We start from the raw sequence: 144,179 nt of genomic DNA on the forward strand, positions 1-144,179 counted from the left end.
AAAGGGCCTTTATTATATTTTTAAACGGAGTTGGGTGTCTAATTCACATGTCGTATGTGTCAATGGCTTGGCTTGTGTTATGGCTCTTAAAGGCAAGCCAATCCCCTGTCTCGGCTCTGGGCCAACTTGCTCTTTGAATTAAGTAGTATGTCCACCCGTCCTATGTACCATACTCCTCCCCTTCCATTCTCACATTGGCTTATATTATCCTGTGTATTACTTCTGCCCCTACTTCCTGTGTAACATTGGTGAACACTATTTTGGAAATTGCTATGGCTCTACCTCGACTCTTACTGCAACTGACACTATCCTCTCCATACACCAGACCCTATTTCCTGTCTCATTGGTCAACACTATATGTTTAATTACTCAGGATCCTATTTCTATTCTCATTTTTGCCAACACTAACTATAGTGTCTATTGCTGTGTACCTCGTTTTCGTTTAACATTGGTCAACATGGTAATGTCTATTACTTCAGTCCAGTTTCACCTCGGCCAACAGCATTGGACCTATTTCCAATGTCATATTAGCCTACACTACCCCATTCCCTATTCCATACCTTATTTCCACTCTTAATCACCCAACACATACTGTGCATTACTGCAGACCCTCCTTCCAGTCTAACATTGACTGACACTTTTTTGCTGATTACTCCTGACGCTACCCCCATTCTCACTTTGGCCGACAGTATACTCCAGTTTCACGCTGACTGACACTATGGTGGCCGTTACGCCTAACTGTACCTCCAGTATCACTTGGGCAGACACTATCCTGTCAGTTACGCCACACTTCTATTCTAAGATCAGTCAATAGCATTCTGTCCATTCTTCCAGACCCTACTTCTTCTCTCACTTCAACTGAGGTTGTCTCACCCATTACTTTAAACCCTATTCCTGGAGTGACATTGGCCAACACTACACCACGGGCTTTATTTCCAGCCTTCACCCACTAACACTATCTTGACCATTACTCTGAGCCCTATTTCGAACGTATCTTCATCAAGAGGAAGATGCCCCCCTTCTCACTGAAGTGTTTACATGGCTGTGTCATTCGTGTGCTGCTTCAATGTCTTTGACATGTCTCCAAAATAGTGCCCTGAGAAGGGTGGTTTGTGATGGAGTGAGACGGGAATGGAAGGGCCTGGAGGGGAGTGTAGGGTTAAAGGTAGTTCAGGGAGTGGAAGTGGTAGTGGAGTAAGAAAATGGTGGTATGTTTACTGCAGTATAGGGCAGCCGCGGTCCGTGCAGGTAACCGCAGTGGGGCTGGGTGGAGGTGGATTTCGAGGGACAATGCTGAGGGAAAATTAATTATTGATTTAATTTTCCTTCTGCATCATCCCATGAAATCATCCACCCAACCCGCCCCACCGACCCACCGCTGATATCTGCACGGACCGCGGCTGGTATAGTGATGGTAATGCGGGTGGAGAGGTGATGTAATGATGGTAGGTGAAGGAAGGTGCACACTGATTTTGTGGAGCTAGTAGGATTGGGGTGGAACGACAGCATAGAAGGGTTAGAGTAGATGCAGCATTGGTAGTGGGAGGGATCTGAGGGCATGGAGGTACATGGGGTTAGAGGTGAGTGGGTGTAAAGAATGTATTGATTTTGGACGAGTTAATATTAGTGATGAGTGATGGGATAGTTTGCATGGGCTGTGAGGGGGACATTCCAGCGGTGCTGTAAATTGCGGGTTGTGATGTGCATGATCGGTAGAGGCCAGGGGCCAATGGCACATAGAGGACTAGGATATCGCTACACGGGGGACTCTTCACCCTCGCATCTCCACTGTGTCCCTTTGCCTCCCTGAGATCCTTCTACTCTGGGGCCCAGGCATACCCAATCGCATCTCTTCCACACCGTCTCTAGAGGGGTCTGTATCTTGTGCCTCGTTTCCAGGCATCTCTCCCAGGGACATCTTAAGGATTTTGGGGTCCCTGTGCCAAAGGTATTTTGGGGGCCCCTGTTCAGAACAACTTTGAACTTATGATTCCATTTCAGCTCTTTCATGCCCTCTTTGCACAGACACACTCATCCAAATTCTAAATGTGTTTTACATCTAATATTCAGGGAGAGTTGTGTGTGTTTTCAATATTGTAACGCAGCAGCAGCAGCTCACTAATATTACTGTACATAATCTCTGTGACATCCTCCGATTTCTAATATGTGAGGTTCGGTTTTGATCTAAAAGAAACTTTTTTATGGAGGTTGCATGAAACATCAACACAACATTTCTCTGCAAAATTCCTGTAAGCGACTCTCACACACATCACCCACATTAAAAAATAAAAGTATTTAGAACAATCCGTTTAAGAATTATTCAAGGTCATCTGGTCAAGACTCTTTTCAGAACAGATATGGCTCTGTCAGGGGGGCCCCCTGAAAAGCTGGGGCCCTGGGACAGAGCCCACTTTGTTCATGCCTTAAAACCTCTCTGATCTCTCCTGAGGGGATTGGCCTGCCAGGCTCTGAAAGACCCCCCCTGCCGTCTTGGAGAGGGCCCTGTGTCCCTTCAGGCACCACACTCTCCCACCTGTGCCCTGCTAAACTCCTCACCTTACCCAGGGACTCTGGGAGGGAGTTGTGCCACACCAGTTCCTCTTGCCCTCCTTCCATTGCCCCACTAGACCCCAGGCCCCTTGACCTACTCCTCTCCATGCCCCTTCATACTGACTGCTGAGCATGGCCCCTCTGCCCTTGCAATCCCAGGCCCCCTCCTGCCTGCTCTCCAGCGTGACGCCTGAAGCCGAAGGAGCCTGGAAGTAGGTCAGTCAACACTGAATATGTATGAGGACATTGCACTCTTGCAAACCGGTCTGGCGGCTCTGGGGCGCTCAGATGAGCCTACCGCGGAATGGGATCCATGCCAATGAACTACTGGCCTACATATGATGTAACCCGTGCTCATCAACAAGGGCAGCGGCAGCTGGGAGCGGTGGAGTAAAAATACACCAGGGAATTTGACAACAAATCAGGGAACATCGCCTTCTCTTGGAGGGCGGAGTGTATTGGTAGCAGCACTGGGTTGGGCTCTATCCTGACCTGACAGGACTCAGAAAAGGACGGAGGGTTCCAATAGAAAGTGTCCTTACCAGGGCGGGGTCCTCCAGCGGCATCCTGCCATGACCTGGCCCTAGTTTCAGGATGGGGTGTAGCGCTCCGGCAGGAATTGTGTTTACCCAAGAATTGGTGCAGAAAGGGTGGAGCTCTTCAGCAGGAAGGTACCTGACCTGGCCTGCCTCAGTTTGAGAAGGAGGCGGAACACACTAACGGGAAGGATCCTGACCTAACCTGGCCTTGGCTTCATAATAGGGCGGAGCGCTCTAGCTGGAAAATCCTGAGCTGACCTGGCCTTGGTTTCATAATGGGGCGGAGCGTTCCAGCGGCACGGATCCTAACCTGACCTGGCCTTGGTTTCATAATGGGGCGGAGTGTTCAAGTGGGAAGGATCCTGGCCTTGGCTTCATAATAGGGCGGAGCGCTACAGCGGGAAGAATCCTGAGCTGACCTGGCCTTGGCTTCATAACAGGGCGGAGCGCTACAGCGGGAAGAATCCTGAGCTGTGGTGGCCTTGGTTTCATAATGGGGCGGAGCCCTCCAGCGGCAAGGATCCTGACCTGACCTGGCCTTGGTTTCAGAATGGGGCGGAATGTTCCAGTGGGAAGGATCCTGGCCTAACCTGGCCTTGGCTTCATAATAGGGCGGAGCGCTCCAACAGGAAGAATCCTGACCTGACCTGGCCCTGGTTTCAGAGTGGGGCGGAGCCTTCCAGCGGCAAGGAACCTGACCTGACCTGGCCTTGGTTTTAGAATGGGGCGGAGCACTCCAACAGGAAGAATCCTGACCTGACCTGGCCCTGGTTTCAGAGTGGGGCGGAGCCTTCCAGCGGCAAGGATCCTGACCTGACCCTGCCTTGGCTTCATAATAGGGCGGAGTTCTCCAAAAGGAAGAATTCTGACCTGACTTGGCCTTGGCTTCATAATAGGGCGGAGCGCTCCAACAGGAAGAATCCTGACCTGACCTGGCCTTGGTTTCAGAATGGGATGGAGCGCTCCAGTGGGAAGGACTGGGCTGACCATACCTGGCTTTGAATGGCATAAAGTGCTCCAGCAGATAAGATCCTGGCTTGTCACAAGTATTTTCAGGATGCTGCTTAGCGTTCCTGCAGGAACGAACTCATCCTGCCATGGCCTGGCCCCCGTTTCAGGATGGGGCAGAGTGTTCCAGCTGTAATTACCCTGACCTGAACTGGGTTCAGGGAAGGGCAGAGCACTCAAGTGGTAAGGCTGCTGACATGGCCTGGGCTCAGTTCCAGAATGGGGTGGTGCGCTCTAATAGGGAGGACCGTAACCTAAACTGAACCTAGTATTATTAGTTTGGGGAGGCGCACTCCACCAGGAAGAATCCTGATGTGACCTCGCCTTGGTTTCGGAATGAGATAGAATGTTATGCCTCAGCCGGTGTATCCTAACATGCCCTGGTCCTCGTTTCGAAATTATGCGGAGCACTGAGTTCTATTGGGACGTATCCTGATCTGGCCCTGGTATTATTAGAATGGGGCGGTGCACTGCTCTTCATGGGCACAAATCCTGCCATGACCTACCCATTGTTTCAAAATGGGTGGAGAGTTTCACTTCAGTGGGCTGTGCCCTGCCATGAACCAGCCCAGGTTTAGGGGGAGGCTGGGTGCTTTAGTGGGAGGGGACCTGCTGTGATACAGCCCTCAGCTCATGGATAGGCAAAGTGAAATGGTGTAAGGGTGGGATGGATTTAACCAAATATATATATAGAGGGCTGTGTAGATTGAGTTTGCCTTTGCCTGACTTCGCCTCCAAGGATGGGTGAGGAGCTTTGATTCAACGGTTCTTCTTCTGGCACAGACCTTGGTTTAGGAATAGGCTACACAGCCTAGGAGCAGGGGTGGAATAGGTAGTACCCACATCTGAATCAGGACATGGGGAAGGGAATTTGTGGTAGCCTTTGAATGGGTTGTGCTTTGACGTAGCCCTGAATCAATCGCCAAAGCAAAGCGGACTAGTGACTGCTTTAGAAGAGAACTTGTCATGGCGAGACCCTACACACAAGGCTAGGCGATGGGGTCATACCATGAACTGGCAAATAGTTTTGGGGTAAGGTGAAGCAATAAAATGGGAAACATCATGTTCGGAAAAGGTTTACGTTACAAACATAGGCACAACGCATTGGTACTAGTGAGGGAATGACCTAGCTCTAGAACAAATGAGGAACTTGTGGTTGAAATGGGATGGGTCCTGCTCTGAGACAGGGCTAACTGGGATGAGGCGGACTATAGATAGCATTGGGAGGCATCCTGCCTCCGCAAGGTTATGGGCATTGGTGAAGTTCCCCAGTGGGAAAAATCCTGCCATAACCTGGTCTGGCTTCTTGGCTCGGTGGATCGATCCAGCGAGAGAGTGAATATGTGACATGATCATAAGTTCAAGGCTGGCAAAAGAACACTATAGGCAGCTGTAGCATCGGCCCAGTGATGGCGGTAGCTTTAGGGAGGGGAGAAGCGTGTTAGCCGTAGCCTTAGAATGGACTCAGCTGACCACCGGTCAGAGGAAGTGGTTGGGTGAATTCTACCCCGCCCCCTAATTTTATGGCATGGCAAAGGGAAATCATTAAAGGCATATTGGCTTAAGTAAGGACCACAAAAAGTGAGCCGTGGAAGTTGTGTCAGGGATACACACTTGACCTGACAATTTAGCAGTAGGTGAAGTACGTACGCTGGTGGCGGTGGATGGTGGGTTCCTCTCTGCATGAGACACCCTGATGGCAGCAGTGGGATGGATTATGCTTTGACTTGGACCTGCAGCGAGACTCCTAGCCTTGTCTGGCCCTAGTTGTAGAATGAGGTGGTGCGTCTCGGGAGGATCCTGACCTAAACTGAACCTAGTATTAGTAGTGTGGGGTGGAGTACTCCACGCAAAGGATCCTGACCTGACCTGGCCTTGGATTCAGACAGGGACAGAGCGCTGTGCTTCCGCGAATGTATCCTAACATGGCCTGGCCCTGATTTCGGATTAGGCGGAGTGCTGCGTTCCAGCCTGAGGGATCCTGACCTCACCTGTCCCTTGTTTTTTTTTTATGGGGTGGAGCGTCGAGCCGACGAGTCCTACCATGACCTTGCCATAGTTTCAGACTGGGGCAGAGAGCTGCACTGCAGTGAGATGTGTCCTGCCATGGTGCAGTGAGCTAGTGAGATGGTGGGATCAGACACGCCACACAGATACATATGTTTTATCATAACTTGACTCCACTTCTAAGGCCAGGTGAGGGTCTTGAGTCTTGATGACGAATCATGTTCTGACACAGATCTGGGATCCAAACGAATGTCATTGTAAGATCAGGGTAAGCACAGGGACAGACCCTTCCTGACTGCTTACCAGGCTCCAGCCGCAGAGGTCTTAAGATATTAATACAGCTAGTTTAGTCTCTGTGTGAAAAGAAAACAAATACTTATGTGCAGCAATAACTTTGCTGCTTGAGACTGCTCTAGATTCACATGCAGTGCCTTGTTCTGCCTCTGGGGGTTAGGTCAGGAAAACATCTTGGAAAAAACTTTTTATTTTGGGCATCGATCATGGGCAGAGATAACATGACTCATGAGGACGTCGACCATAAGGGCACAATACGCTAGTGCTGGTGTTTTTCTCCATGGCATTTGGAAGGTTAAGGCGTGAACATATCCATGTCTGGCGCTGTTAACCCATGGCTCAATGTGCTTGGCCTTGTCCTGCTGGGTGGCATGAGGTTAATCTCACAGTTCTAGCCCAAACTTCATACTGCTGCCTCAGTCAGGCTGATTAAAGTTAATGGTAAGTAAATACATGCCACTTTCATAATCTCAGAGTTGATAGCACTTGGTCATATTTTGCATGTTAAATCATTCTCATGTCGCCTATGACCAGGGTTCATAACCATTGATGCTAATCTACGTGTTAAACACAAGGGCGAAATGATACTTGTCCTGTCTCCCAAATCAATACCAATAACTGTTGGCCCTGTCCCATAGGTGGATATGAACCAATACAACAAGGGGAACCCCTGCAAAATAAATGTAGGTAGAGATTCAGGGGAAAATGCAGAGTAAATACAAACAAGGGGTATCTCTACCTATGGATTTCAAAACGCACAATGTATCGTCTTTTTAGAGTGTCAACACTAGGACTAAGACAACAGAAGGACAAATACATACTATTAAATTCAAAGACATAATCAAAATACAAATTTATAAAAAAAAACAAAATTTTTAAATTGGATTGATATTGAAAAGATGAATTCAGTACATTTGCTGATCCGCTATTGATACAAAGAAAACTATCAAATAAAATAAAACAAACTTATCAGGGTCCCAGATGTACTCATTCACACGCTGACTTATGCGCATACATGTGGCCCACCCAAGCCCTAATTCCTCAACCTTGAACATTCATATATCTTTATGTCCATATTGATTTCTTTGTATATGTGAATGTGTGAATTTAATGTCTATGGTGTGGTATGATCTTGGTTTGAATGTGTAAGTCAGCGTGTGAATGAGTACATCTGGGACCCTGATAAGTTTGTTTTATTTTATTTGATAGTTTTCTTTGTATCAATAGCGAATCAGCAAATGTACTGAATTCATCTTTTCAATATCAATCCAATTTAAAAATTAATTTTTTTTTTATAAATTTGTATGTTGATTATGTCTTTGAATTTAATAGTATGTATTTGTCCTTCTGTTGTCTTAGTCCTAGTGTTGACACTCTAAAAAGACGATACATTGTACGTTTTGAAATCCATAGGTAGAGATACCCCTTGTTTGTATTTACTCCATAGGTGGATATGCCCCGTTCTACCGGTCAAAAACCCCGGGCAAAATACTTCTGACCTGATAAACGCAGAACCTGCAGTTCTATGAAGTCAATCCTCCCAAACATCTGCAAGCTTTTTAACACCCTGAATCCTTGAAGAAGATGCTTGCCACTCTTGTCAGGCTTATCCCATAAAGCTCTCGCTGAATTCCAACTTCTCCTGAATGTTTTCGGGGGTGGATGGGTGTTGGAGGCAGGAGGGTCTCTGAAGCGTGTCCTTCAGAGACCATTCAGCCCATTACACAAGTGAAGTCTTGGCTCTAAAATGGGCAAGTCTCTCTCATCTGTGGACCTCAGTGCAGGGCATTCACTTCACCAGAACAAATTCCATTCTAGGCCCTGCTGTTTAGACAAGTGTATTCATCAAAACCATCACTCCCAGGACTCCTAACGTGTTTGTTTGTGCCGATGAGATAACTAAATATATATTGAGTTTACCTGTCCAGAGATCCGCCCGCCTCTCCCTGATACTCAGCACGACTCTATGAAGGAGCCGACAACTGCTGGTCAACTGGATGGGCTTCAGAAGCCCCAGTCTGGAGCACAGATGCCAAGTCCCTCTGAACATTTGCCCAGTGACTAGCAGGTGTCTTCTTCTTATATCTAGCCTTCAGGCATCGCTAGTCATAACAATGTCTACCCATCTATGCCGAGACATCCTTATACAGATCCAGTTTTGCTTAGCCATGCCCGCATCTCATGAACCATGGGCAGCGACCTCTAACACCCATTATATCCCATTCAGAAAGCAAACAGACTCAAAGACTACTCTGTTCATTCAGAGGGTAGGTTACTTATTGTATTTGCATTAACATAGAGCTTACTAGCCCTGACAAGGCTTTGAGGTGCTTTATAGTGGGCTGTACGCTGTTCGAGAACCCAGGCATAGTTGTTAGTCCACTCTTATTGGTTATAGTTTGTTACTGATGTTACCCTTGTGCACTCAAGCAAACTATTCCAGGAACTGTGCGGTGGATTAAATGACTGGGTGTTAGGTATGATCATTCACAGGGAGGGTGCGGGTGGGGGGCAGGGGTATATGAGTTCCCGCAGGCCGTTGTGGGGTTAGTAGATGACCTAGAGATGTGGTATTGTTAGTTTGCAGGGGTGTGCATTTCAAAGGAGAGATTGTGATCTTTGAAATGAGTGGTGGGCTAATCCAAGAAACACATCAATAGAAATTGAAGTTCGGTGGTTTGAAAACACTCTTCTGTTTTTTTACATATATATTTGAAGGAATGGCCTCCTTGGGTAATGTATCGCCTTTCAATCATTGGTGATATATTTATTAATTTATTTAAGTATTAAGAAAGAACTTAACTTGAAGGTACTGGAGAATCGTTCGTTCAACAAGAGAAATAATAGTTTAAACGGGGGAGGAAGCTAGAAAACAACTACAACCTACGGGAGAGGAAATAACAGACAGGGCAGAGGAAGGTTTCTAACAGATGAGCCTGGAGCAACTTTCTGAAAGGCAGTGGCGTAGGGGCCAGGAGACGCCAGGAAGGAGTGCCACAGCCCGGGAGAAAGGCACGAAAAGACGTGGTTGCCTTTTTGGCTTAGATTTACAACAACAGTAAATCATAATAATGCAATACATGCAAAGCATGTGAGACATTATTACTCCAAGTAAGTGCTACTCATTTTTTATCTCGGAAGAGTGAAATACCAAGCCGGCCCTGCCAGGACTCGTGTTCAGGACATGGACCATTCACTAAAAGATTGGATTCGGCCTCGGTCCTGCGTCCAAGCCCGGTGCGTGGGATCTCGTGGAACTGTTCCTGCTACTCCTTCAGCTTGAGTTGGAGCCCACCACCGCCTCTGTTAACCTAAACGAACATGTGGAGTCCTATTTATGAAACAAAGTATGGCTGGAGATCAGACCTTTTGCTATACATCAGCAGTCCCAAGAGTAGGGCCTGGGAAGCTCCGCCAAGGACACGCTTCCAGGAATCCTCCTGGGAAGGTCGGTGATTTTCCCAGCAGGCTCCTCTTCCAGCTGTGCAGAGTTTCCATAACTCTGCACCTGTGAATAGGATCCCTATGCAAATGCAAAAAAAATTCTGTGCCAGCAACATATTTTTTCCCAGAGGCGAAAGACCTTCCCCACACCCCCAGATCTAAAGGCGATTTGTTCCACTTTTAATTCTGGAAGAGGAGTAACTCCAGCCCCATGCTTGGGTCAATCCATGAGAGGATTTAGGAGTGCCGACAACCGTGCACTTTCCAAGGCAAACCATGCTCTCAAGCAGCCCCTTCCCACCCACTGAGTGAGACTTACGACTATGGCATACCTCCGTCATTGTAAGTGGGTTTATGCTTGCCATGAACCCCTTTGTGAATTCATGGCTGGAATAACATGGTAAAATTGTGCAAACATTAGGTTATGACTAAATGTGACTTTCACACTAGGTCCCTATGAGTAGACAAGGAGGATGACTACCACAGGGCTGGCACTCAAGAGGCCACCTCAGATTCAGTGCAAGGAGGTTGCACTCTCCTCTGAGGCCTAAAGAATCATCCGCTCACGCTCTCTCTTCCCTTAGTGTCTCCGCTTTACAACACTTGGCAGAGGCAATAATAACTTGCACAGGCCTTTGATCCAGCTTCTCCTACAATTCATTGATCAGAAAAGTTATCCCTTTACCTTGCTACCACACTGACATTTTCTGTTTACCCTGCAGGCATCTGGTTTCCCCAGTTGTTTTCTTTGGCTTGCCATAAACAAGGGTGAATTTCCACAATAGTTTTTATATTAAACTACAGTATGTTATTATATGTCACTGTGGGTTCCCCCTTTTACAAGACCAATTGTTGCTGGTAGGTGTTTGAAATCATGATAACAGGGGTGGCTTATCAAGAGGAAGCACCACATGGTGCTCATTTGCATATAGCTGGGGCTAAACTGGGGTGCTGAAGTCAGCTAACAAACAATGATGGATTCAACCCATATCTGTGACGGGGGAGCGAGTGTGAAAATTGTCAGCGCTCCGTCTATGATTTCCTCGTGTTTGCTTTGTTCACTCTAAGTAGCCAGGGTATGCCCAGACGTGGGTCCCTTTCTCTCTTTGCCACTGGATTCAAGCTAGCCTGGCTGATGAGGGGTGTTAACCCGAAACTGGTCCCAGAAGGCTTTTTTCCGGTTCAGGAAGGACCTAGCCTGGCAGTTCGGGCTGGACTTTTCCCCTGAGGCACAGGGTCAAGACTGATTTGCATATGGCTGGGTCTGCACTGGGGTGGTGAAGTGAGCTAAAGAGCGATGAGGGATTCAACCCAGCGCTCTGTCTGGGCTTACAACCTCTGGCCTCAGAGGAAACAATTGTTTTTTGTTCAAGTGAAGAGGAGACCAGTAAAAAGTTGCCTCTGGGACTCCTGCTGCCGCGGAGCATGTGAAAGGAGCCAGAAAGGCAGGAGAGAGTAGGGGAGGTGGAAAGGTTTGAGGGGAAATGAGGGGGGAAAAGGAAAGGAAGAGGACACAGCAAAGAGACGTGTGGGAGATCGTGAGGCAAAAGCAGGAGTGTATGAGAGAGACAGAGAGAGGGATTAAAGAGACATTAGATAGGTGTCAAATATGAGAGCGATATAGACTGTTGTGAAAGAGAGTGATACAGCTCAAAACAATAGGTGATAGAAACATAGATGACAAAGAGACAGCAGAGACTCAGCGAGAGGGGAAGGACCAGTAAAAGGAGAAGACAGGCAGATGTGATGTAGATACAGAGAAAAAAGAAATAGCTGAGAGAGACAGAATGATAAGGAGAGACAGATGAGAGAAACTTAAGAAAGTGACAGCCCACAATAGACCACTGGGAGGCACAGGAAGGGAGGTGAGACTCGTAAGAAAGATATAACTCAGAGATGGACATGCAATAAAGAGACAGCTCCTCAGCAGGGAGACAGTGGGGAGACCGGTGCAAGAGGTGAGAGGCTACCAAGCAAGAGTCTGATGAAAGAGAAGGCGGGGTGGGGAGATAGTTGAGAGTTAATAGAGACAGCTCAGAGAGAAGGGAAGACGGGTGTGAGAGAGAGGCGAAATAAAGAGACATTTTAGAAAGAGAGCAAAGAAGTGGGGAAGTGGACAGGTGAGAAAGTGGCAGCTGAAAAAATTGAGAATATTGTGAGAGTGCTGATAAAGTGACAGCTTAACAGGAGACAGTGGTTATACAGTTTAGTGAGAGACGGACGCAGGTTAGAAAAAAAACAGTGAGGTAGGGGAGGGGACGAGGACAGGTGAGAGATATGGAGGTAATTTGGGGACAGGCGTGAGAAAGAGACAGGCAAGGGAGTGAGAAAAGTGAGAGACAGATAAAAGTGATGAAAAAGACAGCAGGTGAGAAAGTCAGACACTGAGACACTGTTGACATAGAGGAGGAGACAGGAGGGGTGAGAATGTGACAATAACAGGTGAGAAAGACAGGTGAGTGATAGGTAATAAAAAGAGATAGTTGAGAAACGGACTGTTGAGGGAAGGGTGACAATCAGTCAAAGGTCATATGACATCACTTCCTGTGATGACACTAGGGGGTCAATGGATATGTGATGTCACTTCTGCTACCCATGGCATTTTGGTGAATTGACGTTCATGATGCCCCAGTGTCTTGTTTTCTTACTCATAGTTTAATTATGTTAAACTAGTTTTTGTTATCACTATAGTCTAGTGTATATTACTTAATCCTTTGTTTGCACCAGCATGGATGGTTGTGGTTCTTCACTCTCCTTCTCTGTGTTTTCCACCAACGAGTGTTTGAGGGATGGCTATAGTGCTGGAATGCAGCACGCTTATTTTAGCATATTCAAAGGTGAGAGGACGCACTCCCCTCATCTTCAAAATCCGACCTTCTGACACTTCTTCCCAAAACATCTGTTTATTCTTTCATATTTCAAGGCCAGTTTCCAAGCTTCCCTTGCTTGAGAAAACCATAGAAGCTATTTCTGAGGAACTTCATTGTCATACAGCTAGTAACAACTTGCTAAAAAATCAACACTTGTAATCATGTTCCAAATGCAGAATACAATATTTAGATTCAATAACTCCGAAGTAACAATGCCAACAAATCACATTCTAATCATATTAAACGAAAAACACATCTGTCTCTTGGGCCCTGTTATGACTTTGGGGCAAAATTCTGATCCCTGCACAATCTCCTATTTGCACGGGGATGGGAGGAACTCCAGGCCAAGCAGGGTTCTTCACATGGTATTTAAGGAGACATTCTTAATTTGGTGTGATACACACAGCATCCCATGTGTTATGCTCAGCTCGGAGTGACAGCTCAGCAGTGGAGCATTTACCAGATCTGCTAAATGCCTCAAACCGAGCTGTTGGTATTTACCGCATAAGGCAATTCCCTCATATCCATCCAGAACGCTTGTAATTTGTTCCTCTACCCAACATCATTTCCTATTGGGGGTAGGAGGCTGAGGATTGACATGAGTCTTGCCTTCCTAACACCAAGATCAAAGATCGAAGATCTAATATCACTTCTTTGCCTCTACGCCATCGTGTATCATATCAATCCTATCGCCCACTCGCTCCAACCTATACTTGTTCCCATTTTCTGGGAAAAAGGGATTTCATCCACCAAGACGCCAATGATACCCAGCATTACCTTTGAATTTTCAGATATAACAGCTCGAAAATACTTCAGGGAAAAATGTATAAAAAGGTTCAGTCACTGTCCCTCAAACGAAATCTGAAAATCATGAGTTGCTATTCCAGAGAATCCTCACCTCCGGTCAGAAAATAGTTAACATCCACCCTCGCCAATTTTCCGAATCACGTCATCATTGCCTAGACTAAAAATATGGTGCCCCACGTCCCCAAATTTACAGTATTTGCCTTTTTCGAACTCTACTTCCTCATTAAAACTGAAAGCACCCATCCCGCTCTCAGACTTAAGAACATCTGTGCAAGCCATGGTCCTCTCACTCCCACATGGCGGCAATGCAATTCTTGCTGGCCATCGCTGAAATGGCTTTGGTTTTTCTCAAAAGCATTCTTCAGGCTCCATCTTGACTTAGAAAAGTACGGAGAATTCAGATCTCATCATTTAGATTCTGAGAGATCCCCTTTGGATACCCCTTGAAGCCATAATGTATAATTTATAAAGACCTACATCATCGCCGTTGTCTGAAAAACAGATTCCACACCAAAGGAGGAAAAGAACACCAGAAATAAGTCACACCTAATCCTAGAAATCCCCAAAACTAACAAGCCCAAAACATGGAACCGAGCCTTTGCCCCTCAATCACCACGAATCTGGCGCTGTTCACCTGAGTACCTCGGACTCAATACCACCCGGCTCTTCTAGCAGAACCAGAAACCTGAAAACCCACAGCAGAGCTGTGCTTGAAGACTACATTCACCGTCCTACTACCAGTAATTAAGAATTAATTTATTGTTGGTGATGTATTTATTTCCTGTGAAGTGATGTGCAGCCTGTGTGTCTGCTACACAAAGATAGATAGATAGATAGATAGATAGATAGATAGATAGATAGATAGATAGATAGATAGATAGATAGATAGATAGATAGATAGATAGATAGATAGATAGATAGATAGATAGATAGATAGATAGATAGATAGATAGATAGATAGATTGATTTGGGTGGGTAGATGGGTGTATGGACGGACAAATGCCCTAATTCCCCATCAGATGTTCTTTGGTGTTGACATTAGGGAGCCTACCTTGTTGTGTCTGCAGAAGAGGAAAAGTTCAGACCATCTCCTTGGTGGAGGCATAGATAATCTTCCACCCCCTCCATTTTTTTACATTGAAGCTTTACGTCTGAGCCTCCTAAACTACTCAACTAATTTTGCGACCGCTTACTCTTGAGACCTATCTCTCCGCCCTTATTCCTGAGACCTATCCCGCCACTCTGTTATTGTGACATCTTAAGCCCTCTCTATCTCCAGTCTCATATCCTGACTCCTAACTTCAGAGCCTGCCCTGCAGCAGTCTCATTGAGAGACCTACGGCTCTATAGCTTCCTGCACCACCCATCTCTTATCACGAGCTTGTATTCCAGACACCAGACACTTTAACCTAACAAGTAAACTTCCTCTCCTGAACCCACAGCCCTCATTCTCGTTTTGGGAAAATGTCATTGTGGGACTTTTCTGCCCCTACGCTCACAAGGTGCCCTCTTATTACTACGCCTCACCCCACTTTAAAAGTGTACCCTTCTACACCTGACCCTTCTCCACCCGTCCTCTGATCTTTCACTTGAGTCTCTGACACCAGACTTGTGTTGTTCCCTCTTCCTCCCCAGCATGACCTCCCGGCACAGCCTCATATCGAGAACTTACTTCTGAGCCTCTGACACCACCGGACTCTTGGGTCGCCTCCAGCTTGAGTGCCCGCTCCTCCAGTGTTGCATCGAAACCTCTTCACCTGTCAGTCTCTGGCACCACTACCCTCTATCGGAGCTTCTTACTCCTAAGTTTAGGCCTCCAGTCCCATATCGAAACCTCTGACTCCAGAGCCTCCTGCACTCCTAGGCTCTTTCTTTCGATCCCTCTTCTTGAACCCTAGCATTGTCACCTCTGTTATGTTATGTAATTTTATAGACTGCAGCACTGGCTGATTCCTTGTACTTTTGGTGCCCTGGGAAGGCTCGGGTGCTGCTGGCCATGGAGTTTACAGTGGTGGCTGTATGGGAGGGCGTTGGGCTTCTGGGACCCTCCAATAAAACCAGCTTCGGTGTGTTCAGTGGGTCTGGTGTTTAGGGTCAGTGTAACACAACCCCTCTAGGAGACCCTCTTCCTCCCGCCACTATTACGAACAGAGAGCACAGCAGAGCAATGCTTGCCTTACCTGTATTGAAACGCTGGACCAGAGGCAGACTGCGGGACCCGGATGTTGACCACGATCCAATGGAGTAGCATAAAGCAATAAGACACAGGAGCGGGATGCAATAAGAGATGGTCTACAAAAATTCCGTGAACAGATACTATGTGCGGGAGTGACCCGACTACAAGACCAGTATTCAAAGCCTGGATGCTGTATCAGAAGGTGAGCTAGGCCAGGATGCAGAGTACAGAACCAGGATGCTGAAGAGATGCAGGTTCTGCATGCAGGGCCAGGACACAGGAAGGGATATGGTCCCAGGACTATGGGATGCTGGATAAGGCTGATGCAACATGATGCAGGAAGGGATGTTGGATCAGGCTGCAGGAGTAGAAGTTTGTTGTAATGCAGGGTCAGGGTGCAGGAAGGGATGTTGGACTGCGCTTCAAATGGAATGCGTTTTCAGGATGCACGAGGTGGTGCTGCACCAGGCTGCAAAAGGGATGCTGGACCACGCTGAGAAACGGATTCTGGGCCAGGCTGCAGGAATTGATTCTGTAGAATGGTGCAAGATGAGGCTGCAGAAGGAACGCTGGGTCAGGATGCAGGAAATTGTGATTGCCCTGGCCCAGGATGGTTGGACCAGGCTGCAAGAAGTGGTAATCCAAGGGATGTTGGACTAGGAGGCCTGGTCGGAATGCAGGAAGGTGTGCTGGACCAGGCAGCAGGAAGTGACCGTGGGTCATAGAGCAGAAGGGATTGCGGACCAGGCTACAAAATGCATGCTAGGCAGGGTGGTGAACAAGGCTGCAGGAAGTGGTGGTGGACTATGATGCCAGACCAGGTTGCAGGATGGGGGGGATGCACCAGGCTGCAGGCTGGGATGCTGGGCTACGGTTTAGGAAGGGATATTGTAGCAGGCTGCAGCTCCTGGACCCTTGCCGAGCCGACAGAGTCCGGCTGCCGCTCTCCCGCGGACTCCTTGGATTCTGTGCCTTGCGCTCTCCAGGCGGCGCGGCCGCCGCCGCTAGATGTGTGTTACTAGGTCAGCCTTGTTGCATAACCGCCTCTTAAGCGCCTTGTCACGTTTCCAGCGCTCGATCATTCTGCAAAAGGAAGCGGGGAAGGAGGCGCTGGAGCGCAGCCAAGGAACAGAACCAGACAGATGTACACATTTCATCGCTGCCTGCCAGCGACTGCACACATATGCTACCCAGACTGTGCACACAACCTGTTCACAATGTACACACAGCATGCTCAAAAGCGTTCACAGCGCCGCTCAGGCTCCGACCATAACTTGTCCAAGCTGCACATGGAACCAGCTAGCCTGTGAATGTATCCTATAACCTGTCCAGGCAGTGCACACAGCCGGCTCTGACTGAGCATATACACCGTTCCTCCTCAGAATGTACGTATAGCATGCACACATCACACGCATATATTACTCGCAGTGTGCACAGAACAGAAGTAGAACCAGTACATAAAGCTCTCAGACGGTTTTCAGAGCGTACCTCGACGGCACGCATACCCAGCTCGGAATATGCACAAGCCAGCTGCCAAAGAACGCATAACCGACTCAGAATGTGCACACAACCTACCCAGGCTGTACACATAACCTCTCAGACTGTACACATAGACTGCAGAGGCTGTGCACTGAACCTACACAGACTGTGTGTGGAACCTGGTCAGACTGTCAAAAATAATCCTAGGGCAGCTGCCCAGCGCCGGGCTCTGAGCCACCGACATGGCGCCTCGCGCCACAGTCTCCCCTCCCCCCGCCTCTGACCCGGGCCTCGTACCCATGTGCAGCGCTACGAGGCCCAGGAGAGGAGCACCTCTATCCTGGGCCTCGCGGGCATGTGTAGCTGACAGGAATAGGAGAAATGGCTCACTTCTCCTGGGCCTCGAAGCACTAGACAGCAGCTGTGAGGCCCAGGGGAGGTGCCCATTATCCCCTGTGCTTCGCAGCCCCACACTTTAGCTGGAGGCCTGCCCATTGAGTCACACAGCTCTCACTCTCTCAGCCCTCGATGAGCTGTGAAAGAGATGTTTGTCAGTGTCTGGAGGGGGCGTGGCAGCGGAGCAAGGGGCCTCCTGCACCATGCAGGTTGGGGATCCCCTGTATCTACTGAGATGCAAATAGGGTTGCCCCTTTGCAAGAGAGCCATACAGGCCATTTGTTTATCTTTTAAAAGGCCAGGGCAAGATACTAAATAGGCCTTTAAAGGAACGTGTATGCATTCATTTGTACACGGCTTTTCTGTAATAGAGTACTTTAATGATTATCCAGGGATCATTAACACAGCTCTAGAACACATTAAAACATGGTTTCTGTTTATAGGTGCTGTTGAAGTATGTAAAGATAAGTGCTGAAAAGGCTGGCCTTAGATGAAGTTGCTTATTTTTGTTATGGCCAGGACATTAAAGTAAGAGCTTTAAGTGCAGGTACTCATTAAATTGAGATAGGGGCGTGGCTAGTGGGCGGGGTTAGAGGCGGAGCGAGACATGATACAAAAACACTTCTATTGAGTATTAATTTTGCCCTTGCATTTCCTGGATAGTGGTCTCAAACTTTCCATATGTGCAGATTAATAGCTAAAACCCTGACTGTGCCAAGTCATCAACAGTAACTTTAGCACTTTCAGGCTCATAATGAATGTGTTCTAGGGCGAGAGAGACTCTGGCACTTACATCGGTTGCAGAACAGAACAAAACATGTGAAAAATGGATTAATCGAAACAAAATGTGTTAACTTGTTACACAAAATGAAGGCCAAACGCCGGATGTTCATGTTTCCTTGTTTTGTGATATTTACCGCTTCTTAATATAATAATTGTAATGTTCCTACTTGCTTGCATCTGGCGCAATCCTTATATATACACAAGAGTGCACACATACAAACAAGCATTCCTCGCATTTCTTTTCAAATACGTCCTGATTCTGTTCCTCTCAAACATACACTATCTGTCTTCACATCTCAAACCTCGGGATCCCTCCCACACTCCCCTCTCTCCCGTTTGTAGCTAATTCTGTCCCCTATTGTATCCTGTCACTCTCTCTACCATCACTCTTTCTATTTTTAATCTGCCCTCTCCGCGCCTCTCTACCTCTTTCTGTAACTTGTCTGGGTCTCTTACATATCTATATCTGCGCTTACCCCTTCAGCCTCTGCTCCTTCCCCCTCACTCTTCACCTTCACTCACCCTCCTTTTCCCTCCTCTCCCCTCGGCCCCATGGCCTGAGAGCTTGCAGTGGCAGGCAGTGAGCACTGCAGGGTCCCGAGCATAGTACCCCCAGGGGCACCCCGCTGTCCCCCCTCCCCCATAGTAGGTTACCCAAATGACACACACAAGACAGTTGGTGTTGGGTAACAATGCTGCAGGTTTATTACATAATTCCAGAATATGTAATGGGTGGGTTATCTTACGGGCTTTCCAAGGGCAGGCAACCAACTGGGTCGCCTGCCCGCCTGATGAGCCGGGCAGCGCGGGAGCGATGCCCGCTGATGCTGCCATCCATGTGATTCTTTCTACGATCACGTGCCGTTGGTAACTTCTACTCACGCCCCCCTATCGGGGCGGAGCGTCGCTTAGCAAGCCCCTGGTTGTTCAGGCCCACAACCGCCCGCAGGACTAGCGGGGCACCGACACAGCTTCCGGGACCTCCCCTGAGGCTCCTCGGTTTTGGCTCAGGCACCCCCTATGGTGCCACGCAGAGGTACCCTTTGTACCGGCCTGCTTCCAGATCGCCCTGTAACTCCGCCTGCAACGAAAAAAAAAAACATTACAACGCTCAGAAACCCCCCCCACCCAACGCCTACGCCGGGTAAGCGGTAGGGAGGGAAATGGCGAGGTGGGCGACAAAGAGGTCGCCAGGAGGGTGGGGGAAGGCTAAATAGCCTCCCCCTCACACCAGGGCCAGGAAGTGACATGCATTGCGCGTCACTTCCGATCAGCCCGAGGAGGGGGGCTCCGGTCTGCGTCCCCGCCCCCCCCCTTGTGGGAGGGGGTGGGGAGGGGTGACCGGTGCCCCGGGGGCACTAAGGCGCCGACCGCCAATTGGCCCCCTGCGGGGGCCGCGGTCAGCGGCATAGTACCCCCAGGGGCACCCCGCTGTCCCCCCTCCCCCATAGTAGGTTACCCAAATGACACACACAAGACAGTTGGTGTTGGGTAACAATGCTGCAGGTTTATTACATAATTCCAGAATATGTAATGGGTGGGTTATTTTACGGGCGATCCAAGGGCAGGCAACCAACTGGGTCGCCTGCCCGCCTGATGAGCCAGGCAGCGCGGGAGCGATGCCCGCTGATGCTGCCATCCATGTGATTCTTTCTACGATCACGTGCCGTTGGTAACTTCTACTCACGCCCCCCTATCGGGGCGGAGCGTCGCTTAGCAAGCCCCCGGTTGTTCAGGCCCACAACCGCCCGCAGGACTAGCGGGGCGCCGACACGGCTTCCGGGACCTCCCCTGAGGCTCCTCGGTTTTGGCTCAGGCACCCCCTATGGTGCCGCGCAGAGGTACCCTTTGTACCGGCCTGCTTCCAGATCGCCCTGTAACTCCGCCACAGCCCTGGAGGCGGCTCACCGTCGCAGCCAGGGCCCCCCACCAACCCGCTATAGTCTTACCTGCACCTCTCCTGTCTAGGGCTTCCTGCAACTAGCTGGAAGGGAATCATCCCTGCCGAAAGGGGAGTTTGAAATGTTGCCCCCTTTCTGACACTTTGACAGCGCTGGCGGGACTCAACCTTTGACCTGTGGGATCCTTTACAACCCCAGGCACAAGGCTTGCCCGTGGGCTATAGATGGCCCCATCTATGTCCACAAGCCCTAGACGCTATCCTGGGTCCGATAGGGTCTGCTATTGTGGCAAGAGGGATTTACGTAACTTTGGACAGTCCCCTCTGTATGCTAAACCTGGTGCACAGGAGTGCTCCTGGCTGACAGCGCGTGACCATGGGCAAGGGGCGACTCTTGCCCCTGCCCACCATCCCTTATTTCTCATGGAAATTATGCCCCTACAGAGCCCTCAGTGATGAAACCCCCTAGGCATACCAGCTTCGGTAATCTGTCTGGTTTGAGCAGTGCGCGCTGTCTGCATGGTTCAGGCCTTGAGGATTGACTAAGTCATATTATGTCCCTCCCATCATGCTCCCCGGTGGGAGGGTGGCAGGGGGGGTGCCCACTTCCCGCCAACCCAGAGCCTCACCTGCGGTGCCAAATTCCTGCTCCGTTTAAGTAGAGTTTTGGTGACACCCTGGGCGTGCCAAATGTTCTATTGACACACTGTCCCCTTGTGTTTGGCCCGCTGACACCCCAGTTATTGGGACGGCAGCACCAAATGTTGGCTGGCCGCATCCCCTAAGTGGGGTAAAAGTGTCCGTGAACCAGGTTCCCCGTTCCCTGCAGCTGCAGAACGCAAATTAGTAAAACAAGAGACATGGTTCACACTCATGGTTATTTAATCTACCTTAACTTATCCACACAATAACAAAACCACTACAATCACGGCACACCCAAACGGGTGTGGGGGGGGGTTTGGGGGTCGTTGGACATCGTTTCAGGGGTGAACATAAGTTTGTAATAGTCCGACTCCCACCGCCCCACCAATTCCACCTCGGCGGGTGCTAAAACAGCTAGGTGGGGCGCCGTGGCTGCTCCGATCCTAAATGAGTGGCTGGAGTATCACTTCTCTGGCTGTCCCAGCCCTGCCCTGGACAAGCTGGCCCCTATCATTCGCTCGAACTGGTATCCGGGGTGGGTTGGCCAGGGCTGTCCCGCTTGGAGCAAGCGGTTGCGGCATGGGGGGCCCCGCATTTGTTGCACTTGTGAGTGAACCGGCATGCTTTGCCCCAGGAGCAAGACCCTGCATTAAAAAGCCTGCAGGTGCCGGAGGACTGTGCCCTAACGCCCGGCTTGCGGCCCCCCCCTTGACCGCCCCGTAAGGGCTTCCTGCTCTGCACTTTCCCCTCCTGTTTGTCTTCCTTGCTCTTTTCGCTACTCGCTGTGCCTGATTTTGTTGCTGCCTCCATTGTGTGCTTGCCCATGTGCTTCACCCATAACCTGACTTCCAACTGATCCCAATCAAGTTCTGGACAAATAGCCCTCTGTTTCCGGAAGTCACAATCATAATGGTACCACCCCATGCCCCCGCACTTGGCAGCCTCTTCTGTGATTACGCTCGCATAGTGGAAGAGACCTGGCCCTTCATCCGGGAATTTCTCAACTATCACAGCTGCCATGATGGCGAAAGCCTGGCCCCAGGTCACAATGTTCTTCTCAGGCCATGAATGGTAACGCACCTTCCTGTCCTCCTCCTTGGTGCCCTTCCTTCTGGTATCTACCCCCTCTGCCCCATGCATGAGAAGGGTGAAAATATCTATGAATTCCCTACACCAAATCCCTTCCTTGGCCACTAATGGAACCATCCAAGCTAGGGAGCAGCGGGCAGATACTAGCGGGGCAGTGGTAACCAGCGGCTTGGGTACTACAGCTAGAGTCTGAGCCGGAGGGGGTCCCACCGGGGGGACCCCCGTTGTTGGGTTGAGGGTGCTTGCCGCAGCACCAGCCACTACATCCGTCGGGGGGGGCAGCGGTGGGGGTGCCACCGCAGCAGCAGGCTGGCCCCAGACTTGCGTGAAGGCCCCCGGCCCCGGAGTTACGCTCGGTGGGGCTGAGGCGGGCGGCCCAAACCCCTGTGGGTGACCTGACAAGCAACAGGCCAGAGCTGACCTCCTCCATAAAGTTTTTCAAAGTATCTGAGAGCTTACCCAGGTCGTCCGATGTCGCAAATGTCACCTGGGATGGGCCCGGGGGTGTGTGGAGTGGCCCAGTGCCCCAGCTAGCGATTGCCTGGGGGGCCATGGCGGCCCTTTGTGGGGCAGCGGTTCTGATCCGTGCCGGCGGTTGTTCGGCCGGAAAGTCCTTAATTGTGGGGCGGCGAATCCTTTTCGACCGCGAGGGGCCTGCCTCATCTCCCAAATCCCTGTCGACGGACGGAACGTCACTGGTTATACCAGAGTCTGAGGGGTTACTGGCTTTCAAAAGGTCCGTTGCCCAAGCTAAGCCCTTGGTCTTTGCCAACTCCAAGAAGGCGGCAATCCGGGCGTCTTCCGATGTGCCTGCCTGGGTCTCCTCAACTTGTGGCCCTGGTGTGAACAGCGGGGGGGAGGATCCTTGACTGTCCATGGTATTGCGGCGACACTCTATTCTGCAAGGGGAAAGAGAGACAATTAACCTCATGCTCGCCCCCTTATGTGCTTGCCATCCTGCTCCTTGGCCTAAGGATGCTGCTTCTGGCCCTCCCTTCCCCCACCTGCCCGTACTTACTCCCGTAAAAGGTGCAGAGTACGGAGCGCGTCCGGCTTGTGTTTGTCCGCTGTCACGCCAATGAGCTGCCAATGAACGAAATCGGCCGGGGCGTAACTGTAAAACAAACCACCGTAAACAAGGGGCCAAACAAGAACACACGCGCGCGAACTGTAAGGTAATAAACGAGGGGGGGGGGAGGCGGGGGCAAAGAGACGGGTAGACATGCGCGCAGCCATACACATAACGTTTAAATTCAGTCGCCCCGTGCGCTTCTTCACCCTTCTATCCCCACCACCCTTCGCCCAGCAACATCAATTGGGGCCCCCAATAGGCTCCTTAAGGCCTTATAGGCAGCCAGCAGTTACAGCTTGCATATTTATATAGCGCAAACTCGACCCGAAGGTATTGGCGCAAAATTCTCGTGAACAATGCAATCCCTGCATCAAGCATCGGCCTTCTAGGCAGCCAGCCACTACATGCTGCATATTTATATAGCGCGAAATCGACCCGAAGGAATTGGAGCGCTTTACGTGAGCACCGTATTTAAATCACACCTCCCGGCACGGGGGGCTTAGTACAATATCTCATGCTCGAATGTCCCCGATATTGAGCACCGTATTTACATTACGCATCGAGGCACGGGGGGCTTAAGTATAATACTAACATGCTCGAATGTCCCCGATCACGCGAGCTCCGCACCCGCAAATGCGGACGCGACCTCCCGGGCCGGAACCTGATTTCTCAGACCCGCGTCCCACTCGCAGGTTAAACCGCCCACAACTTGGCCCCGCTCCCCTCATCACCCCCACGACAACGCACTCGCTGCCCATGAGCACGCAGCCCAATGCATGCCCCCCCGTCCGAACTGCATCGCAGCCACCGGAAGGGGGCGGCGACTGATCTCGGCAGCCACGGGTTTGCACCACCCGCGATCCGCGGGGACCCAGGCAGCTCCCATCATTGTATTGCTGGTGGGGGGGAAGGGGCCCAGGACCCACGCACGCGCATAACGGCTCCCACCGCACAACTGCTGGGATAGCTCCGTGGCGGACACTGCCGGGATTCTAGGCGCTTACTGATGCTGTGGATCACACACGTGTCTAATGCTTGTGTTTCCAGGTTTGCGATTGCGGGAACTCGATCCGAACGCATTGAAGCGCTTTGCATGAGCGCCAGTTGCATAGCACAAGGACCCATTCAGGTTTTGTTCTTTTTCGTAGGCACGGGAAGATTAAGTGATTTGGCCAGAGTCAGAGGATGTTGAGAGGATGCCGAGTCTCGAAGCTACAAAATCGGCCGCTCTGTCCCTTACGCTTCCGTCAGAGGGACTCTGACATGTACCGTACACATGAAACCTACCCGGCATATCTCACCTTCCAACCCCTGACGGTTTATACAAATGACACGTTTTATAGTGGCACGGGGCCGGGGCGGAGTGGAAGCCTCACCGTCGGTGCTAAGCGACGAGACGACGACCAATGCACGAGACTGGAACCACTACCGATGTTGCCAAGGCGAGGTGGGCGACAGTTCTAGACCAATACATGCGATGCCCAGGGGCGGGGGGGGGGTTGCGACGCGCGAGACATGAATTGATACCTTAAGAGCACGACTATCAGACGTGCAATCCCGGTAGAGCGACTCTAGCAGCCTCATGCGGCAGCCGTTGCCGGGGTGATGCCCCCACTAGGCGAACGTCCCATCCCCTCATTCCGAAAGGCCCTGCGGCCTAGTAGCGCTCACAATCGCGCCTTTCCCACACGCCCCCAGGGCTCTTTCTTCCCGCCACGAAACTGGCCTAATACGATAGCCGCAGCGTCCTTCCGAGGCGCAGGACCCCACTTGCGCCCCCCCCACCCATGGCCATCCGAGCCACAGGGCCCCGTCAACCTGGTACTGTCCAGGGACAGGGGCGGGGGGGTGTTGCAAGACTCACCGTTGCTCGTTGCTCTTGAAAATCGCACGACGACGGAGAGGCCGGGATCGCAGCGCGGGGCAAGGACGACAACCGTTGGTGTCCGAGGCTGCGACCGCTGAAATGGCGAGGTGGGCGACAAAGAGGTCGCCAGGAGGGTGGGGGAAGGCTAAATAGCCTCCCCCTCACACCAGGGCCAGGAAGTGACACGCATTGCGCGTCACTTCCGGCCAGCCCGAGGAGGGGGGCTCCGGTCTGCGTCCCCGCCCCCCCCCCTTGTGGGAGGGGATGGGGAGTGGTGACCGGTGCCCTGGGGGCACTAAGGCGCCGACCGCCAATTGGCCCCCTGCGGGGGCCGCGGGCAGCGGCATATGCAGAGGCCAGCAGGGTCGAGTTCAGGGGAAGAACAATACCGGCCTCCAAAGAAAAAGTCAGTTGACCTCCTCCCATCTCACCTGGGCACCAGGGAGACCACCACCTCATCCCCGCCCATCATGGCCTCAATGTCCCAGCAGGCGGGCGGGGTGGGGTGGATTTGCACGGGCAAGTGAGAGAGAAGAAAGACAATCAGACCCCACTGGGAGGCCAAAGGGTGAAAATGGCCCTTTGTACCTGCGTTCCTCCACGGCAAACACTAACAAGACGACCTAGCGGCAGGCCTCCAATTGGCCGTTCAGGCCCCATCAGGCAGCTTGCCAGTTGCCACAACTGAATAATACAGACAGACGGCAACGGGCAACAGGCTGCCAAAAACCCGTCACTCAGCAGACCCTCGTACACTTGTCCAGTGCTCACATTATCAGTCAGAACCTGACAGTGGAGAAGTGCCGGTACTGAGCTTGGTAAAATGAAGAGTGCCGGTACTCAGTACCGGCGAGTACCGGCCCATTTAAAGCACTGGGTGCTGGTAGAAAACCAGCCAGTTGGAAGCCCTAGACATAAACCGCCTTAAATGATAGAATGAAACCTATTTTTTGCAAATTTGTATAGCGTAAACTTGATTCAAAATTATTGGAGCCCTTTACACCAGGACCAGTTACATTACACATGGACACAGTCTTTTTTAGGCACAGGGAGATTAGGTGATTTGCCCTGATTCACCAGACGTTGAGGTGATGCTAAACTTGAACCTGGCTTCCCAGTTGCAAAGCCCACTGTTCTTGTGGTAAAAACACATCCTGATTAGAGGGAGGATGGTAGGTAGAAGACACATGAAAGCTGGGATCATTGTGGGCTCAAGGTTACAACAGGACCTTAAACTGAGCCAGGGAATACGCCCTTGGTGTCTATTTCCCACATTAAGCCTGTTTCAAAGGGCCATGTTGTCTGGCATTTTGTCAGACACAGGAAGTATTATTTGCCCAGGATCAAACAGTTTGTTAAACTAGTAGATTCAGGACTGCAGTACACTGCTACTTGGTGCAAAGGCTATTTATTTACCACTGTATTGCATTTATGTGACTATACCATGTGACTGGGCACCTCTCTCCTCCCAGTTAATATTAAGTCAATTTTTTTAAATTACGTTGACTATAAGTTTTTTACATTGAATCAAAATACTCCCAATCTTGCCAAAAAGGGAGCAGCAGAGCAATAAGCAGGGCTACTGGAACTATGCAGTAGGATAGGACCAAATTATACAGCAGGTTTGAGTAAATTATTCAGCAGGAAAAGCCAAATCATGTGGCATAATGCGGCACAATTTATGATAGTATTACTTTACTATATTGTAATTTTGACACTTGTTAATACTACTTAGGCATTGGTGGCACATCATTGCTATCATTTTGACACTCAAATGTAGCAATAAGCAACAGAAAGGTGACCAGTCAAGCTTTGTGAAGTGTTTTTAACTGTGTGGCAACACGTGTCACATTTTTTGTAACGTTTGAACCGTTTGAGCTAGAAACAATTTGTTAAATAGGCAGATTATGCAGCAAATTATGGATTATGTGTCAAATGCAGCAAATCTATAACCATGCAAAAAACTCTATGGCTGTACAATCACATAATTCCAGGGGCGATGGCAATACATTCAGAAAAGTGATTACCCAAGAGCACACAATTTGGTGAAATGGGAGGCCAGGATTAAAAACTGTCTCCTGGGTCTGTATTTCCAACTAGTCCACTAGACCACAACTGGAGTGTCAGTTATTCCGATGGCACGACGAAGCGGCTGCCCACCCAGGGTATTGTCACTCTGTTATGGGCCCTGCCCAGCTTTAGAACATGGTGGTTATTTATATCATTAAACTTAGATTAGAAGTCACATCTTCTAGTTCTGTGATTAAAGCCTACCGGTTGGACCAGGTTCTGTGGCAGTGGGTAATTACGGGACAGTATTGTTGGTAGATACTGATATTTACCACTGGTGTTTCAAGGCTTAAGACTATTTCATTCTGCTTAGATACTAGAGTTCATTTTCGAAACTTGTCGCTCAAAATTTGCAATAGCAAGCAGTCAAGGCTTACTCCAGTAAGTGCTAAAGGGATTTAAAATCAAATATAGAATGAAGAGTAATGGAGAATTGACCACCGTAGTTGGCCTTTGCAGTGATGATTTGGGACCATGGATGTGAGGTCAAGGGAAGGAGACTCTCCTCTCCTGTACCTTGCAGCATCAGATCAAGGATGTGAGGCCCAAGGGACGAGACAACACTTGCATGGGCCTCACAGCTGTGGATCATGGTGTGGTGGTCCATGGGAGTGAACACCCTTTCCCTGGGCTTGTACTACTATACCATTTTTGCGAGGCCCATAGTAGAAGGCTTCCCTATTCTATGTCCCCTCTCCATAGGCTCGCAGCACATGACCATGGTTGCGAGGCCCGGGGAGTGGAGGTCCCTATTCTACACCTTGTAGCATGGTGTAGCATTGCAAGGCCTGGTGAGTGCCCCTCTCCCCTGGACCTCGCAGCTATGCTTATGAGTTGTGAGTCCCATGGGTTAGTGGGCTCTCTCCCCTTATCCTCTCGGTGCTACACCATGTCTGAGAAGCCAGGGGAGGGAGGCTCGTGTGGACCTCTACTCTGGACCCAAAGGGAACTGCCTCACAGCTTTGTACTATGGTCCTCTACATGGGTCCATGTCAGGGGCATAGCCATCAGTAGTGCAGCAGGTGCAGTGGCACTGGGTACAGGGGTATTAAGTGGCCAAAGGTACCAAATTATGGCTTTATTTTACTGTGCAGTCAGTGGACAAGGGTGAAGGGACGCTTTTACTTTGCACCAGGGCCCATGGCACCATTCCTGGGCTACTTGCCTCTCTTCCCATGGCCTCGTAGACATGTCCCAGAACTGTGAGTCCTGGGAGAGACCCTCCCTCCATTGAGCCTGTGCAGCTGGCAGTGGCTGGACACTCAAGGGAGAAGGCACCAGCCATGAGCTTAGCGGCGCAGGAGTATGGCTGTTAGGCTCATGGGGGAGACATCTCTCAGAGATGCAGCTATCAGTAGTGCAGTAGGTGCAGTGGCACCAGGACTCATGGATGTTAAGGACCCAATGTCGGGTCTGGTGGCTTAGTGGACTAATACGCCCACTGTAGGGGCCTGTGTTTGACCTCATGGTCACAGGTTCAAATCCCAACGAGTCCACTCAGCCTTTCATCCTTCTGAGGTTGAAAAAAGGATTACAGTTGGGTAACAATAAACATCTATTATTCAGTGCCAAGATGCTCATGGGTGAGCGTGTGATTTACAGATCCACATGTTATGTTAATTGACCCAGATTATGGCTGTGTTTTACTGTGCGGCATCATTTTTATGCATCAGGGCCCATTCCTACATTTTCATGCCACTGGTCTCTTGTCCTAGGCACCACACACCTACGATCCAGAGCTACGAAGCACAGGAACGGGGCCATCCTCACTTAGGTCTACCAGCCATGGTCCAGTACTGAGAGGCCCAAGGGAGGGAAACTGCTGTCCTGGGTCTTGTAGAACTGGTCAATGGCTGCAATGCCCAAGGCAAGATACCCCTCTGAAGGGCATAGCTACAATAGTGCAGCAAGTGCAGTGGGACCGTGGCCTCATGGGGTTATGGGTCTAAATATGCCCACAATATGGCTGTATTTTACTGTCCACAAAAAAGTATACAAAAGGTGATGGATGGAATGCTTGGAGTAATCTCAGACATTGTTAATTATTCATGGCCACATCCCAGTACATTTTTATTTTGCACACCATGTCACCTCAGCCATATGCAAATCATTCCTGACCTTGCTCCAATGGGAACAGTCCAGACCAATCTGCCAGGCCAAGTCCTCCCTGAACTGGAACACAAGCCCTAGTTAGGGCTCATCAACCAGGTGTAGTTTGTTCCAGTGACACAGTGTGGACTGGATCCATATCTGGACATACCCATCCCACTTAAAGCAACACACTAAAGTATAAAATAGTGATGGATGGAATGCTTGAATTAATCACAGCCACTGCTGAGGCTAGCAACCCTCTGAAATGAATTGAGGCCCACCATGGGAATCTCACCCCAATTTTAAGACCTCTGCTTACACCATTTGTCTTTATATTTTGTGCCCATACAATTTAAGGGCTTTTACATTGTTGATGAGACAAAGATTTTTTGTTTCATATAGCTATATCCGAAGAAATTCTGTTGAGATTGTTTGCTGTTTTGCCCTGATTTAGACATGAAAATACTGTCCATGACTGTAAAATACTGGCCAAACACAACCTTAGAGGCCTGTCCTCCCTCTTCTGGGCCTTGCAGCAATAGTCCAGCACCGTGAGGCCCAAGGAAATGGGCCGGATAGTGGGCCAGGCTAGCAGCATTATTTAATCGCATTTGGACATGTAGGGCCTCATTTATGAAAAGTGACGCATTGTTGCATGAAAACAGCGATGCGTCACTTTTCATTGCGCCCTCCTTGCAACATGCTGGATGCGTCATATTTATAGTATGACGCATCATGTCGCAAGGAGGTACAGATACGTCAGTATTTCGGAGGTATCTGCAGGCGCAAAAATGACGCATTGCTGGAGTGTGTCACAAAAGTGACGCAACTCCATCAATGGGTCATTTCACGTGGGCAAGTCCCATTTTAAATGTGCCTGCGTCAGTCTTACGCCTGCTGTGAGGCAGACGTAATTGACGCATTTGCGTCCTAGAAGTGACGCAGTGAAATCACATAGATTTCACTGCGTCACTTCTGTGAGGCTCACTTGTGTCAGAACGCCCACCCAGCATACATCATTACCTGACGCAGGTATAAAGTAGCGCTGGGGTCTACAAAATTACGCATCTACCTAGATGCGTCACTTTGTAAATATGACGCAACATGGCGCATTTTTTTCGCTGCTGGTGCGTCACAAAAAGTACTTTCGAGGGGCCAGATGTACGAGCGTTACATTTTGCGACTCTCAAATTGCGTTGCTTTGCGGCTCGCAATTTGCGAGTTGCAAAATGCAATTCACAACAGTGTCTCAGCCACTGTTAGCGATTTCTAATGGGGACGTAAATTGCCTGTCTCATTAATATTCATGAGGCAGGTACTATTTGCGACCCCATTAGGAATGGCCAGCACTCACAGGGCTGGGGTCAGTTGACCACCAGGTCTGCGACTTCTTTTTTTATTAAAGCTGTTCATTTAAATGCAGCCTGTTTTCCTTAAAGGAAAATGGATTGCATTTAAAAAAGAAAATGAAACATCTCTGTTCCATTTTTTACCAGCAGGCAGTGGTCCCAGTGGGAAGGGGTTCCCTGGGGACACCTTCCAGTCTGCGAGTGGTTTACCACCTACTTGAAGTAGGTGATAAACTTCGAGTGTTTTGCGGACCGCAAATGTGGTCGCAAAACAATGTTACATTGCATTGTGACTTGCTATTAGGAAGGGACGCCCCTTCCTAATAGCGAGAGTCGCAAGTGCTATTTTGCGAGTCACCAACTCTCAAAATAGCGTTTGTACATGCCAGGACCCTTTTTTGCGGTTGCAAACGGGCCAATTTCCCGTTTGTATCCGCAAGAAACGGCCATACTTCTGGCCCCAGGTGTTGTTCAAATTATAGAGAAATAAAATGAAAGGAGATGAATCTCAAATCTGTTAACTGAATCTGCATAATGCTAATTTACAAAGTGAAATGCACTCTTGGAACCATCTAAGGGTATACTAAATTATCAGCATCAGAACCTTTTAAGGATTCAGAGAACTTTGATCAAAATGTCATATCCATGGCTCACAGCACTTGACATCAAACCCTTTTAGTCTACATATGATTATATGTTGGTAGTTTCTAGTATTTTACAGTGACTTGGGTGCTAACTTTAATAGATGTGAAGCTGTTTTCAACTGCTTTATTTGCTTTTATATCTTTCTTGACCATTTCTTATCTTGCACTAATTATCTGGGAAACCACCTCAGAATTTTAATCCACACTAGTCTCATGTTGTAGGTAGCATTGAATGAGAAGTTTAGTGATATGTTGTGTATATTTAAACATGAGCAGGTGTATTTGTGACTTCACAAGTTCTTGAGGAATGTGAAGCAATTCATTGATAAATGTCCTGAATGTCTGATTTCAGATAAGCACTGGAAGACAAAAGAAACACCCTTGTGTCCAGTACCCTGCCCTGATGATCCCTGGGACAAGGTATGATTGCATTTTTATGGTCCATATTCCCTACTTCCTTGCAATATGAAATATTTAATGCTGTTAATTAATTATCTCTCTTTGTGGATATATTTCTCATTTGTTGATTCTCTTCTACAAATGCAACTATTTAGTTTTTTGAAAATGTATTTAATTTGGAGGGAGTTCCCAAAAAAGTTGTCACAGACAATGGATTCAATTTGTTTCTGACCACATTTGTGCATTCTTAGAACAACACGATGTAAGACATGTGAAAGTTAATTTGTATTCACCATCCTTCAGTGGTTTAGTGGAATGAGCTAACAGATTTATAAAGGAGGGCACACAGACAGCCGTTACATCAGGTCAGAATGTCTCTATGTTTTTGAAGGAAAAAGTATGGAATTGCAATGTAACACCCGTAGCATCACGCAAGAAGCTCCATTTACATTGTTGGGGGGGCTCAAAGCAGTGGCGGCTCCTCCGCTATGGTGGAGGAGCGTCGCCCCACTGCTTTCAAGCAGCGGAAAGGAAAGGAAATATAAAATTATAATAACGTTAGGTTATTATCATTTTATGTTTTCTTTGTGGGCGGCGCTGCTTTGCCCTCTGAGCAGGGCAGGGGAGGAGTGGTTTGGCCCAAGTGCGCAATAACTGTTTGGTCCGCCCTCTCGGGCCGTCCAAACCAGTCATGCGCCCTTTCCCCTTCTTCATGCAGGCTGCATTACAGCCTGCATGCCGAACATGCCCACCCCTACAGCCCCTGGTTGAGCGCCGTGCCACGCCACTCAGACCAAGCACAACGCTGCATTGCAGTGTTGTGATTGGCTTAGGGGAGGGAGCCTGGCTGCCTGCTTCCTGTTCCTGAAGTCGGAAGCAGGACAGCAGGACCAGAGACGCGGGGCCCAGGATCAGCAGAAAGGTAAGTAATAAAAATTTTTTTTTTAGCTCCCTGCCCCATCGCGATACCCCCACCCCCGCGCCCCCTACCGGCAAGCTATGCTGGCTTCCGCTGGCTCAAATCACACACTACCTTGTGCCCAAATTGGCTGAAAGGCAAAGATTGAAATGAGAATACGCAAATTAATTAAAAAGAAATTCTGCCACTGTGGTGTTAATACAAACTGAAATTAAGAATATTTTGATGAGAAACACAACATTCATAATAGAAACTTCAAGGTTGGAGATTGGGTCATGATAAAAAAAACAAGAAAAATCAGTAAAGGTGAAACAAAATTTTCTTTACCAGTGATTGTAGAGAACGTCAGCAAAAGTGCTGTTTTAATTCAAGGTAAAGGTTGGTTAAATTGTCCGGCTAAGGTTCTGGCAGTGACAAGTATCCCAGTTGCTGCCTGGACAGCCTGGTGGGACAGCACGTGTTGGATGTCGTGGGCCCTCTACTTTGATAATAAAGACATAACTGCGCTACTATGGTGGATCGCCATCCTTTCACCACACCCCCTCATTAAGGGCATTTTACCTGCTACAGAACACCTCACTAAGGTATTAAGAAATATGACCACATCATTCCTCGATGCTGGAACTCCAGAGTTCCCCCACACAATCGTGAAACTCCTCGCGATGCATTAACAGTCAACAAACCAGCTACATTTCTTATCACTCCTGGACTTTGCACTTGTCATTGAGCCTGTATAGTGCTCCAATTGATTTTGGCTAGGTTTTTACCATATGACTGACACCCCTGCCTTTTTGGATGACAAGCTCGTCACCTCCAGTGGCTCTTCACACAGTCACAGCAAGGACACCATCAGACGGAAGATCTGCTAAAAAGAGATAAAAAAACAAAAAAGGCCTTTCTCATCTGTGCACCAAGGATCTGGAATGATATCCCCATATCCAGCTGAACAGCCCGATCCCAGCTCCAATTCAGAAAGCAGCTGAATACTAGTCCTCCTATCACATGTTGATTGTGTCTTTGGCTTTGACTCTGTACAGCGCTTTGCAACCTTTCGGCTAGGTTTGTACTATAAAAATTCCACATCATTTTTGAATGCACTAATCCGGAAACAAATTGCTAGCATTTGAGTAAATGTATAAGTTTTGAAGAGACATAGGTCAAACATTTCCAAAAAGTGTGACTTATATAAATTATTTCCAGTTAATCAAAATTTTTAAAATAAGTACGTATTTTAGTAGTGATAAAATTAAAGTTTTTATTGTTTTACTGAAATTCATGACTAGAAAGTTGCTTCTTGCAAAGTTGCTCAACAATTGTTTATTGATGGTACTTCCTGTGTTGTAACTTCCTGTAATTTCATGAAATATGCAAATGAGGGGGCCCTCTAACATTACTTTTCTGCCTGGGGCCCCAAAAGTCCTAGGACCGGCCCTAATCAGTACATAACCAGTCAGCGCACATGACCTGCCTGTAGCATCCTCTCATCCTGGGCACCAGCTGATGATGAATGACTATACCACACACGGAACTTGGTATTGCACATCTTTATTCTTCTGCGTGTAACTGTGAACTCAGCATTCTAAACCAGTCTTCATTGCATTCCACTCTAACACTTAACATCACAACTTTACGGAGTCCATCAGGAGCCAAAAGGGTTCCGTCATTGGTAGCTCGCAAGACAATACACTGCCCACAGTGTGTACGCAACTTACACAAGCTGTGGCGGAGTCAACTCAGGCTGTAAACATAAATTGTTCAGGTTGAAAATATAAGGTGGGCACATTTGTACACATAACCGGTTTGGTTTATGGACAGAACCAAACACAAGCTGCTTTTACCAGTGGCGCAATGCAAAATGATGCCTCACACTGCATCAGTGGCGTAACTAGGGTGGGGCGGTGGGGGCGGTCCGCCCCAGGCGGCACTATTTTGGGGGAGGACAAAGGCATTGAGATAAGGCTCGGCTTGCTTTCATGGACGTTCGGGGACGGGCAGAGAAGGAATAGGACTCGGGCAATGTCCTCTTCTTTTTTGTGCTGGCAGCTGTCCCCCCCTCTCTTCCTATTATTCCCTCTCTTTCTGTCTTGCTCCTCACTTACTGAAAACCGTGACTTGAAGAAACGGTTTACAACCTCTTTCCTTCTTTCATTTAGTTGCTTCCCTGTGAAATGGATCCAAAAAAGAAAAACACTCTTGCGGGAAATGCCCTTTTTCTGACATTTTTCTATTCCAAAGTGCAGCAGGATGGAGAGAAATAGAAGGTTTTAAATATGAAAAATAAATACATAACTAAATAAAGCAAGACAGAGGGGTTGCAAAGTGGCCAGATTGGTTTTTATTTACATCCAAATACATCAGCATCACTTTACAGAGTTTGTCAGTGAAGCCTACTTTTGTTTTCTCGTCTTTCTTTGAACAGCATTTTTGTTCCCAGGTGGGAAAGTGCAACCATTCCTGGAGGTACTGCAATACCTGGTTGATGGGTGGATTGGAAAACAAAATGTGTACCATGGCTCTAAGTTTATGGATGTGGTCTTTTTAAACCATACTGCTTACGTTTTGTAAGGATATAAGCAATGGACATTGAAACGGTTCCCTTCAGGGCCCTCTAGTCATGTCCTTAACTTTTCAGGTAAAACCACTCACTGATTTCTGAATAGTGAGTGAGAGATCGTTAAGGTAACCATGTTATTTCTGCTTACATTTCACATGCTTTACTTAATCTTGCATTCCCTATGAGTGGTTGCTTTAACTTTTTTTTTTAGGCAGCATATTACTCTTTTAAAGTGCATAATTTGAATTGAGCCACATCCAAGTGTTTATAGCGGGCACAATTAGGTTATAGCTGAAGGCAGTGCGAGTTTCTCTCAATGGGGAAGTATGGTGTTCAGTGGGGGAGAGGATGTGGCACTATGGCCAGAGCAGTTGAATTTGGAACTGGGGAACCGGGTTCAGCCTTCATGACCAGTCCCCCTGACCACTCTACTGAGGGAGCACATTCCCATGCTAGACCTTAGAAGGCCCTACTAGACCTGGGTACCTATTTTGGGTGGGTGAATAGTGTTTGCAAGTATTTTATGGTTTAAACAAAACATTCTGCCTCCTTCCTGGCCTCCAGCAATTTTCTGAAACAATAAAAATGTCATGATAACTTCGGTGATTAATGTTGTTCCTAGAGTGAGATCGGAGTTTCACTGATCTCGATTAAGCCTGGGTGGAGTTTGCAAAGTTTTACTCTGTGGAACTCTGCGAAGTGCCAGAAAAAGTCAGCTGCGCTCTTCGCGGAGTTCCGCCAACAGCGTTGTCTGTTAAGTTTCGCTACTTGCACTGATTTGTAGCGCTGGGATTTTTGTCCCGTGCTTTAAAATCAGCTCGAACGGCACTACGCGTTGTGCCAGAGGACACTGCTGTTTTCTGCCAGCTCGAGTAGACATTCTTCTTCAGCGCAGCGCTCTCAACGTGAATGGCAGATTTCTCAACGACAGCCCGTGATGAGAAATCTCGCGGGTAGGATGTCCAGAGCGTGATATTTTCTTGCGAGCGCTCGCCAACTTACTGATGGCGTGGCGCCTCGAGAGAAAAATTCTTTGCCCACCCCTAATCTCGATGTGGCTGATCATAGGAATCTCTTGGGAGAGTTCCATTTAAACTTAATTTTGAGGTACTCTGGACCTGAACCAGGTACTGCTGTGTGTGTGAGACACGGAGCCTTAAAGGCAAACCTCTTCCTTACTGGGAGCCAGTGAAGCTCCACCAGTGCGCCTGCGACTGACTTGAAATGTGGGACCTTTTTCAGTAGGCGTCAAGCAGTGCTTTGCAGCATCTGTAGCTTATTTAGTGCTTTCTGTTTAATGCCAATAAATAAGGCATTGCAGTAACTGAGTCTTGATAAAGCAAAGGAGATTGCCACTGTGTTTCTCAGATCTGAGGGGATAAAGGGTAACAATTTCTTCAGCATTCTTATGATAAATAACAAGATGACAACAGTTTATTTATTTGAGCCTCAAATGCCGGCTCTGCATCAAAGATAACACCTAAGCTCCCTACTTTAAAAACTGACATAGGAGGAGAGCCAAGAGACTGAGGCCACCATGCGTGACCCCAAAAATCAAACTCCTTCCCAAAGATAAGGACTTCAGTTTTAAACAACGGAGTTATCCCAATGTCTGCCAGGTGTTTTAACAAGACAGTATCGAAAGCCACAGAGAGATCCTAAAGGATCTTCGCGACCTTTCCCCCTCATCCATAAAGATCTTATTTCTTCTGAGACTGCTACCAATGCAGTCTCAGTACTGTGAGTTCTTTGCTTCATTCTACTCATCAGCACAGCTAAATGTTCACAGTGACATAGTATGAGCAGCCACTGCCACTTGCGCGCAAACAAAAACACCACCCCACTTAGGCCACACCACATTCCTTTACTGTAACAGCCAAACATATCAAAGCCTTACAAGCTGAACTGTCCTGTCTCTCACTCGGTGCCAGGGCTTAATTTGTAAAATAATATGTGCTAATGCCCAAAGTTTTGAGAGAAGCCCACAGCCGGCGTTGCTGAATCGGTGTTTCACCAAAATTTTGAGTTGGAAGTATCATCTTACTATAATATTGGTGCCTTTATATTGTGATATCCAAAACATAGTTGTCTGAAATATTGAAGGTAAGAATATTGTGTACTAGTGTTGCATTTAATACAGCAGTTACAAATATCATTGTATATGATATAGATGTATGCAATATCGTTTTTAGGTTTCACCTGAGACAGCGCATGCCCTGTCGCTTGAGGGTTTATTGAAAATTTTAAAAAATATTAAAAGGGCTTAGAGCCTACTCGTTACTTACCATTGGTTGGCTTTAACTTCACTCTCATGTACTTGCTTCTCAGTGGTCAGTGTGTGCCATTTCCACTTTGTCTTTGTGTGATTTCACTTTGTTTTTGTGTGTTTGTCCTTCCCATAGAGCATGGACCAAGTACAGCTTCCAGTCTGCGGCCAGTGCGTTTCCAGGCTGAGTGCCTCTGGAGGTACTTATTTTTAGTTCAATTGCAGCACTCTCGGAGAGCGCACATGCTTGCAGGCCATCTCCCTTCCTCCAGCTGCACCTCAGTACACAGTAATGTGAACTCACTAGTCACACTACACTAACTATAATGCACACCTTCTCCATGCATTGCTTATAGCTTTCAATATAACATCACTTTAAGCATGTTAAATGATAGTATTCCTAACAACACTCATGACATGACTAATGAAATCACTGATGAGAACACTGCACTTAGTAGTCTGCCGGGTTAGTGTTAATGTAGTGTGGCTATCAAGTTCACAACACGTGTACGGAGGTGCGCAAGTTATATGACACTTCGGATTGGGCACTGTAAGTTATAACTATAAAGTTAGAATTTGTAAGGTTTGTTTAGTATATGTTGGCTTTGTATAGAAAGAACAAATAACATTTTCCTAACTATGACCAAGCTTTAACCTGTGTTTTTTTCACTGAATTGTAAAGTTTTAAAAAAAGTTTAATAAAAATGTATTTCAATTCGTACAATGGAGTGTTGTGGAGTGGAGTGTCGTCAAGTGGAGTGTCGTTGTGTGGAGTGTCATCGAGTGGAGTATCTTGGGTGGAGTACTGTAGAGTGGTGTAGAGTGGCGGGGCATGTTGGAGTAGAGTATTCCAGATTGGAGTGTCATAGAGTAGAGTGGCGTGTCGTAGCCAGAGAGTGGTGTGGCATGGAGTGGAGTATTGTAGAGTGTATCACAGTGGAGTACCATTGACTGGAGTGCCGTGCAGTGGAGTGACATTGAGTATAGTGTTGTGGAGTGGCATAGAGTGGAATGTCATAGAGTGCAGTGTTATAGAGCAGAGTTGAGGAGAGTATCAAAGAGTGGAATGCCATGTCATACACTGAAGTGGCACATCGTACAGAGGAGTTGAGTGGCGTGTCGTAAAGTATCATACAGTGAAGTAGAGGGGTGTAGAGTGGAAGGGCATAGAGTGGAGTCAAGTGTAGTAGAGTGTTGTAGAGCAGAGTGGCATGGGTAAAATGTACAGTGAAGTGGAGGAGTGGAGTGGTGCAGGGTAGAGTGGAGTAAAGTATCATGGAGCAGAGTGGTGTGTCATAGAGTAGAGAGGCATAGCATAGAGTTGAGGAAAGTGTCACAAATTGGAGTGGTGTGTCGTATAGTAGAGTGGAGTGGCGTGTCACAGAGTGTTGGAAAGTGGCAGAGAGTGGAGTAGAGTGGACTGCAATCGAGTGGAGTAAAGTGTTGTAGAGTGGAGTTGCATAGAGTATAGTGTTGTAGAGTGTAGTAGAGTGGATTAGCAGAAAGTGGCAAACAGTGGCATAGAGTGGAGTAGTGAAGTAGAATAGAGTGGAGCAGTGTTTCATGGAGCAGAGTGGAGTAAAATGGGGTGAAATGGTGCAGAGTGAATTGCATACATTTGCATAGGGTGGAGTAGAGTGTTGTAGAGTGGACTGTAGGGTCATAGAGTGAAGGAGGGTGTCACAGAGTGGCATAGAGTGTTGTAGATTGGAGTGGCAAAGAGTGGCATATATTGTCTTAGAGTGGAGAGGTGTACAGTGGTGTAGAGTGGGGTAAAGTGTCATGCAGTGAAGTAGAGTGGAGTGGAGTCAAGTGGAATGGCATAGCGTAGAGTGGAGCAAAGTGTCATAGAGCGGAGTGGCATGTCATAAAGTGGAGTAGCGTGTCGTAGAGGATCACAAAGTGTTGTAGAGTGGAGTGCCATACAGTGGATTAGAGTGATGTAGAGTGGACTGGCATAGAGTAGAGTGCTGTAGAGTGTAATAGAATGGTTTTGGCATAGAGTGTCATAGAGCCAAGTGACATAGAGTGGCGTAGAGTGGAGTGGCATAGAGTGGAGTAGAGTAGAGAAGTGTGCCAGAGAGTAGAGTGAAGTAAAGTGGAGTAAAGTGGCATAGAGGGAGTTGCGTAGAGTCCATAGACTGGAGTAGAGTGTTGTATAGTTGAGTATCATAGAGAGGAGTGCAGTACCGTAGTGTAAAGGGGTGTAGAGTGGAGTTGAGTGTCATAGAAAGGAGTACAGTGGGGTGACATGGAGTAGAATGGCTTAGAGTGCAGTGGTGTTAAGTGGAGTAGTGTAGGGTGGAAAAGTATAGAGGGAAGTGGTGTAGAGTGGAGTGGCATGAAGTGAAGTGGCATAGAGTGGATGGCTTAGAGTGAAACAGCATTTAGCGGAGTGGTGTAGAGTAGGGTGGCATGGAGTGACGTGTTGTATAGTAGAGTGCAGCGGCATAGAGTGGCATTGAGAGGAGTGGCGTAGAGTAGAGTGGCATGTTGTAGAGTAGTGTCGAGTGGCGTGTCATGCAGTGGCATGTTGTACATTGTATGGGCATAAAGTGGAGTGGTGTAAAGTGATGTCACATTAAGTGGAGTGGCGTAGAATGGAGTAGAGTGTTATGCGGTGGAGTGGCATAGAATGGAGTGTAGTAGAGTGGAATGTCATACAATGGGGTTAAGTGGAGTAGAGTGGAGTGGCATACATTGGAGTAAAGTGCCGTAGAGTGGAGTGGTGTACAGTGGAGTGGTGTAGGGTGGAATAGCATAGATTGGAGTGGCGTAGAGTGGAGTGACATGGAGTGGAGTCGCATAGAGTCGAATAGTGTAGAGTGGAGTGCTGTAGAGTAGAATGGCATAAAGTGTAGCGGCATACAGTGGATCGGTGTAAAGTGGAATAGCGTAGAGTGGAGTGGTGTAGAGTGGTGTGGAGTGGTGTGTTGTAGAGTAAAGTGGAATGGCATGTCATAGAGTAGAGTGGAGTGGAGTAGAGTGGAGTGGCATGTTGTAGAGTCTAGTGGAGTGTCATGTCATAGAATGACATGTCATACAGTGTAAGGACATAGAGTGGAGTGACACAGATTAGAGTGGCATAGATGTAGAATGGAGGAGAGTAAAGAGTTGTGGAGTGGGGTGTTGTACAGTGTGGCAGAGTGTAGTGGAATACAGTAGAGTAGAGTGTTGTAGAGTGCAGAGGTGTGCAGTTGAGTAGAGTGTCATTCAGTGTGGTAGAGTGGAGTGGCATAGAGTGTAGTCAAAAGGAGTGGCATACAGTGGCATAAAGTGGAGCGGCGTAGAATGGAGTAGTGGAGTACAGTACAGTAGAGTGCAGTAGTGTGTCATTGAGTAGAGTGAACTAAAGTGGTGAGGAGTGGCATACAGGGAGTTGTGTACAGTATCATAGAGTGGAGTATAGTGTCATACAGTGGCATAGATTGGAGAAGAGAGGCATACTGTGGAGTAGAGTGTACAACTGTAGAGTATTGTGGAGTAGAGTGCTGTAGAGTGGAATGGTGTGTTGAAAAGTAGAATGGAGTGGAGCGGTGTAGAGTGGAGTGTTATCGTTTGGAGTGGCATGCCGTAGAGTTGAGTGGAGTATCATGGAGTGAAGTGATGTGTCGTAAAATGGATTAGAGTGCCATTTGGTGGAGGGGCATAGAGAGTACGGTGTTGCGGAGTTGAGTGGCGTAGAGTGGAGTGTTATGTTGTACAGTGTGGTAGAGAGGAGGGGCACAGAGTGTCGAAGAGTGGAGCAGCATACAGTGGTGTAGAGTGACGTACTGTAGTAGAGTGGAGTGCAGGGCAGTAGTTTGTCATAGAGTACAGTGGGGTAATGTGGTGTGGAGTGGCTTAGAGGCAGTTGCGTAAAGTGTTGTAGAGTGGCAGTGGCATCCTAATTGCCGGTGCGGAACGCCGCACCACTGGTGGCCGGTCCCTGCACCGCTAGGGCGGCGGGCGGACTGGAGTGCGCCCGCCATCCTAATAGACCCCTATGTGTAGTCTAAACAATATTTTGCCCTTACAAAATTAGACGGCAGCAATATTGTGTGTACCGCACTTAGTCTGTGTTCCAGGTTTTAAAGGGAAATGTAATATAATACAGAGTAATTTGAATATTTTTCACATTTAATTTAAAAAAAATTAAGTACTGCATTAGTTTCTAGGTAGTAAGGCAGTACTCTGTAAACATTTTTTTAAATATATAAAGTAATAAAAACTATTTTCCCCTACCTTTACAGACTTACCTAAAGTGACTAATTCCTTCCTATGCAGTTCTAAAATAGTAGTACACTATATTTCCCTTTAAAACCCAGAACGCAGACCAAGGGTGGTCTTAGCACAATGGCTATCTTTAAATTTGTAAGGGCTTTCATTACCCAATCATATACTGTGTTGTCCTCGCCATATGCTGTGGTATACTGCAAAATAATCGCAATATAGCGTGGCCAAATATATCACTGAGTTTTGTGGTTTATAATTTTAAAATTACTAGCCTGATTTACACATACTACCAAAAAGGATCATTTACACACCAAAATCTATATTCATTCCAAATGTCATTACAGTCTTTTCTGCCATTTTGCTGCTACAGCCCTGTAAAAAAGTCTATGGAAAATGCATTGGTGGAAAAACGTGTTTTGGGACCACCCCTCCTATTTCTTTGCACTCCCTTAACTAATCACCACAAAAAATCCAATGATCCGTCAATGCAGAAAAAGGAATATGTCCGCAAAGTCAAACTGTGGCAAAGTTATTTCCTATCAAAAATCTGAGCAGGGGCGGCTCCTCCACAATGGCGGTGGAGCGTCGCCCAACTGGCTCAGAGCCAGCAGCTAAAAAAGAAAAAAGATATTTCATTATTGTTTTTATTTTTAAGCAGCTGTCTCAGCCAGTGTGTGCAGGGAGGGGCGGGGCCAGGGCACAGGAGGGGGAGGAGGAGTGCTATGTGCACTCTCTAAGTGCCCATGTGTGTTTGGCCGGTCATCTAAGGCTGGCCAAACACACATGCACACTTAGGTTTCCCTGACCTGGCTGTATTGAACAGCCAGGCTGGAGAAACCCCACAGACTCCCTGGCCTGAGCGGAGCATCTTTCCAGCCTGCTCAGGCCAATCCCCGCTCTGCTCTTGAGCAGTGGGGGCATTGGATAGGGACTCTGTGGACGCAGTCCCCGTGTCTGCTGGGAAAAGGAAGAACCAACATGGAGGCGCGACGCTGGAGGTGGCCGGCAGCAGATAAGTTGAACTATTTTTAAATGTTAATTATTATTAATATCCCTCCTCCTGTGCCCCTTTGCCCCACCCCACCACTGAATCTGAGGAATTCCTATCTCTCGGAATTCTAACTATAACTACAGAGTGGCTACAGCCACTTTGTAATATATATCTATAGCGTGAACTCAGCCCAATAGCATTCCAGCGCTGTATGTGAGCACCAGTTACATTATAGATAGACACATTCATTTGTTAGGCATGGGGAGATTAAGTAATGTGCCAAGGATCACAGTATGTCGAGTTGACGCTGTGACTTGAACCTGGTTCCACAGTTTTTACTTCAGCAGCCCTAGTCATAACACCACATCCTTTGCCTGTTTCAGCTCTCTTCCTCTTTCCATGCCCATGTTCTTCTCTCTCTCTCGCCCATGTGCCTCTGTTGTTTTTTAATGTGCAGCATAAACTTGGCTGAAGGGCATTGGAGGGCTTTATGTGAGCGACAGTTGAATCAAACAAGTTTGTTGCAAAGATCTTATCATTTTGATTCAAAACGTGAATCTGACTAAAATTCGTCACCTTTTGTGAACTGTGACGCTGCTGAACCAGGTTCGAGTCTGGTAGGAGGCTTAAACATCCTGTGATTCTGGGCAAATCACTTAATCTACCCTTCCTAAAAATGAATATGTCCGTCTGTAATGCAACTAGTGCTCATGTAAAGCACTCAGATACCTTGGGGTGGAGATCACACTATAAAACACTGCAAACAATGGATCTCACCGTGATATTGCGTATAGCCTCACAACACCACTGACATAGTTCATATGTGTGCAGCTGCAGATGATTGCACTTTGCAGCAGTACGAAAGCGGCAGCCAGCTTCACACTAGCAGCCCACTCCCTTGGAGGCTGGTCCGGCTGAATTGCCAGGGTTGGTTTGTGTTCCCAGCTCGGCCCTGGTCACATTAATTTATTAGGCACAGGGAGATTGAGCGATGTGCCTTGGATCACAGGGTGCTGAACTGACGCTGGGACTCAACTGGTTCAACAGTTTTGAAGTTGACAGCTCTTTCCGTAACGTGTTGGGAGGGAGGGGGGCAAGCCAAACCGAGACCCATTTTGTGTGTGAAAAAGACAACTTTATTGAAATAGGTGCATATTACAAAATAACCAACTGGCAGCTGCCTTACAAAACTAAAGCCTCGCTATACATCAAATAGCTGACCCCTGATCCCCCCCTGCCCCTACGATCCCCTCAAAAGTTCCCCCACCCTGACATTAACATAACAACAACATTACACAGTATTGCAGTTAAAACGTTTTCCCCCAATGACACCGCGTTCCCTACCTGCCTTCCTGCAACTGTAACTAACAAACGTCTATCCTGAAACTTGGACTACCTGCCTACCCTTTTCCTGCCCCTGCTCACCAACTTCCAATACTTAATGAAAAACCTGTGCCAACACTGGCCAACTTTTCAAAACCCCGCAAGCACCTGTTCCAAGCGACAACCTCCATAAGGTCCCTTATGCACCTGTCTCCACAAACCTGGCCTAAACCAAAGAATAAACCCCAAAGACTCCACCCAGCTAAAATACTTAAAAAGAGGGATGGGATGGTGGGGCCAAGAAAACTATTACTAGCTACCCTGCTGCCAGCCACCAGGTCACCAAAACCTAAAATGGTGGCTGGTAAATCCCCTCATAGGATTATATAAGCATAGGGGTACTTGGGCTATAGTTGGGCTACAATTGGGCTACAATAGGGCTACAATTGGGCTACACCCCGAAAAAGCCCTAAACCACAAAATGGCCGATCCGGCCAGTACAGACCCCTCCCAAACTGCCCGGGAGGAGAACCTCACTACGTTCAGCTGCCCCCCAAGCCCCTGTTGCTGAATCTCCCATTCCATGTTCGTCTGCTGCATCCCGCACCTCTCTGCACAACTGTTTCCACCGTGCCTTAGTATCCACTGTTCTCTTTCCAAAGCCTCCTACTGTAAACAAGGAGCAGGTTTCCTTTATCATAAACGGTGGCACTTCCTGGCAACGTCAGTGTCCTATCAGTCTGCTACCACTTGCTATTTTGAATCAGCCTGCACTTATCACTTGATGCTCATCGGGCCATTTAAAACCAAGGCCTTAAAAACCAAGGCAATATTTTACAAAATAGGTTTAAATGGTAGGGTGCTGGGTCAATAATCTCCCTTTATTTACCTATCATTGTTTTGGGTAACTTATTTTATTGATGGAAAGAGATGAGTATTAGGTTTTAATGGATTTACAAACCAGAATCTATAGCGATGTATATAGATTTAAACAATTCAAAACAACTATGCTTAACCCCTTCAGTGCCCATGACGAGCTGGACTCGTCATGGGCTGCGGTGGCGCTGTGCCCATGACGAGTCCAGCTCGTCATGAACTCCGCCCGCTAATGTTAAGCGCGGCACTGGGCGGGGAAAGGGGCGGGCATGCAAGGGGTTAAATTATATCCATGAAAAGCAAAACAAAAAACAGAGCTCCAATTTATTTTCCAACGGGATGCATTTACATCATCAGGGTGGCCGCAGGGCCAAACTGACCATAGCGGTCACCAGGCGTTTTCCCAGTGGGCCGGAAGGGTGGGGTGCGGTTTTATACCCATGGGGGCTTGTTTTATTACAAGGGCTGGTTTTGTACTATCTGCCCCCTGTAACAAAAGCGGGAGCGGTGCTTCTCACTAGCACCCCCCCTGACCGGGGCCGGCCAAGTAGATTGCCAGGGATGGTTGCTGTTCCCAGCCTAGCCGTGTGGTGAACAGGCTATTTTCACTTTTTTCTTTTAGTCATTACCCCCTCAAAGGACCTCCTCGTTCCAGTCCTTACATCAGGAGGAGATCCCACCTCCCAACAGGCCTCTGAAAAGCTAGTCTGTTTATTATTTCTAGTATATAAACCCCTCCCACCCTTAGCCATGCTTGCTTTTTTTCTTGCCTCTAGATGGGCTGTTGGAACATGATGTACTGTTGGAAGTATTCTGTGCGAGTTCTTCTTTTGTTTTTCCTAAAAAAGATGTCTTTCACATGCTTACTGTGTTTGTTGTTTTATTGTGCCATTGTTGGCGGATCGCGCTGTTCTTACCATCTGTTGCGGTGGGTTGCGTACTTGCTCTGTTAGCAACCGCGCTCCCCGCACATGTGCTTGGCTGGTGCGGGGAGCATTTTGGGCGGTCGCAAGTGGTCTGTTTGGGTGCTGGGGACAGTCTAGCACCACCTGGCCCCGCGGTCGTATCTACATTGTATGCGGCTGCGGGGAGTTAGAGGGGGCAAGGCTGTTTGTTAGCTTCCAAAGTGTCTTCAGTGTTGAGACGTGTTTGCTAGGAGACAGTTATAAATAGGAAGTCGTTTTTGTTCAGTTCCTGCTTGACTCTTACGATCATGGAGTAAGAGGAATCTGTGCCTGTCAAATCTGTTTCCAAAAGCAAACAATCATTGGCATAGCTAATAGGTCTCGCCTTTGGGACCTTATAAGTGTTTAGCCACGCAACAGTTGATGTTGTTGCCCCAAGGATATTATGCTGCATAACTAAATACTTATAAGGTCCCAAAAGCGAGACCTATTGGCTATGCTAATGCTTGCTTTCTTAATGGTAAGGTTGCATAGGGTTGGTGTTGGGTGGTCTCTGTCTGGTCACCCTGGTTCTAGAACAGTTAAACCATAAATGCAGCTATTATGGTTCAAGAAACAATGCTGTTGAAGTCATGGTTGGACCTTTGGCCTATATCTGGGATCTCAGACCCAAATGGTTATGTGGTGGGTTCAGTTGTTGCAACTGGTCCACTGAACGCTCTATCAACTACAAAAATCTGATGCGACTAGCCAATTTCAAGGAACATGCCCTAAAAGTTTGGAATTTCCAGAAGAAGGACTTTTTGTGCCATCTCAATACCAGCATCATAAACTGATGCAATTGTGTTGGCTATTGGACCAGTTTGACATCCTCCTTTGTCTCTCATTGAATTTTGTCTGGTTCCTTGAACAATAGCCAATGCAAGCCTACTCACCTTGTTAACCGGAAACTACCACTCTGCAACTCTGGGGACTAGGGCTTGGAACCCAGGAATATATTACCTTTGGCGGAGCCACTGTTCATTTTTAGAAGTGTTGGGCATTTCAAAGACTTTAATTTTGGGACTGTATTTGCTGATTCGCCACCACTGCTCAAACTCACTATCGCCCTCATTATGAGGGCTCACTTCCCTCTGATGGGGTCGCTATCAGCAGTAATCAGTCCTATCATCATTAAGCAATGCTTACTTTCACCTGGAGACTTCAGCTACTGTATGCATCTAAAGATCCCTGTTGGAAGTCTAGGCCAAAATGAGAAGTTCAGATGATCTGAGTCAGAATTGCCAATAACCCTGACTTTTCCTCATTTTTTATTAGACCCTCAGGGTCCAACTTGGAAGGAGACTGAGATTCCCATCCCAGAAGTTACCAGTACCTGCATCGATCATTTGGGGATGGGTAGGTAATGGCCCCTTTTGCCCCACATACGTAGTTTGGGTCTAAGTGGTCCAAACTTGCCTCAGTGGCACTGAGATATTAGGGCAATGGCCAGACATAACAGAGCAGAATTCCACAGACCCATTAACCTTGGAGAGCTGAATGAACAAATGGAGTGCCTCGGTTTCGAGTTGGTCTGCAGTAGTACCTGTGCCCCTTACCCTCAGTGTTAAGCAACAGTAACCACAGAAAACCCCAGTCATCGGTGATTCCTTTAGGATTCAAGACCTAGAGAAAATGCTTTACACCAAACAATGATTTTTGTCTTGGCGGGTCTCCATAACAAACCTTTTCAATAGTGAGGTATCATCCAGAATTCTCAAGTCTAGATAGGACATTGGCAATCTGTTGGTCTCAGACTGGATAAGAGACTCACGCTTGAATCGGCCCCGGCTGGGATGAATCAGTCTCCTGGGAAGACAAACCACAGACACAAAGCACATGCGCTGGAGTGAGTCCGCTTCCAGGCCCCGCAGCCCCCCCGGAGGGCCACTCACTTCGCGCGTTATGGTTTGCATCAGAGATGCTGCTGTCAGAAATGTGGTATTACTGAGCGACTCTTGCCCCCGCCGTCTGATGCCCCCACGCCCGCGGTCTTATGAACACAGAGATACGCATGCACGCACAGACACAACAGGTAAAGGCAAGATGACGCAGACACACAAACAGCCATGCACACTCGCGGACACACATACGCACACGTACAGACACAACAGATTGAGGGAAAGAGACGCAGACACACAAACAGGCAGCACACTCACGAACACACAAAGACACATACATGCACACAGACGCATATATGTAAACAGACACCCACATAAACCACAGACAGACAGAAACACCCCGAGACAAACAGGCACACAGTGAAACAAACGCACAGACACACACGTACACAAAAACAAACACACACAATCAGGCAAACACACAGACACATTGGCCCACACACAAGGATAAGCACACCACTACACATGAACACACAAAGACCCCCACAAATTCGGAACATAAATAGAACTGTCTTAATATCTACCCGGGAAAACATCATTTAAAAGCTAACCCTGCATATGATGTGTTTAACGAGCGGGGCACACAAACACACAGCATTCCCACACAACATGCAGCATACACATTGGGTGCGCATGGACAACCATATATAAAATAGGCATGCACGCCGACTGTACAGCGCTTAGACTCAGAAAGCAGACCTACATAAAAACAAGATCCTTTTATTTTAACGCGCACACACGGCCAGGCTGCCCCGGGCCCACAAAGGGCCCGGGCCATTCGCCAGCAGTGCTGTGTTAAGGGGACCCGTGTGGGTCCCCTGTGCGGTGTCACTTCCGGAAGGAGGGGGGGGGGGAGAAAGGTATTTAAACCTTTCCCGCCCTCAGCGCGACCTCTTTTCTGCTGACCAGACGACGGTGCCCCTCCTGCCTGGTTGCCCTGACGCTGTTTTCTTTTTTTTTAGGTGAGTGGCCTACCCGCCCGGGCTTTTCCTTCGGGGGCCGGGTGGCACCTTTACCTGCACCCTCCCTCCTTTTCCCCGTGGGAGTGTATCCTTAGCTGGGGTGGGGGCAGCTCGGGGAGGGCAGTGGGGCTAGCGTTCTCCCTTTGGCCCGGTCCGTCGGCCGGGCCCTTAGGAGGGGGGCTGGAGGAGGGGTCCTCGAAGCGCGCGAGGCCTGCCTGGGGGGGTATCCACAGCGGGTACGGGGCGTCGGGGCTCTTGTGGTGCGGGGGCATGGGGCCTTTCCTGCCGCGGCCGGTCTCCGTCCTTCTCCCTGCTCCAGGGGAGGGCAGGCGGCTTCTCTCGGTGTGGCACGGGCTGCCGTGGCCGGGCCCTGCTGAGGGGGATGAAGTAGGGGTTCTAATTTTTTCTGCTGGAACCCCGACTGGTGACGGGGCTCTGGTCCGGGCTGGGGCCATGGGGGGCCAGGGGCCTCGTGTGCCGGATCCGTCACTCTAGGCGATCTCGGTTCTCCTTCGCACCGCAGCGTGCGGTTTGCCGCTGACCGCGGCCCCCGCAGGGGGCCAATCGGCAGTCGGCGCCTTAGTGGCCCCGGGTACCCGGTCACCCCTCCCCACCCCCTCCCACTCGGGGGGGGCGGGGACGCAGACCGGAGCCCCCCTCCGAGAGGGGGGGCGTGAGTAGAATTACCAACGGCACGTGATCGTAGAAAGAATCACCTGGAGGGCAGCACCGGCGGGCATCGCTCCCGCGCTGCCCGGCTCATCAGGCGGGCAGGCGACCCAGATGGTTGCCTGCCCTTGGATCGCCCGTAAGATAACCCACCCATTACATATCTTGGAATTATGTAATAAACCTGCAGCATTGTTACCCAACACCAACTGTCTTGTGTGTGTCATTGGGTAACCTAATTTGGGGGAGGGGGGACAGCGGGGTGCCCCTGGGGGTACTATTCCCAGTACCTTAGCTCGTGGGTCCGGCCTACTGATAGGGCGGTGGGAGGGGTTTCCCTGCTTCTGGCTGTGCTCCGATGTTGGCGCGCGGGCACCCGCGGGCGGGGGTGTTCTCCCTCCCCGGCTCCCGCCCGCTCTCACGCGGTGGCCGTGCATTACTGCAGTTGGTCTAGCCGGCACCTTACTATGAAAGGACACTAGTTTCTGTAAAGGGGTGTCTATAGAGCAATCAGGATATTGTTAAAGGATTCAACTTGGGGCCCAGCGGAGAGCAGGCCGACACATTCAGGGAACGTAGGTACTCGCAAGCAGGTAGCGCAAGAAATGCGTTGAGCAGGTACCTCAGCCACCGATTAGAGTTATCTTTTAAGCTCTACAGCCGAGGGCCGTACTGCCACGGAGGTGCCTGATCTTGTAGACTCTTGCAGGGTCTGGCTTGGTTAGGACTGGGATGGGAGACCGCTTCGTTATACCGAGCGCCATGGGGACCGCCCTTTATACCTAGTGCTGTGAGCACACTGTGTGCTCATGTGCTCTTAGCATTGTCATTCTCTGTTCACTTTTTACCTGTTTGGTGATAACAAGCACTGTTCGTGTGCTGATATGAAATGACAATCTGTGTGGCCTGACGATCCCGCACCAAACAAACTGCAGCGTAAATAAATTAGTTGGATTAGAGAATTTCCTGCAGACCTGCAGCCTGGGCAGAAACTGCCGGTTTTTCAGCACGAATGGGGGAGATAGAATGATATTATACACAACAGCGCCCTCTAGCGGGGGGGGGGGGCGGAGGGTCAGCTGGGGTCAGCGGGCAACCTCTTTTCTATGCATTTGGCGGCAGTGTTAGGGCATTTGGGACCTCGTTCCACGCGGAGTAATCCGTAGTTGTATGGATGGGGGGGGCAGGGTTTCTGATATATGTCTTATGCCCCAATGCAGGAACCGCACTGATCGCCGCCCAATTCACCTGGGGGGCCACCAGAGGCATCAACAGGTAGAACGGTCAGAACACACTGGGGCCAGTGTGCTGGGGTCTGGGGCAACCAGGCTGCTCAGGATGGAGGGGAACTCTTGTTTTCTAATTTCGGAGTTGAGTGAACAAGTATTCAAACAGCAATAGGAGAGGAGCTGACGGTGAACAGGATCAGGTATGGGCAGGTGGTGCTTCAGGGGAGGTTGTGCTTCAGACACGGACTAGGTGGGGGTCGCGGGGTGATCGGTGACCAGCAAGGAAGGTCTCAAGACGCAAAGGGGGGCTATGCTAACTTGTCTTTTCATCTCGCACTCAGAATTATCGCTGTGTTCAGTCCCGGAACGCACATAATCTTATCTGACATCTTCTCTGAGTAAGTGGTTACGGGGAGTGGGGATGGGGCTCTGCAGCTAGCGGCAAGAGGCCTGGCCAGTCTAAGGGTGTGGTAAGGTGCTGTCTGGCACTATCTTTATCTCCATAGATTGAGGGACGCAGGACCCGACGATCCGACATGGATAGCCAGGGCTCACCACCCCTTTTCACGCAGACGTCGCAGGTGGACGATTCGCTGCCGGACGCCACGCAGGAAGCGCAGTGGGCAGTGTTTATACAGATGGCCAAGGGGAAGGGCATATCCTGGGCCACGGGGATCTTGAAGACCGTCGAATCGGAGGACTCTGGCGTCATCTGCGAGCTGCCCCCTCCTGAGCTTGACCTCAACGCTGAGGCCGGGCCATCGAAAACATCGAAGAGGGTGCGCAAGCCCACGTCAAAGGACTTCCCGGCAGACCCGCTGCCAGCCAAATCCAGGGCACTGCAAGCGCAGAAGGAGGCAGGGCCCCAGCAGGCCACCCCTCAGCCCCTGGGGCCAGCGACCCCGCAAGACAATCCTACAGCCGCATCTATGTACGCTACGCGGGAACACCTTGGTAAGCTCACTGACACGCTCAAGAACTTCATGGTGAAGCTAAGAGGAGGCCAGGTGAGCTCCTGCCCCCCACTATTGGGCAGCAGCACTCCTACGGGAGATGGAGGAGCGCGGGCGGCTGCAAGGGTGTGGGTTAGCCAGGCGGATGTTCAGCAAACCCTGCAGGGGGCGCCTGCCCCAGCCACCTCAGGGGGGTCGTCGGGGGTAGCGGCCACGCCACCGCCAACCAAGCCTCTGGAGGGAGCTGGGGAGGTGTCCCTTTCCGCGATCCCCGCCATCCTTCCCGCGCCTCCTAGCCTTCAGGAGGCAACAGTCTCAATGGGCGCTGCGCCAGTTAGTACCTCACCATCCGCCAGTGCGCTTGTTAGCAACCCTGCAAGCAGTAGTCAAGCCGTGCTAAGAACGCCATCTCCCCTGGCCATCACACTGCCGTTTGGGGTTCCCCCTGTCCAGCAGATCACACCCCGTGCCTTTTCAGCCAGTCACAACGGCTCCCTTGCTGTCAGGTCACTGCTCCTTGGCCTGGCAGGTCCCCTTAGCGGCCAAGGAGGTTATCTGGAGGCGAGAGCTGATAGATATCTCCTCTCTGCTCTTGTTGGGTCAGGATGGGGTAGATGCCAGAAAAGCGGGGGTGAAGGAGGATGACAAGATGGTTAAGTACCAGCGGTGGCCAGAGAAGACCATAGAGAACTGGCTAAATGCGTTTGCCATTCTGTCCGCAGTCATACTGGAAAAACACCCCGACACAATCAGGCAAACACACAGACACATTGGCCCACACACAAAGATAAGCACACCACTACTCATTCCTGACGTTGTGGAAATCCGCAAAAAGCTACATTAACTACAAGCAAGCGCACCATGTCTGCATCATTGTAGTCTCGGATGTCCTTCTTTTTGGGGCGCTGAGTCTCGGAGGCAACGGCCAGCAATAGGACGACAGAGACACAGGAAATGCAAGACGAGCAGACATCTTCCAGAGTGGAATAACGGGAACTACAGACAGGGGAGCACAGCGGAAGTAAGTATTGATAGGCTGCAAGAAAAGGCGGGCTCTCATAGGCTGTACTAGAGCCCTCATCAAAGTGAGGAGTTTGGGAATAGGCTGGAGAAGAAGACGGCATTTGGAGTCCATTCTCGTTCAAAGCGAAAGACGTCATCAAAGTGAGGAGTTTGGTAATAGGCTGGAGAAGAAGGCGGCATTTGTAGTCCATTCTCGATCAAAGCGAAAGACGTGCGGCCGAGTGGTGCTAATGACCCGTGAAAGACAGATGGCGGCTGCGCGCATGCACGCTCCCGTGAATGCAAGCGCTAGGCCAGCCAGTAGCACTTTAAAAACTCACCTACTAAATGTCTCTCCAAGCAGTGCATGCGCTGGCTCAGCGAGACCTAAAAAGACCTGGAGGGTGATGACCTGTTGCAGATCTCCAGGTCTGACTTGCAGGACTTGATTAATTCTGCGGTTCAGGCTGCATTGACTGAACCTTCTTCGAAAAAACATAAAGGGGATGAGGACGAGGAACTGGACAGCTCCCGAAAAGGCAAATCTGTCCATGATAAAGTTTTTTCAGACAAGTTGGCATGTATTCGGGATGCGCTGGGGTTTGAGCCTCAATCTTTGGTGGATGATGGCTTCTAATCCCAGTATAGTGTCTCAGTGGTGGATGATTTGTCTTTGCATGATATCATCAAAGAGATTCTGGCGAAGGAATGGAAGGATATTGAAAAGCAAGGGATTCTGCACTTTCTCTGTGGTATCACCTGGCACAGTGTGATGACCAATTTCAGAAAGTCCCTAAAGTCCCTAATGTCTATACCATGTTGTCCTCTATGACTTCTTCCTCTTCCTTGTCTTCTGAGGAGACTTCTGTTTCCAAACCTGTTGAGAAGAAGGTGGAGGCTGCCTTGAAGCGGGCATAGGCCTACCCTAATTTTGGGATCAAGGCAAGCACTTATTCCACATATGCCGCACAAGTCCATATTAAATATTTCAAAAAATTGTTTGATTGTCTTCAGGATCAAGGAGCTTCCACTTCTATCTTGGCACATATGGAGGTATTGGCCTAATTCCTGTCTTACGTCATGTTTGAAACCCTGTGGGTTTTCTTCTCTTCGGCAGGGATGGCGATAGCTGGTACATGGTCACTGCGGACAAAGCCGTGGTGTCTAGAAGCAGCGCAGAATGCCTTAATTGATAAACTGCCCTTTGAAAGTCCCAAACTGTTTGGTGCAGCATTCAGTAGAGGAGAAAGCCGTTCTGAAGCCTTTTCAGTGAGTGCAAAAGAAAAAATCTTTTTTCCATAGCAGAATTTTCAGTGAGTCCTTTTCTCAGTCATTTCATGGACGGGCCCAAGGTTAGGGGACTGCCTTCACCAACAAGTCCTGACCCCAGAATCAGCAGTCCCAGGGAGCTGGTCAGAAGTGACAATGCAGGGGAGGGACACTGGCTCCGTTTGTTCCAGGATCGATGGCCCAGCTTGATTTTTGACCAGTGGGTTCTGTCTTTCATCAGTCAGGGGTGACAGATTCCACTCCTGAGCCGTCCTCCTCAGACTAATTTTTGGGATATCCCATTGTCAGGAATCGCTATGAAGAGGACTGCTATGTTATCAGGGGTGGAGAAGTTACTCACGAAGGGTGTAATTATGAAGGTGCCAGAGGCGGAGAGAAGAGTGGGCTTCGACTCAGCTCTTTTCTTGATCTCCAAACCAGATGGTTCTTACCACCCAATTCTAATTCTAAAGGCTCTGAACGGAAAGGTAAAGCTGGGTCCTTTTTGGATGACCACCTTGTAGTCCATCATTCCACTCGGTCAACAGGGATACTTTTTGTCAACCCTGGATTTGGAGGGTGCATATTTTTACGTGCCTGTTCATCAAGAAAGGCAGCTGTTTCTGAGGTTTACTGTGGACAGGGCTCATTACCAGTTTCAGGCATTGCCTTTCAGACTCTCTACCGCTCCCTGAACTTTCACCAAGGTATTGGCTTCGGCTGTGGTGGTTTTGCAGCTTTGCGTTTTCTCTATGTTTCCCTATATTGATGACTGTTTGATTTCTGCTTCCTCTCTTCCTAAGGCTCTGCTTGCAGTGAAAGCGACCGTGGACATCTACACCTACCACCTGCAGAGTCCCCCAGGGCTCCTCCCTCAGCCCAATGCTTTTCAACGTCTACATGGTTCCACTCACCCCCATCATCAGAACCTACGGACTCAACATTGTGTCATACACAGACGACACCCGACTCATCCTCTCCCTATCCAACGAACCCAACACCACCAGACACAACTTTCAAGAAGGCATGGAAGCCATCGCCAGATGGATGAAAAACAGCTGCCTACAGCTAAACACTAACAAAACAGAAGTACTTATCATGGGCCCAAACCCCGACACCTGGAGCGACACTTGGCCCCTACCCTCGGAAACCCGCCAACCCCCATGGACCACGCACGCAACCTGGTAATCATCCTGGACTCCGAGCTCAGATCAACTCCGTCTCATCTTCCTGCTTCCACACCCTCTGCCTCCTTTGTAAGACCTTAAAATGGATCCCCCTCGAACACCGAAAGACCGTCGCTCACGCCCTGGTCACCAGCAGACTCGACTACGGCAACGCACTCTACGCCGGAATAAACAAAAACCTCACCCGCAAGCTACAGAATATCCAGAATGCCGCCGCAAGACTGGTCCTCAACCTGGCAAAACACTGCCACATCTCCCAGCACCTGCACACACTCCACTGGCCCCCCGTCGAGGTGAGAATCACCTTCAAGATACTCACCCACGCACACAAGACCCTCCACGGCACCAGACCTGCATACCTGAACAGCCGACTCAAATTCCACGCACCCCAAAGGACCCTATGATCAGCCCAGCTCTCCTACGCCGTGGTCCCCCGCACCAGAAAGACCAGATCAGGAGGCTGCTCCTTCTCCTTCGTCGCGGCCAAAGCATGGAACGCCCTTCCGCTCCACCTCAGACAGACATCGCTCCCCCTCTTCGCAAGAAACCTCAAAACCTGGCTCTTCAACAGACCCCCTCCTTGATGGAATGGAACCTGCACCCCCCCTACCCCTAGCACCTTGAGACCCTTACGGGTGAGTAGTCGGGCTTTAACAAACCCCTGATTGACATGCTGCACCACTTGGGCTTCATTTCAATCTGGTGAAATCTCATTGGGTTCCTGCTCAGTGGCTTCAATTTATTGGTGGTGTTTTTGACACTCAAAAAGCAGCAATTTTTCTACCTCCTGCTCGCATTGCTACACTGCAGCATCTTCTGTTGGATCTCTTGACCCAGAAGTCAGCCCCGGCTCGGACTTAGTTGAGGGTCCTGGGGTAAATGGCTGCTCCCATGGCTCCTTGGGCTTGTCTGTACCTAAAGCCTCTGGTGAATCACCTCTTCTCTCCCAGGGACCCGTCCCATGCAGATTACGATTCCCTGGTTCCCCTTACTCCTGTTCTGATTCAGGAATTGGGTTGGTGGCTACACATTCCTAATCTGGAGAAGGAAATCAGTTTCCAGCTTCCTCCTCCTCTGTTGATAACAACCGATAAAGGCCCATGGGCTTGCCGGGCCATGTTGGGTTGCTTGGAGTCAGTGGTCTCGGGAGGACAGTGTCCGAATTGGTGGGAGTTGGCAGCCATTTGGCAGGTGATGCAGTTCTTACAGGTTCAGCTGCAGGGGGTGAACCTGTTGGTTTGCACCGACAACCAAGTAGCTCACTGTTACTTGAGTCACCAAGGTAGAATGAGGTGTGCTTCTCTGAATCATCTGGCTTCCCTGATTTGTTCTTGGGCAGAGTCACACCTCAGGGCCTTGTGAGCTGCTTACATTCAGAGTCAGCCTGAGCCGCAACCTGCCTTCTTCAGTTCTGTACCATCTGTCAGTATCCTTGTTCAGGGACATTTGTCTCCGGTTCGGGGAGCCATGAATACACCTCTTTGCATCTCCTCACAATTCCCTCCTTCACCTGTTCTGTTTCAAAGTGGTGCGTCCTCCGGCATGGGTGGTGGATGCCCTTTAGATCCTACGGCCCACAGGCATTCTGTATGCCTTCCCTCTGATTTCCCTTCTCCCGAGGGTGCTCCAGAACATTTGGGTGGAGAGGGTGCCTCGTCTCCTGATTAGTCTTTTTGGCCTTGCTGCCTTTGGTTCCCACTGTTGCTGAGGTTATCCAGGGGCAGGTTTGTCCAGCTTCCAGTGATCCCATCCCCACTTCAATTACTCCTCCTCATCTCCGTCACCCGAAAACTGATGGTCTGACTCTTGAACATTTGACGTTGGTGTTTTTTGGGTTGTTCTTCCATGGTAGCGCTGGATATTGAACAGCACCACATGGCTTCCACCTTTAAGTCTTACAATAAGCATTGGGGTTCTTTTGTCAGGTGGTGTGCCTCTCATGGAGTGGATCCTGTGGCCTGGGAGCTGATAAAAAATCCTTAAGTTTCTCAGGGATGTTTTTTAAAAAGAATCTTTCCCCCTCTGCTTTGGACGCCCAGTGGGCGGCTACTTGTGCCTGTAAGGTTTCCGGGGTTCCGCTGGGTGGTGTTCCTCCCTTGGTGGTTCGGCTGCTGCAGAGATTTCAGCATTATTGCTCGGTCACTCCAGTGATTGCACACTTTTGGGATTTGCAGACTGTCCTGCAGGGTCTCCACTTGTCCCCTTTTTGAGCCTTTGGTGGAGGCTGTTTTGCTGTGGTTATCTGCTAAGTTGGCTCTCCTTTGGCCATTACTTCAGCTCGGAGGTTGGGAGAATTGAGAGCCTTGCTTATACCTTTTCCCTATTTATAGTTTCTCCCAGACAGGGTTGGTTTGTGGCTGGATCCGGCCTTTCTCCCTAAGGTCTCCTCTAAATTCCATTTACAGCAGGAGGTTATTCTTCATTGTTTTCCAGGGGAGGAGGGTGCTCTGGTTCCTTCTGTATTGAATTTTCAGAGATCCCTTCAGGTTTTTCTGCAGCATACCCAATGCTTTTGTCTTTTCCCTGGTCTGTTTGTGTCCTGTGGTGGTGTGGCTAGGGTTGAAGAAGGTGTCTATGTCCACCATCAGTAGGTGGGTGCACCTGGCCGTTTTTCAGTCTTATAAGTCTATAGGGCTGGCCCGTCCAAAACATGTTCAGGGACGCTCCACTAGATCTGTGTCCACCTCCTGGGCTGAGGTGGCAGGTGTCTCTGTCCCGGAGATTTTTAGGGTAGCTACCTGGCAGTCACATCACACTTTTCTCAAGCCTTACCGTCTCGATGTGTTGCATGCTTCTGTGGACAATTTTGCTGTTGATGTTATGAACGCAGCTATGTCTTAAAGCTTTTTTTAAAATTAAACACTGTGTTCAGCATTTATCTTTGGAGTCATGCTTTGTCTTTGTGTTTTAGCTTGTGAGATCCTCACTAATGTAAGGACTGGGACAAGGCGGTCCTATGAGGAGGTAATTTATTGTTACATATAAGTAATCTACATTACCCGAAAAAATGTCCTCCTCGTCCCAGTACTATTCTCTCCTTCACTCTCGCTGTTGTTGTGTCTGGTCTTGGTACTAGCAGGTATGACAGAGGATGGGAGGGGTATATATAAAAAAAAACAGGCTAGCGTTTCATAGGCCTGCCGGGAGGCAGGATCGCCTCACTAAGGAAAGGACTGGGACTAGGAGGACCTTAATAGGGGTAATAAAGATTACCGGTAAGTAACGACACAATACTGCTTATCATAGGCAGTAACTACATCTTTTCTTTTTGCTGATGCTAAACAGCATCAGCAGCAAGCATTTAAACTGAATGGTCTCCTAACACCTAACAAAGGCGAGGCCTATTGGCTTTGCCAATATTTGGTTTTAATATTATTGTAATATTGTAAATGTTATATGTTTTTATTAACTTTAAATGAAAATGTTTAAATATTTAAGACTATTTTACCTCATTTTACCTTCTATATCCATATATTTTGTTTGCAGTGTTTGAGACTATTAAGATTGAACTGGTGCATTTCTACTTGTATTTAACAAAAATGCACTAACTTTTTAGCACTGTACACAGTCATAAAATATAATAACGCACTCATACAAAAGGAATGACATTGTAGTATATTACATGCACATCTGCAGCTAGTTAAGATTTTTTAGGAACCCTCATTGTTTTATTTCTTTTCAACTCCCTAAAATGCAGTGCTGGGAATTGAAAACAAATTAAATTGGAGGTGAAGGTGTGGCAGCAGAAAGGGGGTGAAGTGATGAGAGGAGTCATGAGAAGCAAGTTTTGACAGCTTGTGTGTGTGTGTGTGTACATATATATATATATATATAGTAGCTCCGACTGCACCTCAGACCGGTGCACTCACGGACGGGTGCTTCGTACGCGGAGGTGCATCCGCGTTCAAATGATCGCTCACTCCTTCCTCCTTCTAGAAACAAGGCAAGTACTCGTAGGGGGATTTTTCTTTTCAAATTTATTAAATTATCCGCTCTGAAACATGACGCGTTTCGGCTGACGCCTTAGTCTTATGTTTTTAAGTTTCGCGCCACAACGCGGCTCACATTTAAAATTACGGCATAGGTCACATGATGCACTTTGAATTTTACATGGAAATCAAAGAAAGACCACTGAACTCGCGTGTCTCGACGCCATATTTGAGAATGCAATTCCTCAATGGACCCGATATACGGGACAAACCTCACTTGGCAATTAACAAAGCGAAGCAAACAATATGTATATGTTATTAGTGGGAAAGAAGTTATCTTAAGCCCCATTCTCATCTCAATGTTAATCATGCCGTGTATCGGCTGAGACCTGAGTTCAATGCTTGTATCGTGCCGTGTATGGGCTTACATTTTCCATTTCCATTGTACATCACGACCCTGTCGTAAAAACAATCACAATTTTTGCCTCAGTTATCTCCGGATGCAATTGATGTCTTTGCAGAGGCAGTCAATAAAGATCTTATACGACTGCGGAAACGACAACCGGATTTGAAGAAAACTCAGAATCTAACTAAAGAGCAACGTGAGGCCATCGAAGGCCTAAGCAAGGACAGCACGATCATCTGCAAGCCTTCCGACAAAGGCGGAAACATAGTTTTACAAACTAGAGAAAACTACCAAATCGAAGCACTGAGACAACTATCTGACACTAGCTGCTATCAGAAGATTTCTAAAGATGTGTACTTGGATAGTATACAAAGATATCACGATATGATCAAACTATGGCTGGATAAATCTATGTTGGGCATGGAGGAGTATCTATTTCTCCGTTGTCTAAATCCAGTAGTGCCGACTTTTTATCTTATCCCCAAAATTCATAAAAGCTGCACGAAACCACCAGGAAGACCTATTGTTTCCTCACAAGGAGGACTTACTGAACATTTGTCAACCTTTATTGATTTCTTCCTTTTTCCCTTGGTTAAGACACTGCCCGCGTACATTAAAGACTCACAGGATTTCCTCATGCTCATTAAGAAACAACAGTGGAGCCCTGGATACAAATTGATTGTACTAGATATTACTAGTTTGTATACTCGAATCCAACATGAACATGGCCTGGAGGCAGTGACACATTTTTTGAAAAAGAAACCATTAAAATTCACTGAGCATAATGTTATGATTCTCCAATTCACAGAATTTTGTCTGAAAAATAATATCTTTGTTTTTGGTGAGGATTTTTACCGGCAAATCTCCGGTACAGCGATGGGCACCTGCTTTGCCCCCAGCTACGTGAATTTATTCGTGGGCTGGTGGGAGGAGCAGGTGTCCAGAGCGTCTAGTGATGCCACTATGGGAAGGGTAATCTCCTGGCATCGTTATAGTGACGACCTCTGTATAATTTGGGATGGTTCAGAACAATCAGCCAGACAATTCATTGATGATCTAAATGAAAATGTAGTGAATTTGGAGTTTAGTGGAACAATTAGTTCAGAGTCAGTGAATTTTTTGGATCTTAAAATCAGTATAGACAGCAACCAAATACATGTGTCACTATATCGTAAACCAACGGCAGGAAACTCATTATTACACGCGACTAGCAACCATCCATCAGGGTTGATTAAGAGAATCCCCTATGGGGAATTTTTAAGATTGAAGCGTAATAGCACTAGAGAAATGGACTTTGAAACAGCTGTTCAGGCTAGCGTTACTAGGTTTCTTGCCAGAGGCTATAATAGAGCTCTTCTGGACATGACCCTTAATAAGGTGAGGAGTATGTCCCGACAAGATCTATTTACCAAGGAAAGAAGGAGAAACAAGCATTTGCAATGCAATAGGTCTCGCATTTACGCGAGTTTGAGCTATTGGCATTGTAAATGACAATGCCTTTTATTTAAGTTTCAAAAATGAAAACAAAAATAAAAAGCATTGTTGTTTGCAATGTCAATAGCGCAAACTCGCGTAAATGCGAGACCTAGTGCATTGCAAATGCTTGTTTAAACTATGAAAGGCTTTTATAATACTTGTGTGTATACTCCATAGAAAAGCAGTTTTTGCGTTTCTGTTTACAGCAGCAGCACCCCTCCTGCCCCCGGGCACTGCCCTATTCCACAGTGTGCATCTCTGGCCCTTTAGTAATAGGACAATGACATTCTCCAGGCCCCCTGTATCTGCGTGGGCTGCCCCCTGACTCGGTCAGGCCATCTGTCCGTCTGTCTCGTTGATAGCACTATGGGGAGTTATCCCACTCTTATCTCTTCAAGGTATGCCCTGGCCTTCTGTCCGGCTGTCTGTCTCTGTGGAGTCTGGAGGCCGAGGGTTGAGGGTGGGGAGAGGGGAGGAGAGACAGGAGGGCTGGGGCCAGAGAGAGGGGAGGGCTGCAGTGTGTGTGGTGAGTGAGGGCAGTGACAGGAGGGCTGGGGCCGGAGGGTAGGCTGGGGGTGTGTGTTGTGAGAGAGGGAGGTGACAGGAGGGCTGGGGTGTGCGTGGTGAGAGAAAGGACAGAAGACTGTGGGTAGACAAGGCGGAAGCAATATAGGAGCACAGAAGGTTTATATTTAGTTGCGTCTAAATTTAGAACTTGTGCAATTGTTGCCTGTTGGGCTCTGGGACAGCCAGATAACAGCCTTTTTACTTTTAACACTGCGGAAGTGTTTCCAAATAGTAACTCGCATACCTTCTGCAAATATAGTTATATATGCAAATGAAAACTGATCTCACACATCTTTGCATTAGCAACCTAAATTAGGTTGATATGATTGGGATTAGTTGATATGGGATTAAGTGATTCGCCCAGAATCCTAGGATGATTGAGCCTCCCATCATACTCAAACCCGCTTCCCCGTCGGCCGCCCTAGCCATTAAGCCACACCCTACATCTAGAGATTTCCCGTATAATATGAGGAGTTAGCAAATATTACAGTGCCCCTCTTTTGCACAAAATAGACAGATAAAAGATGTGCATGATCACAGCATGGCACATCGTTTTTAAGAAATTGGCTAACCACAGCATGTAATCATGTAAAAAATCCGATATGACGTAATGGTGGAGAAGAGCACAGCACTGAGTGCTGTGATTGGCAGCGGGTCCCAAAAATTTTTTTTCTCGACATACATGCAGCTACGCGCTGCACTTCGTGCTGTTCCCTGCAGCACCATGTGTGCTGCAGAGACCGGGACGGATGGTTTGGCCAACATGGTAAATGGAAGGGCGGGGCTAAAACAGCACAGAAAAAGACACCCTCAAGCCTAAAAGCACTGCGGCCAGATTAGTAAAAAAAATGCAAATAAAAGGCACGCCATGAGGAGGGAAGGGCGGGGCTAAAGCAAGAGTGACACAGACACCGTTGATCCCAAAATCACTGTGGTGCACATGAAAAACGCAAATGAAAGGCACAGCATGGGGCGGCAAAGCAGTTTCAAAAAGAAGAAGGGAAGTTAGGATAAGAGAGAGTGCGAGGGCTGGTGCAGCGTCATGACGAGGGCCGCCATTGTCCCTGCTTTGAAAGTGAAAGCGGGCATGGCATGTTGAGCGCGAGAATGGGAGAAGCTACTCATAAAGAAAAGCGGTTTCAGAAGGAAGAAGGGGACTTACATAGGAGAGAGCGCGAGGGCTGGTGCATAGTTATTACGATGTCCGCCATTGTCCCTGCTTTGAAAGTGAAAGCAGGCATGGTGCGCTGAGCGCGAATCAAAAAACAAGTAGTCCCGAAATGTGTAGATAACAGCCAGGAGCGAAAGTAATCGGTAGTTGGTCGGTGCTGCTTCCTGCACAATGGAAGCAAAACGGAAGTGACGTTTCGGACCACCAGCCAATCAAATAGCTACATAAAAAGAGCAATGCCAGGTTTAACCAATGGCAAGCTAAAAAACATATATAAACGCAATGGGTGGAGTTTCACCACTAATACGAACTACTTAATGCCTCGTAGAGGCAGCGCATGCGCTGCCCTATGCGAGACCTAAAAATGAAATGGGAATCAATAAATTCAGGATGATAACCACTTTTTCGAGTGATGCCAATGAATTAAGAACAATCATGAGAAGAAATTGATTCGTTAAGCGGGGGCCGAGAAAAAGGGGGTCCCAAAATGCGTTTTCCCCATGCATTTTCCCATAGGACCTGTTGACGCAGCTACAGCCCGAACTGCTGAACGGAATTACACCAAATTTGGCAAAGAGGTAGTCCTCAGTTCAGACTCGTGCCTTTTGCTTAAATGGTGTAAATCCGTTCAGTAGTTCCTGAGAAAATTAGAGTTAAAAAGATAGATATATCTGGGCGGAGCCTAACCACACATCTCATCGTGAGATCTGATTGGCTGTCAGTACTTCATCAAAGAAGTGTTGGCAGCCATCTTGGGACCAATATTCATGATAGCACCTCATTAAAAGGCATTGCAGTTAATAGAAGGTTTTAAGACTTTAGTAACATTATAAATCATTTGTTGATGGTACCATACTCATTTTACGAATTGTGGTGTGTTCTAAGGTGATTTTACCATGTGAAAAAGCCTTCTGCTGTGATATCATGATGAATCATGTTTGAGAGAAAACTATTTTCTCATGCTTTTCCCACAGAGGTTTGGAAGGTGATCTATAAGCTAAACTGAGAGCATATTTTCTGTAAATTCACATTATCTTTCTCAGTCATGTGAGAATGAAGTCTGACATTCTCAGTAAAACATGTACATCCAACAAGGGCAGAGACTGTCAGTTGATTCCTTTGTGTTCTACTGCAGCTTCCCAGAGTGTTCTAAAGAACAACTAGAGCGCTAACAGTCCTACTTATGACAAACGTATTGCACACCTGAAGCCATCTTGATTGGAATAAAGTGGTAACACTTAAAACATTTAATTTAAAAAGGAACAACATGAGGGGGTTCATTTTGCCATAGACAGTATGATTAGGGCTGCAGAAAGAAACATTATGGCACATTTTGAGTGACTTCTCAAATCCTCTGCTATTTCATTAAACAATTGTGACATGCAGACTGAAAAATGCACTTGGAATACCAGCAACAGACTTCCCTGGTGAGCAGTAGCTTTACTACAGTGATCTAATGAGCAACTAGAGTGCTAAAATTCTGAATTTATGGAAAATGTGTGACACATCTGAATGCCTTCTTGATGGAATCAAAGTTAAAAACTGAAAGTATTTCCTACTGAGGAGACTGCAGTAAATGAGGAAATTAGGAAACTTCATAACAAATAAGTCTCACAAAATGGCCACCAGAGACAAAAGATCCCAAATGTAGCCCAAATATCACCCAGATGTAGCCCAAGTATAGTCCAATGACAAAATGTCCCAAAGTGTTCTAACGAATAACTAGAGCGCTAACAGTCTTACTTATGACAAAAGTATGGCACACCTGAAGCCATCTTGATTGGAATAAAGTGGTAACACTTAAAACATTTAATTTACAAAGGAACAAAATGAGGGGGTTCATTTTGCCATAGAAATTATGATTAGTGCTGCAGAAAGAAAAATTAGGGCACATTTTGACTTCTCAAATCCTCTTCTATTTCATAGAAAAATTCTGACATGCAGACTGAAACATGCACTTTGAATACCAGCAGCAGACTTCCCTGGTGAGCAGTAGCTTTACTACAGTGATCTAATGAGCAACTAGAGTGCTAACATTCAGACTTTATGGCAAATGTGTGACACATCTGAATGCCTTCTTGATGGAACCAAAGTAAAAAACTGAAAGTATTTCCTACTGAGGAGACTGCAGTAAATGAGGACATTAGGAAACTTCATAACAAATAAGTCTCACAAAATGGCCACCAGAGACAAAAGATCCCAAATGTAGCCCAAATATCACCCAGATGTAGCCCAAGTATAGCCCAATGACAGAATGTCCCAAAATGTTCTAACGAATAACTAGAGCGCTAACAGTCTTACTTATGACAAAAATATGGCACACCTGAAGCCATCTTGATTGGAATAAAGTGGTAACACTTAAAACATTTAATTTACAAAGGAACAAAATGAGGGGGTTCATGTTGCCATAGAAATTATGATTAGTGCTGCAGAAAGAAAAATTAGGGCACATTTAGACATCTCAAATCCTCTTCTATTTCATAAAAAGATTCTGACATGCAGACTGAAACATGCACTTTGAATACCAGCAGCAGACTTCCCTGGTGAGCAGTAGCTTTACTACAGTGATCTAATGAGCAACTAGAGTGCTAACATTCAGAATTTATGGCAACTGTGTGACACATCTGAATGCCTTCACGATGGAACCAAAGTAAAAAACTGAAAGTATTTCCTACTGAGGAGACTGCAGTAAATGAGGAAATTAGGAAACTTCATAACCAATAAATCTCTCAAGATGGCCACCAGAGACAAAAGAGCCCAAATGTAGACCAAATATCACCCAGATGTAGCCCAAGTATAGCCCAATGACAGAATGTCCCAGAGTGTTCTAACGAACAACTAGAGCGATAACAGTCTTACTTATGACAAAAGTATGGCACACCTGAAGCCATCTTGATTGGAATAAAGTGGTAACACTTAAAACATTTAATTTACAAAGGAACAAAATGAGGGGGTTCATTTTGCCATAGAAATTATGATTAGTGCTGCAGAAAGAAAAATTAGGGCACATTTTGACTTCTCAAATCCTCTTCTATTTCATAGAAAAATTCTGACATGCAGACCGAAACATGCACTTTGAATACCAGCAGCAGACTTCCCTGGTGAGCAGTAGCTTTACTACAGTGATCTAATGAGCAACTAGAGTGCTAACATTCAGAATTTATGGCAAATGTGTGACACATCTGAATGCCTTCTTGATGGAACCAAAGTAAAAAAATGAAAGTATTTCCTACTGAAGAGATTGCAGTAAATGAGGACATTAGGAAACTTCATAACAAATAAGTCTCACAAAATGGCCACCAGAGACAAAAGATCCCAAATGTAGCCCAAATATCACCCAGATGTAGCCCAAGTATAGCCCAATGACAGAATGTCCCAAAGTGTTCTAACGAATAACTAGAGCGCTAACAGTCTTACTTATGACAAAAGTATGGCACACCTGAAGCCATCTTGATTGGAATAAAGTGGTAACACTTAAAACATTTAATTTACAAAGGAACAAAATGAGGAGGTTCATGTTGCCACAGAAATTATGATTAGTGCTGCAGAAAGAAAAATTAGGGCACATTTAGACATCTCAAATCTTCTTCTATTTCATAAAAAAATTCTGACATGCAGACTGAAACATGCACTTTGAATACCAGCAGCAGACTTCCCTGGTGAGCAGTAGCTTTACTACAGTGATCTAACGAGCAACTAGAGTGCTAACATTCAGGATATATGGCATATGTGTGACACATCTGAATGCCTTCTTGATGGAACCAAAGTAAAAAACTGAAAGTATTTCCTACTGAGGAGACTGCCGTAAATGAGGAAATTAGGAAACTTTATAACAGATAAATCTCCCAAGATGGCCACCAGAGACAAAAGAGCCCAAATGCAGCACAAATATCACCCAGATGTAGCCCATATGTAGCCCAATGACAGAAGTGTGCAAAACACTTATTTCTTGTGTATTTGCAGTTTTATATAGTGCAGACTTGTCAGGCATTGGAGTGCTTTACATGGGCATTGGTTACATCACGCAAGATCAAATTCATTTTGGTTGTAGACATGGGGAGATTAAGTGATTTGACCAGAATCACAGAATGTTGAGCTGAAGCAGAAACTCCAACCTGGTTCCCCAGTTGCACAGTCTGCAGCTCTGGAAGTAACACCACACCCTCTCCCCTAATTGCAACATTTAATCAAGTGGTCAACTGGATAAAAAAACGTAAAGATCACAAATAATTTAAAAGTTCTTTGTCGCTATTTGAAAACTCAGGAAATATGTCCTCATTTTAGTTTTTTAGAGCACTAACCATAATTTTGATGCAAATAAGACCCTCTCATATATGTAATTTCTAAAGGAAATGCTCTAGGTATTACAGTTTTGATTACATCAAGATGACGTCAGGCGTTCCACACTTTTGTAATAAATATAGAATGTTAGCAATCTAGTTGTTCATTGGGATACTGTTGAGAGGCAGAGGCCAGGGGCACGGACTCTGAAAATTGAAGGCAGGTAGGAGAGTGCAGAGGCAACAATTTGACCACACTGCGCAGGCAGGAAGGGCAGTGGCAGCACAACAGACTATGGAGGGCAGTGGAAAGGGGGGCAGGGGCAACAAACCAACAATACAGGACTGGCAAGAGAGGCTGTGGCAATATAATAGACCATTGTGGGCAGAAGGAAGAGGCAGTGGTAGTACAACCATACATGCCAACAGACCCGTTTCAACCAGGAAACGTCCAATGTTTTTAAGCTCAAATGGGCTTTATTTGATCTGTCTCCTGTCTACAATCTCCTCTTTTTCAATGTAATTCAAAGGGGAAAATCAATACCCCAGTTTTTTTTCAAAATCTCCCTCTTAGCAAGTTCAAAATGTTCGCAAGTATGGTACATTGGATCATGGTAGGCAGGAGGAATTGGGGTAGGGACATGGACTCGGATAACAGAGGACAGGAGGGACATGGAGAGGTGCACCAAACTGACCCTACAGGGCAGGCATCAGGGTTTGCAGCAGCACAATACACCACACAGGGCATGCGGGACGGGAGTGCAGCACAACAATCCATAGAAAACAATAGGGAGGGGACAGGACCATGCACATGGACAACAGAGAACAGAGGGGAAAGAGGCAATGGTAGCTAGCTGACCATAATGGACAGACAGGAGAGAAAGCTGCAGCATAACAGACCATAAAGGGCAGGAGGGACGGATCAGGGGCATTACAATGGAACAGACAAGCCAGGAGGGAGGGAATAGGGATCTGCACATGGAAAAAGAGGGCTGGGGGCAAGGGGGCAGGGCAGGAGCAGCAAGATGACCATGGAGGTCAGGCAGGATGGGCACTAGAAACAAGACACACCATGGAGAGCAACAGTGAGACTATGATGGCATACACACAGACCATGGAGGGAAGGTGGGAGGGGGTCAGGGGCAGCTAGCTTACCACACAGGGAAGGTGGGAGGGGCCATGGCAGCACAGCAGACCATGCATGGCAAGCGGGCGGGTTAGTGGCAGCACAATGGCTATGATGGGCAAGAAGGAGGGTGCAGAGGCATGCAGAAGAACCACGGAGGATAGAAGGGAGGATCAGCACCTGGGCACAGACAAGAGAGTTCAGGGGAAGGGGCCTCACAACAGACCGCGCGGGGCAGGCAGGAGGAGCAGTTGCAGCACAACAGACAAGGGAGGGCAGAAGAGTGTGGCAGTAAAATGGACCATGGAGGACAGGAGGAAGGGGATAGGGGCATCGCATATGAACAGACAGGGTGGGGGTGGCAGGGACAGGTTACAGTCATCTGACAATGCTAGGCAGGTGGGAGGGGAGTGGCAGCTCAACAGAACACTCAGAGTAGATAGGAGTGGCAGGTCCATGGAACATGGTGGGCAAAAAGGATGGAGCAGGGGCATGCACAAAGACATCGGAGGGCAGGGTGAAGGAGAATAGGGGCAGCAAGCTAAGCACAGAGGCTAAGCAGGAGGTCAATGATGGGCCATAGAATTGGGCAATGGAGGGCAGGAGGAGTGGACTGGTACATCATGCTAAATGGAGGGCAGTGGCAGCACATCAGACCATGTATAGCAGGAGGGAGGAGGCTAGTCCATGGATTCAGACAACAGAGGATAGGGAGGAGGTGGATGGGGCAGCAAGCTAACTGTTCAGAGAAGGTGGGTATTAGGAACTTTATTGTTTTTAAAATGTGTGTCTGTGTGAACTACTTAAAATATGAACAAGTATGCAGCATAATCTCATTTTATTCAGGAAGAAGAGGACATTTGTGACTGTGACTCTGGGCTCACTTGGCAGAAACACCCCCTGACCCTCCACCACCATTGCAAAATGTAATGCCCGTGAAAAGGATAGGTGAACGCAGTGTTATATAGAACATAGTCCTGAGAGCACGATTGAAAATGAAAACTAGATATAGTGTATGGTATAAACTATGCACCAAAAAGTGTGATAGAAGATGAACCGGGGCGTGAAATATAATATGCAATACATTGTGCGCAATGGCAGTGTTGTGTAACCTAACTAGTCTCTAAAGTTGTAATATAAAATATGTGCTGGGGAGTGTAACGTTGCATATGCACTGTGACAAAGATATGGATCCCAGATTGTAATATGTATGGCATAGCGCTGTGCGTTATAACATGGGCATCGAGGAAGGCACGTTAGATGGGGCAATATAACCCGTGCGAAGGCAAGTGTGGCATGACATATTCACGGGGTGGTGTTACAGTGCACAGGGGCTAGAGAGTGTCATAGCATATGCACTAGCTGGTGGAATACAACACAGAGGTGTGAGGCACTCGGCGGGCACTGGTGGGTGTAACACAGCATTGGGCTCAGTCAGGAGCACGCTGTGACTCTCAAGTGAGGTTCGTCTCCTTTCCAGAGAGTAAAATAAAAAGTATTACACATCCGGCGGTGGATGTGTGTTTTATTAACCGCGAGGGGGGTTTCTTGCATAGTTTGGTCGAATTTTGGTCGAATCCCCTTTGAATGGCTTGGTGTGCGTGTATATCAAATGTGACCGTCAATAGCTACCCATGTTTGTATAAATAAACGACAAGGGTGTCTACTTGGAGAGTACCTACCGGCGGGGGCACCGGGATTAGGCACGGTAGTGCGTCACACACGTCAGAGCTTCACTAGCGGTGTAAATACATTCCATGTGGATTCATTCTATGCATAGTCGCCTTTTAATGAATATCACGCTAATCGTCATGGTGATAGGTACATACGGTTTGTCCAGCATGTCCTAGGTGTTTCTATAAATATATTTAAAAAAAATAAAATAAAAAACAAAGGCCGGCCCCGGGGGATTGGATCCCCGGGGCCATAAGTGGTCTGAGGAGGGGGTAACGCAGCCCCCCTCCAAAAGAATAAAAGGCCGATTAAGGCCTTGGGAGGGGGGCCAATAAATTAGAAAAAGAAGGGGGGCCACACAGCCGTCCTTCTTAAAAAAATAAAATAAATAAAAGACCGGCATCGCGCCGGAGGCCACGCCCCTCCTTGCAGCACTCTGCAAACGCGCCCCCCTGGCCAGTTGTAAGTTGGGGAATTAATTCCCCTTCAATACTGAGGATCCCTGAGGGCCAACTAGCCCAACAGGTATCTCCAGTATGCGCCAGGAAGCTGCGTTGCAGACAGGTGTTCTGAGGCCACGCCCCTTTTTACACCTCTGTGCAACGCAGCTCTGTGGCGCTTACTGGAGGTACCTAGTGGGCTAGTTTGACCCTAGGGACCCTTAGGATTCAAGGGAACTTAATCTCTCAACTTAGAACGGCCACAGGGCACGTTTACACAGTGGTGAAGGGAGGGGACGGGCCTGAGGTAACGTGTGCAAACACGCCCTGTGGCGCGTTTTAAATTGGGGAAATAATTCCCTTTCAATCCTGAGGGACCCTGGGGGCCAACTAGCCCACCAGGTGCTTCCAGTAAGTGCCACTGCTCTGCGTTGCAGAGAGGTGGTGCAGGCCGTGCCACTTTTTACACCTCTCTGCAATGGCGCTTACTGGACATACCTAGTGGGCTATTGTGCTCCTAGGGACCCTCAGGATTCAAGGGGACTTAATCTCCCAACTTAAAACGGCCACAGGGCGTGTTTACACAGTGGGGAAGGGAGGGGACGGGGCCTGAGGTAACGTGTGCAAACACGCCCTGTGGCGCGTTTTAAGTTGGGGAAATAATTCCCCTTCAATCCTGAGGGCCCCTGGGGGCTAACTAGCCCACCAGGAGCTTCCAGTAAGCGCCACTGAGCTGCGTTGCAGAGAGGTGGTCCAGGCCGTGCCACTTTTTACACCTCTCTGCAATGCAGCTCTGTGACGCTTACTGGAGGTACCTAGTGGGTAAGTTGGACCCTAGGGACCCTCAGGATTCAAATGAACTTAATCTCCCAACTAAAAGCGGCCACAGGGCGTGTTTACACAGTGGTGAAGGGAGGGGACGGGGTCTGAATTAACGTGTGCAAACACGCCCTGTGGCACGTTTTAAGTTGGGGAAATAATTCCCCTTCAATCCTGAGGGACCCTGGGGGCCAACTAGCCCACCAGGTGTTTCCAGTAAGCGCCACTGCGCTGCGTTGCAGAGAGGTGGTCTAGGCTGTGCCCCTTTTAACATCTCTCTGCAACGCAGCTCTGTGACGCTTACTGGAGGTACCTAGTGGTCTAGTTGGACCCTAGGGACCCTCAGGATTCAAGGGGACTTAATCTCCCAACTTAAAACGGCCACAGGGCGTGTTTACACAGTGGGGAAGGGAGGGGTTGGGGCCTGAGGTGACGTGTGCAAACACCCCCTGTGGCGCGTTTTAAGAGGTAGTTTTAATCCCCTGCCCTATTATATACTAGGGGCTTACAGAGGAGGTCATGCTAATCACAGAGGGACCCCAACGCATAGTGTTCCCTAGTGTATGTAGGTGTTTTCACTGTATTCTGAGTGTCTTTTTACATAGCACTGGCTCTAGTACTGGTTAGTCAGACTCAGTTACCACCAGTATCCGTCTGAAAAAGTTGAGGGTAAAGGATGATTTTGCAACAAGGCTTCTTTCTGCTCTTCTGTTTGTTCTTTCTGCACGTTATCCTTCTTCCTGCACTTTTCTTCGTTTTTGAGGACTTCTGTTGCTTCTTTCTGCATTTCTTTTTTTTCTTTCTGTGCGTTTTTCTTCTTTCTTCACATGTCCTATCACTGTAGGCATAGTTAGAAATTAGCATTTAAAAAACCTTTGAAATTCACTGAAAAAACCATAGGTTTCAGGCACGTTACAGTTAGGAATTTGCATTTAAAAAACCTTAAAAATTCACTGAAAAAACCATAGGTTTCAGGGGCGTTATATTTAGCTGGACTTTTCACTCGCACAAAACCATTGAAATTCCCCCGTTATAGTTAGTTCAGCTAACTATAACCGCGCGCCCGCAATGCACTGCTGATGACGTCACATATTACATCACTCATGACATGGTCAGTGACATCACTCATGACATCACTGATGACATCTCAAATGACATGACTGATGACATCACTGATGACATCATCCTTGTGATAGAGTGGCAGACGTCCTCCCCCCCTAATATAACCTTTGATACACACATTCAAAAATAGAAACTAAAATTTTCCAAACAATGGACATACCAATACCAGTTACAACAACCTATTCAGTAATTCTAAGATTCACATACACATCCACTCATTCACCAACAGTCGTATACAGTCACTCATACATGTACTCACTCATCATATGTACTCATACACCTATACATCCTGTTACACAACACCACTCATCCATAGATTTACTCACACACATAGTCACTAATGCTAATAAAGAATCAAACATCCATTTACTTGCATACACAGTTATACACACACCACCACACTTACTTCTACAGAAACTTACACATACTTAGTCTTTCAAACAATCACTTATAGAAACACATACTTATTCATACAGGAACTCTTCCAATCTCTCACTCTCACATATACTCACTTATATACACCAATAGTCACACATACTAGTTTAAAACATATGTAGTTACTCATAAAGACACTATTGAGACAGTCATTCACTCACTAACACACCCATGCACACACTCATCCACCCACACAGTCCTGCACACATGCTGTCTTCAACACATACAAACAGTGAGTCACTCATTCATGCACCTATGCACTACGTAATACCCCCCACCGAATAATACAGACACTCAGACACTCATACTGATACTCAAAAAACCAACTAATAACCTATAAAGACACCCATGAAGCCACTTATACACAAAGTGAGAGACTGATACAGATATTTACATATTTAAACATCACTCACTAAGCCATGTATTCACTAAGATACACTTAATCAGTCAGTTATACAATCAATTTTTCAAAAACAAATCATCCATTTAGACACTTATATACCCATTTATTCTTCCATCGACCTTGAGATATACATGTATAAAACATATTTAATTTTCAGAAAAACACACATTCACTGGATGATGTCATCAGTGAAGTCATTTGAGATGTCATAAGTGATGTCACTGACCATGTCATGAGTGATGTAATATGTGACGTCATCAGCAGTGCATTGCGGGCACGCGAGTTATAGTTAGCTGAACTAACTATAACGGGGGAATTTAAATGGTTTTGTACGAGTGAAAAGTCCAGCTAACTATAACGCCCCTGAAACCTATGTTTTTTATATATATATATATATATAAATATTCAGTACGCGTAAACTCCCGCAACCTCCAGGCGGTGAAGAAGGAGAGACGGACCACACAAGTCTTCAGGCAAGATGTTTATTCGACCATGTCTTCACAACAAATGACGCGTTTCGGGCTCGAAAGCCCTTGTTCACATGTATGTATATATGGGGTGTGGCTTGGCGCCAGCCAAGAATGGCAGCATAAAGCAGGAGCTCCGCAGTGGCCTCCACGAATATATCCATCTTAAATCCGGTAGATGCGGTGACAAAAAATGAACATACAGCGTAGCAGAGGAGGAATCTCGAGTTTGGTGCCAGGCAGTTGAATCCGGGACCCAGAACAAGCGAGGGAGGCGGCGACTGGCCTGAGCGGCCAGAGACCTCGGAAGGCCGGAGACGTGTCTAAGTGACATCTCACGCCGAAGGCAGGCAGTGCATCTCTGTCCATCATTGGGTCGAGTGATCGAGTGGAAGTGCACGCCAGCCAGCCAGACTCAACAGCAGAAATCCTTGGCCAGATCAACGTTCCCGCCTCGGGTGAGGAACGAAGGCAGAGGGCGGGGCCGGGCATCAGTGAATTGACCAGGGCTCGCAGGAGGAGGCGGCAGTGCTGCGTAAGACTCAGAGGAGAGGCCCCGTCATTGGATAGCGGACCAAAAAACAAGCCACCCTGAGGGACAAAGAAATGCAAGGCCAGCAGGAGTTCAGACCCCCTCGACGGCCTGAACCCGAACCGCCAAACTCAGATGGTGGAGGTGGTGGGGCCTCCTGCGTTGGCGATCTCAGCAGGCCGTCTGAACACGACAAGACACTCTGGCGGGAGTGCTATCCGCCAGTAGGGAAGTGAGGGAGTCTGCAGACTGGAAGGAACTCCTGTGCAGCTAAGGCATAGTTCAGGGGGCGCTCAGGGAGGTGACCCCTAACACCAGAAAGTGGTGTGGGGTAAGCCCCCCCGTAGCGACACAAGAGGTGGTAAAGGCAAAAATCCACGACCGTTCTAGAGGAAAATAGCCAATCGGCTGCGGGGGACCCTCGCTATCTCATCGCACAGACGTCAAATAAGCACGCAGAGACTGGGGCAATAATGAAGACAGAATCAATGCGCATTTACTGGAGGAGGGCACAGAGGCAACAGCAAACACAGAAGAGGGACTACTGGCATACTAAGATGCGCCAAATAGGCTTCATAGTCGTTGGTCGCTGGGGGGTGGACAGAGGAGCCCCGCAACGGGTTGAGACTGAACATGGAAGGGGAGTCACAGGGATTAAGAGAGCGGCTACAGTGCGCGACCTTGTGGGCTGTGCAGCCCACCGAGAAGCCCACCATAATGAAACCTAAATGGGCCCCACCAATTCACTCCAACATTCTGGATAAATGGGCGATCAGGCAACAATTGGCAATGGAAGAGGGAGCAAGTGGCAAAAAGGAGGGATCAGGGGAACCCTCACAGCGATAATGGCGGCCATCCAAGTCCTGGGCATGACCTTAGAGACTAAGATAGACAAAGTCACTATAGAAATTAACCTGATACAAGCAGACATGCATAAAACGTTGGAAAGAGTCCCTATGGCCGATACAAATATCACAGACCTCCACCACACGCAAACTGGAAGAACGAGTGCAGCAGCTAGCCCATCAACATAAACAAATGGCCATGAAACTGACAGATCAAGAGGGGCGGGCCCACAGGAACAACATAAAAGTGGTGGGGGTTCCGGAGGGGGCGGAGGGCCCGAGTGTGGACCTCTTCTTAGAAGACATTATACTAAATCACCTGAAACCGAAAAGATTATCAACTTTCTCCACAGTAGAAAGAGCTCACAGGGCCCTGGCCCCTTCGCCAAAACGCGGGGCACCATCCAGAACAATTATTGCCAGGATTCTCAACTATAGAGATCGAGACGCCATCCTTCAAGTAGCCCAAACACAGGGAGACCTCCCTCTTGAAATCGCAGTTCTGAGATTCTTCCCCAATTTCGCCCTGATGGTGCAGCAGCAACAACGCACTTTCCACATGGTAAAACGCACCCTCAGAGAGGAGGGCCTTAAGTGCATGATGATATTTCCCGCAAAGTTCTGAGCGATTGATAACGGCAGGTCATGGTACTTCACAGTGCCTTCTGAGGTGCAAGGTTGCCTGGAGGGAGGGTGAGTCAAAAAACAAAACCATCAACCAGGAAGAGACATCGAAGCCAGAATCTAGGATACCCAAGTGGGCAAAGAGAGGGAGAAAACGGCGAGAAGCGGTCCAGAGGCTCAGGATCGGTTAGTCCAACAGTTGGAATGAAGAAGACAGGAAAGTAGTGTGGAAACTTGTGACGCCGAGAAGATAACTAGCATCAAGCGCAGTTCGGAAGGCACTTGGTGCACAGGGTATCGTGAACGCTAGTACAGACTCCTTGAATCCGGCAGATAAGTAAATCATGCTGCCGCACAGCGACACAGAACTTGAACACGCACTGCATTTAAAACTGGAGGACCAAGGGCAGGTATGAAGTTGCTGAGGAGGCAAAGGAGGCGGCGTCAACCGGCCCCAGCACAAATTGACTGTTTATTGGGCGACGGGCACTCTGCAAATTGGGGATGTGGGTAGTTTTAGACCTACGGTGCTGGGTAGCATGGAGGGGGGGAATTGATATGGGGTTTACGTTATATAGCTTTCTGTTTTACATTCTTCCAAAACGATCTAATCCTACCATGGGCCATGTTGCTGGGACAATAGGTAGCATACAGTCTTACAGGTGAGGGAGGAGGCACAGTGAGTGGGAGGGGAGTGAGGGAGGAGCACACCACATACAACATCAATATGGTGATGCAGCCAGTTAAAACACTGAAGGTCTTATCGTAGAATGTGAATGTGCTGGGGACAAAATTAAGCGTACTATGGTCCTGCAGTATCTTCACAGACAGTCACCAGGCTTGGTGCTTCTTCAAGAGACGCATCTGAAGGGTAACAATTACCTAGCACTCAATTGATTCGGGTATACACTACTGGCACATGCAGGGTTTACAACCAGCTCTAGAGGTACAGCAATTCTAATAAAAAATACAGTGGCTCTAGTGAACCACCACACATGGTGCGATCCAATGGGAAGGTTTGTTGCACTATCGTGGCCATGGGAGGGTCAGATCCTTAATCTATGCTCTGCATACATACCACCGAGGCTGCATGGGGAAACATTCCCAGAGCTTAGCAAACTACTACTTGAAATGCCCGCGGGCATTTTAATACTGGGTAGGGACATGAACTCAACAATGTCACTGGAACTGGACCGAGACGCTGCCGCACAGAGCAACGGGGCCAAAACCATTGAATGCCTTTGCGAAGGCGTAGGGTCTGGTAGATGTATTGAGGCAGCATGATCCTATAACCGGGCAGTACACTCATATCTCAGCGACGCATGAAAGTGGGTCACGGTTGGATTACATTTTCACACACACCATCACAGTGGGACTATTTCAAAGGGGGCGCCACAGGGCTCAGTGGATATCGGACCACTCGTCAGTCAAAGTACTTCTACATGGCCCTGTCCGAGACTGGGCCCTCCCACCGTGGCTAGATCCATTTCAAATCAGAGACCACGAGTTCAGGGAATTATTTGTGGAACATACAGAGCAGTACTTTGTAGAAAACTCGGTCTCCGTAAAGTAATGCAGTGCTCTCTGGGAGGCATATAAGGCGATGACTAGAGTCTTCGGGCAGGCAATGACTGGGGCTAAACGCAAGGAAAACGAGCGCAGTGCAAAATTCTGGAGCAAGGAATAGTGAATATTGAAACAGAACTGGGTTCAGATCCCAAAGCAGGATCCGGACACAAACATGCACTTAAGCTTAAGCAAAAATAATTCAGAGACTTGGAGGAGGCGTGTATATGACCTAGGCAATAAAGCCAATAAATTATTAGCATGGTTGGAGAGAAGGAATAGGAGCCGCAATTGGGTCCCTGAAATTCGGTCTCCCGAGGGCGGTAAGTGGGTTACTGGCACAGATATAGCTGAGGCATTTGCTTCATACTACAAGGGGATATACCAATCGCTCACAGAAAGAGGGGAAATTGACAGCATTGAGCTGTTAAAGGACATGGCATTGCCAACGCTCGGATAATTGCCACACACATGTTAAATATGTTCCACGCGGCGAAGGTAGATGGACAGCTGCCGGAAGACCTGAGATTGGCAACTATGTAGTTATACCAAAAAAAGGGAAACCCCACGACTTATGTAGTTCTTATAGACATATCTCGCTGCTTAATTTCGAGACCAGGGTGCTGGCAAAGGTACTAGCTAATAGCTGGGGCCCCGTGATACAATCCCTCATACATCCTGATCAGTCAGGTTTTATGCCACACTGACGTACCAGGCTGAATCTCCGTCACCTATCTGGAGTAATGCATATGGTAAATAAACGAACGGACAAACCAGCGGCACTTTTGTCACTCAACGCCCATATGGCTTTCGATAGTATAGAGTGGCCGTACATATTTGCTGTTTTTGCCAAACTGGGTTTTGGTCTGAGTTCCTGTGCATGGATAAGGCTCCTATATTCTGCCGCGATGACACAGTTTAGGGTTAACGGGGCAGTGTCCAGAATTTCTAAACTGCACAGGGGTACACGCCAAGGCTGCCTACTCTCACTGATACCTTTTGCACTGGTGCTTGAGCCACTGGCAACTTGGGTGTGGGTGGACCCGCTGGTGTGAGGCATTGACGTAGGAGGGGGGTGGGAGGAACGCATCTCACTCTATGGGGATGATATCCTGCTTTATGCCCACAAACCACGACAAACATTTCACATACTCATCCATATATTACAGACATTTGGCACTTACTCAGGGTACTGAATAAACTGGGACAAGTCCTTGGTGTTCTCCCTGGCAGGCAAACCCCCAGCCCTGACGTCGGCATGTAAGGAACTAGTCCATAAAAATACACTTAAATACTTGGGCATTTGGATCACTAAGTCAGAGGAGGAGTTCATGCACCGAAATGTATATGCTCAGTTGGACAGGCTACGGGGGGATGTGGCCCACTGGTGTTGTTTACCAGTCTCCCTTATCAGTAGAGCTGTTTTGTTTAAAATGATGGCTCTCCCTCGCATATTGTACGCAATACAGAACACACCATTTCAGATATCAGAAGCTTCTGAGTGGTTGAGTCAGCGGTTGTAGGGGGGTGGCAGCCCTAGGATTGCATTGAAGAAGCTACAGAAAGGGATGTATGAGGGGTGCTGGCTGTCCCGGACATTAGGAATTATTATTAGGCAGCACACCTTATTAATATCAATGGGTGGGTCTTTTCTCCGAACGAGGAGCCAGCATACCGGGTCTACAGGCTAGCAATGGGAAAGGGCAGCTATCTGGCTAAGTTATACAGGAAAAAAGCAACACGACTCTCCCGACAAACACACAGACAGTAGTTACTGCGTGGAAGAAAGCAACAAAATTGGTTGGCTGGGAGGCCAAGCTTACGGAGCAAACCCCACTGTGGGAGGGAGATTTCCTAGGTGAGGTGAGACGCCTAAGAGGCTTTAACAAATGGCTCTCTTGAAAGATGCCTGGAGAGGAGGGAAAATGATTGATATTAGTAGTCTACAGATGGAATTTCAGATAGGGGTGGGGGTATACCTCAGATACTTACAATTGCGACATGCACTCAAATGTCATATGGCGAAAGGGGAATCATTACCAGAATACAATCCACTGGAAGACAGACTTTTACTCAACCCAATGATAGCTAGAGCTATATCCCTCACATACAGGAAAATAGTAAACAACTCCCCAGACTGCATGGGTTCCTTGAAAGTGGCATGGGAATTGGATGTGGGTCTTTTGGAGGACGATGACTGGGCCAAAGCCTTGCAGAGCCCCAGAGAAATAGCCGTAAGGGCACAGTTCAGGTTAATTTTTGCTTTGGATATTGCATAGGTCCTACACCCCAAGGACAGTATAGTATCGCATAGGTCATTGTGACTCAGAGGAGTGTGCGAGAGGGTGCGGCGAGAAGGGCACATTCTTCCATATACTATGGTCCTGCCCCAGGATTCAAGGGTACTGGAATGGCTTGGCCGAGGCGATGGCAACAGTGGTGGCAACACAGGTCCCAGTGGAGGCAAGATGGCATATCCTGTGAGTGACAGGAGAGGCAATCTGGCCGAAATGGGCCAAAATATGATTTGCTTTGGCAGGAGCAGTGGCCAAAAGAAATATTCCCGAGCATGGGGTGTGGGGGAGGCTTCAACACTGGAGGCCTTGAAAAAGGACCTCAATTGGTGTCCACGAGCGGAACAGACAATACACCAGAGCAGAGGCTGCCCACGCAAATGGGAAAAGATACTGGGGGTATGCTAGCACACTAACGCTGCGGTGGTTGAAGGGCTTTCAGAATATTCAAGAGGTCATGGATCTCTCGAATTGGTATGAGGGCGGTTGTGGGACCGCAGGGGATCTCTATCTGAATGGCACGTTCATGACCTTTCAAGAAGCTCAGGGCTGGTATCAGGTGCCACCAGGGCAATTTCAACAGCACGCTAAAATACAGTATAAGAGATGTAGACAACATTTCCTGATGAACCTGGAGAGTCCTTCACGTTGGTAACAATGCTAGACCCGGGCTCTAGTCGTGGGCTTATCTCCCGCATATATAAAACATTAAAGGAGGGCTGGGGGTCACATCTAGACATGATCAGGGCAAGATGGGACATTGACTTACCGGTCCCGTTAATGGACGGTGTGTGGAAGACAGCACTGGCACAGGTAGCGGAAGCTACAAGTAATGCACATTTCAAGTTAATCCAGTTCTATTATCTCCACCGCGCATATCTGACCCCTCAGCGGCGAGCGCGGTTCACTCCAGGGTTGTTTTCTGGGTGTCAGCTATGTGGCACAGACCCCGCCCCGTTCATACACATGGTCAGGGATTGTCCGCGCCTGCAACAGTACAGGGACCAGGTGGTGCTGTCTCTTAGCAGAGCCACGGCTCCATAAAACGCTGTATTCTGGGTGTGCTACCGATGCCATATAAAGGGACCAGGATGCACTATAAGTTTGCGCCACTAGGGCTGGTCCTGGTGAAACGGCAGATAGCGATCCACTGGATACACCCAGCACCACCAACGTGGAAAAAATGGAGAGATGACCTGGTGGATTGGGGGGTAGTTGATTAATGTCGTCTCAAAGCAGTATGGACCAATGAGAATGCAGAGAGTGATTTCATGGAATGGGGACAAATGTTGACGGAAATGTCCACAGTAGTGAATGAGGGTGAGAATGAGAGTATACATGGCGCGCTGAGCACTGGCCCACTCCAATGCCCGCCAATGTAACATCCCCGCAGGCGCCCTATCACACCTTGAACATATGACTCACAAACCGGTTTTAGGTGCACCGCAATTTTTTTTACCTATGTTAGAGGTACTGTGCCACCTGTCTGTCGCTGCCACGAGGGTGGAGGGAGGGGGGTGGGGAATCTAGATTCCCTATTATGATTATCGTTGCTCCTCTGTTGTTTTAAGATGCTGGTCATATTGTTAACAAAAAAGTATACTGTTGCTAAAAATGAGAGCAACTCAGCTCACGGGTAGTGAGATCGAGTCCAAATAATGGGATGTCGGGTTAAAAGCCTTGGATGCATGTGGGTTATAGATGCTGAAAAATGTATATGCATGTCCCTCGTTCTGGATAAGCTGGAAACAGTGATTAATAAAAAGAAGTTTAAAAAAAAATAATAATATATGGGAGGGCTTGGGTGAAATACAGGAGTTAGAGTGCAGAGGCTCAAAGGATAGCCCAGGTAAAACAGGGAACTGATGAAGAAGACAGTACTCTAGACTCTGATGACTGTAAAGGCGGGATGCATGGGGCTTGGAAATGTGGGACCCTGCGAACTGATGTCTATGTCAAGGCATCCAGCGTATGCACTGTATTGTATTGTTTTATGTTCTATGTTTAATAAAAATAATTACAAAAATATATATATTTTTTTTTCTTTTTAACTCTGCCCCAAAGACTCGCCACCCAAGAAATTGGCAACCAGGACAAATGTACCAATACATATGCCCTGGCTTACTTAACTCTCTCAAAGAGTCTGCATTTTAAAACAGAGTATGGGTTGAGGCCCTTACTGAAAAGATTGTATGTACATAGTATTTTCTAGAGTATAATTACAGTAAGATAAACCTGGGTGTTAATGCACTTGCTGGACAGATCTGTGTGTGGTTGTGTCACAGATTTTACTCTTCATAGAATAGCATTATTAATTGTATGCTTCCTGCAAAGCAGGTTTAAGATGCTTCCTGCACAGCAAAAAGTGCAACATGCTGCCCAGTAATGGCGACTTTTTAGTACATACAACCCCATTTTAAATCATGACTTTGTCTTTGTCCAGAGCGAGTGTTCTTAACATGTAATGGCTACCAGTATGGATGATATGCGAGTCCTGTAAAGTGTAACCCTTTTTGCCTTATGTATGTATGTATATTATCCATGCTATATATAATTCTCTGACACCCTACATTGGTATGATGAGAGCTTTAAGGGAAATTAAGTAAAAATTAATTAACAAGTATCATCTAATTGTTTATTATGATAATTACTCATACAGATACATCCGGCATTCTTACCCTGTATGCATATCTCAAAAACCTGCCTCCCAATTACAATATGTCTCTTAAGCACTTGAGAAGTGACAAGCTGAGTGTCTATGTTTCCCTTCATTTTATCGGCATCAAGATGTCAGGCTCCAGCCCTTCCCCAGCCTGGAGAACAGAAGGAGTGCTGATGGCCATTTAAGAGAGTCATTTGTTTTGGTCCCAACTCGAAGTGAAATAAGAAACCTCCATCATCATGTAGGTTGTTGCTCTGAATGCAAACGAAATGTGGTTGTCACTGAATATGTTGCTGTGACTGCAAAGTACACTGGGACAAAGTCTGCATATTTCAATAGGACCATCCCAGATCCCAGATCTGTCTCACTAATATGGGATCTATCCTACTGGATCCCCCTCATTTCCTGCACTGCTTACCTGTCAACCTCTGCATCTATTGATCTGGCAGTCTTTTTGATACTTGTGCAAAAGGAGACAAATGTTATGCTTTTTCCATATTTAAACATAAATAGAGACAGGGAAATGCTTTGTATTTCTGTTTGTATTTATGTGTAAATATCAGCAAAAACTTAAGAACTGGGAGCTTTGCTTATAAAGCCTTACAAACCCCTAGATTGGAAAACTATTTGACCAAAAAGCCTGAGGGGTCTGAGGCACTGAGGCCCTTAAGACTGGGCTTAAACAACAACTGCCCCTTCCTCTACCGTAAGTCAGGCACTTGAACAATCCTACTCAAGCTCACCTCCACATCTGCGCACAGCTGGTGGGCCTGAAGATCAAAATGAAGAAATCAGAAGTCAAGCCACTCAACATCCAAAACCATTCACCAATCAAGGCGGATGGAGAGAACCCAGCAAGGACTGAAGAGTTCACCTGCGTCGGCAGTAGTATCGGACATGACAGAAGGGCAGGCAGTGACATCAAGAGCAGACTGAACAAGCCAGGAATGCCTTGAGGATGCTGAACAATGTGTGGAGGCCATCACAGTAGAGACTTTACCAGAGTTGTGCTCTGTCCACACTCTTGTATGGATCAGAATGGTGGTGGTTGATGAAAAGTGACATCACCAATCTGTCAGCCTTCCACACCAGTAACCTGGGGAGAATCGTACACATTTTCTAGACGCAAACCATCTCCAACCAGGCACTGTTCCAACCGCGGCCGTGCAGGTATGAGCGGTGGGTTGCGGGGGGATTCGACAGACGACCACAAGGGAAAATTAAATAAATAAATAATGTTCCCGTATTGTCTTCTGCCGAAAGCACCCCTTCCCGGCCCCACCGCCCCACAGCTCTTACCTGCACGGGCCATGGCTAAACTGCTCACAAGATGCAAGCAGGAGATCATGGACACCATCATTATGAGAAAAAGATGAAGATGGACAGGACACGCCATCACAAGGGAACTAGACTCTATTACAAGAACAGCTCTCCCCTGGACCCCAGAAAGCAAAGAGAAGAGAGGCAGCCCAAAGAACACCTGGAGGCGAACTGCGGGAACAGACCTGAAGACCACAGCTGGGGCACCGCACACAAACTAGCCCGAGACGGACAGAAGTGGCGGTCCTTCGTGCCAGCCCTACATACCCGTTGGCATAACGGACAGTAAGTAAGTAATCGAGGCTCCACTTTGGGAATGAAGGTTGGGAAAGGTCGTGTGCAAGGGCGACTGACTGAGGCATGGAGGACAATGCCTAGTAGTTTACATATTGATTTAAAGATGAAGTATTTTACGGGCAGGGGCAATGCTTAATTTGTGAATAATAATAATAATGATAAGCTGTGGGGCCCATCATTTTTCTCTGGTTCTGTCCCCGGCACTGTAGATTGCCATGGCTGCAGAATACCACGGCTGGTTAGTCCTGTGTCTGTCTGTGCCTCTTTCTACCCTTCCTTTCTAGCCCAAATTATGCACCGAGACCCAGAATTGTGTGCTTTTTTACTCAGCGGAAATCTACACATTTTATGTAAGAAGCACTGTAGCCAGCTTTGCAGAAGTTGCTCCAGTGACGCCTCGTTTCCTTGAAAGTGGTGCGTGGGGCATGGGAGAGGAGGAGTTTCTTAGAAAGCTGACTCCGATATCATTCGAAGAAAACTCTCTGCCACTTCCTTGAAACTATTCTAAGAGTTAAACATCCCAGCCCTGGGGCGAGCTCCGGGACGAGCCACGACTAGTAATGCAGGAGCTGAACGTTTCCCTTCTGTCTCTAAATCTGGCTCGTCTGTGCGCGTGGTCCCTTCCTTGACAGCGGCCTGCGCCATCTTCTTCCTCTGGGGGATATCACACAGCGTGTCTTTCTTGAGGAAGACGGCAGATCTTGTGTTTCTACTAGGCTGGAAAGCACCCAGGAGGGGGGGGGGGGGGGGGTACCAGAATGTGAGGTTTCGTGTGGGCAGAGCCTACTCTGGACGCCTGGTCAACTTCAGAGTCATAGAGGCGGATGGTTGTCTATCCCGGCTCCAGGTCCCAGGGTCCCATGCAGTACTTAATTTGTAATTAAATAAGTGCCAGGGCCCTTGTGAGGAGACCACAGCAGCTTGCACCACCCCATTGCGCTACTACTGACAAATCAGACATTTTTCTAGCTTTGGGTGGCAGATATTAGTCATTTTAATGTATATAGAATTATTAAGAAACGGTTGCTGTGTTCATCACAAAATTGAAAAACAGCACCACCTACTGACTATCATAAGTCCCCGTGTTGACAATTAAGTGCCAGTGCTGAGCACTAGAAACCACCGCTCGAATTAAGCACTGGTCCCAGGAGTGCTGGAGGTGACAGGCTTCTCCCGAGCCCATCTAGTTCCAGAGAAGACTCGCTGTCTAGTGCTAGCGATGACGTGCTGACCTTACCTGAACTAGTACCCAAGTAATGCAGGCCTTTCCAACTCCTGCGGCTCTTTGGAGACCCCGACCTTGAGGGGGTCTCCATAGCCCAAAGCCCATGTATATCTGGAAGATCTGGGAGACTCTGTGGTCGCGCTTGCGCACCACATTCTGAAAGGGACCCCGTCAGTTTGTGTTACACCGCCAGAGCCAATCTACCCCTAGAGGAGATAGGCTGGCTACCCTTGGACTAATTCCCTGACACACACGGCCCTGTTGGTGGCTCTGAAAACCCTTTTGTAATCCATGAACAAATCCCGCATGGAGATGAAATAATCTGGTTGTATTCCTGTGACACTACTTAGAGCAATTCTAACCTCAAGGGGACAGACCCTGTGTTTCTGTATCCTTGTACCAGACTGCTGGACCGGTCTAGTCCTACAGGAGAAGATGGCTCTGTACAGGATCACACTGTGCTACTTGTATAATCATACCAAGTCACAGTACTAACTCAGTGTGGCATTCTGCCTCGTGCAGAACCTTACATAAACAACATATGGCTGTCCCTGGGAATCTCCAAAGCGTGTACGACAAATATGCCCCTCCTTTGTGCATCTGCTTACACTTCATACAATAAAAGTTACTTCCTATGTGCCCCTCAGGCAGCAGTGACGTCACTTAAAGAGGATGTGGCACAGCCACCAGAGCTGCTGTTTCGGGAGCTGGAGATACACGCCGGCTCAACATCCTGTAATTCTGGCCAGCGCCTGGTGCAGAGTGCAGGGGTCCAATGATACCCGATGCGGCTAAGTGGTTCTTCCGTTAGAGACTGCTTATGATCAGGCCACTCGAGTGTGAGAGCAAAGCTCCTGGGGTTAAGGTCAGCACTGCAAGGGCCAGCGTTCAGCACAGGAGCTGCACCACCAGCGGCACTGGGGCGGCCGGGTGCAGGGTGCCAAGGAGACGTCGGAGGCCCTGTGCTTTTCAATGGGGACCTTTGGTTCGGCAAAGTTACTGCAGGCTTGGGCAGGGAGGCTTGCTGACGGCGACCACCATCTGGAGAGGTACGTTGGATTCTTGTGGGATGCCTGTACACTGTTGGTTGGGCCACCCATGCCCGAGGGGCTTCGGGTGCAGGGGTGTCTTCTGGTGTCAGGGTTTCCGGTCGCGGTTGGAGGGGACGCTTCAGGTTGAGGCTGCAGGCCTCGTCTTGAGGCTTGAGGGAGGTCGGGCATCACCAGATCCTAGGCCAGGATCCCTGGGGAGACCTCCTCGTGGTGTAGGGCCACTAAAACTTGGGCCGTGGTCATCAGGTGCAGAGTGGAGCCGAAATGCGGAGTCGCTGGAATACGGATTCTGGTCTTGGAGTCCTTGTTGAACAAATCTGGTGCTCACGGAAGACAGTCTGTAAGGTGAGTGCAGGGCAGGTCATCCAGGATCTGGGAGGCTGCTGGACACACCGGGTTTTTCGATGTAAGCAGGTCAGAAGCCAACAGGTTGGTAGGGTTGAGGCCAAAGCAGTAGGTGTCCTCTTCTTCCTGGGTCAGCACAGCTCTTTGGTCCGTCTTCTCTCTTCCTCGAATCTCAGGTGGCAAGGTTCAGGGTGGCCCCTAAATACTAGAATTAGGGGCGTTAAAAGGGGTGTGCAGGTGGGGACCATTAAAGGGGGGGGATTAGCCTCTCTCTAATTGGCCGGATCCCCTCATCTTCAAGATGGAGAGGACTGAGATGTGTGCCTCACCTCGCTTCCCCCACCTGAGGGGTGGGGTTGGCAAAGGTGGGCACACCTCTCCTCCTAACTTGTTTTTCATGCCAAATCTCCCACCTAAAGTGGGGGGTCAGCAAAAGGCAGGGGCGGCTCACAAAGCCGGCAGGCCTTTGAAGCTTCCGCTTCGTGGACCCAGCCCATCCTGGGGGAGGAGGCATGACAACTCTGCCCAGGGTGGGCATTTTTTCTGGACCCAGAGAGTGGATGCTCTCTATTCAGGGGTCAAGAAACCTGTCTGGTGGTGGCAAATGGCAGGCAACCATTTAGGAACCACACCAGGGCTGGTCATTTTTCAGGGGGCATCTCTAAGATGCCCTCTGAATGCATTTTACATTAAATACCACACTGGCATCAGTGTGGGTTTAATGTGCTGAGAGATTTGCTACCAAACTTCCCAGGTTTTAGTAAAGCCATTATGGAGCTGTGGAGTTCATAATGACCAACTCCCAGACCATATACTCTTTTTGGCTTTACTACACTTATATCTAAGTATGGACTTAGACACTGTTGGGGTACAGGGCTCATGCCACTGTACCCTCACCCGAGGCTAGTGCACCCTGCTAGAGGGGCGGCTTACCTAATCCTCAGGCAGTGGGTTGTAGGCATGGCACACAGTGTGCCATGTTGACTCTTCACTTTTCTCTGCTCCAAAGCATGCAGCCTGCAGTGGCAGTGTGTGTGGGTTAAGGCGCAGGGTCTCTAAGTGTGGCACAATAGGTGCTTTAGCCCTTAGAGGTCTTCCTTGGTGACAGTGCTCTGGGTACCCATGGTACCTTTTATAAGGGGCTTACCTGTGGCCAGGGATGTGCCAATTGTGGGTAGAAAGGTACAGTCTTGGAAAGAACACAGGCCCATGGGAGCCAGATTGGCAGGGACCCAGGGCACATCAAGTCAGGTTGCATTAGATGTCAGACAAAAAGTTGGGGATAACCATAGAAGAAGGGGCACTATCCTACATTCCTCTTTTGGTGTTTGTCCCTCCCTTCAGAGAATGAATCCATTACTTGAGTCTTTCCACTGCTTCCTTTTCAAGCGCTACTTTTTTCTTTTTGGTTAAGCACTCTAGAGAGTGCATGTGTTTTCCAGCTGACTCTCTCACGTACTTTGTGTTCCCCTTTCTTGCCTGTGTTTTTTCCCCTTTCCCACCATCCCTCAGTTGCAATCCTTGCGCCCTTCCCGCCCATCTACCTGCCATTGCCGTCCTTGCTTCCCCATCCTGCGGTCCAGGCTTCCCCAGTCTTAACCACTCTCCTTTGTCTGTATTTCCCCATACTCACTTACCAACCATTAGCTCTCTGTTTGCTTCCCCATCACTGCCTGCCCAACCCCTGTTGTCCGTGTGCTTCTCCATCCTTGCCGGCCTACCTTCTGTTGTCCATGTGCTTCCACAACCACCTCCCACTGTTCTTTCCCCATTGTTTTAGCCCAGTTGTTCTTCTCTTACCCACATTCATCCTCTTTCCTTTTCTCCCACACTCCCTCTCTCCATGTTGCCTCGTTGCACACCCCCTCCCACCCCAAACCCACGCCCCTGTTTTTTTCCCTTTGAAAGCGCATAAGTACTACAACCAAAAAGTGCATCACAGATATATAAGAATGCACATTTTGTGCAGCTTTGTATGAACTAATCCATCTTGGATTGGTAAATATAAAGGAAATAAATGCTCACCTCATTTTGTAGGGTTGCTCATCCGTGTTGGTGTGTGCCTACAAAATGATTCGATGGTCGTGTCATAGCACTTTTTTAACATTATTTTTAGCCATGCTCTGCAGCAGACACCCTGCTGTGCAGCATATTTAAAAATCATTGCCACAGCCAATAGGTCTCATAGGCGATAGCTATTTGATTTGCCAATCCTTGTGTTCCTAGGTTGTCTCTGATCCCAAAGACCATCCACGTACTTGCTCTAAAGTTGCAGATTCAGCTCAGTCGAGGAGCACCCAATATGCTAATCCTATCAGAAGTGAGTAATATTTCTGTCTTGGCTAAATGGTGACTGCTTGGGTAGTGGGGAACTGCCTTTTTAATGTCCCATACAGTGAGGTCTGCCATCTACTCCTTTAAAATCCATATAGTCACCCATACCAGTACCCTTTCTTCCATCTGTATGTATCTGGTTGCAACTCCTTTTTCACAAACTGGAGCTGGGTGATTGTCCAGCTCTCCAGAAACCAGAATAAATTCTGAACCCATTGGCTGGTACTTTCAAGAGCTACACTTCAGACTTGGACCTGTGTGATGCGCGCTGGTCCTTCCTGTATGAGAAACTGTGAGTTGCCTGTTTCCTCAAAGATGGGACCAGGTTGGGAGAGCACCCTGCCCTGGGGTCACCAAAGTGTCCATATGGACATCTGTCTGCAGACCGCAAAACTCCCAAATAAAGAGGACATTAGCGCTACGACTGTCAGCTTCTGCAGCCTGCCAGCGCATATGGAAACTGACCCAGGCTAGAGCCACGTGCTGCTGGAGAGCCAAGACCAGCTGTTCTCAATTATGATGACAAGAGGGCATGCAATGGGACCCTTGCCTGACGGACATTCTCACTGGCTCTCTATGAACCTTTAATCACTCTCTGCTCCCGGAGAACTTTCAGTTCTTCACTAAAGCCCTCTTACCGCCTCCATCGGTCTGGACATCAAGCATGTGGCCAAGATGTCCATAGTCAGCTATGGTAGTGTTTGGAGAGACCTGGAGCTAACTGAAGGACCATGGCCGGCTGGGTGCACAAGAGTTATATGAGAACCAGTGCACTAGACCACCAACTGCAGACTTACTTGACCCTGAGATGTCTCAATGTTCCTTTATGCCTGCAGTCCTCGAGTGTGTACACAGTGGCAGCTGGTATCAGGGCCGAGTGGTGGAGTGGAGGGGTGGGGGGGTGGTACAGTCGATCACAAAAAAAAAGAAAACCACTTATCTTGCGCTCGCCGACTCTGTGCTATTCAGCTGCACTGCATAGGTTCCCAGACTCCCCTGCTGCCAATCTAGATGCTGCTCTCGTGCATAAGAGACTGGGAGCCTGTGCCTGCATGTCTGCAACCCAGCAATGCAGCTTGGGTTGGAGACATGCAGTGCGCATGTCGGTTTGGCCGTCCTAAGATGGCTGACCAAACCGACATGCGCACTGACAGCAATCCTGAAACGCTCCCCCTCCAGCCTGTCATTGTCTGACCCGCCCTCAAGACTCATTCGTATTAAAAAATTAAATGATAACCCTGTTATTGTCGTTTTATTTTTTGAGTTTTGCGGCTGCTGGCAGGGGAGACGATGCTCCTCCGCCATAGCGGAAGAGCCACCGCTGTGTGCATCTTGCTCATCAGGTAACTTTATAGTTTGCTTTGTATGTGGGTGTGAGTGACAAAATACTTTGTAGTCTTTATGTTTTTTTGGGTAAACTGCTAGCCAGTGCCAGGCTCAGGAAGACAATTATGTGGGCTTGATGCAATATTGTGCAGATGATGGTGTGGTGCTTTTAAGCTAACTTGTACTGAATGGTTCCAATGTGTACGTTGGTATGCTGAGTTAGGTATGCTTTGTAAACTATTTGGCTATAGTTCCGTGCTGCCACCATGAGGCTTGTACATCAAATACATAAAAGGTGATGGGAGGAATGCTTGCAATATGTCTAACCACTTGCAATCTCAGCTTGGTCCCAGCCATATGCAAATCAGTCATGACCCTGCTCCAATAGGAACAGCCCAGTCCGAACTGATAGGTCAGGTCCTCCATGGACTGCAACACAAGCAACCCAAGACCGGTTTTGCCCATATGGGGGCTCATCAGTCGGGCGTAGCTTGGTTCCAGTGATAAAGGTGAGCATGGGATCCACATCTGGGCATACCCTTGTCACTTAGGGTGGTTACAGCAAAAACACACAAAGTGATGGGAGGAATACTTGCAATAAGTCTAACCACTGGCAATCGCTTCGCGTAGCATTCCAGCCCATCATTGCCCAACAAGCCACCTCAGTTTGAACCCAACCATAGGCAACACAAGCTTGACCCTGTTCCACCCACTGGCTAAGATTAATTCAAAATTCCATCCATCACGTTGTTGTTGTTGCAATTTATGTCCTAAGTGTGATGGGTATGCCCAGACCAGACATGGGTCCTGTGCTTATTCTGCTACAGAACTCAGTTATACCTCACTGATGAGACCTAAGCAGGCAAAAACTGGCCAGGGGCTGCTTGTGGTCCCTTGTGGAGGGGGTCTTGCCTGGCAGTTTGGGATGGACTGTTCGTATGAGAAGCAGTGTTGGTACTGGTGTCAGCACGTTTCTCTATCCCAAATACAGTTCATGGGGAGCACCAACAACTAGGGCCAGGAGCGGTGTAGTCCCAATATGGACTTTGGTGCTCCCCAACTGGAGCCGTCACTCTAATACGTTCAGGAGCAAGTGATAAGCATTCTAATAAGAATGACAGACAAGGGTTGAAATTTCAAAGTTTTATATAAAGAATTATAGGCAGATTACAAAATATCAAAAATACTTTTAGAAAACTCGGATCTAAGGGAAGTTTTTTACCGACCTACCCAAGTTCCAATCCCCACTATTAACTCAATTGCACACACAAAAAGAACTGGGGGTCTAATGTCAGGCAGCACAGGAGAAAAGAGAAAAGGATGTCCATTCAAAGGATCAACATAGCCAATTCCACAGCAGAGCATGGATTTCCATCAATCTTACTCTTGAAATGGAGCATGGATTCGTATCAATCTAGCTCTCTTGATCATTCATATCATTTGGTCATCCATCCAGTATAAGAGGACTGTCTCTTGATCACGGACACTGCCTCGCTGGTCAGAAGCTCTATTGCTCAATTGGACTGGTGGATATCGACCTCACATGAAGAACAAAAGATAGTTATATCCAAGATGGATAGTCCTATATAGTGCAGTGCAAAAAAGTGAGTGAAATCTAAAAAAGGGTTGTGGTGAGAGAAAAATCCTGAGTGTTGCATCTACTCATCACACCTTTATTAAAAACAGTGCAAAAAAACTGTAGCAGTACTTCCTAGTGACTGCTAGTCGTAGGTCAACATGTTTCAGCCATCCGTGTATACTACCCACGGCTTTCTTCAGGACCTGTGTCTGTCTAAAGCAAGCTACTGCAACCAGTGTTCACACTACCAATAGTGAAGTGTAAAGAAACAAAAACAAACAAAATACAATAAGTAAATCAAGGTTGGAATCAATACAACCTCAGTAGGTTCCAATCCTCTGGATCACAGGGTGCAAACATCACCCAACGTAATCTGGGATTACACCTCACCTACCCTAGAACCTGTCTCAGGCGAATGAGGCCCCGCTCTGTCCGTCGTTGCCCCAGGTCTCTCTGAACAGGGTGGGAGGCCAAAATATGCCATCAGTTAATTAGTGGCAAAGCCAATAGGCCATAACTACAAAAATCTGAATACAGTTATAGGTGAAATCCAGTATAATTTCACCTTCTAAGAATGGGGAGAAAAAGAGTACCTTCCCCGTAGAAATCGACTTTCTTTTAATAGATCTTTAGACAAAAACAGTCATACATTCTACATGAATGCACATTTCTCAAGGTATGCACCAATAGAGAACAAGCAATAAGAATCTTTTTTCTACCTACATTTGAAGATTCTCTCATAGTAGCACTACATTGAATGTGCGGACACTCCCACAGTTAGTTCAGCAGTCCAGTGGATACATTGTCTGCCCATAGCCTGGGACAGTTTAAGTGTCCTTGGTACATAGCAAAGAGATCATTTGCGAACAGTTTCAGCTTATTAGTGTGAGTCTTACAACTCTTCTTTGAAATTAAAAAAAATTACAACAATGACACGTTATCTTAGTGACGTCGTTACAAGATGGAGGTTATTGTAAACACAACGCGAGTTAGCATAAGCCCAAATTGCGATGCATTTAAAGTGAAAGGAAATCAGCTCCCACGCTGGTTTGAATCAGGTGGGCCTTTGTTTAGAATTGCATGGTGGGTGAAAAACGATGGATTGAAACGCATCCCAGACCTATTGTCAGTGTTTGAGATTAATTCAAAGATTCTATCCATCAACTTGTTTTTGTGCTACCATGAGGGTGTCAGGAATACTGACCGGGTTAGAGCGAATTATATGGCTATTGTGCATGACCTAGAAGTATGCACTGTTGGCAGTTCCACAACAGGTCAGCAGCAAGGAAGGGCTTAATTATGCGGCATGTTTGAGTTAATTATGCAGCACAAAAAGGAAAAAAAAGCAGCATATTTTGTGACAAAATGATTTAGTTAGTTTGCCATTTTACCATAGATGCTGTCTGGGTGAAAGATCCCAGTTTACTCCCTAAGTACATCAATCAACTTAAAGATGGCCATTTTACCTCTGGAAAAGATTTCCGATGGTACCTGTTGCACTTTTTTAGTAACTTTTGAACCAAGAAACATTTTTTGTTGAAATCTGTAAATTAGGCTGCACCGGTTTCCTGCCCCCACCACCGGTATTTTAATGTCAAAAATCACCAAAGGCTGGCATGTGTTGCCCTTATCTGTCCATGCCTCTAAATATGTATTCCGAATATAAATGGAAAGTACTTTTAAATGTGTTCTAGATGCGTGTTATGATCCCGGACTGATAATTAAAGTAAACAAAGGCAGAATAGTGATATTACAAATGAATATTAACGATTTTATTTAAAGTTCTATTTAGAATCCTGACCAGGCCTTTGCAGATTCTTAAAAAAACAACAAATGGCCGGTATTTTTCTCTTGGAAAGGTGGCAGCAACACTAGCTGCAGATGATGGATTATGAGGCATTCATGGTAAATCCATAATTACATGGGAAATGCTGGGCCATTGGACAGAAAAGACAGTAACATCTCTGGCCAAGCAGGGCTTTAAGTGGGCCGGGTCCTCCCGGTGCTCCGCAACAGCAGTTTTTAAAATCAGGTGTAAAAATGGGTCCCTATTGGGCTCTCCATTTATACCCTCAGGGTGTAAAAAAAAAGTCACTGCTTTTGATGTAACTTCAAAGAGAATTATTTTTCAATTTTATATAGTGCAAACTTGGAGCGCTTTACATGAGCACCAGTTACATTGCACAAGGACTAGGGGTGGGCGGAATTTGCGAAATTCACTTTCGCAAACTATCGTGAAAATATTAAAAATCTCCGCAAATACGCGGAAATATAGCGAAGATGCGGAAGTTTTTTTCCCGCCCGTTCGTGGTATTTTCTGCGTGATCGCAGCTCACCAATTTACCCATGCGGTTGCTCACGGGCGCGAGATCTCAATCATCTCATACTCTCGCGGTGCATAATCGCGAGAAGAAAGACAAATGACGTTAATGCGGGCGCGAACTGTCGCGAGACAGCGCAAATGGCTACCAACAATCCAACATCTCGTGGAGAACGCGACCGGATCGGGAAAACTTGTTGGCGAACGCGGGGATTCAGGTAAAGCGATCGCGCGCACGCGAGAATGTATTTTTTTACAGCGCGAGCAAGAAAAAAAATTCCGGTAAGATGCGGATTGCGGAAATTTTGACATTTTCGCACTCTCCGCGTAACGCGAAAATGTCAAATTATCGCAATTTCCACGAGCGGAACGGAATTTTAGCCCAAGCCTAACAAGGACACAATCATTTTTTGAATCACAGGACGTCAGGCTTGAACTTGTTTTCTCAGCTTGAAGGTCGGCTGCTCTAACCTTACCCCACAACTTCGCCCACAAGCATGAAACCATTTTCAATATTATACATAACAAAGTCATAGTTGTAGCTTTTTTATCTTATGCAACTTGCAACCATTGACAAAGCCAATATCCGGGCATGTTGCAGGTGTAATGTTACTTGTGTCATATATCTGGATGAATGGACAGAAGCAGCAACATGCCAGTGGGGCAGCGCTCTATGCTAAGCACAGATTTTTAGCCTAAGCGTTTTAAGCCACGCCCTTAGTTGCAACGGCCACGCCCCTATAAGAGATCCCCCAGTTTTTTTATCCCACGTAAAGCCCTGTGTTCAAGCCTCAACAATTACCTCAGCACCTGGCAACCCGGCATGCAGGATTGCGCCCCCTGTGTGCCCCTTATAGGGCAGTGGTTCACGCGCCTGTGTGTTGTCATCTTGCAGCTGCGTCTCACCTCTGGTGCACCTGTCATACAGCAGCGTCTCACCTCCGGTGCACCCATTTCTCGTCCAAAGCGGCCTCTGTACCCAGTATTCATGATGTGATTTCCTGGTACTGCCCTCCCCCTGTTGTGAAACATGGTTACATCAGTTATGTTGCCAGCGTTGCGGCTAACCCAGATTCCCGAGAAGTCAGGGTTAAACCAGGCCTCCACAGGGAGACTGGCCTCCCCCTCGAGGTCAGTGCCACTCCACCACTGACAGAAGAGACCGCGAGGGCTGGGGGCTTCCCTCACAGCCCCTAGGCCTAGGGAATGAAAGAGCAGGTCTAACGTTTGCCCAGCCCCTTGAAATCGTTTACAGGAGATTATCATCCATGTATTTATTTCACGTTTTTTCCATATAGGACCACCATGTTTATCTGAGGCAAGGTCCCCTTCTTAAAGCGAGTCCATATTACAACACGTTGCATTTTGGGACTTGTAGTTTCACTTTTAACAATGTAAGTATTGGCTCAAAATCCCAGAATACAAACATGTTGTTGGTTAAAAAGTCATAACTGACTGAAGGTGTTACAAACATCATGTGCTCACTTGGCACCTATACAACATTCCTTCTTTCCGTCACCTCTGAGCGCTTGCTGATGCTCTCGGTATGCAGAGATATAAAAAAACATCATCAGGAATTAAAAAGCGCCGAAAGCTAATGGGCAATGAGTCAGCGTTGGGTAACAAGGGCTTGAGCAGAGCAGCGAGCTGAGGACAGGCACCAGGGTGTACTCACACGAACCCCGGGCTCACAGCGCTTTATTTATACATCACCTGGCTCCAGACTCTGCCCCTACCTCTCTCTATTATAACACACACGTAACAGGCATGTTTGTGGAGCTCATGTGCATCGCAAGGGATTTGTTTTTGTGGGGTCTCCAGAGGTTGGTGGCAGGCCCACCACGGTTACCAGAAGACTCCATGTTGTCTTGGCGCATCTTCCCCGGTCCACTTAGTAATCCATTCATTTGTTCTGCTCCCAGAAGCCATGTTTTGCTCAAGTACACAGTTTAGTCCTTTTTAGGTCTCGCCTGACCCAGCGCATGCACTGGTCTGGCGAGACTTATTGAGAGGGCTCCAAAAAGTGCTACCAGGCCAGCCTAGAGCTACAGTGCATGTGCGCGGGCGCGCGCGCCACTTTTACCGCGATTACTTTTACTTTAGCTTTGATGTTTGATCGCTATCGCGATCACTCACTTTTGCGGCCGCACGGCCACTTGGCATAGCCAATAGGTCTCGCTTTTGGGACCTTATAAGTATTTAGTTATGCAACTGTTGCATGGCTAAACACTTATAAGGTCCCAAAGGCGAGACCTATTGGCTATGCCAATGCTTGTTTCCTCTTGCAGGGCATTTGGGTGGAGTTGTTAGGGTACATGTTTTTTTAAACAATTGGTGGGAAGATGTGTTGTAATATTAATTAATTATAGTAGTATGTTCCATGCCCCCTCTTCCTTGTAGAACTATAGAACATTCCGACAGTTGCTGAGAGCTTGCCTTGTAATGTTAGTGATGCTCAGCTGAGGCAAGGCTGCTGTTGTGTTGTGGCACATTGGAGACTCCAATAAAGACTTATGTTCAGAAAGCTGCGCTCTGTCCATTTTCAACAAGAACCTTCATAGAGAAGACGAAAAGCCCCTCAGTACCAGTCTCTTGACCCTGATCTGCTCTTCCCTCTCACTTTACACCTTTTAGCCTGGGCATAATAGCAGTGCAAGGATTTTCAGCACTCCAGCAAAATGAATTTACCTGCTGTAGCATTCCAGCATTCCCTACACACTTGGGACTCATGGGCTTTTTGCAGTAATTTTGCACTGCCATTTGGCATCTTACAGTTGCCAATTTATATTGAACTATTGAAGCGCCACAAAGCAAACAGGATCTATTTAGAGTTCAACACATGGACTACCCACTGTTTTCACTTCTGCCATGCCCATCACGCCCCTCAACATCTCCCATATCATTTACACAGGTATTCCAAAGGTGCACAGCTTTCAACAGGCCCCTTGTCAGGATGGGGGCCTTCTGCCAGACCTGTTTCTTCAGCCAATAGCACTAAGCATGCTTGGGCTTCAGTCTGACATCTCCAATTATAAGTGGGCGTTTAATAATTCCCCCAATGCTTAGTTCTTGCTGCTGACAAACCAGGAGTGGCTCAAAGTCACCATCAGTTGACGGCTCTTATGGTACTGTGGCCTTTTGCGCCTCCAGTTTGCAGGTTTGACTGACCAAGCGCCATCTTGGCCACACAATATTGGTTCACTGTCAGCCAAGTATATCTGGAGTCCCTAGGACTCAATTGGGTTGTTCAAAGATTTTTCTTATAATAAAATTGCCCAGGTGAAATGTTAAGATCAGTTGTCACCTCTAACGGTTGTCATAGAGTGCCGCACGGCTCGCCTTTTTCCCCAGTGCTGTTCAACATGAGCATGTTGGTACCGGTCAAAACTCTTAGATCAGCAGGGTCTCTAATCTGACCATCAATCAGTGCTTAATTTGTGCCAATGGTTGCAGGTGGTGGGCACTACAGTGCATGTTCTGTCTGTTGAGAGATTATTGTGGCTTACCATGAACACACAGGGTCTTCGAGCCCGCTAATTGCTTACCATTGGTTGGCTTTCCTCTTATTTACCTACTTTCTATTGATGCCCTACCTTATCTATCTTGTGGCTTTCCTTCCCTTGGAGCATTGACTATTTTCCATCACTTAGATTGGCTGGTGTCTCTGCTTATCTTGCTTGCTTTTCAAAGAACTACTTTTTTCTTTTGTGTGAGGCACTCCATGAGTGTGTGTTCCCTTTTCAAACTGTCGCCCTGGTATACTTTTCACCCCTGCACTCTGTGTCACTCAAGTGCTTCTCGACACAGCCCCCACCCGCCCCGTCGCTGACACAGCCCATGCACCTTTGTTCCTATGCCGATAATGCATAGGCATTCACACTTTCAGAAAGATAGCACACCTAGGTTGCAGCCGAGGAGGTATCGCATGGCTGACAGCCAAGCCACGTTATGACAACAAGGCTGAGCTTCATTATTTAATAGGTGTTACGTGCCATTGTTACCACTTTAATAAGAATGGAGCAAATAAATGCACGGATGTCAGTTAGGGGTCACCACAGGTCACAACTAAGACCCCTGGCTTGCCTCCCGCCCCCCTCCCCCCAGCACTATGCTTGTGACCCCTGGCCCCAGAGGAAACTTCCAAACTTGCAAAACAATTATTTACTGTTTTAAGTGGAGAGGAGACCAGTAACAAGGTGTCTCTGTGATTCCTGCTGCGACTGAGCATGTGAAGGGAGCAAGAAAGACAAGAGAGAGTAGATGTGGTGGAAAAACTTTGAGGGGAAATGAGGGGAAAATAAGGAAAGGATGAGGCCACAACCAAGAACGTGAGATCGAGAGGCAAAAGCTCTGATGACCAACTTAAGAGAGATACAGAAAGGTGTGAAAGAGAGTGATACGGGTGAGGATAATAGTTGATAGACATAGGTGAAAAAGCGACAGAAGAGAATCAGCGATAGGGGAAGACTGGTGAGAGATGATGACGGAATGACAGATGATATATAGATGCAGAGGAAAAAGAGATAGTTGAGAGAGACAGACAGATAGGGAGAGAAAGTAATAAAGGGACAGCTCATGAAAGATCACCGAGAGGCACAGGAAGGGAGGTGAGACTCGTAAGAAAGATACAACTCAGAGATGGACAAGCACTAAAGAGGCAGCTGAGAGAGAGTGGGGCGACAGGTGCAAGAGGCGAGAGGCCACTGAGCAAGAGTCTGATGAAAGAGAAGGAGAGGCAGAGGGTGGGGAGACAGGTGAGAGAGTTAATAGAGACAATGAGAGACACAGCTCAGAGAGAAGGGAAGACGGTTGTGAGAGGGAGTTGTGGTATAGAGACACTTTAGAAAGACAGCCAAGAAGTAGGGAGGTGAGAAAGTGACATCTAAAATGGGAGAAAATTAAGACAATGTTGAAAAAGGGACAGAGCTTAATGGAAGACAGTGGTTATACAGTTTAGAGAGAGAGAGACACAGAGGCAGGTTAGTAAAAACAGTTGAAGGAGAGGTGGGCGGAGGAAAAGTGAGAAATATAGTGGTGATATTGAGACAGAGTCAGGTGAGAAAGAGACAGACAAGGGAGTAAGAAAGGTGTCAGACAGGTAAAGGATGAAAAAGAGACTAGGTGCAGGGCCATATTTAGACCTTTGGAGGGCCTAAGCACTTAAAAGATTTTGGTGCCCCCATATATATCTAATTCAAAATATGAACAATAATAAACCATAAAATAACGTTTGTTTTTTCGACATGAAACAAAACTTACAGTAAGATGGAAAAAATTGTTTCTTTTCGAATACTTCCCCTTTATAGGTTCAGCTGGACCATTTGTAGTTTTGCACCATATGGCCCATGGTAAATCCTGCAGTGGAAAACGTCTGTGGAGCCCCCCTTTCCTTGATGCCCTAAGCATGTGCTTATTTTGATTAATGGTTAATCCAGCACTGACCAGGTAAGAAAGTCAGAGAAGGGATTTCATAAGGAGATTGGTGAGGATGAAAATTGGCATGGGGGAGACAGGAGAGATGAGAAAGAGACACATGAGAAAGACAGGTGAGTGATAGGTGATAAAACAAGCATTGGCATAGCCAATTGGTCTCGCCTTTGGGACCTTATAAGTGTTTAGCCATGCAACATTTGATGTTGTTGCACCAAGGATATTGTGCTGCATAACTAAATACTTATAAGGTCCCAAAGGAGAGACCTATTGGCTATGCCAATGCTTGTTTAATGTAATTGTTGAACTGATATGGGGCTGATAGCACAATGTAGCTTACAACACAATGTATTTAAATAAAAAAACAGCAGATGGCTATAGATTCAGGCGATAGGAGTTGGGGAGGGGAAGGTCGAAGAAAGGAGGAAGTAAAATGTCAACGGGAAGTGAGGGTTAGATCTGAAAATTCCCTCCTCCCAAGCCAGTTAGTTCAAGATTAAAGTATCACACAGCCAGACTGAGTGAGACCACTCGAAGACGTCCATGCGGATGCAAGGTGGTCCCGCTTCAGCGGATTAGAAGGTTTACGGTACCATTCACCAAACATAAGGGGGCCCTAAGAAACCCCGCAGACATCTGAGGGCGGCTGAAATCTGAGGGCGACTGACCACCACGACTTCCATGGAGGGCCGTGGCAGCCAGGCGGTGCCGGCTATCACCGGTGAAGCACCGATGCATCTGTCTGTCTGTCCGCAATGAACTGCGCAGCCACAACAGGCATCAGACTGAACAGGGACGCACTGTCAAAATGACTCGTTCATACACGCACAGCAATTACAGATTCAAATGGCGGTGTCTCTGAGGCAGGCGTGCGGGTCACATGCAAGACGTTTCATCAGCAAGGACATTTGTGTGGCTATTTTTGGAATATTGGCAAACCCAGGAGCCAAAAGCTTCAAGGCGCTGTCAGGCCGCGACTAACGTTTCTGAAATAAAACGGCCGTTTCTCCTAGTAATGCAGCTTCTGTCAAGTCTATCTGACCCTCCAGGTCACCCGTTCCCCGATAAATCCTCCATAAAGATGTGTTACATCCCTTCAGATTGCACGGGGCTCCAATTCCCCGGCTCTCCTCATCGGAACTCCACGCGCCCTTGTCAGTCAGGGTACTGTAAGTGGTAAAGTTATTTATTGTGTTCTCGAATCACAAAAGTAAAGGGCACAAAGAGAGAAATGTACTCCTATATGGGTCCACTACGTATGCCTGGCATTTAGGGATTCCTACAATCTGTGGCAACAGCAGAGTTTCAGGAATACAAACCCCTGGGAATCCTGGCCGGGTAACAGCAGGAAAACAGTTTGCAGCGCAATAACTCCAGGACTCCAAGTCACTGGGTTCTTTATCAGTTATGGAACAGATGAAAACTCGACCAGGCCCTGAGATTACAGACAGAAGAGCAAGGAGACAGGGCCTGTGGTAACACAGACGGTGGGCATATTACCAATCCTGCCCTGTTGTGAGTGGTTGATTGGGAGCAGAGGGGGCTGGGGCAAATGCAACGCAAACTATGAATGAGTAAGCGCAGTAGAGCAGCCAGTCACATTGGCCAAAACTATCCACTTAAAGAGTCCTTTTAATGGAGAACTGACGCTTCTGCTCCAGTGATTGGTTCTGAATTGGATGGCAGATGGCGCAATTGTTAGGATGAGGCCACTTTTATGAGTCAAAACAGGGTAGGAGTTAAAGGCCCCTTTACAGAGGGAGGTGGGCGTTCTACGGAGAGGATTTAGTTAAAAATGCACCTGCAGTCTGTACATTCGTAAGCACATTAGACTACTGATGTTTTAAAACCTCAGCATGTTTACAGGCTTAGAGCAGGTATGAAACCACACACAGATCGCTGTCCTTCCACAACAGGTACCTGGATTCTGCTGCTGCCTTCCAGCAGGCATCAGACAGGACTCCTGCAGGCCCAGCTGGGAACATTTTCAACTTATACAAGCAACAATTGTGCACTCATTAAGGACAGTGGGCCTATGTACTAAATCCCAGGGTTTGCAAACGCAAAACTGTTATGTACAATATACTAAAAGCATTTTGCGAGGTGGAAACGCCCTTCTGACTCACAAATGGCTTTTCTGATTCATTGCAGACTGTAAATAAGGAGGGGGCACGAAAGGGGAATGCCCTCCTCATTGCTAGGCAGAGATGCTGCGTTGCAAATGCATGATTACTTACCGATACCTCAAAAGAGGGCGTTAATAGTTTGCAAAGGGGGAAATGTGTCCGACGACCTCGGGCGCTAGCAGGTAGTGGTAAAGTGGACGACTAGGAGAAAAACTGTTTACAAAAGCAGCATTGTTATTTTAAGGCACATAAGCGCTTCAAACAAGACGCAAAGTAAAACAAGACGCACGGGCGCGAGACGCGCTCTGTGGTGGGGGAGGGGCGGAGCGAGGCGCTTGGGAGAGCAAGCGAGAGGAAAGCCATATGGTGCCTGATCGCGCGCTGTAAGGGTGCCCACAAGCGATGCGAGGAAAGCCAGATGGCGCACGTAACGGTGCGCGTAACCGCGTGCTCTAGGCCACCCAAAAAGCATTGGTCGGCTTTTTGAAGCCCACTAACTAAAAGTCTCGCCAGAGCACCGCATGTGCTGGTTCAGGCGAGACCTAAAAAGAGAGAGTTGTGGAACGGCTAGCTGAGGTGGGGTGACGGCAAGTCAAAGGTAATATGATCACTTCCTGTGATGTCATTAGAGTCAAGGGACATGTGATGTCACTTTTGCTACCCCAGGCATTTTGGTGAATCAACACTTATAAATAAATGTTGCAGCAAATGTACTCTGGCCAAACACTAAAGCATTTATATACCAAAAAAATGCACTGCAGCGATTTGGCATTGTTACAGCTGTGGAAAAGAGAATGCAAAAATGTAGCTTTTTACCACCTCCTAGATGAGTTATGTACTGCTCTTCATCAGGGCTGCACTGGGAACGCAAACTGGCCCTGGCAATTAAGTCGGACTGTCCGCGGGGCGGTGGTGAGCGTGGAAAACACTGCAGCTGCTTTTGTTCCAGGGGGGGTGATAAAACCGGCACTGGTAACAAAAACAGCCCCCAGGGGTCCAAAACAGGCCCCTACTCTGGCAGCCCACCGGGGAAACACCCGGTGCCCGCTACAGCCAGGCCAGCCCTGCTCTTCATGTTTGAGGGGCCTCTTCTAAAAGAAAAATGTTCTTTATAAAGTGGCCTTTTGCTCCTTGGAGCCCACTTTGTGCAATTTCTACGTGGCCCAACGCCCTCTTCTTTCCTGCCCAGGATGCTCTATAAAATGCGACAACATGTTTTGGGGCCTACTTTGTGGACTGCCTTCACAGTGCTTTCTATTCGTCTCACTGTGATGTCACCACCACTCACCTATGAATGGTAAATGCTCTGTGACAGGTGATGGTTGCCCAGAGAAGGTGGTGGAGCCTATGCACGGGCGTTGCTATTGGGAAACGGTCTTCTAGTGTTCGGCACTTTTTGGTAAACCTGCTCTGTTCCTGACGTCTGCCCCTTACGTTGAAAACTGTACTGTCTAGGTGCTTTAGAAGCCCTTTCTGCAGAGGTGGGCTCCTCCTCAATAGCAGAGGAGTGTCGCCCCACTGGCTCAGAGCCAACAGCTGAAAACAAAAACAATATTTTACTATTGTTTTATTTTTCAGCTGCTGGCTCTGAGCCCGCACATGTAGTGGGGGCGGGGCCAGGCCATGGAAGGGGGAAGGAGAAGTGTTGTGCACTACAAACTGCGCAGATCTGTTTGTCCGGCCATCCTAGGCCGGCCAAACAGACCTGTGCACTTACGTTTCTCTAACCCGACTGTATTGTACAGCCGGGTAAGAGAAAGACACAGACTCCCTGTGCCTGATCAGAGCGTAAATCCAGCCCGCTCAGGCCAATCCCCACACTGCTCTCATAGTATGAGAGCAGCCTCTGTATTGGATGGGGAGTCTGTTGTTCCAGGGGCTGCAGAGAGCAGCACAACAGAGGACCACCACAGCGTGAGGCGGCCACAGGGAACAGGTACGTGTATTTTCTTTTTATTCAAACCCCCCCTCCCTGCTCTCCGTCCAACACTCCTGCTACTCTGCCGCCCCGCCCCGCCACTCCGTAGTAGCAGTAGCCGCAGCTGCCTGTCTGGCTGTCTACACTTGTCATTTACTAACTGTAGTTAGTAAGGGAAGATTCTAGTGACCTCATAAAAAGCTCAGTACCCAACACATACTCACAAATACCTAAGACACACACATCTGCGCCCACAATTAATCAAGCATTTGTTTTTCTATATTGCAATCATAACAGAATTATTTCTAGATGCAGCCAAATTTAACAGTCAATGAAAATGAGACACAGAGTGATAGTAATTTGTCTTGGCTCACACAAGTTAGCCAAATGGAGAAGCTGTGATTTAAGCCTGGGATTCCTACCACACAATCTGGAATGTAGTCATTCTTCCCCCCAGTTTTACACATAAGAACAATATGATTCCATAAATCTCTGCAGTCAATAGGTGTGTATAACAACCATGAATCAGTCTCAAAGTAAGATTGGAGAGAAGAGAACAAAAGAAGATGCCCGAACTATTGGCCTTGTCAATGTGAATGTCTTTTAGCCATCTTATCTAGCAGCACATCTGCTGTTCAGCATGCCTGAAAGTTACTGAAAGCACAGACTCACAGGGGGTTGAACCGACGACGGGTCTCTTCGCCACCCATTTTGATTTCATTGTCCTGCCCCTCCTAACACAAAAAAAGTGATATGACTGCCCTGAGCTGGTCACAACATTTTGCTTTTTAAGTGACTTTTAGCCATGCTGAACAGCACATGTGCTGCTGGACAACATGGCTAAAAAACATTGAGATTGACAAGGCAAATAGCTCGGGCATTGCCGAGATCTATTGGCTTTGCCAATGCTTGTTTTGTATTGACAGGGTCTTGCTGAACAAATGTAGAACTGATAGTGAGAAACAGTTGAGGAGCTTTGAACTGAAGCGAGGATGTGGTGTAATGGCCAGGGCTGCCTACAGGGGAACCCATTTTGAATCTCAGGGTCTGCTGGACTATTTGTGATTCTGGGCAAATCACTTATGCTACCCCCTGGCTACAACAATGAATGTGTCATTGTGCAATGTCACCGGTGAGCACTTAAAGCACTCCAATACCATTGGCTGGTGTTAGCACTTTCACAAGCTGGAGGACGGAACAAGAGCATCAATAGATAGATAGATAGATAGATAGATAGATAGATAGATAGATAGATAGATAGATAGATAGATAGATAGATAGATAGATAGATAAAATATGGATAGATAGATAGAAGAGCTAGATAAAGGATAAAGAGATAGATAGATAAAAGATGGGTAGATAGATATAAAATATAGATAGATAGATAGATAGATAGATAGATAGATAGATAGATAGATAGATAGATAGATAGATAGATAGATAGATAGGGAGTATTTTATGCAGCGCTGTATTTATGTAAACCTGTGATTTTCAAATTCAATGTAAAATATGCTTCCACAACGCCTCCCTCCAAAATAAAGGCAGAGCACATATGTCTAGCATTACCTGACATAAAACTGATGTTTGCAGCAGCGGGGCTCCTGCTTACTTGAATTTCCGGCAAAGCGCTTATTTTATATCCGGAACGAATACCACATAACCAACCAAGAGGCCCCCATCAACACGTATAGGTATTGTTGTGGAACCGAGATGTACACAGATAAAAAGTGATCCTGGGGGTTTCTCTGTCAAGCTCTGTTCTTCCCTAGGTGCTGCCGCTGCACCTTCGAAGCGCACAACCACAGGTGCAAAAGATCCACCCAGCCCAGTTCAGGTGAAGACAGAGATTGAGAGGGAGTGCCGTCAGTGGTTAGATATATTTATTTCAGTGTTGTACATGGGATCTTACAGAAAACAATGCTATTGCTTTGTCCAGTATGTTTTTCTGTGTTCAACTATGAAGATAGCCCATGCCTATTTAGAATGGATTCAAACTAATTTGTGTCCTGTGTGTGTGTTTCTTTGTTTTAGATTCGAGAAAAGGAGTTTCCCTATGGGAAAGAAACTGCAGCATGAGTAACAGCAGAAAGGAAAGGCACTTGATGGCCCCTGTGGAAACTACATCTGTACTGATCATTGTCCAATTGCTGGAGAGCGGATGTGTCATATCTCCCAGAGCTGCTGACTTTGGAGCTGGGGAACCAGGTTTGAATCTCGGCATCTGAGCAACATCCTGTGATTCTGGGCAAATCACTTAATCTCCCTGAGGCTACCAATAAATGAATGTATCTTTGTGTAATGTAACTGGTGTTCATATAAAGCACTTCAATCCCTTTGGGTTGAGTTAGCAATATAAAAATACCGCAAAAAAACTAGCAGAAGACAGAGAGAGGATGCAATTACAGACAACGAAAGAACAGGGAGTGAGGGGAGTGAGAGAGGAACATAGAGGGATAGCGAGAGGCAAAAGGAAATGAGGTGGCATGAGCAGGAAACAAAGAACGGTGTGAGTATTGCTGCAGCGTGGAATTTCAAATCCTCCCTTCGTCACAGACCAGATATCACACTAACGCTTTCACTCAGTACATTCATTGGTGGGGCCCATAACACCAGCACTCACACTCACTCATTTGGTCTGCTCTTACCGGAGAGATAAGTGTTCCAAACGCTGACGTGAAAAGAATATCTTACAATCTAAAGGAATTTTATTTACATAAACATACACTAAATATCCTTAATCCAGCACATCTTGATCCCGAATCTCAAGATATTCCTTCCACTTAGCCGATGGATCAATTTAGTTGATTTTGGAAAAGTGATTCTAATCCTCTTCATTTAAATTCGGATGATAATCTATTCCTTCTCAATAAATAACCCAACACATTTGCTTGTTAATCAATAATGTTTATCTAATTAATGCAAATTTTAATAAAACATTAATCAAACCACAGATCATCATATTTACCTAATCTGGCTATTAGTCGTCCTCTTAAGTCAATCAATTCATCATGCAGCACGCTACAGTCCCAAAGATTGGGTCTGGACCATAAGCGTGTCCACATCAATCAATGCCCATCAATTTTAGAGTCATCAGTTCATCAGGAAAATGGGCAGCAATTTAGTCTGTCAAAGATTCAGGGAAACAGCTGTCCTGCAGTGTCACCGTCCTCTCCATCAGCATAACGTCAGGAAAAAGGAAAAGGTCCGCCCAACTCACTATTCTACCATCTTTTTATAATAAAAGTAATGACAAAATGTAACGAAAGTCAGTTTTGGGCACTTCTGATTGGTTGGTTAAGATCATCCGTTTCGGTCTCCCAAAGTCTATGATGTCACTCCATCAAACATGATCCATCCAGTTGTCAAAAGTTGTCCATTGTTAAAGCTCTTGGCAAAAGTCCAGTCGTGACCTTGTCTGGGTACAGGCTTTGTGGGTCATCTTGAGGCCATTCGTTCAGGAGCCTGGGGCATGCGCACTTGGTCTGAAACCTCGTGGAATGGTAGCTGTTTTGTCGTGTACGTTGGTCGTCCATTTTGTCGTAGGCCAAATCGGTCAACTTAAGTGAAACAAACACAAAAAGTAATTAAAACATGGAAATAACGAATAAAAATGTTTAATCCTTACTAATTCCCCTATGTGTGTGTAATTATCTAGCATATTGGCGACATTTAAAGCGTTTATATTCACCCAGTGATGTCATCTGGTGCAACTTACAATTACGTCACAAAAGCAACATATATCATGCAATATTCTATTTTTCTAGTATTAGTATGCATACCTATGTTAATCACAAATTATTTAGCCATGCAAAATGCAAATCCCACATGTATTTCATACATTAGTAATGTTGATTAGATATCAAACAAATACATTAATACTTATTATAATTAATAGATTATTCTAATTAGTATGAACATGCAGAATGGGGGGTATACAAAATGTTGTATTTCCCGCTCCATCAGTATAAACAGTAGTGCTTGTGAAAAGCGCTCTTAAAGTAATAAAAAAGTAATCCGAAGTAATGCTTTAAAATGTTTAGCCGCAATTGGTCATTTACTCATTTCTCTCGGGGAAGGCTGAAGATGGGACGAGGCATGATGCATGCATGCCATGGGCAATTTAGAAGAACTAATAATTGAGCGACGAGTAATACAGCAAACGGCAAGCCTATGGGCAGGCTGAAACCCACGAAGTGCATACAACAGGTCTCTTTTTGAGACAGCACATGCATGCCTTCTAGAGCCAAAACCCAAAAAGTGATTAAGTAAACTAGACATTAAAAAGTCACATGGTTATTTCCATGATATAAAGTCATGCATTAAGATGACCGAACACTCCATATGTTGGTATCATTGGTCTCATGACTTACTACTCAAAACTATATCTTTAGAAGAACAACACCTTATTGCATGTAATTAAATACATCACCAAAACAATGAGGTTAGAGGACCCTGGCTCTTGCACCCAGGTTACAAGCTTCCAATTCGAACAGATTTTTGAGATGCAGGTCTAGTCTATTCAAGTAAACCTTCACATGCTTGTTTTGCATTTAAACTGTAATTTCAGTGCAAGAGAATAAAAAACCACCCCTAATTTGAACTTGATTCATGCCCATGTAATTTATAACTGCCGTCTGTCATTCTAGCAGACATTGCATTTTTAGGTCTCGCCTACCAGACAGCACCAACTGTTGGTGAAAAGGGCTGTTGTTACCATTAGTTGTATTTAATGTCACCCTCATTTTTAGTCATCAGTTTATGAGGACTTTACTTCCTCTTCTTGTGTTTGTCCTTCTCCAGCAGCATGACTGCATTACTTGTACCCTTTCAAAACCCACTTTTGAAGCACTACATGACAGTGCATGTGCTTTCCAGCTGTCTCCCTCATGTATTGCTCTTACCTCCTCTGCCACATTTCATGTTGTTCTCGCTCGCCTTTGTACTTCTCACCCGCCATCCTCCATATTGTGCTCACCCTTGTGTACTTCCTCTCTCGCATTGTTTTCTTGCCCTTGTGCTTCCCACCACAACAGCTTCACGCTCCTCTCTCTAGGTTCTGTGTTTCTCTTTCTCCCGCCACTCCACATTCCTCGTTCTCTCCTGTGTTGCTCTCCCCACCCACTCTATGGCTTTCTTTACCCACACCCTCTATGTTTCTTCCACATCCCGCCCTCCAGGTTGCTTCTGCACTGTGTTGCTTCGCGCCATGTTTCTTCCATCTACCCACTCCTCAAAGTAAGAAAAACCCCTTTTGCACTACTTAAAAAAAAGTATTTACTGATCCAACTTCGGTAATTTGTTAAAACATCGTTAAATAACAAGAAAAAAGCACCCACATCATTTCGTAGGTGGGTGCATGCGTTTTGTGCGCGCCTCCAAAATAACATGGGTCAAAGTGCCTTTCTTTTTTCTTTACCCTTTAGCCATGCTGCACAGCTTCGGAGATGCTGTACAAGATCTCTTAAAACCATTGGCAGAGCCAATGGGTCCTGAAGGCGCAATCTATTGGCTTTGACAATGCTTGCTTTTGGGAACTTTTGGGGACTGCAACTTTCATCATCAGTCTTTGACAGTGGACAAGACAGACAGAAATAAGCATTGGCATAGCCAATAGGTCTCGCCTTTGGGACCTTTTAAGTGTTTAGCCATGCAACAGTTGTTGTTGCACCAAGAATATTGTGCTGCATAAATACTTAGAAGGTCCCAAAAGCGAGACCTAGAAAAACTTTAGGTCTTCGTGACTGGAGAAATTGACACTTTAAAAAATTATTATAAGAGGGGTCTATGCCCCCTACATGGGCCTGGGGGTCATGGTGTACTCACCCTGTCTCCTTAAATGCACTTTATTTCTTTTTGTCAGGACCCGGTGACAGAGTGCCTGAGTCCTGTAATGGAGGCGCAACATTTTCTATGCTTTTCAGTACCGCAGGACTGGGCCTGAGGGTTAGCCAGTCCATAAGGGTTTGGGTGCAGGGTCTGCATCCTGCGGGCTGGGGTGCCATATGTCAGCCCTTGTGGCCAACCCACACTGCTCACAACTGACATTTCAGCACAGCCATGACAAACAACATAATGTGTTATCTATTTTCATCTAGTAAAGGTGATTCTAATAAAAAACCTTTTTTATTATTTGCTTTTTACTTTTTCTTTTTTACTTTCCTGTTTTTGGAGGATTATAATACAAATAACTGAAAAATAGGATGTCTGAACTTGGGAAGAGCAACAACAACATTTTTTACAAGAAGCCTATTGATCTGCTTCTTCCTTGTGTCCAACCCCCCTACTGTACATAGATGTACTCCATGCATAGTGGGGTTTCCCACCCGAAGAAGGTGTTACACCTGCTGCATTTAGAATATGATTAAAAAATGAAATTAACTGAAAAGAAACAAAGGTTAAAGTAATGTTATAGTTAGGTACTGAAATATGATCATAACGTACACGAAACACCCAGAAATCCACTGAAAAAAGATTAAAGCGAAATTATAATAGGGTGCTGATAAGACTAGAACTTCTGTTTAAAAAACAAATCCACCGGAAATTCTCCACTTATATAGTTCATTGTGCTAACTATAACTGATGCCATCATCATGTATCACTCATGACCTCACATATTAATTCACTCATGGCATGTTAAGTGATATCATTGATTGCATCACTGATTACATCACTAATGACACCATCCAATGAATTTGACAATGGGTTGTGAGCTTTGTGGACTGAAAGTGAGTCAACAAGATACATCTGGGACCAATTTTCTATCACCACTCAAGTGGTAATGGACATAACCTTTCACAACATCATATCTGTCAACTCACCCACATTTAGTGGATGTGATTCAATTTTACTGGTATTCAGCTGCCTAAAAGCAAAATGGCTCTGTAGACATTAATGTAGTCACCAAACCTCTTTGGGCTTTATTTACTTTAAAGGGATCAGCCTGTAACACACCTCACCTGACCAACAATTTTAAGATAAGAGCTTCACATCTATGCACTAGCTACTAATAAGGCATGCATAGCATTGCTCTATGGACAACCCTACACTGTGCACATTCCTGAAATGATCATAATGGCGTGAAACGTTAGAACCATGCTTACAACTGTACTGTGTGTTAAACTAACTCAAAGTCGGTTACCCATACATTATTCATTCTTCAACAGTGTACAATATCTCAAAATATTCAGAGAAGTTCTGGGAATAAATATTTACACCATATAAACCTCCAGGTAAGATGGAAATTATCTATAGCACTGTATGACAAATATTTAACAGGGGCATGTGTCCAGAATCTACAGGTGGCTAATATAGTGTAAATAGAAGCTTTAGCTTTTCTCATAAATTGTGGCAACAGGCCTTGGATTTAAGCCACAACCTATTCGAAAAGTGCCTCTGCAACACACACCAGTTGCTCAGCAGTTTTATTTAATATGGAATACTGGTTGCTCTCAAAACATTATTGGTAGGTAAACTGTGCACTTTATACTACAATTCCATGGGCGTGCGCAAAATAACAAAGTCCAGATTATGAAGAAAGGTATTTTTCTTTAGTTTCTTTTATTTTTCAATCAGTATAAAAAAGCTTTAGGTTTCCAGCCAACGCGTTTCCAAGGAGAACTTCATCAGGGCTGAAAATAGTGCAAAAGAAAACATTCAATATTTTTATAAATACAATACTACAAACAGAAGAGAAAACAAGAACATGTGTTTAAACATGAAAACAACATCATTAAAACAACATCAATACCAACATCAAAGTAGATATACAAAAAACAATTATACCAGACAACATGACATAACATCAATTATTAGTGTTGAAACAAAAAACATATGACAATTTGTACAGTACAATAAAAGTATTTTTTCAATACAATAAAAGTATTTTTTCATATAATTCACTCCTCACCACACATAATTATTATATATAGGAGAGCAAATGTGTGGTCCTGGGGTAACTTTCTTTTTATCCCTTGTACTGAACGGCAGTATATAAAATTTAGAACATACATAAACTGAGCACCTTATAACTTTTAGTATATTGAACCTGACTTGGTACAGAGCAACTCAATATTTATTCTATACAAGCACACATGTGCACATGGTAATTCTGTGCTCTATATGACTGTAGGCCATTAACTGCCAACTTTAATTTTTAAAATGACCTAAGGGTTTGTGTAGTAATGTGAAAAGCAGTATCATGGATGATGTCATCAATGATGCCATTTGAGATGTCATCAGTGATGTAATTTTACATGCCATGAGTAATGAAATAGGTGAGGTCATAAGCAGTGCATGATGGGGGTACGGGTTATAGATAGCTCATGAACTATAACTGGTGATTTTCTGTGCTTTTACAATTTTTTAGCATAAGTTTTGGTGTTATTTCAGCATTTAACCATCACATCACTTTAACCTCTGTTTGTTTCAGTGAATTTATGGGTTTTAATGTAAGTTAGGATCTTATTTCAATACCTAACTATAACATAATTTAACCTTTGATGGGTGTCAAAGATATTTAGAGTTTTAGAGATGTGTTAGGGGTGTGTTTGAGTAGTAGGTTAAAGGGATTTTTAGGGTTCAACGAGGGGTGTGTTAGAACAGTTGTGATAGATTGTGTAATGTTCAAGGATGTCCTTGTGTATTTGGTTAAGAGGCTTTTTAGGGTTAAGAGTGGATTATGTGTGATAGTGTTTTTAGCGATATAGGCTGTTTCTATGCAATAGGTTATGGGTAAGTTTGTGTTAAGGGCTAAGAGATTTTAAGGGGAAGGGGGTTGCACTTAAGCATTTAAAAATGTCAAATTTTGAATTAAAAAATAAAACCTAGACATAATTAATTGCATATGTAGTGGACAGCTAATCACATGCCCCATGGGATCATGACGTGCTCAACTTGCCTCCTTATAAATATATATATATTTTTCATATTCAGGAAGCAGGGACCATGTCTCTGAGTCCTGCAATGAATGCCACAACATATTGTTCAGGCTGTGGTCAGCCAATTTGGATTAACTAGTCACTTATAAGGCAGCCAATGAGACGTATCCGGACAAAACCAATCCAGGTATCACTATTTTTAGCATCTTCATGACAACCACAAGTACCTCTTTAAATGCAAGTTTCTCAAAAATGGCTGAACAGATTCACATTAAATAATGAAAGTATGCTTTCTTAGTAAAGTTCTAACTTTGCACCCAATTTTATATAATTCCATTGCAGCATTTTCTTTCTTTATCGCACCCCAAACTGTCCTGTTGGAATTAACAAGGGAAATCAATAGTTTGGGACCTACCTCCCCCCCCCTTTTTCTTGGCAGCCACTCAACAAATTGATGCAAAACTTTCAAAGAAAGAGCTGAGTTGAAAAAGCTTTATTTTAGAAAGTTTGGTGAAGATTTGTCCAATGGTGCCAAAGTTATAAGTGAAACAAAAAACTCTCTTCCTGTGGACACTCTGACCTAACTATAAAAAAATCCTAGAAGTTCACTGAAAACAAACAAATGTTATAGGGATGTTATAATTAGGAAATAGAATTTTAAAACCTTAGAAATCCATGATTTCTATTTCTATTTACATAATTTATAGAGTGCATGGCAACCTGAAGACATCCCATCACTGAGTAAGAGGCAGCATCCCAACCGAGCGGACCGAGCCCGCCAAGGACTAAGGGGCTCATTATGATGGCAGGAGGATCGCCACCGCCGGGCCGGTGGTGGCGATCCTCCTGCCATCATGTGATTCACCCACCACCCAATTAGGATGGCGGTGGGAATCACATTGGTTCCTCGGTGGATAGAAAGTCTGTCCGCCATGGTCCCGCAAGGCAGTCCTTTTCCGCCCGCCTTGCGGGACCCAAAAACAGGGCATCTTTGCGGCGGTGCAGTGCAGGCACCGCCGTAGTGATTATGATGAGCCCTTCCGCCTGTCTATTTGCAGCGGATATCCCGCCGCAAAAAGACACGCGGAGACTTGCTTTGGGGGCCTGTTGCGGGCCCCCTCTGTGGGGGGGTACACTACCCCCTACATTTCCATGCGCAAGGTGGCAGGCACCGTGTGGTGCCTGTCACGTTGTGCATGGAAATGCACATCGTTGTATTTTCACATTGCGGACGGTGCTGCAGCCAGCAGCACCGTCTGCAATGTGAAAAGGCCAGGATGCGGCTGCCAGTATGGCGGGCACATCCTAATTGGGCTGGTGGGACCGCCGCACGTCTGGCGGGCGGTCCTATCACCATTATGATGGCGGGCTGACTGATTTCCGCCCCGCCATCATAATGAGCCCCTAAGCTATTTAAAGAGCCAGGTTTTGATTGCTTTACCGAAGTGTAGCTCATTTTCTATCATACAAATAGCTGGTGGTAACGTGTTCCAAAGCTTTGCTACTTTAAAGCTGAAGGAGCAGCCATCTCTTCTCATTTTTTTGATAGCTGGGACGGAAGCCAGATGTAAGTTCGCAGACCGGAGTGGTCTATTCGAAGTATAAGGAATGACCAGTTGTTGAAGGATATGTGGACCATGGCCTTGCAAAGCCAGGTGCGCAATGCACAATGATTTAAATTCCACTCTTTAGACATTGGGAAGCCAATGAAGGTTCCTCAGGCCCTGCCTAACTGACTACGATCTAGGGATTCCAAGCAGTGTGCCTGCAGCCACATTCTGCACAACCTACAATTTCCGGATAACTCCTTTTGGGGCCCCCAGGTATAAGGAGATACCATAATCCAAACAAGACAGTACCAAGGCTTGAATCACCACTCGTCTCGAAGTCTGGGAGAACAAGGGCAGGATCTTGCATAGCAGTCTTATCCTTCCAAAAGAGATAGCTGCCGTTTTTGTGGCCTGGGCTTCCATGGTCAAAGTATCTTCAAGCCACATCCCTAAGCTTTTTATGACAGATTTAGTGGTTGGTGGGGACCAAGGCCGATAGCACAGCCAAGACCCTGTTGGATGTTGGAATTATTCCCAAGGATCATTAATTCTGGTTTTGATCTATTGAGTTACAGGCAGAACTTATTCATCCAGCTCGCTACCAGCTTCAGACAGGATCCAAGATTAGATATTAAGGAAACTGAGACTGGGGCAAGAGAAAACACCAGCTGGGTATCATCTGCATACGAGACTATAGAGATTAAAAAATTGACTACAATATCTGCCAACGGCTGAAGGTATATGTTAAACAGCATGGGGCTAAGGGAGGACCCCCAAAGGGACCCCACAGGCTACCGACAAGATGTTCGAGAAACAAACTCTGTCAAAAACTTGGAATGTTTTTTCCTTTAGAAAGGAACCCACCCGAGAGGCAAGATGGCCGACTGACCTTGCGCTGTGCCGCTGCTGCCCTTCCGCCACCCCACTGAAATGAAGAGATCTGTGTACTCACCTCATGGCGTGTCATGCGGCTGCTGAACTTCGGGATCCCGCTGCGTAAGAGATTGATCGTCGCAGCTCTACGGTGCCTGCTCCGGAGCACCCGCTGTTACACTGACGGGCCGCGGGAGCTCTCTCATCACTCGCGCCGAGTTATGGTTCCGAGACCCGACAAAGGAGATAAGGCAATCAAAGGGGGGCCAAAGGACTCTGCTAATGTCATGACCGGCTCTGGAGTGGCCCCCAATGTTAAAACAACGGTGAACGCTGGTATTGTTTTGGGACGGCGCGGAGGCCGATGGGAAGAACGGATGGCGGTTTTAAAGATGTTGGTGCTACTGGAGGGGCTCGATCGCGGACTGCAGCAACCGGCGCTCTGAGGCAATCGACAGTCACCAAGGCATTTTCATCACCCAGTGCCCCACCTGCCTTTGCCAAAAATATTAAAGAAACCTCCAACGATGTGACTCCAGCAGGAGCTGCGGAAACCGTCCTGCCTGTGTCAGCTCAGCTAAACCTGACTACAGGGCTGGAAGCATCATCTGGACCGGAACAGCAGCAGGAACCCGGCTTGGATCAACAAAACAAAAGCCTACAGGTAGATTCTGGCCCTTGTAGGAAGGAAAGCAACTTATCTGAACCTATGTTCCCTGTACTTAAAAGTAATAATGGTGGCTCAACAGATTTGGTGGAATCTTATGGGATCCATATGGGGCTCCAGGAGATGAGCAGAGCAGTGCCGTCAGAAATATGTCACAATACAAGTAAGAATAACACTGATACTGCTGACATTCAAGGTGGGCTTGCTAGTATAATGGGCGATGCTGCTAATGCCTCTGATAGTGATTCCATAAAAATGCTCCAACCCCTGGCTACAATACCGCTTGGCTCCCCCGAGGGGGATAAATTTTACTCGCTTAATGACGATTCTGATCCGGATTCACTAGCTTCCAACGAATCAAGCATTTCCAGCGGTACGGACTCTGGGGAATCACTCACAGTACAGAAAGACCACTTTAATAAATCAGCCTCTTTAAAGCGAAGAACCAGAACTAAAATAAGCCCTATTAAAAATACTTTAACCACAGTGAGAAATCTGGAGTGGGACTATTCCGCCACAAGTATGGTGTATGACAATATTGGGTCTGTAGCAGAGGATGGCTCAGCTGCACCCCCGGCTCCCACTGCCCCCCCTTCTCTGGATCTAATATATTCCACTCTAAAACAAATACAGGGTGAGGCTAGAATTGAAAGTAGGCGGGCGCTACAAGCAACAAAAAAATGACAGGCTTCAATACGCAAGGCAAATAAATTTTGCACCGAAATGGCAGAAAGGGTCACTCAAGTGGAGGACAGGACAGTGGCTCTGGAGGAAGCAGTTGATAAATTACAAGAGTCCAAGGGGCAGCAGGAAAAGCAGGCAATGGATGTGTGCTGGAAGCTTGAGGATTTTGAAAATCGTCAAAGAAGAAACAACGTTCGACTATTGCGAATCGCGGAAAATGCAGAAGGGGGGAACATAATGTCCTTTGTTATCTCCCTACTAAAAGGCGCACTCCCGGAACTCGCCCAGTGGAACTGGGAGATGGAGGTTCAGCGGGCTCACCGCTTCCCAATTACCCGGAAACGAAACTATCCAGCCGGGCAAGAATATATGTTGGAAATTTCCTGCTCCGCCAAGCCATAATAGATATGGCCAGACCAGACGCTAAGAGGACTTTTGATGGGCACATTTTTTTTGCCCGCCCAGATTCTTGCCATGCCACTGTGGAGCGTCGATGGAGACTTCGGCAAATGATAACCGCATTTCAGGGCCAGGGCTGTGAAGCGTATCTGCTTTTCCCCGCTCGGCTTAAGGTTATTGCTAATGGTCGTGTATATATGTTTTTTTCTGAAGTCAAGGCCCAAGATTTCTTGATAGATTTGAAACTGGCAAAAGAGAAAGGGAGGAGCGCTGATATGTGATATTTTTTATGAATAGTTGAAAATGCCAAAAATAAGTTAGATGGTATGAGTGATATTCAAAGGACAGAGTAGATTAGGCTTTAGATTAGCCTTTAAATTTGCCGCATGATGTATTCCTGTGCTTTCTTTATGTTTTGTGGGTACAGGGTCTCAAAATGGATTCGTTTTTTTCTGCTTTATTACACATAAGGGGGTGGGGGGACGGCTCAGGCTGTGAGATCGGCCGCCACATATAGGTCTTGTCAGACCTATTTGCCTGTTAGGGTAGTGGGGGGGGTTCAGGTGGGGGTGTTGGGTGGGTTGACACATGGGGTGGTTGGGGCATGGGGGTGGATAAAACATGGCACAGTAAAGTACAATGTAAGTGGGAACTAAACATCAAAGATTTCAGATATTTCGGATAGATTATTTACAGAAGAGAAGAGGAGATTAAGACGGTGTTAAGAGAAAAGATAAACAGTAAGATCATGATGAAGGAAAGGGTTCTTAAACTGCTTTATGGGATCATTAAAGCTTAGAGTTATAACTATCAATATTTGTGGGCTCAACGACCAAGCTAAACGACAAAGGGCGGCAATCCTATTAAAAACTATGAGTGCTGATATCTTATGCATACAGGAGACTCACATAGAAGATATACCGGCGGAGTTCTAGAGCAGCTCGGATTTAGGTTACTGGTTGCTACAAAGCAAGGCACCCGGACAAGAGGAGTAGCTATTCTAACTCGACGGAGTGATATTATTGTTAAAAGGAAACTATCAGATAAATGGGGCCGTTGGGTAATAATAGAATGTGCGTTCGCTAGAGAAGTCTTTACTGTATGCTCATTGTATGGCTCGACCGCTGATGAACCAGAAGTCTTGGAGTACTTAGACATCGAACTAGCAAATTGGCCTACAACTTTAATAGTTTGTGGTGATTTTAATATTAATGGACTGGGGGGGCTATGGGGTAGGGGGGGAGATATCTACTCCGGGCGAAAAAAAGGGTCTTCAAGGCACTGACTAATATGGTTAGCAACCATGGCCTTATCGATTTATGGAATCATGTTAAACTAAATGATCCAGGGAGTACGTTTTTTTCTGCTCCACATAAGGCAGTTTTTAGACTTGATTATTTTTTTATTTCTCATTCACTTGCACATCGGGCAGGGATAGAAAAATATCCTAGGGTAATCTCTGACCATAACCCCTTGGCCCTTACTCTTGCTTTCTCTGGTGGTCTGCGTAGCGAGCGGATATGGACCTTTGAAAGAGGGCTTTTAATAGATCCTGAATATGTCTCTCGTATGAAGGGATGGATCACCTCATATTGGGATATGAATAGATATAGTACAAGCTCTGGGAAGGTGTGGGACGCCTTTAATGCAGGTATTAGAGGGGAGACGCTTAGCTTCACCCTTTCTCGACAAAAGAAGGAAGCATGTCGGACGGAAGCATTGCTTAAAGCTCTAGCTAGGATTGAGGAGGAATTGGCAACTGCAGTAAGCGCTGGTTTATCTCTAAATTATATCTTACTCCGGCTGGCGTGGGCCAAGGCAGAAATAGGAGATCAAGCTGCCTTAAAGGCAGCCAATCTTTTTTTAAATAAGAGGGAACATTGCTATGAATTTAGCGATAGAATTGGCCGTACGCTGGCAGCCAGACTTAGACAAAGGAGTGTTAAGAGTGAAATAAATGAGATCACAGATGAGAGCGGGAATTTAGTTAAGGATCCATTTAATATTCAGGGAGTATTTTTGTGGTTTTATCAGCGACTATATGGGGCTGAACCTCCGGTCCAGAAGGAATTAATATTAGGTTATCTTAATAGTATATCACTATCTCGTATTAATGATGAGGCTAGATCGGGACTTGAAACTATTCTGACAAACAAAGAGGTATACTGCACCTTGAAGAGTCTCCCTCCATGCAAGGCCTACGGTCCTGATCAGATTCCTCTGGAATTTTCAAAAACTTTCTGGGATGAAATCGGACCTGTATTGGTGGATACGATCTGCCTAGCACAACTTGGGAGCTCTGTCCCCGATTCCTGGTCGGGAGCTGATATTATTATATTTTTAAAAAAGGGTAAACCACCCTTAGAGCCGGGTCTTACCGACCCATCACTTTAATAAACTGTGATGTAAAGATTATTTCTAAAGCTTTGGCTACTAGATTAAATTCCATAATAATGAAAGTAATCCATCCATTTCAACACAGATTTATCCCTGTAAGAGGGACTACCCAACATATCCGCAGGGCAATAACTTTATTCGATGCAGCAGAAGTCCCCGATGATTCTATGGCTATGCTCCTTCTGGACGCCGAGAAGGCTTTCGATAGGGTCTCCTGGGACTATCTATGGCTGGCTATGAACTGGTTTGGAATTGGGCCAGGGTTTACAAAAGCTATCCGCACTATGTATAATGCACCCACAGCTCGCCTCAGAGTCAACGGGAAATATACTTCACCACTTTCCGATTATGCGGGGTACTAGGCAGGGCTGTCCCTGTTTACCCCTATTATTTGCCATTTATATTGATCCTCTAATCCGGCAGTTTATGGCATGCCGTGAGATTGAGCCTGTTATTTACCATGGGGCATCTACAAAAGTCTTAGCATACGCTGATGACGTTGCTTTAGTCACCCCCAACCCAGTAGCAGCAATGGAAGCAGTTGAGGAAATTCCTTTAGCCTTTGGCTCAATTTCTGGGTATGCCTAAATAAACAGAAAACGCAGATTGTTGTGAATAGGGAGATAAGACGATCCGATTCACGGATTACAGACTCAGCAATATATTTTGGGATTACTATTACTTCATATTTGAATAATTTAGTGGCTACTAATATTAATCCCATTATTCGGAAGGCCAACATAGATTTTGATAAATTTCACAATCTACATCTAACACTGGTTGGCCGCTGTAACGTGATAAAAATGGTACTCTTACCAAAGATATTGTACCTGTTTAGATCAATACCCTTGGAATTTGAGAAAAAATGGTTTACTGCATTGGACAATTTGGCTAACAGATTTATTTGGGCTCACGGTAAAACCCGGAGGGCCTTACGTTTTATGACTCTACCCCAGTCAAGGGGTGGCTGGGCTGTTCCGGACTTTAAACTATATTATTGGGCTGCCGCTTTTCAATATATGGCTGGAAAACTTGGTGGCAATCCCAAAAATTAAAATTTGGAAGGCAAGGTCCCAGATGTATATATACTCCTGGTGGGGGAAGATGCCAAAAATTGCCTTATGAGATTTAGTGAGCCGAGCTATTTTAAGCGAATTAAGTTTAAAACTCTTCAGGCTGCATTTAAAATCTGGTCTATTTTTTAAAAAAAGGGTTGGCTTAGGGAGGTTGAACTACTACACACAAATGAGTGGTAACCCAATGCTCCCAGAAATCTTTTCAGATCAAACTATGGCATTCTGGGTGGGATGTGGCCTCTCAAAAGTTGGGGATTTACTAGGCACTGATGGAATCTATCAGTTTAAGGATATTCAAGATAAATATGGAATTGGGGCGGGATTTTTTTTTAAATATCTCCAGCTCAGAAGTTACCTGAGTAAAAAGCTAGGTGGACCTAACGGGTTCGATAAGGTAAAGACTATGAACGTTATAAGAAGCGGGGATAGTTGCACTATTAAAGGAATATATAGGGAACTTTTGGCACTTAAACAAGATGATCTAGAGAAACATGCTGGAAAATGGGACAGACAGTATTATCCTCTGCGGGGCTTCAGGCTCAACCTTATGGAACAGTATTTTCCCTGTACTACACTCTGGCAAAAATCTCACAATGGGGGGGGCAACAGGGAATCACGTGTCCACGCTGCGATTCCCTACAGGCTGATCTAGATCATATGTTTTCAATCTGCCCCCGATTAGATATGTTAAAAAATACTATTTTGACCTTTCTCGAATCAAACCTTGGGTCTTCGGCTTAAGTTAACTTCATCTTTAATTTTGCTCGGGGTCGATAACACCCAGGGACATACTATGTCTCTTCGCTTTCTCTTTATTGCTATGGCAATTTTACGAATCTGTGTTGCTTCAGCCTGGCTAGATCCAGCTGCCCGACATTTAATTTATGGCTGCCCCGGCTTCTCTCTGTATTTAATCTTGAGAAGGGAATATACGAGAAAAAAGGCAAGAAAGGAAAATCTCTCTGTAGACGCATCTGGGCACCTCTAGATAGTTGGCGGGAGTCCTAGGTTAAAAATAGACTTCTGATTGTTCCAATGGAATGGAGCCCATATGCTGCCAATTTATATATATATATATATATTTTAATTTTCCGCTACAAAAATATTTATCTTATATTCATTGTGGGTTCTCGGCTTTATTTACTCAACTCCTCTTTCTGCTGTCAAATGAAATGTTGTGTGTTAAAATATGGTATTATGTTTCCTCAGATATAACTGTAATGAATTGTTAATTACTGTGCAAAATAATAAAAAAAATAAAAAGAAAGGAACCCACCCACTCCAGGGCTTCCCCTGTGATACCGGTCCAACCCACTCTATCTAGAAGTATGGAGTGGTCAACCAAATCAGAGGCCTCTCTGAGATCCAGGAACACAATGGCCACTGTTGCCCCCTGATCCAATCTCTTTTTTGCCTCTTCCACTACTTCCAGTAGAGCAGTCTCTGTACTATGCTTGGGACAAAAACCTGTTTGTGTCTGGTGTAAGACTGAGAAACTTCGACAGACATTTAGCCACAGACTTTTCAGCCACTTTGCTTAAACCTGGGAGCAGGGATATAGGATAGAAATGATCCTAACAGGATGAGTCAAGATTTGGTTTCTTTAGGTCAGCTCTGCCCATCACATGCTTCCATGGTAGCGGCACTATGCCAGTTTCCAAGAAGATATTGACCAATTCTAACAAAATAGGAAAAATAATTTCTAGCTCTAATGTGAGAATTCTCATCGGTACCGGGGCAAGAGAGGATCCTGATTGGATTTTCCCAAAAAGGACCGTAAACTCCTCTAAAGAAAGAGGGGGGAATTGAGTAAGGGTGGATAAGCATCCATTCTCACTAGTTTTCAATGGAGTGGCATTCTTACCTTCATATTCCTTTTGGAATGATGGGTAGATGTTTAAGATTTTGGAATTGAAATGCTCACCCAGAGCATTACACCTATCAGTGGATGATTCAGTTATGTAGGCAATCCTTGTAGGCCCCAACAAAGACATAGCAATTCTTAACCTTTCTCAGGGAGAATTTGCTGCATTGTTGATTTTAGTTTCAAAGAAGGAAGCCTGGGCTTTCCGGATTGTGGTAGTACCTTACTGTCTCCCAGTACAATACATTTTTATTTCCATCAAAATCCTTCCTCCATGCCCTTTCTTCATTTTTGCACTCTTTTTTTTTAGAGTTCTGAGGTGCGGAGAGTACCATGGAGCTGATATATTTTTAGAGTTTTGGATTATGATCTTCTTGGAGATAGTTTGATCTAAAGATTCAAACAACCATTCCATAATCATATCATTCGCATTTTGAGGATCTGAATTTAACCAAGATGAGGATAAACTTAGAATGCTTCTCCAGCTATCCAGATTTAACTTAGACCATTGCTGGTATTTAACTCTCGATCTCTGAGGAGCAATAGGTCCGGGTAACTTAAGAATTATAGGGATAAGATAATGATCTGTCCAAGAGAGTGGCACCGAGTCTGAAACCTGTAATAGGGGATTGTTGGTAAATACAGGGTCCAAAAAACGGCCCTCCTATATGCGTCAGGCCCTGGACCATTTGTTCCTGTTGGATCACTGCTAGGTCGCACCTAAAGCTTACTGGTTGGGCATCACTCGCTTTCTCTAAATGCAGGTTTAAATCCCCCAATATCTTAAAATGGCTATATTTAGTTCCCAGATTTGTGACAGTTTTTGAGAAAGATTGAATATATTGACCAGAAGGACCTGGGGGCCGATAAACTAATATTCCTGCAAACATGGATGTACAAGACATTGAAATAGCGAACTCAAGACTTTCACACTCAGGGATTGCAGAAGAGTTGGTTCAACAGATACTAGCCTTCAAAATGATGGCCAGCCCTCCACCTTTTTTTCTCTATCCTTATGTATTATATAATAATTTGGGGGAAGGCCTTGAACAATGTTGGGGCCTGATTCCACATGAAGCCTGGTCTCTGTGAGGAAAAGCACATCTCATTTAGCATCCTCCTAAAAAGAAAAGATATCCAGCTTATGACATGGGAGAGACCTGCAGTTTAACAAATACACATTTCCTTCCAATTTATATAAAGATTTACTGGCAGGCGCTTCAACAGACAAAATGTAATGACAGTACTTACATGTGTTGTCCCCCTTAAACAAATCCATTAAGTGACTACAGCCCTCTCTGGAGGCTCCTCTTAACTTCATCAAAGAATCTCTGGAATGCACTCATATTGTGGGCTGATGAGGAAGGGTCCCTAGCCCTTGGTCCCATTCGGGTGCCGAGGGGCACAGACAGGCTTGCCGTTGGCGCAGCTTCAGCACACCAGCTGCGTACCCACTGCCCCACCATCTTTTATCCCTACAGAGTCAACCACTAGAGCGCTGACATCTATTAGTGACTCTATGGTTGAACTCTATGGAAAAAAGTGCAGTGCAATTCCTCTTCAGAGTGCCCTTTCCCAACTGCCCCAACACGATTACCCAACAAGTTTAAAAGAATTAAAAAGAATATCACAGAGATTTAAACACAGCTTGCCGTGCAGTGCTTGTATACTTTAAGAAAAGATTAAATGACAAAAACTGGCCGATCTGATAGCTCGTGTTGCTGCCTCTTACTCACTGTGTGCCTGCTGTCCTACCATCTTTTAGCCCTACAGAGTCAACCACTAGAGTGCTGACCTCTCTTATAGACTCTATGGTTGAACTCTATGATGACTAAATTGCAGTGCAATTCCTCTGCAAGGTTCACTTTCCCAACTGCCCCAACACAATTCCTCACTAAAAAACCAAAGGTTAGAGGGACATTATTGTTCGGTTTAGAATGTAGACGTACAAAACCATAGAAATTCAACAGTTATAGTTAGGCTTATCTCAAGAAACTATAGCTTGAGCCCTAAGGTAAAAGTAACTTGCATCCTTTCCATGTACTGCTAATTACCCCGCATATTATATCAGTAATGCCTCTAACCTTTGGTCAGGGAGAATTAACACAGGAAGAAACGACCCTATTGCAATTTGGCCTTTCCTTTTGTCCATCTTCGGGATTTGACTACGCCCAAACAAGAATTGATTTGTTTCTGTTTGTCAGAAAGCTGAAATTAAATAAAATTGATAAATTAAAAAGTAATTCCGTTGTCTCAACTACTGTACCAACATGTACCCTAGCAATTGGTGAAGCTGAGGGGCTATTGGCTATGGAGATATTACATAGAGAAAGCGAGGATTTGGACCCCAATTTGGATATGGAACATCTGATGTTGAATCTGGGTATTGATACTAGTTTGGCCACTAGGAGTGGTTTCAAACCCAAATCTCGCTCCATTCCCATTACAGTACATGATAATCTGGATTGCTTTCATGAATTGGTGATACATGACTTGGTTGAATTGAGAAAAAAGAAGCATTTGGGATTTCATGATAATTTAACACCAAATTTGAGGAATGCTTTGAAAACTTTGAGAGAAGATACTTCTATTGTCATAAAAAGCAGTGACAAAGGGGGTAATTTAGTAGTTATGGACGCATTGCAAATGAATCAGGAAGCTATGAGGCAATTACAGGATGAGGAATGTTCTCAAATTATAACAATGGAGGACTATCGTGACTGTGTTAAGAATTTTCAAATCAAGTTCAAGATATGGTATGATGCGTCTATTTTAGATCAGGGGATGAGTATAACTTTTTACAATCTGTGCGTCCTAAAATTACCTCCTTTTATCTTTTGCCTAATGTTCATAAAAGACTACACAACCCCCCAGGTAGACCCATCATTTCCTCAAATGAAATCTTTCTTGAAAATGCAGCCATCTACATTAACTCTTTTCTTTTTCCATTTGTTACATCACTTCCCTCATATTGTAAAGATAGTGGAGATTTCCTTACGAAAATCAATGGTCTGTCTTGCAATGACTCATACCTCATGATTACGTTGGACGTCACTGCCCTATATACTTCTATTAGCCATGAATTGGGAATGAGAGTGTGTGAGTACTATCTAAAAAAGAGGCCAGCATGCGTTTTTGAACACACACGCATGTTGTTGGACATGATCCAAATTTGCCTGAAGGACAACATCTTTATGCATGACGGGAAGGTCTACAGACAGGTTATGAGAATGGCCATGGGCACCTGCTTCGCCCCCAGATTTGCCAATTTGGTTATGGGCTGGTGGGAGAAGCAGGTGGCCTGGGCGGATGTGTGTGCCGAATATGTCCAACACACTCTTGTCTGGACCCGTTATATTGATGATTTGTTTGTGCTGTGGAGCGGGCCTAGACAGAAAGCTGAGGAATATGTGGCGATCCTGAACAGTAATCCATTTAATTTACATCTTATTGCAGTGATGAGTGTGAGGAAGATTTCATTCTTAGACATTTTATTACAAGTGAGAGATAGTAAAATTACCACCACTGCATTTCGAAAGACTACAGTTGGGAATAGCACGTTGCACTTTAACAGCGAACATCCTAACAGTTTGAAGGCTAATATTCCATATGGTGAAATGTCGAGACTAAAGAGAATTTGAAGTCAGGACTCTGAATTTCAGGAACAAGTGTTTAGGATGGATCAGAGGTTTGGAAAAAGAGGATATCACCACAAAACATTAGTAGAAGCCAAATGTAAAGCAGAAGGTGTCTCCAGGAATCAATTGCTTTATCCTAATGATAGGATGTCTAAGAAAGACACAGCAGTTAGATTGATAACTTGCTTTAATCAAATGTCCCCGAATGTGTACCAGATATTAAAAAAACACTGGTAAGAGGAAATAACATCATTGGTAAAGATTTACCCGCTGAGCCCCCAGTGACATATAGAAAAGGGAGGACATTAAGGGACAACCTTACACATAGTTATTTTGAAGAAGGCCGTAAGTCTGATACTTGGCTATCTGCTTTAAATGGATGTTATAAATGTAACAACTGCAAGGCCTGTAGGGTGGTGAAAAATATATCCACGTTTAAATCTAGTGATGGACATCCATTCAAGACCAATGGCTTTTTTAATTGCAATACGGATCACTGCATCTATGCGCTTACTTGTCCTTGTCAATTGATGTATGTAGGGAGTTCTATCTTCCCCATAAAAAACTAATGCTAGAGCATCAAAGAGCTATTAGGAATAGGGATTTCACCTATTTGGTGGCTAAGCATTTTTATGGTAAACATGACAGTGATCCTGGTTTAATGATGTTTTTTGCAATTGACAGAGTCCCGCCCAGTGTACGGGGAGGCAACAGAGTACTGAACCTCAGACGCCTGGAATCAAGATATATTTTAGATCTCAATACGAAATTCCCATATGGTCTGAATAGGGATGAGCAGCTAGAGGAACATTTAGGCTGAATGATTACTGATTAAGTACCTCGCCCCTCACCTAGAACTGTGTACAATATCCCATGCTGTTCGGCGACCCAATGTCCTTGGTTTTAATAGATTGAGCAATGGGGAGACAATTTTTGCTTCTTTGCACTTTATAAAAAGGAGCAGTCCTTATTTGTTATTTTATGTACCTTTGCACTTTGATGGAGTTGCTGGAATGTAAGATTGATACAAATTTCTGGGTACAAATTTGAATGAGTGAATCTAAGAATGCTAGACAAAAGAGTAATTTTCTGCTGCTGGATCAAGCCTTTGCTCATATTAAAGAGATATGTGTTAGCCACCCAGGGGAGTGGGTAGACTATGATTTTGGGTTACTGATGCACTGAGGCACTTTATTGATGTAATGCAGGTTTTGCACAATCTAAAAGGCCGGGATAGTAAATTGCAATTGTGTTGAATGGTTTCCATACTGTAGCACCTTATAAATTATGGGGATATTCCCCAGTAGCATTTGCACTTTAACATGTATACCAAACTTTGCTTGTATATATAGTTATTTATAGTATTTATGTGGGTAGGGGTTATATCGTATATATTTGAATTAGTAATTGATCCAAGAATAATCTATATGACATATTTTATGAAAGTAGATTAGCTGAGAATTATAGTTGATTATTTAGTATGAATGTATTTTAATATATCCACGTAGTATTGCCCCCTTTACTTAAACTTATTTAGGCTGGTGTATTGTTTAAATGTGTATTTTAAGAAGGATTAGGATGTGTAGAATGCGGTCCATTATTTATTAATTTAATGTAACCCACTATTTATTGGGCATTGGCCCTAGAGTGAGTCTTTCTCTGGAAGTCCCCGGACCTGGATTTGTTAAGTGGACAAATGAATGCCAAAAGGGTTTTTGGTTTTGGTGCATATACATAGGATGTGTGAAAAGAGAAAATAAGTGCAATAATATTTTCACCATTTTAAAAAGAAAGAAAAATTATAAAAATATGTAAAATGTATAAACATGAAAAAAATGCTTGTGTTGAATATACAACGTGAATGTGGATACGTAGGCTGCTTTTTACTATGTCTATGGTAGATGCACCTTTAAAAGGAGAAAAAAAATCTAACAGTGAATTACTTTGGCAAAGGCGTCAGGACAAGATGATCACTGTGTAACGACTTTTAAAAAAATGAACTACTCACCGGGAGTGCTTGCTTTTGCTCTTTGTTACAGGGGCTTGTGTTGGAGATATATATATATATATATATATATATATATATATATATATATATATATATATATATATATAGCAAACAAGATGCGGGTCCTTCCGGGATCGGTCCCGTTGCCAGGTGATGCGTCTTCCGGCAGAAACCCAAGCCGGCAACAATATTCAAAATTTTAGAGTAACGACGCACACTCAGGAATCCATTGCAAACCACAGAGGTTTATTAAAGTGAACCGCTACGCGTTTCGACACCAAGAGTGTCTTGATCACACGATTTTCACAGTGAATAATGCCGTGTATATAACAATAAGAAACATAGAAAAGGTACTCCACTCGGAGAACACAATGCTGTCCCGTATTTTTGGCAGCCATCTTGTAAGTGTAATCATAGTAAGTGTTGTCTGTCTGAATGAATGTAGATTCACCAATAACTTTTGTAAATTCACACAAATTAAAGCCTGTTTGATGAATCATGATTGCAAGTTATCATGTTTGAGATAAATACACGAACTAAAGTAGAATTACAAAATTAAACAGTTGACAATTTTATACATTAAAAAATGTCTCACTGATAGCTAACATGATTCTCAACTCAAGTCAATTGTGTGCAGGATCTGCACGTGCACATTCTTGTATAACGTTCCAGATATAAGGATATTATTTTGCAATAATATTATACTTGAACTCGACAAGTGTCAGCTTGCAGACAACAATGAAAATTTCTTCACATAGAGTTAAACAGGCAAGTGCTCTGAAAATTCTCTGTTGGTTCCCCTCATCTGATGGACCTCTCTCAATTCATGATTCATCAAACAGGCTTTAATTTGTGTGAATTTACAAAAGTTATTGGTGAATCTACATTCATTCAGACAGACAACACTTACTATGATTACACTTACAAGATGGCTGCCAAAAATACGGGACAGCATTGTGTTCTCCGAGTGGAGTACCTTTTCTATGTTTCTTATTGTTATATACACGGCATTATTCACTGTGAAAATCGTGTGATCAAGACACTCTTGGTGTCGAAACGCGTAGCGGTTCACTTTAATAAACCTCTGTGGTTTGCAATGGATTCCTGAGTGTGCGTCGTTACTCTAAGGAAATTTTGAATATATATATATATATATATATATATATATATATATTACCTACTGGCAGTCGCCAGTAGGTAGTTATAGTTAGGACCTATTTTCCATAGGAAATCCGCAACATTCTATTCCCAATAAGTCTGGCGCCGGTTGACGAATCTTCGCAAAATTTTCCAAACTTTTGGCCAGCTCCGGTCCGCTCCTATCCTGAAAGTTTCGGGGTGATTCATCAAGCAGGGGCCGAGAAAAAAGGGGGGTCCCAAAACACATTTTCCCCATGCATTTTCCCGTAGGACCTTTAGACGCAGCTACAGACCGAACTGCTGAACGGAATTACACCAAATTTAGCAAAAAGGTAGTCCTCAGTTCAGACTCGTGCCTTTTACTTAAATGGTGTAAATCCGTTCAGTAGTTCCTGAGAAAATTGGAGTTAAAAGTACATATATATCTATGGCCTCGGAGGATCCGCGCACCCTATGCGCACCCTGAGCGCACCCTCTGCGAACCGTGCGTGCACCCTCCCGATCACGCACTGAATGCTAATTGGCTGTCAAGTGTCTGTCAACATTCGAAAGCAGGAACTGTTGGCAGCCATTTTGTGCCTCGGTAGAAGCGAGGCTGAAGAAGTAAGGGAAATAAGTGTGTGAAAGATATAAAGGGGGCAGGGTAGAAATACTCTGACCCTGTAGAGTTGCTTAGCAGGTCCCAGAAGGACTCCCAGGGCCCCCTTTTTTTTTTTTATTTAAACGGCAAAATGCGCGCAGGGTGTGCAGATCCGGCTGTAAAAAAAACCCCAAAAAACCAGGCTTTCGCACTTCCTTCATAATTAGCCCACGGGGGGCCAAATCCCGGGGGCAAAATGCGTAAAAAATTATTGGGGGGCCCCCCAGCCCCGGGGACCGCTACCCCCCGGGGCTAGAAAATAAATAGGGTGGGGAGGCTGAATGGACCCCCCCAAAAGCCCCAGGGACCACCACCCCCTGGGGCTTTATTTATTGAGGGAGGGGGCTGCGTGGCCCCCCTACTGGAGCCTTCGAGGGTCCTGGGGACCGGCACCCCCCAGGGCCGGCTCCTACAGTGTCCTGGGGTGCCTACCCCCAGGACACTGTTGTTTGCCATGAGAGGGCGGGAGTCTCCCGCCCTCCCATAGCAAACTTCGTTTGGATTTTGAAAGAGAGAGCAGGGAAACCTGCTCTCTCTTTCAAAATCCAAACCATATTTCTTTTCCACACGGGGAGCTGCATGTCAGCAGCTCCCCATGTGGAAAAGCAATGCCGGCTCCCGAAGGACGCGGGGAGCTGGCTGGGACCGTGGGGGAGTTGGGGCTCCCCCCACGGTCCCCAATGTTTTTTATAAGCCCCGGGGATGGGGTCCCCAGGGATAATAAAAATTAGCGATAGGGGCTATTTTTTTTTACTGTAATATTAGGAGTCGCGCATCCTAATGCGTCGGGTGCATGATTTCTGTTGCGTAGGGTGCGCGGTTCCTAACGCGTTGGGTACGCGACTCCAAGGAAAAAAACTGACATTTTTGGGAGCTAAACATCAAGCTTAAGTGTTTTGTTCTTGAGTGGCTCTAAAAAGAGCCGTTGTGTTCATTGAGAGTTTTTGGTACATATAAGTAAGTACCTATACAGAGTCTAAAGTTGTTGAGGAAGACTCTGTTTCCTTCATCAGTAAAGTGTGCTCCATCTCTCCTATACATCTCTTGCATATGAAAGTGCAGATTGTTATTGTAAATGGACCCCATTCTATAGTCTCGGAGAAAAGCAGAAACAGATTTATTCACATGTTTCCTAGCTTTCTCAATCTGTGGACAAAAATGATTGGACCAGTTCCATTTCTGCCTTTGGCATATGTTAGAATACACAAAGGCAGTTTTGGGAAAAAGTGAAATCAATTCTGCAAAGGTGTCCTTCATAAGCATTTCCAGACCTACCCCAGACAAAGTGCCTAGGTCATTGCCACCACAGTGCACTATTATGAGGTCAGGGTGTTGGAGATGCATAAAGGGTTTTACCAATGGCATCAATTGGTGCCACTTTAACCCTCTCTGTCCAATCCATTTAATGTCTACATTTGGCAAACCTAGTTCTTTGAGAATGCCTTTGTTTTCTGCATACCTTTGGCTCCAGAAAATATAGCTGTGTCCCACAATCCACACTCTAAGCATCTTGAAGGGAGGTCTGGATGCACTCAGATGGTCTCTGTAAATGAAATGGCAGTTTGAAAAGTAAGATTTTTCTAAAATGGTAGCTAAGATGCAGTTTTGAAAAAAGAAAAGAAATCATTGGTTGTTTGAGAACTAGGGTGCATGTTTCTGTTTTTTAAACGCATGATTCTTATTGGTTAACAATACTGATAGAAAGGAACATTATATATGATAAGCTGATATGTTGAAAAGTCAAGCACACTTGCTGTTTTGATTAGCAACATTGTGTGCTGAACTTGTGACCTGTGTGCTCAGTTCAGTGTTCCATGAACTGTTTCTATGGTAACAGGCAGAAGGTAGATTGGGGGTAGGGTTCAAAATTATGTCATTTGGAAAGGGTTGAATTGTTTAACAAATAGAAATGTGTGTTATCTTTTGAATTAATGTGGGAAGGAATGTGATTTGATGTTTACATGTATATGTGTGCAAAATGAGAGGGAAACTTTGCCATTCTTTGGTTTTGCTGACAGGTGCACAGTGCAGAGATTCTGTATAAGAAAATCTGGTGTGTGACTAACATACTTCTTAATCTACAAAACAACTTGAAAGGTGAGTTATTTAATTGTGAGGGGATGTATGTGGTGTATTTTGATTTTAATCAGACTAATGTATTTCTCCTGTTAAAGTGCATGGAGTACTTTTTTTTGTCTACAAACTTATTGTCAGTGTGTGTGCATGTAGAAACCATTCTGTGATAAGCATTTGTGTTTTTCATGCGTTTGCATACAGATAACTGTGCTGTTTTTATGTTTTGGTAGAATTAGTTTATGTATTTGTAAAATGAGTCACGTTTCTAAACTAAAATGTAGTACTCCTTCTAGATTAAGAAATGTGTTTTGGTACAGTGCAAGGGATAGTGTTGTTTGTCTAGAATCACACAGTGAGTCAGTGTGTATTTAGGAATCATTTTGAGAGAAACATTTTGGTACTAATGTGTAGTAGAAGATTTTCTGCAATGTGTGCAGTCACTTTACATCTTGTAGACTAGTAAATGTATATTGTACAATGGATAGTTGGCTGTCTACAATCACACTGTGAGTCTGTGTGCATTTGGGCAATTATTGTGAGAAAAGCATTTGGTAACATCATGTATGTGCTGGCAGATTACTGCTTTAAAATCTGTTTTGTTGTCAAGTTTGAGTAGCATTAGAGGCCAGTCATTGCTTATGCAATTGCAAAATGAGTCAGACTTTCACAGTAGTGTGCAGTATTGAAATATGTAGATTGTGTGCAGTCCCCTTACTCCTTCCAGAGTAGTGAATGTGTTTTGGTAAAGTCCAAGGGATAGTGTTGCTTGTCGAGAATCACACTGTGAGTCTGTGTGCATTTGGGCAACCGTTGTGAGAGAAGCATTTGGTTACATCATGTATTTGCTGATAGATAATGGCTTAAAATCCTGTCATGTTGTCAAGTTTTAGTAGTATTAGAAGCTAGTGATTGCTTATGTATTCACAAAATGAGTCAGGCTTTGACACGAAAGTGCAGTACTGAAATATGTAGATTGTGTGTAGTCCCCTTACCCCTTCCAGAGTAGTGAATGAGTTTTGGTAAACTCCAAGGGATAGTGTTGCTTGTCTAGAATCACATTTAGTTAATATCCAAGTAGTAATGGAGTGAGGCAGGCTTTAGCACATGGATTGATTCAAACGCAAATCCACTATGCATGCAGGCCTCTAACCACCTACACATTTGTCTTTCACATCTTCAATACCCCAGACAGTATTCATACAGTTCCTACAAACACCCTGTCACTTACACTCTTATAGTAACTCATTCAGCATCATGTAGTAATCCATTTACTGCGCCAAAACCTAAACACTTATAAATTCACCCAGGAACTCTTCTTGCAATACTGTATACATTCAGTTAATATCCAAGTAGTAATGGAGTTAGGCAGGCCTTAGCACATGGATTGATTAAAATGCGTATCCACTATGCATGGAGGCCTCTAACCACCTACACAATTGTCTTTCAGACCTTCAATTTCCCAGTCAGTATCTATAAACTCCAGTAAACACTCTTTCAGTCCACTTGTACACCTCTAGTGACTCATCTGGCACTATGTACTAATCTATTCACTGCGCCAAAACACAAAACGTAAAAAGATTAACCCAGGCACTCTCCTTGCAGTACTGTAATGATTTAGTCAGTACCCAGGTAATCATCTAGTGACCGAGGCCTTAGCTCATGGACTGTTTAAATGTCTATCCACTATGCATGCAGGCCTCTAGTCACCTACACACCTGTCTTTCACACCTTCAATACCCCAGACAGTATTCATACAGTTCTTGCAAACACCCTAACACTCCCTTTCCACTTGTCCATTGATTTATTCAGTTCCATGAAGTAATCCATTAACTGTGCCAAAAAAGAAACAGTTATAAATACATGCAGGCACTCTCCTTGCAATACTCTAAACATTCAGTCAGTACCCAAGTACTAATGGAGTGAAGCAGGTCTTAGCACATGCATTGATTCAAACGCCTATCCACTATGCATGCAGGCCTCCAACCACCTACACACTTGTCTTTCACTTCTTCAATTAACTAGTCAGTATCTATATACTTCAATAAACACCCTGTCACTCATCTTGCACTCCTCCAGTGACTGATCCAGTACCATGTACTAATCTATTCACTGCGCCAAAACCGAAAAACTTACATGTTTCACCCAGGCCCTCTCCTAGCAGTAGTCAAATGATTCAGTCAGTACCCAGGTACTCATGCAGTGAACCATGCATTACCACATGGACTGCTTCAAATGTCTATCCAGTATACATGCAGGCTACTAACCTACTATACACTTGTCTTTAACAGCTTGAATTCCCCAGTCAGTATCCATGTACTTCCAGCAAACACCCTGTCACTCCCCAATCACTCTTCCAGTGACTTATTCAGCATCATGTAGTAATGCATTCACTGCACCAAAACCCAAACACTTATAAATTCATCCAGGCACTCTCCTTGCAATACTCAAAACATTCAGTCAGTACCCAAGTACTAATGGAGTGAGGCAGGCCTTAGCACATGGATTGATTCAAACGCCTATCCACTATGCATGTAGGTCTCTAACCACCTACACACTTGTCTTTCACACCATCAATATCCCAGTCAGTATCCATACAGTTCTTGCAAACACCCTGTCACTCCCTTTGCACTTCTTCAGTGATTTTTTCAGTAACATTAAATAATCCATTAACTGTGCCAAAAAACAAACACTTATAAATCCATACAGGCACTCTCCTTGCAATTCCCTAAACATTCAGTCAGTACCCAAGTACTAATGGAGTGAGGCAGGCCTTAGCACATGGATTGATTCAAACGCCTATCCACTATGCATGTAGGCCTCTAACCACGTACACAATTGTCTTTCACACCTTCAATTCGCCAGTCAGTAGCCATACACTTCCAGGAGATACCCTGTCAATCCCCTTGCTCTCCTCTAGTGACTCATCCGGCACCATGTAGTAATCTTTACTGCACAAAAACCCAAACCCTTAAAAGATTCATTCAGGTACTATCCTTGCATTACTCTAATGTTTCAGTCAGTATTCAGGTACTCATGCAGTGAAGCATGCCTTTTGACAAGGACTGTTTGAAGTAACTATCCACTATGTATGTAGTGGTCTAACCAGTTTTACACTTGTACATCAGGCCTACTTTTCCACAGTTACTATGCATACACTCCAGCAAACACACTGTGACTGCTGTTGCAAACCCATAGTGAGTCTTTTAGTACCATGTAGTGATCTATTCAATGAAGTAAAATTCAAACAACTGTGATTTCACCCAGTGTCTCTCCTTATAGTACTGTAATCATTCAGTCAGTTAGCATGTAGCCTTTCAGTGAGGCAGGCTTTAGGGCATGAACTGCTTCAAAGTAGTATGCACTATGCATGCAGTGTTTTAACCATCGTCACACTTGTGCTTCAGGGCTAATTTCGTAGTCAGTATTTATATAAAATGTGTTTGTATAGTAATAGAAAAGTATAAATTATAAAGTTATTAATATACATTTATTTGTGATTATTTTTTACAGATACTGTTTTTCACCATTAAAATAGAGAAATCATGCCGGAAAAAGAAAGAAAAAGAAAAGAACAGAAAAAGGACAGTTACTTGAAGAAAAATCAACCACAAGTATTGAATGAGCAACATAATGTGGCTAAAAAGAAAAAATGTTCGGGTAAGATCACAAAGCAATTTATTAAAAATGTTTGTAGGACCAGACAGAATGTACAGAATGCTGAAACCTCTGAGAATGCTTCAACTAGAAAAAATATTCAAAATAATAGGAAAAGCAAAAAAGCAAATTGACAGTCAAAGGAGACGAAGTATGGTAAAAGAAGGCAAAATCAGTATAAGATAATACGCAAAAAAATATTTTACAAGAGAGTAGTACATAATTTGCTGAAAGATGTGAAAAAATATAAAAAGAGAGCTCTATTTTATAAAAAGAAGAAGCATATTGAAACCATTGTTGAAAAGGCTTTTGAAGTAAAAAGGAAACTATTCATTTTAGTGTTAAACAGAATTCGATCACTAGATAAACCAATCCATTTAATGAAGACCAAAAGTAGGAGGAAAAGAGAAATTAATAGAACACATTTTTGTGATTTTTTTGGGGAGAATGGAAACACAGTTCAAGTTCAGAGCCTTTCTTTAATGAAGAGAGTTATTTACAGAGCAATAATTTATTGCATGCAGTTGACACCAGTGGTCGAGGTTATGAGGTTAGAAATGGTTGTCCAATTGACAAAGAGAAAATGGTTGAAAGGAATGCAGAAGAAGTGATAGCTGATGAAGTTCCAGGGAGACGTCCTAAACACCCTGTGTACACTTGGGATAGCAGTAGTATTTGTAGTGTACGACAAGAATCTATTAATAAATTATGTAGTTTCTTACGAGCATATAGTAAAAAAAGTATTAAACAAAAGATTAAGGTGTTGCAAGGACTAGACCCTTGCAGAGTGAGAAAAAATACTGGTTTGCAAGGTCATTCTCTGGCTTGTCTTTCTAGGAACGTTTGTCAAAGTGTTTTTCACCATTTCAGGATGTTGGCAGTACATCATACTCAAATGCGAAGTTAGTGAGAAGATTGTATTATGCAAAAAGTCCAGCACTAAAGTTAAATGAGTTGAACAGTGCTCTTTTGCGTGGGTCAGTATCAGATGTGAAGAATGTTTGTGATGATATTGAGTTTTGTTACTTTGGTCCTCAGCAAGAGAGTGCAGAAACTGACACATTAGTAGAACAAAATGTTGAAGACAATGTAGAACCCATGATTACAAAACATTTTGAAGATCAAATCACAAAGTTTAAGGTAATTTCAGGTGAAAGACCAAATGTTTCTTGTATTTGTTGTCGGCGAACTCACTATAAAAATCAGACTAGGAGTGTCAATCTGTATTTAAAAAGTGAAACAGAAAATAATGATGAGTGGAATGAATTTGCAACTTATTTGTTGGTAGAGGATTGTTTTAATTTGGGATCTGAGCAGCGTATTTGCAAATATTGTTATAACAAATTAGATGAGAATAAAATGCCTGCTAGAGCTGTTCATAATAATCTAGAGTTGGTTGCTATTCCTCCAGAGCTGATAGATTTAAATACCTATGAGTCTATTCTCATTCAATGTGTGCACCCGTTTCAGGCTATTGTTCGTATGGAACCTAAAACAGGTAAATTGCCTCCATCAGAGTTACAAAGAGGATTGAAAGGAAGAGTTGTGTATTTACCGTTAGATTTAAAGAAGAACATTGAAACTATTGGTGGAGACCTTGCAGAAAATGAGCCACTAGTCATTCTAGTTAATGGTGTTCCTACTAAGAATAAGAATATCTGGCATGAGTTAGTGGATGTTAGAAAAGTGCAAAAGGCATCATTGTATCTGATAAAAAATAATGAGAACTATAGAAATGTGTTTGTAGGAGAATAATAAATAGATTTAGCAGAAGATAATGAAACATTAAGTGGACAAATTGAAAAAGTGGACATGTCCAGATGTGAAGAAATCTATGAACATTGCAGTGTACATCCACTTCATTCAAAAGAGGTGATGGGGAATACGATTGAGTTGTTCCAAATGAAAAAAGCAAGAGGAAGTCCCATGAGTGTATGGGAAGAGACCATGGAAGCTCGTTGTTTCCCGCAGTTGTTTCCAACAGGAAAAGGTGAACGATATGATGAACGTCCTGTGCAGATTCCTGCATCTGAATATCGGACAACAAGATTATATGCAGAGGATCCAAGATTTTGACAATGTATCCCTTATTTGTTTCATCTTCTGTTTGAAAGTGACTTGTCTGGACTTTCATATGCAGTAAATCACATTTTAAAAACTGGAATGCATCTGCAAAATGTAGCTGCAAAGGATTTTATGGATAAAGTGCATCAGAGAGATGATCATTTAGAATCTCAGTTGATTAATCTGATGGCATGTTAGCGTGGGACTAATGAATATTGGTACCGTCGTCATGGAGAACTGATATGTATGCTACGGAACTTAGGAACTCCTACATGGTTTGTTACACTAAGCTGTGCTGAGTATGCTTGGGATGATTTACTTGAATTTCTTCGAGAGGCAAATTCCAATATAAAAAATATTGAATACAAGATACCTGGAGAATTGTGCTCTTTGGATCCTGTTAATGTATGCAGATATTTCAATCATAGATTTGAAGCTATGATGTCTTTCATCTGCAATAAAAAAAATCCTCCTCTTGGAGAAGTTGTGGATTTCTTTTGGAGAAAGGAGTATCAAGCAAGAGGTGCTCCTCATATACATATGTTGTTATGGATCAAGGACGCCCCCAAATTTGGAACAGATTCAGATGATACTATTTTGTCTTTCATCGAAGATTATGCCACATGTGCTGTACCCAATAGCATAGAAGATAAAAACTTAAAACAACAAGTCTTACGATTCCAAAGCCATAGATGTGGAAAATACTGTAGACGAAAGTACAAGTCTAAGGATAAGTTCTATACCAAATGTCGTGTTGGATTTCCACGTCCTGTATTATCCAAAGGAAGAGTGAACAGTTTTATGTCAGCTATGCGACATACCATCATAAGAAAGTCTCTGAAAAATACCTACAACTAAAGAAGAAGCGAAGAGTCAAAATACATAAATGACAACAATCCAGTTATTTTATCCATGTGGAACGCTAACATGGATATTCAGTATGTTGCGGACAATTCCATTGCTGTTGCTCGATATGTAACGTCCTACATTACTAAATCAGAAAAGACGGAATTGAAAGAAATGTGGGAAGAGATTTCTCACGAGAAGACTCTAAGTAAGAAATTATACAGTTTCAGTTTGAAGATGTTATCGCTTCGTGAAATTGGAGCATATGAATGCTCAGATCGGTTATCATCTGCAAGTCTATACTCCAAAAGTAGAATAATCATTTGGGTGAGTCTAGGTCTTGCAGCAATGCGAAATCGGGTACTGAAATCTGTTCAAGAAATTGAATATTTAGCAGGAAAAGAACCAGAAAGTACAGATATTTTGAAAACGAATATGTTGGACACATATTACCCAAACAGAAGTCATCATCTTGAGAACATGTGTCTCTATGAAGTGCTGCAAAGCTACACTTTTAAACGGAATACTACAGAGAACATCAATGATGGAAAATATGCAGTGATTGGTTCCGAAGGATGTTTGGTGAAACAAAGGAAAGGAAATTTAATTAATCACAGGAAACTGAGTTGCGACACTGCTGATAAAAGGGAATTTTAATATTTATCCCTTTTGCAAGTGTTCAAACCATGGCGTTCAGAACTGGAATTACTTGGAGATTTTCAGAGCTATGAAGATTCATTTAATGCTTGTAAAGATAGCATACAATGCAGTGCTTTTGCAAATTATGTGAAAATGATGAATAATGAAATTGATCAAGAAGCTACAATTGCAGCTGAGATTGCTAGAGACAGTTCTCAAGACAGTCAAAGTTCTGCTGCACTGAGTCAAGATCCACTAGGACAACCAATTGTTGAAAATGAAGCAGCAATTGCCATGAATGAGGTGGAAACAGCAATGCATCAAGCTCAAGAAGATGTAATGCAGTTAGGAAACTTGGAAGAACAACTAAATGTTGAACATAAACAAATATATCCACAAGTGAAAGAACAGATTGACCATGGATTACTACATGAAAAGAAAGGGTGCTCATGTACATCATTTCAACCTATCCGAATGTATGTGAGTGGTCAAGCTGGAACAGGAAAAAGTTTCTTAATTTAAGTAATTACAAGTTATCTGCAGAGAACAACTGAGTCACATTTGTCTTGTGTTGTCACTGCTCCAACTGGGTTGGCAGCACATAACATTAAAGGAATTACTTTACATCGTTTACTAATGCTACCAGTAGAGCATGAGAACAAATTGGAATACCACAAGTAATCTGGAGAAGCTTGTTGTGAAGTTTCAAGAGTCCTGAAGAAAATGAAACTTCTCATTATTGATGAGGTAAGCATGGTCTCAAACTTGATGCTTGCTTTTGTGCATTTAAGAATGCAGCAAATTCTTAAAACAGAGTATGACGTGTTATTTGGAGGAAAACACGTCATAGTTTTTGGAGATCTACTGCAACTGACTCCGGTAAAAGAACAACCGGTATTTAAAACACTTGCGCATGAAGATACCAGAAAGTCTCTCAGTAGTGTTGGAAACGTGAACATTTGGACATATTTTGAATACAAAGAACTGACAAAAAATAGCGACAGGCAAATGATGCTGAATATGGAAGTATTCTTCAAGATATAAGAATTTGACTTCTGACAGAACATGGCAAACAAGCTTTGCAGAGTCGATTACTTTACAATTTGTTTCCAAATGAAAATGTAGTTCCTGAGAAAGTGCACATGAAAATTTCAGAAAATAAATCAGTGATCTGCTTAATGCCAACACTACGCGAGTGTTCTATATTCAACGAAGAACTATTGAAACTGGAAAATGAAGAAATTATAAAAATGGAAGCCATCGATAAAATAGAGCATGAAGAATTCACTATTATTTTGATGGTAAAATTTAAAACAAAACTGGATTCTTTAGAAAAAAAGATATCTAAAACGGCTGGTTTAGAAAAGACTCTATATGCATGTGTAAAGTGTCGGGTAATTTTAAGGCGTAATTTGAATGTAGAAAAAGGTTTAGTTAATCGAGCAATGGGTAAAGTGGTGGATTTTGTTAATTATCAGAAAAAAGAAGGAATTGAATTTTTTAAAATTAAATTTGATCTGATTGAAAGAAATTGGTCGTTGTTCAGTTCGTTTTTTGCTTGTTAAAGATTTATATGTCCGTAGGAAACAATTTCCATTTTCTCTGGCATACGCAGTGACTATTCAGAAATCTCAAGGATTAAGTGTAGACAGTGCATTGGTGAACATTGGATCTACTGTGTTTAAAGAGGGTATGGCATATGTTGCTTTGTCGCGAGTCAGAACATTATCTGGTTTGTTTTTGATTGATTTTGATGACACAAAGGTTACTGCAGATGCAAACTGTGTAATAGAGTATAATAGGTTAAGAAGGGCGTATGCTCCCAATTTAGGTCAATATCCTGTATTTGAAAAGCGTGTGGTTGGTCAAAAAAGAAGGTTTGAGAATATCTGTAGTGAAGGTGTTGAGAAGGGAAAAGAACAAGATAATGTTGTGATAGCAAGTAAAAAGAAAAAGGACACTATTGAAGAGATTGTTGGTTATCATTTTGAAAATAGTTCAGGTGTCAACTGCTATGCTAATGTAGTGGTCAATGTTGTTTTTTATCTTGAAGGTTTGCAAGAACAAATTATGCAGAATCGGCAAAAAAAATGTTGTTCCTTGTTGCACTCTGTTTATGAAAAATTGTCAAAAGATACAAGTAAAATACAAACTGTTTCAGATGTTCGTAATCTTTTGGATGTGTGTTCTGGTTCTACACAATTTACGCAAAATATCCAACAAGATGCTCAGGAATTTTTAATGTATATGCTTACCATTTTTGAAAATGAAGGTGTAGAAATAGAAAATATTTTTGGCCTTTGTTACAAATGGGAACATCATTGTGAAAATTGCATGTATACATCTAGCACTAATGTAGACACTAAAAGATTTCTATATTTAACATTACCGGAATTTAAATCAGTGTCTTTCAATACATTAGTTAAAGGTGCAAATCAAAACTTGGAGTGTAGCCAATGTAAATTAGAAATGTTATCCACATTATTTAAAAAAAAATATGGACAATATATAATTTTAATGATGCAATGTTGTACAGCTGATGGAAGAAAATTGAATACTTTAATAAAGCAATTTGTAGCAACACAACTATCAATATCAGGAAGAACTTTTGTAGCAATTGCAATAATTTTCCATGATGGTCTTTCCACAACATCTGGACATTACACTGCCTATCTAAAATGTGACAAAGGCTGGACACTTTGTAATGATGCCAAGTTGGTTTTCAAACAACGTTTGCCTAGTGAATTACCAAATTCCTACCTAATATTTTTAAAGCCAAAGTTTCAGGAAGATAATTCACTCTCTGAGGAATTTATTATTATAATTTATTAGGATTACCATTGGACAATTTACATAAAAAAACAGTGCAAAAATACCATTTGGCCTCATGGAAAGGTATATGTTTGAATTATGGACTTTTTCGTACTCATTGACTCGGTGAATATTTTAAAGCGACAACATTTACAGTTTTTATAAATTAAAGTTATAAAATTTTGTTAGCAATAAGCATTTCATATAGCTGTGATTTGTATTTTCTGGTATTTTACTGAGAATAGCATGTTGTCTTTTTTTTAAACAATCTTTTTGATTGTTATTTTGTGCCCGCTGTTATGTGATGAGTGCGATTGAAATCACTATTTCTAGTGAAATTCAATATATTCTGAGAACAGCAAAAAAGGCAAACAAATTATTTTGTTTAAATTATGTTGTGTTGTTAAAAATGTATTATTACATGTTATAACTATCTTTTCTTTTATTTCACAGATCCTAATGATAAAATAAGCATTTTACTACAATTTACATTACAAAAAAAACCTGAAAAAAATGTGTACCATTTTTTATTTCTAATACTGTGAAGGTAAGTTTAACTAAGTATTAATATGGACAATGGGCACATCTGCAAGAAGGTACAAAGTTTTAATAAGTTTTTCAAAACACCCTGTTTATACCTATGTAGTTTTGGAATCTCTCTGTCATAGGATATCATATGACCTCCAAAAAATCAGATTTGAGTGGTTCATAATATTTCCCATTCTACGTATTGAAGGACTGCAATCATTTCAATCATTCTCCTTTGAGCATCTTTGCATACAAACATCGGTGCGTACCTCCTATCATTCACAAGTAACTTTCCAAACAGAAATATGTTACTTTTTGTAACATAGTTATACCACAAGACACTCTTTTATATTTACAAATACAGGAAAAGGCACTCTGTGTACCTTTTTTTTCTAAATGTAAATATACGACCTCATCATACACACCACTTTGCGTTGAAAGGGTGTTCTATAAGTGTTGTAGTGCGTGATTGCACAGAATCGTTATAGAAGAAGACACATCTCCAGATTTATCAAAAATAATAAATCTCAACATGTGTGTGAATGCTGCACCATTCTCCAATTGGTGTAGCAAAGCACAACAAGGAGAATTGTTTTCATTTCTCCTCATTTTTTAACCTTCAATGCATGCTAAAATGTTCAGCATACATTGAAGGAGAAAAATGCCTTTACTGATTGTTTTTGTGCAGGAAGGTGTGTCTTCCTGCACAAAAACAAACACCACATGACACAGATATCCTTGCACCATAGTGCAAGGGTGCCTGTGTCACCATATGGCTGCAGTTTAAGCAGCCGTGCAGAGAGAAGCATAGATTTGCAACATATTTATGTACATACGTTGCATCCCTGTGCTTCGGAAGTACTACAGCACACTGCAGTTAAAGAGGTTACTGTGTGATGCTGCAGCACTTCCTCATAGTTCTGCACTTATACATTCACCATAGGCTACTAATGCATTAGTTCGTACTACACATACATTCATCTAAACTTTCACACACTAACAAACAAATATAGCTCTTTTATTAAACCAGGAAAGGTAGTTCTTAGAAGAACTTTTTTTTTTCTTCTTTTGTCTTTTATTTTTTTTCTTGGTTTTTTGAACAATTTTTATTTGTTTTTGGTTTTTTGGGAGGAAAAAAAGGAAAAAAACAACTGGAGGAACAAAACAATGAACTTCAGGGAAAAAAAAGCAAAAAAAAAACTAGCAATGATGGTTTTCTTGCTTTCGACAAATGAGGTCAATCGACTGCTCTCCATATCAAAGTACAGCGTTGCATTTTATACAGAGCAGTTTTAAGGTTGCAAACTGTGGACGGATGTCCAAGTTTTGGACAGATGGATCCACCCTTGAAGTACTCGGCTGCGATGCGTCTGATGGAGCCGGAAGAACTCGCATTCTTCGGCATTCCTCTTGAGCAAGGTTGACCGGATGCAGGGTCTTCAGATGCTTCATCATGCTGGCTGTACCACATGAATATGTTTTGTTGGGATCCCCACGGGAGAGCATTAGCTGATAGCTCTTACATGTCACTAAGGTGGCATTAGTTTTGGCTTGCCCCTCAGGAAAAGTGAAAATATTCCAAACCACAGATGTGTATCTTTGTCGGCATGGTGGTTCTTCTAAAAATTCATCCTCAGATGAATGAGCAGATGCTGGTGATGCCTGCTGCCCTGAAGCCATTGTTTTTTTAAAAAGTTTGAACTAAGTTTGAACTAAGTGTAAACTTAGCCAAAAAAAGTTCTTCTCAGCAGAGAGCTGCTCCTCCAAAGAAGGTCAAAGAAGAATGATTGAAATGGGTGGGGTCTTTCAATAGTTAGAATAGGAAGTGTAATGAATCAAATCTCTTTTTCTCAGGTCACATGGGATCCGCGCACCGTGCGCATAGGCAGCACGCACCGAGCGTGAATCCACGAAATTGCATTTAAAAGCAATATAGGATTAGAAGTAAAAATATATTAATTTTATGAGTAGCTTAGATTATGTCTTCATTTAATATTTACATGAAATACATATATATATGACATTTAAAACATTTCGCGTCACGTCAAACACGCACATGACGTTTCGCGGAAGTGCGCGAGCGTCGCGTAACGTACTTCGTACGTGTCGTGTATGGGCTTGGAGTCGCGTACCGGTCGCATAGCAATCGCGCATGAAAATACGTACCCAACGCATACCGTACGCGGATCCTACAGTACAATCGTAAAATGGCGACTATGTTCCGTGCAGGGATCGAGAAAGGTGCGTATAGGGTGCGTAAATCCAAAAAAACTTGTAAAAAAAAATAATAACAAAGTATTAAAAATATAGTTTAAAAAATATATTAAGATATCAAAAAAGTTTTAAAGAATTTACAAATAATTTTTAAAAATTCATTAAAAGTAAATAATATTTTTACATTTTTCAAAGAATTAAGTGAAAAAAACTTTACAAAATGGTGAAAAACAATATAAAAAACCATAATTAAAGGAATTGATCCACTGGAATATAAAGATTTAGAAATCCTATGAAAATCATTAAACATCATAGGTTTAGAGATAAGTTATAGATAGGAATTAGCATTTAAAAAACCTTTGAAATTCACTTAAAAAACCATAGGTTTCAGGTATGTTATAGTTAGAAATTAGCATTTAAAAAACCTTTCAAATTCACTGAAAAAGCCATAGGTTTCAGTCACGTTATAGTTAGGAATTAGCATTTAAAAAACCTTAGAAATTCATTGAAAAAACCATAGGTTTCAGGGGCGTTATAGTTAGCTGGACATTTCCCTCGTACAAATCTGTATGAGATGTCATCAGTGATGTCATCAGTGGTGTCACTGACCATGTCATGAGTGATGTAATATGTGACGTCATCAGCAGTGCATTGCGGGGGCGCGAGTTATAGTTAGCTGAACTAACTAT

The 144,179-nt window shown here is 45.5% G+C and overlaps 1 long non-coding RNA gene across 1 annotated transcript; it reads left to right on the top strand.

The window, feature by feature from the left end:
- The first annotated feature begins 31,428 nt into the window (after nt 1-31,428).
- On the top strand, nt 31,429-105,473 carry LOC146856366 (uncharacterized). The gene is made up of 3 exons (XR_014981470.1): nt 31,429-31,497; nt 37,352-37,415; nt 104,878-105,473. It is a non-coding gene; the product is annotated as an uncharacterized LOC146856366 (long non-coding RNA).
- The last annotated feature ends 38,706 nt before the right edge of the window (nt 105,474-144,179 follow it).

This window comes from Triturus cristatus, chromosome 4_1, assembly GCF_964204655.1.
Source record: "Triturus cristatus chromosome 4_1, aTriCri1.1, whole genome shotgun sequence".
Taxonomy (NCBI): Eukaryota; Metazoa; Chordata; class Amphibia; order Caudata; family Salamandridae; genus Triturus; species Triturus cristatus.